We start from the raw sequence: 132,192 nt of genomic DNA, 5'->3' as shown, positions 1-132,192 counted from the left end.
TTTGGATTCAGCTGGTGTTGACATGATTTGATAGGTTTCTTTATATTACACTTTACTTTGTGCTCAGGTGTACAGATTATTTTCGTTTCTCAAATGATATAAATAATTATTAAGGTGTTCATGTTTTTTTTTTTTTTGTCGTATGCCTGTTTAGACAGTGGGGGTGCGATGTTCCTGTTTTTCAGTGGCGCCATCTATGACCAGGAATTCGACTTCTGCCACGCCATTCACACAACCACAACCCGTTTATAGGGCGGGTCACATTCACACACAAGGGAGAAAGGACATAGAACATACAGAGAGAGAAAGAAACAACCATGCCTTGCTTGGATTCGAACCCAGGACCTTTCTGATGCAAGGACAGTTCCCTGCCCCCTACACAGACCGGTCGGCAGGTGTTCATGGTAATACAAAAATATGGAAAAAGTGAGAAAAAAAGAACAAAAATATTATAAAGAAAACAAAAAAGCTTTTTCCAACTACTAGAAACATTCAAGGATGTTAAAGAATTTGGCAAATAACTTGCAAAACACCAAACAGAATATTGATAAAAAAATAAAATATTTTTTTTTTAAAACCTAGAATATCTAATTTGATTTTATCTTACTATTTGGTTCACAAAGCATAAGAGATTTTATTATTACTAAGGGTTTACCCCTGATTCAAGGAATATATAATATTTACTATTGCTCTTCAGTCATTGGAACAGCTTTGCAGTTCTTTTTGAGTTGTTTTGGGACCTGAAAGGTGTTAACTTGCCCGTTAGATACTAAAAGAAAGTAGTTATTTTATTCTTGTTTGAGCATTATTATCGTATATATACGAAAACTGCCTGTTTTGATAGCACAAAGGACAGCCAATTTATTGTTGCGTTATTTATGAAAAAGTAATACATACAACAGCTTAAGTCTTTAAAGAAAGTATCGCCTTTTCTTTTTTACATAATATATACTATCAATCATGTAAAAGTCACGCAAAACTAATAGTTTTCTTTAACCCACTGACGGTTCTGCACGTAAAAAGTCGCATTTTAACCTGCAGTCTTCTCTGCATAGCAAAACCGGTTTTCCTATGTTAACTGTTAGGGGAACTGTGTGTAGGGGAGAAACATTCTCCCAATTTTGCCCATTTCCTTAACCGCCAGTGGGTTAAAAAAGGAAAGAAAATTTATTTTAATCATAAATAGTATGACGCTAATGTTTATGAGATACATTACTAACGCATAATAAGTGTCAGAAATTAAAACTTGCCACTATATTTCAATACTGTCAATGAATAATTAAAAAAAATATTAGCTTTTCATCAATGATTGGGGATTTATTACTTATGCTCACGCACTGTTTCTTCGCAAATATAAGTGGAGATAAATATTATAAGTCTTAATAATTCAAATTAACAATTTGAATTATTAAGAACCCTAATTTTTATTTATTCTTGTTTGTTTGTTTTTTATAAACTCTAATACCGAATATATAAGTTTTTAAATCAATAGTGTTATTGATGAACGCATTTTTCAACTCCATAAAAAATCTGATAAAATTACCGTACTCAAATAACAAAGAAACTTCTAATAAGAAAAATAAAATAATTTGATGAAATTTGATAATTTGATAAAACCTAAATACACTATATTTAAAAAATTAATTTGGTATTTTTTCCGTTCATATGGTAATCGTTTTCCAAAAATAAAAGTTCAAAATTATAGTTATTACCACACATTTAGTAAAAAATACAAAACTATAAATAAATATAAACGCATAGATTTTTATGACATGCCCTAAAGTATCATGATAAAATTACCAAGTTTCATCCCCTATTGTAAAATCACACTTTATTGTTAATTTTAAGCAAAAGCATTACCGAAGCCTTTCGATATAAATTACCGAGCTTTTTGGTGTTAACATGAAGCCAAAAACACGGTACAGTTTACAATATTCTGTTAGTTTTTGCGTTTGTTGCTATACGTTTTTCTTAGGGTATATTTTCATTGTTGTTTGCAAGAAAAAAAAACATAATTCTACTCACAATTTAAGTTAGTAAACATTTATAAATATTTTGCTATTTTTGCCATCGGGAAGAAAAGTTGATAAAACTGGGTTATATCACCACATCGTGACCTAGTTTTTGACAGTAACAGCTACTTTCATTTTATGAGTTAAATATTTTTATATTCATTTTTTTTTAAAACCATTGTCACCGGAAAGGCAAAAGTCACCCTTTTTTCGTGGTTACGCTAGCCTTTTATTTACATGGATTATTTTATATTTTATTTTATAACCGTAGTCTAACAGCCTACCCGATTTTTTGGGATTAACTATTACTAATGTTCAACTAGGTAGCCTAGTAATTCTGAACCCAATCCAGAAGACAAGAAGACTCCTGGATCAAGTATTGGGTGAAATTTGCTTTTGTGCAGGACTTTTTGACGGAATTAACCCGCATTTGTGTTACATGGAGGAGACCATGATCCGTCTACCGCTGAGGATATTTCACTTCCGCACTGTGGTTACTGTAAGCAGGATGCGGAATTCGTATCGACCAGTCATTGCTAGGATTCGAAATCGGATCACCTCATTGGATGGTGAACTCTCCATCCCTTGAGCCACTGCGACTCAAATTTTCTATATTAAGAATGATTACATTCTTTACGTAAATACTTGTCAGCTTAAAGTGGACTCCGATGGCAAAGTCTCAAACTATGATTTTTAGTACAGCCTGTCCAAATCATCATCTCCGAGTAACGTAAAAAAATTATTCCACATGTCTATTCTAAGATTGTGCAGTACACTGACTCGTTACCATTAACGCCAGCTGTGAACAAACCATTGCATGTGATTGCTTGCTAAGTTAATACTTTATTTGATTGAATTACATTAAGATTCTAATAATATTAATGAAATTTTCAATTTTTTTTAAAAACTTTTTTAAGATGAATGTAAAACATTTCTATTGTAAAAATATGGCAAAACTGAAACTAACTTGTTTTAGCTTAGGTTTTAAATTAATGTAATAACTGTTAAGTTTTGTAAGTCAAAGTGATGAAACATGTTTCTGCAAATATAACTGCAGCATAATCTTAAGAAAGGTCTGTAAATGTTTTAAAAATATCTTATATAAACTCAATAGGATAATTTAGTTGAGTAATAAATTTAATACGTTAAAATGGGATACACAAATTACAAGATGCGTAAAATGCTAGCAGTACTGAAAAATTGAAATGTTAATAAAAATTTATAATCCAGGAAAATGTATTTAGATCGTTATTCATCAAAGAACTATAAAAAAAAATATTTATATTATTTAAGAACTGCGAAGAAAAAATAAATATTTTGCTTGAGTGTAAACGAAGAATGAGAAAAAAAAGACTGATTCTGAATATAAATTTAGTTCAAAGCTTTGAAACAGTTTGGTCACACAATTTATTTTCTTCTCTATTGCTCTGAAGAGAAATATTTGTCACACAGAGAGAGTTAGAATAAGTATAACTTTTCTGGAGAGAAAAATTCAAAGAAAAGAGTGTGCTTTTGTTTTCTAAAGTCGGAGAAAATATTGAACTTGGGCGTTTATGAATATCTTCTTTACTTCTTTACTTCTGAATATAAAAAAAGTGAATAAATGCTGATTTTAAAGTTTTGTGTAAGTTTTGGAGAATTATTAAATAAAATTAAAATGTCACGATGACATTAAAAATAAACAATGAGTATAAAAAGTATGGTTGAAATTACCAGAATATGGTCAAATTTACAGTATTTTCTGCCCTATAGAAACACTAAAAATTTTGGTAATTTTTATTATATTGTTTTATAATGTGTGATATAATTAGAAAATTTTGTACTGATATTTTAGATTGATGCCTAAAAACCAATTATTTAGTAAATTTACTTTTCTGTTTTGAAATGTTTTACTGAATGTGTGGTGATATGAACTTAAACCTAAATTTCCGGTAAGCCGTTACCATATGAACCGAAAAGTTATTAATAGAATATGTATATTGGTTTAATTAAACAGAGTAAAGGTACTATTTTACCAGAAATGTCATTACCATACAGTACGATAATTTTATCAGAGTTCTTTCCTCGTGTATTAAAACATCTTGCAAATACTTAATACACTTGCCGTATTTAACATTTCTTTTGCAGCTAATAGTTAAAGTGAATTTTTTTTATGATACAGCATTAATATTTCAAAGTATATTTTGGAAACTTTAAGAAAAATATTCCTTTCAGTATATCCTTATGGTAAACACTGTAAGATATTTCTCTGAAAATTAATCGTAACAAGTACCGGTTTTTTACGCATCAATTCAGTGTAAATTAAATTTATGCAACTTTATAGTAAAAAAAGTACGAGTGAGAAACTAATTACCCCTTGAATTTAAGCCTAGGACCATATTAATATACTAGTGCGGTAATTCTTATACTATATAGTGAAGCAATATGGGTGATTTTAAAATAGAATAATTTAACGAACTCGACAGCTCCACACGTCACAATTAATGAGAAGAAAGCTATCACGACCATCTGTTCACTTTAACCTGGGTTACTCTTCCAGTATAATTTACTGTAAAAGTACTAGAGAAACTACATTTTGCAGTAATATTTATTTCAAAATATCTTTGAATTTTTAACTGAAAGTTTTCCAAGGTTCTAGAATTGTTACAATAAACTTTAAACATGTTTTTATGTAAATATTATTTCTTTAGAAATGAACTGTTATTTTTAAAGGAATTCGTATTTTTAAAAATAAGCAACATTTAAAAAAGTTTGTTTCCGAATATATAAAAAAAGATGTTGATTTCAGAATTAAATTAAAGAAAGAAATAATAAATTGCACTCATTTCTAAAAGATTTTAAGTGAATTCGTTCTTTTAGTTAACTAAAAAAAATATTGGTTTGTTCTTGTTATATACTCAATGCCATAAAAATTGGCACACTTAGTAAGAGTTGTTTAAATGAAACAAAATTTTGGGTTTTTAAGTTCAACACTAATATAAACAATTGACTGAAAAATCAAGGAAAAATGATCTTTTAGTACAGGAAAAAATACAAATGAATGGAGGTTTTAATACGCTCTTAGACCACCTCTAGCGTCAATTTAGGATGCGATAGGTCGAACATTGATGCATACAAGGCCTTTCCGGTATCTCACTCCCCAGTTGCTGTAAAAACACCCCTAAAATTACTTAAATCGGAGGATGTCCGACTTGTCGTCCCAAGTGGTCCCAGATATGTTCGTTCGGTGGCTAATCTGAGGATCGAGTTGGTCAGGAATAGGTGGTAATGCATTTTTCTGACATCTTTGATGCGTGTGGTCGTGCAATCTATTGGTGAAAAATGGCTTCTGGGAACCCTGTCATGCGTGGCAATACATGTGGTTGAAGAACGTCATGAAAGTGTCACTGGGCTATCCTAGTATCATTGATCAATAGCCGGAGTGATCATGTGTTGCATGTATAGGTACCCCATGCCACCACAACACAGCTGTGGAATTAATGTGGTATAGTGGCACAGCACAGGATTGACACCCATCCATTGTTGCTTCTGATTGGAGTGTTGTCACTCTCGATAGAAGAGGACTGTAACCGAATGGAACCAGGCCGTCTTCAGTGATGAATCCAGATTAATTTTGTACAGTGATGACCATGAGTGTGGACCATGAGTATGAGTGTGGAGGATCAGTGGTAAGCATCACAATCCCGACTGCTCTGTACAGCAGCACACTGCTTCAATAGCTGATGTGATTGACTGTAGTGCCATTACATAGGACACATGGACATTAAGGGTTCAGTACCTAAAAACCTTCAAAAAATCGAATTTGAGATTTTGATCAATAATTAAACTAGAAACTATTAGCTTTCTAACGATATATTGCTTTTGTTTGAAATCCACGTAGAAGTGCACTTAAACTTAAATTAAAAAAATGTAAACAAACCGAAAACACCCATGCCACGCCCACTTTTGGCAGACGATTTCGTAAACATTATAATGTCCATTATTTTTTGCATGTGCTATTACCAAGTCATTAAAAATTTTTTTATAATTTCAACTTTACAATATCTTTAGTTGATTGTAACTTTAACTGGATTATTTGTTTGTTCTTTATTTCCATGCGATTTTCGAGAATTTTGAATATAAAACTGAGATTTACATTAGTTTGATTTGTTAAGTCTATTTTTGTTTTGTTCTTTTATTATACTGTTATTAGGTCATTATTTTTACGTTTTTTTTTATTCTTCATTACGTTTTTGTTTACTTACGTAAAAGAGAAGAAAATAAAGTACTGAAATGCAAAAAAAAACATTGCTTATGGACCAGGATTGTTTTGAAGCTGTCATTACCGGCATAGATTAGGAATTTCGTTTACATTATTCGAATTTACCTTGGACCGGATTTTTTTTTCTCCCTAATTTCTAGTTACATCATTTTGATTTTTTGTTTAAATGTTCTTTACATAATATTTCTAATTTTGAAGTAAATTCTTATTTACAGTTCTTTGTTAATTATTTCTGTGTTTTAAATGTTTATCTTGAAATATGCATTTTCTTAGATTTTTTTTGTAATATAGTTATTTTTTTTAACAAAAATACTTTTAACTCATTTAAATTTAAACAAAACATCTTGGTAAAGACTTGAATATTCAATTTTCATGAATAAAATTTATGGGTGATTTATGAATTATACAATTTTATAATTATCGCATTCAGTTTGATCATTTTAAGGGCTTTTTATTCGCTCGAAAAGTGAGGAGAGTATAGTATAAAAGCCTATTTTTCAATCAAATAAAAGAAACATTTAAGAGTAATTTGTTTGAAATGTAAGCAGTACGAGATTTATAACTTAGAAACAATTTGATTTTTGAATTTAAATTTTAAATATTGTTGGTAGTCTAATATTTACGCTTTAAATGCAAATAACTCAAAACTATGTTTTTTTTGCTTCGATGTACCTTTTCTTGAAAACTATTGATCACAACACTTTGATATTTAATTTAGAAAGTTCCTTTAGTACTGTAGTTTGTGCTGAAGTGAGCAGTTTTTTAAGAGAAACTTAATATTTTTTTTTAATTCAAAATTTTCGGATGAAAATGTGAAGCTTTTAAAATTTTCTGACATGCTGTGCAATTTATTTTTTTAAAATTTCTTTTAATTCACTAAATTAATAAAAGTTGACTTCAGTATAATCTAGAATATCTATTACATACACAAAAAAAATTTCAAAGCTCTAACTACGATACTTTTTTTTAAAAGGTACATCGAAATATGCCATTTTAACATTGTCAAGATAGGAGGTACCGAACCCCCTTAAGAGAGGAATTTAATTAAAAATTTTGTAACAGTGTTTTTGTATCTAAATTATACTTAAAAGAGATTCCTGATTCATGTGAATGAATATTTTCTGAACTTTTCAAATAAAATATATGATGCAAATTTTCTTGCTCATTTAAATAATTTAAGGTCAACTCTCCGAATCAAATTAAAAACATCTGGAAAGATGCCATCTTTTTGAGTCATCGGACATTAATCATTGATTTTATTAATGGAGTATTAATGCTGATGATTTAAAACGTTTATAGTTTAAAGAGGATAAATTAAAACATTTCAGAAGAAAAACACAAAGTGTTTTTTAAAGAGAAATAAATATTTGAATTAGTTAAATGCAATATAAAAAATTAGTATATAATTTGTTAAGATTTCATAAAACTTCTGAAGTCTAATTGTATGTTATTATTTATTTTACTTCATTTCACAGATAGTTATTTGTTTATGAATCTTTTTACAACTAATGCATGCGAATCACTGAAAAAAATAAATACGGTTTTTTGCGGTTAATAGAACTATAAAAAATAAAGAATATTTTACTGGTTGTTAATTATATATTTTAGTATAACATTTCTGAAGACAAAATGTAGTTCGTAGTGGCAAGTAACTAATCTTCCAATTCCTAAAAATATTAAAGTAATTTCACAGAATCTAGTGTTTTATATTAACATAACCTTTTCAGTATCAAAATCAGATGAATATTTTTGATAAAGCGTGACGTAAGCTGCAAAAACATTTTTGTGTTTCTGAACGCTAAAAATAAATACTTTAAAACAAAAACGGTATTTCCACTACACCAAAGTGTTCTACTAAACCAAAAGCAATAATAGTTCTTAGTGAAGTAAAGCACTTAGAATATTTTCTTTTTACATTACTTGGTGTAAAGTAGCGGCCACTATGTTTTTTATTCAGCAACACTAAAATCTATGGCAGTAAGATATGAAACGCATATGAATCAGTAAAATTATCATACAATATAAAGCAAGAATCATAAATTTAGGGTGCACATGTAAAATATTTCCTATGAGGAGTCAGTAGGACATGTATCAATAATGCTAAAACTGGCTTAAGAGACTACTTATATCACTTTTAAATTTTGGGGGATATTTGAGATTATATCAGTTGTATGTTGTGATAAAGTTTCAGCGTTAACAGAAATGTTTTTTGAGTTATGAAAGATTTTTGCTCAAAAATTATGAAACTTTAAAAAAAATTAGAAATTCTCAGTTCATAATTTAAAAAAAAATTTCTGCCAAAAATATGTATTAACGGTTATCAAAGTGTAAATATGTAGGTGTAGACATTCTGTGAAAAGAAACTGAAGCAATGTTTTGTTTATATGCTGAGAAAAGGTATATTGAAAGCGGTTAGTTTTAACATTTTTGATGTATGTCCTACCGACTTCCTTTAGTTTAATAATGAAAAATACATCCAGAATATTAATATGAATGGAAATTTGATATTATAAAATTATTTCATACAATTGGCCGATTTCTGTAAATATTCTTATAAAAGCGTAAATGCTTTCAATACTCAACTAAAACAGATACGTCTTTTACAATAGTTTACATGTGCAATTTGTCAAATCAATTCGACAAAAAGATTGAACAATTAATCGACCACAATCAGTATTGTCGTTCAAACGTAAATTTTGATTGAATTCCATTTAGTATTAACTAGGCTGCAATAAGTTTGTCAAATCAATTCGACAAAAAGATTGAAATTATCTATCAAATAACGGACAGACAACTTGATATCAGCTATCACAGATCGAACATTAAAAAAGCTCATATCCTCAGAAATAATGATCAGAAATAATCAGTTGATATTTAAGTGAGCTCACTTATTATGTGTAGCTGTAGTTTTCTGTTATCAATTATATAATTTTCAACTCAAACAGAGTCCCAATTTACCTTTAATTTAAAATTTTACGAAGCTTTCGAAAGTTATATGAAAGTTATATCACAGTTATATGAAAGTATTTTTATCTGCAATTTTTTCGTGTGTTTACTTTATTTTTATATATTTTCGCACCTCAAATCAAACACTACAATATCATTGTTTTTATCGTTTGTTTTATGGCTTTAATGTTTTCAAACTAGCAGATAAAAAATGATCATTTAATTATTTATTTTAAAAAAACAAATATTTTGAAGCTAGTTTATTATTTTTTTATGATATATAATTTCAAAGTATGCTGTGAAAAGCATTTGCTTTAAATACTTAAACAAATTTTATGTTCACTTTAAAAAAAGAATAAATTAAATTACTTTGCTAAAAATAATCAATTCTAAACTTACAATTTAATCCACTACTTCCATTACAGCAATTTTAATCAAGTGCTTCATGCAACTGTTGTGAAAAGCTTCTAGTCAATTTAACTGTATAGCAAAATTTTGAGAATTAAAGAATGGAGTAAATTTGTATTGCGCTACCATTCTCTTTATTCATGCCAGTGTCAACAATAGTGAAATTCAATGAAGTTGGAATGGAATTTAACAATAAGGTGTTAGTTCGTATAATTGTATAGTATGGGTACCTCTAAATTTCACACTTTTAAATTTCATTTCAAACAATTAGAATTCCCTCTAAACAGATGATGATTTATGTGAATTTACAATATTGACAGCGGCTAAACATAGTGTTAAACAAATAATCAATCATTTTTATTTTTATGAAAATATATATTTTAGTTATATTGAAATAATTAACTGATCTATATTTATTGGGCTAAACAAATGGAATGAATTTAAAGATAAATCATAAGTTTTTGTAGTTCTTATTTTTGTAATTTGAAATCAGTATTGACTTTGTTATATATGAAGTGATATTATTCATAAAATTATTAAAGCAAATTATCTTCTAGGATACGTAACATTTTAAGCACTGCTGACTGTGATATTTTCAACTAATTAAATACTAAGGTATAGTGTCAATTTATTGCTCTTGCGAAAATAGATTTTTATATATAAAATTGAAAGAGGAGAGAATTATTTTCCAGTCCAAAAACATTGAGTTGTCGCGAAAATAACTTAATAATACCATTTTTTTAATAACATCCGTTGAACAGCCGACCAAATCATAGGTTCACGAATACTAATGTTCTACTCCGTAACTTTGTAATTTCGAACTCAATCCAGAAGACAAGAAAACTCCCAGAGGTAGGATTTGTCATGGGAACACGGAGGACTTCGTGATCGACACATTTAACATACATCAGTCACCATTTGCAACGAGGAGAGTCTTCGGCCGGCGGGGATCGAACCCTGACCTCTTGAACATGGGTCCAGTGCCCTACTAACCAGGCTATCTCAGCCTAATACCACCTTTGGATATCATTTTGGTAGTAACGAGATTACACGTTCATAAAATGTCTGTACTTTTCCGGCAAAAACTAATCTAAAGCATAATTGACGGCCCCTTTGAAGTAAGATGTTTACTGTCAAAACATTTCATAGATATCAGAATCTGGGAGAATTTAGTGGCTGTGGTATAGATCCCATCCAACATTCTAAAGATTTCAGCGAGTTAAGAAACTTATAAAGTTTACAAATTATTGTAGTGAAACATTTTTATTTATGTATTTTTGCATATATTTGAGTTTAACATACAATTTAGTTTATGTAAAACAGCAAAAGTCAATGCATGGTACAACGTTACTTAACCTGTTATGGAAAAGTGTTTAGATTTTAAAAACGAAGATGAAAAAACAAATTTCCCTTTTATTGAAAAATGAGCCAGTTATGTTGCGGCTACAAAACTATAAGTCTCTTGCAAAGAGTCATTAACTTAATAATAACGGCAAATAACATTTAAAAAAATATGTAGATGTGATGAAAAACCTACGTTTGATCAACATTAATGATATGGAGAAACTTGAAAGCAAGGAAATCTAATCTCTTGATAAACAAGTAATTGCGTTAATTTTTACAGAGTGTACAATTTTAATCAGTTAATTAGCTAATTAGATGAGACTCTAAGGGATAAATTTTAACATGAAGTCCCCAGAATGAGCGTCTAGATACGTAGTTAATAACAAATATTTTTTTAAGCCTATGTTTATTGATTTAAGAATCAGGAAAAATTTTACGAAAATATTATCCTTTCTAGTCTTTGTTTAATAAATGTGCCTTTGCTATATTCTTAAAAAAACGCAATAACAAATTTATTTTATCAAACATCAAAATGATTTTTTCAGAAGTGTTGCGGTCTTTAATATGGCATAATTTTTTTTTATTTAGAAATTATTGCATTCTAAATACTTAAAATATAATATATTAAATTTAATAAAAATACAGCATAACTTATAACACAACCTATAACATAACATATAACATTAAAATATAACTTATGTTATTTTTCTTGTAAAAATAAACATAGTAGACAAAAAAAAATATCTTAAAAATTCTTATTGCCCACCATATAATTATTGAAAAAACATATATATATTTATAATAATTGTTCTAGAACTAATATAATAAATTAATTATGCTATTATTATTCATAATCATAATACAATTATCAGAAAAATATCAAATTTTTAACATAATTGAAACATAAATATGCCTTATTACCATATTATTGTTTTAATACTATGTATAAAATATCATACTATTTATAAACAAAACATAAGCAAGTTATTAAAAGACTATTCATTCCTACAGGCATAATAGTTTATTTTCTAAATAATTTCTATACTTTAAATTTTATAAAAATCAATAAAAAGTATGAAAAAATAATACTTATAGCTTTATGATTTTTTTTAAAAAAGAAACCTTTTAATTAATAAGTAATATTTTAAGAGAATTATTTAAAAAAAATAATTTCAAAATTGGATAAAAATATAAAATGCAAAGAAAAAGTTCTATTATTTCAAATCTTGATGACAGGATAAAAATAGGAGTAGGTTTTATGTTTCCTTAATTTCCTGTTGTTCAGAACAAAGGGCTTTTCTATGCAATAAGATCTTTTAAAGGCATTTCTTCTTATATGCCTTTTATAAGGAATTTCGCAATAATTTTTTTTTCTTAACATGCTATAAAACTCAGGGTAGCATTGTTTTCTAAACAAAAGCTAATTTTCACCGGATTAATAAAAAATGAACAATTCTCGTTAGCAGTTTTAATCTCTCAACAGTATTGGAGTTCAGAGTAGGAAGAGCAGTATTTTTTTTCTGTCTTTATAAAGTGGTATTTTTTTCTAAAGTGTAAGCGTTAATTGAGTGTTTCTTAATAAATATTGTTAATATTGTTAAATATAATAATGTTACAGTAATGTAATGTATTACAATATTGTAAATAGAATAATGATTGTTTATGAAAGCTTACTTAATAAATATTTTTAAATATCAATTCGAAATCTGCTTCGATATCAAATCGAAATCTGATTAGCAATCGAAATCTGCTTAAATATCAATCTCATATCTACTACTACAAAAATTTATCTCAATAAAACAAATAAAAAGGTTATGAAGGTCATTATGTAGGTTACATATAATTGAAATTTTCGATGATTGATGCTTAAATTTATGGCAGCTTTACATTTGAGAATTTTAAAACACTTTTGTTAACCTATATTTCTTTCCCAATGCCCACCTGGAGAATGACCTTGCGTTTTACAGACATCTGAAGGGCAGATTTGTTGACCACTCCTTCAGGATCACCATATTAGGTGGGCCAACGTTTCTCCAACAGTAAGGACATATAGTACAAATATAGAATGAACATCCCGGGATTTGAACCCAGAACCTTTCTGATGTAATGCCAGTTCCCTGACTCCTACACAGGCCGGTCGGCACTTCAGAATATCAAAATGCAAGCAAATTATTGGAAGACAACTTCCCAATTTCGTAATCCTAAGTTATCCTTTAATAATTTGCTTTCATTTCGATAATTTGAAAATTTATTTTATGTATTTGAAACTTCATTATACTAGGTTTGCCCGAACGTACTTTAAATTTTAAATTACTTATAGAGGTGAAAAAGAATTTGCGATGAAAAGTTTGTCTCGTGGTATGGCTCCCTCTTAAGGTAACAATAGTTTTCTGAAGTAATACGCTACACTATTTGTAAATTTTAAAAAGCTGAACACCAATTTTAATTGTTCCTGATCGTACATTTTAAAATAAACATGTTTAATTAAATTTTGCGTCACGACGGAAGACAAGTATTAAGAAATCTAAAAAAGTTAAACAATTATTGCAAAAGTGCATATTCAGCCAACATTCAAGTGGACGTCGTATTTGTATAAACTTCTATTCAAGGTTTGAAAATGTTCGTGTATCTTGAGTCTACATCTTGATTTATGTATGAGAGCTTGATTTATGTATTGATTTAATATATTTATAACTGATAGAGTTTAATATGCGATCTGCAATTACTAATTATAATTTGATTCTAAGGACCGATAATGTTGGGCGAAATCGAAATGCACTTGTGAAGTAGTGCTTCATTGTGCAAGGCGATAGCCAAATGGATCGAACATTTATTAATCTTAGTCTCAAAAGAGTGCCGTTCAAAACTACCGTTTCAAAACAGTTGAGGAATAAATTTTCTTCTTAACAAACGTGTGACAACGAGAAATCACAATCTTGATAATCAAGACTGAGGTATTAATTTTGGAAATACTGTTAAATTGGTGCTTAATAAGAATTGTATCAGAATTTAAAGTTTATATATACTATAAAGATACAACTCCGAAACAATAAGTAGTCGGAGTCAAATTTGAAAACCCATGTATTCAAAATTGAAACAGCATTTATTCATTTTTGAGAAAAATGCAGGTGGAGGGAGAAATACGTGAGGCAGAAGTTCGTTGGCTGCCTTTAGGAATACAACCAAAGACCCCTGAGTTTGTGGTAGGGTGCTCTGAACACTATAATTGTTCACCCCACTCCAAGGAGAGTGAGGTAGTTTTATATAGTAGCATCCGCAATGACATATTTCTAATTTTCTCATGGTACAAAAGGTTGCAATTTGGAAAATATAGTCTTAATTGCTTAAATAGTAGATCGGTAATTTTAATTTCACTTTTCACTTGTTTCACTATATCATTAAATCTTAAGCGAATGGAATGTGTGTCTTGAAATGAATAGCGGTGGTCGCTATAAAATCTTCCAAACTCTCCCTGGACTGGGGTGTATAAGTATGGTGGTTAGAGCACTCTACTATTAATCGGGTTGTTCTTGGTTCAAATTCTGTCAGTAGCCAATCAACATCCCTTTCACAGATTTCTCGCTCTACGCATATTTGTTCGAATAATTTGTACATGATGTTTCAATTTTGAATACATGGGTTTTAAAAATTTGACGTTTAATTGTTTCGGGCTAGTTGTTCTACTATTATTTATTTTTTATTCCTTTTTTTCATTATGCATACTAGCTGAACATCCGTTCTTCGTAAAGGATGAAAAAAAGTAGATAAACATTAAATCTTTATTTATGAACACTGCAAAATAAAAATATTGGATTTTTTCAGTTTCTTACAGGAATTTGAGGATTAACTAAATTTCTCTTTCATTTTAATTGTAATAGTTCACGTATATAAGTTTTGAAAAACGAATCTGAAAGTTTTTTTTATTTAAAAAGTATTCTTTCATTTATATGTATATATATATATATATATATACATACATTACATCAAATATTATTCATTTCTTCAAAGAATATCTGAAATTCTCTTATTGTTTCAAAGAGAATTGGTTTTGTTTTATTCAGTTTCAGACTGATTTGAAAGAGAATTCACAGTTTGAACAATCATTTTGTGCTACTTTCTTTGATTAAACTTTTATAAACGTTTTAACCGAATTGGAAAATTTGATGGTTCTTTCTTTAAAGCTTTAAAACCTCTTCACCTTGTTCTTTTCTGAAGTAAAAAAACTTTTTAATACTTCATGAATACTTACAAGTGTAACTAAGTTTCTGGTATTATATTTCAAAATGCACAGTATTTTATATGACCTTATAGACTGATAACTGAAGTTGTATCGTATATAAGATTATAAAAAAATCCAGAAGCGTATAAGTTCTTTCATCACTAAAATATTTAAGTATGATAAACAAAACCTGGGGCTAGACTAATAATTGAATCTCATGCATAAAAACTTGTTTATCGAAGAAAAGACTCGTGTATTTGTTGATACAGAACATTTTCTTAGAATACTTCTTAGAAAAAAAAAATATTTAAATATTTTCTTAGAAACTCTTATGTTAATAAATGATGGTAAAATGCTTAGTAAATTTCAATCAGTTCTAGTTTCCGAATTAATAAATAAATATCACTTAATAGTAAAGATAATTTTTAATTTTCCTTTAAAATGAAAAATTATAGTCTTTTTAAATAAGCAATTATTATCCTTAATGATTGTAAATTGTAGTTTAGGGATATTTTCATTTGATAGACATTACTTCAGTAAAAGAAGATTTTACTTGCTATTTTCCTATAGAGAATTTTATTTTTACTGACTACTAATTTCATAGTTTCAAAGTGAACTTATTAATTAACCCCTTCCTTCTCGCTCCCATGAAAATGACGGGTTGAGTTTTTACTCGCTATTTCTCGCTCCCGTGATATTGACGGGCTGGAGTGTTTAGTAGTAATGCGCCAATAAGAATAAAACTAATTCATTTCTTTTGCCCAGAAAACATTTTATTTCTCATTTTACACACCATATAGCAGTACCAGGATATTTTTAAGGTAATTGTAAATAGTTAGTTTATTTTAAACTAGATAATAGCACTAATCCAATACGTGTATTTGGCAAAATAGACACTTTCATAACCGTTTTCTTGAAAATTAGCCGATCGTTAAGGGGTTAAAAGAATTTTCCGTTTCTTTTTCCAAAAATATATACTCATGAGTTATATGATTATATGAAAAGAGAAAAGAAAGAAAAAAGTGTTTAGAAAGTTGATTAGCTTCAGGAGAAAAAGATCAAAACTTTTTTTTTCTTTCTTGTACGCTTGTTTGAATTCGAAGACTCAATCAAATATATTTATTATTAATTCGATGTGCTAACTTATCTAAATAACCTACATAACTTGTCTTAATAATAATGGTAATTTCTGTTTTTGTGAAGGTTTATATTATGTTGAGTTTATTTCAGAAACTTTAGTTTTGTAGTTAGTTTTAGAAATATATGTATATAGTTAGTTTGTAATTATTTCTTAGAAACTTTTAATATTCCATTAATTTTGTAGATTGACCATAAAAATGAAAAAAAAAACCTATTTAAGCTCAAAGAATAAAGAACTAGGCTACTAATTTGCTTTGAGTACTAAAGCTAAAATTACCTCGTTTTTATTCAATTTAGAAGAACTCATTAAGAAATAATATTATCACCCTTTTTTAATCGTTTGCCATGAATTAGTTAGAAATAATTAGAAATAATAATTATTTAGAAATAATTAAATGCTGTTTTGCAAATAAATTTGTTCCATCCTGTTGCACTGAGTAAAAAAATATGGGTAAAACTACCAGAGTATGGAGAAAAAAAAATCATGTTTCTGGCTTTGTGGGAACACCAAAATGGTAATTTTTAATTGTGCTTTTGTTTTGATTTTAGTAAAATCAGCAATAAAATATGGTTTTATAATATGTGGCAAAATTTGGTAATTGTGGTAAAATTTGGTAATTATATATATGATATTTTAGATTGAGAATAACCGACCATTTATTCGGTTAAATTTACTTTTCAGTTTTGTATCTTTTATTAAATACTTTTATGAGAACTGTAACCTTGAAAACCGCAATTTCTGTTAAGCCATTTTTATTTAAAAGGAAAAATTACCAAATGAATGTCTTTAATACCGCATGTTTTGGTTTCATTAACCAGAATTATGTTTTATTACAGGAGCTGTCATTACCATGCAGTACGTAATTTTACCAGAATTTTTTCTTCGTGTGTGCATACATAAAAAAAAAATTTGGTATTTTGAAATTTGCAGAATGCTTAATTAATGTCATATTATACAATAATATGACAATATTTTATGTTATTCTAGTTTCTTTTACTTTTCATTTCAACCACCTAATGGTTGTTGAATTTACTCCAATTTCAGCATTTGATACATTATAATTACCATTAAAGTTGATGAAGAAATAAAAAGTTCCATCAAACGAAAATAAAAGATGTTAATTGAATAAACAATATTATTTATTTTCCTCTTTTGAAACTTGAGAAGAAATAATAAAACTTAATTAAAAAACAACTAATTATGAAGGCGTTTCCCGATTTTTTCAATCCAACTGTTCATTTTACGCTTTATATGGTATATATTTCTTTCATTTAAAGTATAATTGTTAAATATTTAACATAAAAAGTAATGTATTTCTTATACATTGAAAAATTAAACTTCAAAATTTCAGTTTTTCAAGAAGTTTACGTACCGTTAAAAAGTAGAAAACTTGATCAACTTAATTGTAACTAAGCATTTTAAAAACACTTTGCAGGATTTTTTTCTCAATTTATTTTATGGTTTGTATGAATATAATAAATTGTAACGAAATAATTTTTTGAAACAGCTATTTAAATTTTTAAAATAAGATAAACGTAGGAAAATAAAAGAAAAATTAGTTTTTACAAATGCGTAATTATTAGTTTGTTACAAAGCTTATGTATGATGTTATTTTCAAAATTAAAAAAAAATACTTACATTTAAAGGATTAATTTCTATTTTACCGCAGTCTATTCTAAAACAGTAGTGAAAATATGAATATTTGTTTTTGAAATATGAGAGTTAGTTTTCTGAAGTATGAGCATTTAAAGAATTAAAGAAAGGGGAAAATTAAGGTCTCATTGAGATTGCAATAGAACAAATTATTTTAAATTATAATAAATAGAAATTTTTTTGTTAACTAATTTTGGGAAAAATCAAGCTATTTTTAGAGTAACTAACGTAACCGACACTAATGATTTTATTAGAATATTTGAACCAACACCTTTTTTTTTTTCTGTGGAATAATTATGGCGATTTCTTTTGAAGTTAACATTGTTTTACGCATGTTTGAAGATGTATATTTTGAAAAAAAGTTGATTAGTTGAAAATCAAATTGAATAAGTAAATTATTTTTCCACGTTTCATTTTAGATTTTAGAAATGAAATAAGAAAATTCGCAGTTTTGACTATACACATACAATTACATTTTTTACTCAGGATGTGCTTTAGGTTGATCTTTTGGATATCATATTTAATTGGTGTAGATATTTAATCTGCGTTACGTTTTAGGTCTTCGGATCGAAATTAGAAAATTTTTAATTTTCACTCTTTGCGTAAACTTGTATACGAACAATTTTAAAGCCATCAAGTGCATACTTGCGGTATTTAAAGCTAATTTTGTGACAAAAACTATATTTTGTGTTTAGCAATAATGAAAATATTTCAAAATATTTTGCACATGTTTTAACAAATATTATCACAATTATGTACAAAAAATATGTAAGTACAAAACGTAATGCACGCAAAAATTTTAACGTTGATAAAACAAAAAATTCATGCAAACATGCGTATTATAAAACATTAATGACTACCTTTAAGAACAAAAATTTCAATTAAATGTTAATATTTTACTAAATGGAAAATTTTATGATAATATTAGTTAAATGAGAATACTTTTAATTTTAATTTTAATTTTAAATCACGCTTTTTTATTTTTGTCGTATCCTTAGTTTCATGTGATGAAAATTATAATTGTTTTTTTATTCTAATATTAACTGCTTTGAAAGCTTTAAGTGTTATTGATTTAAACAATATATAATTATTTATTTTAAGAGCCTGAAATGTTTAAGTTTTTTTTAAATCAGAATAATTCATATTCAATATTAAGAAATTATTTTTTCTCAAATCTCAGCTTTTTTAATTTTTATCGTATCCTTTGTTATTTACTGTGCATGTTTAAATACCAGTTTATTCGCTTGCTAATTATTTTGCTAGCTTCAAATATTTTTGATTTAATTAGTATACTTTGGAAGTATATAAGTATATTTTGTTATTTTGGAAACTTTATTATTATATGAATTGCACAAGAATCAAATATAATTTATCATACATTCAGAGTAAATTAACAAAATTAAATTCTAAAGTTGGGAATGAATGTTACCGAAAATGTAAATATTTTGAAAAGAATTGGTAAAGGAAAACCCTCCTAATAAGACTACAAAAATTAGCAACCTTTACACACAGAAAAGACTTTGTACTATTCGTTGAATACAAAAGAGAGCAACTCAATTCGAACTGTTTCGATTATAGACTCGGTGCAGAATTTCAACTTAAATTACCTTTTCACGAAAATCTTAACCTGTTTCTGATTTGCATAACAAAGCTAAAACCTTTGTCTTAAGAAATTGATTTCTGAAACGGTAGCTGTTAGTGTAGAACACGTTTTAGTGTTATCTTAGCCATGAATTAGATCTTGTTACATTTCAATTGAGTTTATTTTAAATTTGGAATTCCTGTTGTTGTAGTTTTCTAAAAATACTTTATTTTTGCTTGTACTCTAATTATTTACAATGTTACAGTAGTTTTTGCGGAAGGCGATAACACTGGATAGACTAAAGGATTTTCAAAATCAGTTTCTTTTCACATTTTACACCATTTTAAACACGATATCTCATATTGTTTTCAAAATAATTGACTACAATTTATCATTAGTGTTTATAATTTGTAACGTTCATGTTTTGAACGATAGACTAAGAAAAAAAAAGTAGAATTTCAAGTTTTTTCTTGCAAAGACACGGAAATTTTTAAAAATATGTTTTTTTACCTACATTAATCCCTAACTCTGCAGTACATGCACGTTTTTTTAAGATAACAGTTCAAAACATACTTGATAGCCTTCTAAATAAAATCTTCAAAGGATTCTTGGTTTGGGACAATAGAATTTTTCTTCACAATGTTAAGCGTAGATGCAAAAATTGCCTTATTTTTACCTAAAAATGACTATTAAAAATAATAATAATAGTTTCTTTTGCTAGTTTTATACGTTTTTACACATAATAAAACATATAAACTGGTTTTCAAAATCCTGTATTAATATTTAAAAATAAAATTTGTCGTAACTAGTCGGAGACCCTTAAATGTTAAACTCAATTAAATCACGCTTGTACTTCCTCGTATTAGTGAAGCATTATACGCTGAAGAGCCAAAAAAACTGGTACACGGCCACCGCTGGCCACCAAAATCCCCAGACATGAACATTATTGAATATATTAGGGATGCCTTGCAACATGATGTTCAGAAGATATCCCCGCCCCCTCTTACTCCCACTTATGGACAGCCCTGCAGGATTCATGGTGTCAATTATCTCCAGCACTACTTCACACATTGATCGAATCCATGCCACGTCGTGTTGCGGCACTTCTGTTTACTCGCGGGTACCCTACACGATATTAGGCAGGTATACCAGTTTTTTTGGCTCTTCAGTGTAATAAGTATATACATATCATTTCTAATAAACTATAACACCATTATTTAATTATTTTGTTTGAAAATTAATAATAATCTGAAAATGGAAGCTTTTTTGTTAATTACTATGTGAAGCAAATTAAATTTTCTATATGTTATAATAATGACATTGCAGAAAACAAAATTGTTGAGAAAATTTCATTTCGTTAAACAGTTGCAAAGCTAAAAAATCATTTCAAGCAGAAAGGGCAAATATCAATAAAAAGTAATGTCTTTATAGTGTAGAAATTAATTTTTCAGAAGATTTGTAATAACACATCATATTTGCATTAAATTTCACAATATTGAATTTACATCTAAATAAAACCTAAGGACAACTAAATACAACTTTATATCCAAATAAAAACCAAATTCATCAAGTTAGTTAAACAATGATTTTTATTCACGTCAAACCACGTCATATTTAGAAGTTATCATAATTCAAATAGAAGTAATGTAAACTAACAAACACTAAATTAAATTAGCGTTAAAGTAATGAAGCAAAAGCGAGTATTTTATTTCTACAGTTAATTTACTCCATTGCTTGGAACCGATTCAAATTAATTTTGTAAAATAATATTTCGTATATTTAGAAAAAAAGTATGGTCAAAACTACAAGAACACGGTAAAATTTACCGTATTTCTGAGTCTATAGGAACACAAGAAAGCGCTTTAGTTTTTTGGCAAAATCAGCATTAAAATATAATTATAAAATACGTGATAAAATTTGGTAAATTTAGCAATTTTATCATAATACTTTACATTATTTCATAAAATTCATTTCGGTTAAATTTACATTCCAGTTTTGAATTTTTCACTATATGTGTGGTAAGAAAAATTACAATTTTGAAAACCGGAATATCTGGTGAACCGTTACCGTATGAACAGAAAGATAATCAAGCTAGTGGTTTAAATGCCATTCATTTTTTAATTTTTTATAACCAGAAATAAGTTTCATTTGCTAGAAATTCCATTACCCTACAGTGAGGTAATTTTATAATATTTATTTTTCATGTTTTAAAAATAATTAAGTTTAAATAATTTTATTGTCTCTTACAGAGACACATAAAAAACACTTGCTTCCAAAAAATCGATATCTTCAATGCTTTTCAGCTTATTGTGGCAATAAATTTCGAAAGTGGCTTTCATAATATTCTTCCATGGATTCATATATTTGGGAATCCGACTTATGATAAATTTCTCGCAACTAAAGTGACTAATATGGATTGATTTCGCATATATTAACTCTTGGTATACATTCTGCTTAACTTAGATTCTTAGAATAAATACGATCATTCATCACGCAAAGGAGATTTAAGGGTCATTTCAAGATTCATAAGTCTCAGTTTTATGTGGAATTTATGTAATTCCTTGGAGTGAAGAGAAGTTTCGCAGAATGTAAGGATAGCATACAGTTTAAATGAATACTTCCGTTTTTAAAGCAACCGCAAGTAGCTAAAAATATCTTTTCTGTAGTAAGTTTTGGATTGAATTGTTAGAATTTTGCAGTAATTTCTTTAAACATATTAGTTGATTTGCATTTTGTTGATAAATACAATTGTTGATTGAAAACATATTGTTGATTGATCTTTCAGGCTACATTTATTTGTCGACTGTTACCTTTTTTGATGCATTTCATTAAAATGTTAAATAATGTTCATGAGGAGCTCCTGACCTTCAGTAGCATAATAGATATGCACTTCTTAAACAATTAGTTTTAGAGAAAATTCATAATACCCCAATAAGAGTAGTTCGTATTTTTACTGACGGAAGTAAACAAGTTAATAATAACACAGGCAGTGGTGCAGTAAATGATTGATGCCATTACGAAAATTAAAAAGGAAATCCAAACTTCGATTCCGGTTTTAGATCAGAACTGATTTACGAATCATATGATAACCAATCTGGATATTCACAGACAGTAAGAGTTCTATTCAATTTTTAAGAAATTGGCGAAGCATTAGCGAAAAAAACCAACACGGACAGTGGGAATAAACTAAAGAAGTATCTTGCACATAATGACATTCACCTGCAGTGGATCCCCTCATATGAATTCTTCTTAAATGTTATGGCCGATGAATTGGCCAATCAGGGCTCTACTGAACCACTAGAAAATAATGTACTTTTGCTAATTGAAATTTATTAATTGACGCAATAATGATTTTAAAACTTCTAAGATAAATAAAAATTTCAAATAATCTTTCTCTCTCTATATATATGTATTTCTCTTACACGGCGACAAAAAAAAGCCTCATTACAACTTCCCGAATGGCTACGCTAGAAAATCGACCAATGATTGCCTCTAAAAATGTCACATGCCAAATCTAGTTGATGTGGCTCAACATATAGCTCTTTTAAAAACGGAAACTGAAATAACCAGAGAGAGCATTCTCACCAAATGTGATCTCCTCCGAAATTGACCCTATCAGCTGCGGCAATCTCATACTATTAGGCTGGGTTGAAGTGAGTAATATTTGTCGATAGATCTCTAGTTTAGTATTTTGTCGAACTTAATTTCATTAATAATTTGGTTTAACGAATTACATGTCATTTATTTGAATTCGGATTTATTTTAATGACTCAGTATTTACTAAAAAGATGTAGTTTAAAAAAAAAGTTGTTAAATGGATTTGAATGATTGTTTTGAATTCTTAGAATTTTGTGCATTTGCAACGTACCTAATTTAGTAGCGAGGGCGAAGCGAGCTTGGTTTGCGAAGCAAACCATATAAGATTGCGTAACAATTTTCAGGGGTTGGTGAGCGTTAGCGAACGGGAGGCCCAGCCCACTATTAGTATATTAAAATGCTTTATAGACAAAAATTGAATAATCGATGAGTTCCTTAACAATTGATTTTTTTATATCAACAATTTACATGATTTAAATCAAGCTAATTTAAATAAATAAACTCTGATTATCACTCCAATTAATAAAATCATAATTATTAATAAAATTTCAAACTTAAAATAACAGTAGTTATGCAAAATGTACCGTTATATTTCTTACTCTTGTTAAAAAGCATTAATAAGAGCAACTTTCATTATTATACAGATTATATAAAATGAAAATTAACAGTTTATCTGGAGAAAAGTAAACTGATAAAGAGCATTATAAATAAAAATCTTTTTCCGTTTACACGAAACTGGAATATCAACGAATAATAATGATGATTTACTAACGTTTTTAACGATTTACTAACGTCGTTTAAGTTAAAAACACTCGCAGACAATGAGTTCTACGCATTTGAGTTCAAAAAAAAAAAAGACATCCTATGTCACAACTTTGAGTAAAAACCAATAGTAATTTAAATTATTATAGCAAGTTTAAACTATTTATGCTCTCTTTTCTTTCTCGATCACATAAATTTTTTATTTTGCAGAAATCAGAATTTAATTTATTTTCACTTGTAAATATAAACGTATTTTTTGGTATGATTAACATTTTTTTTCGTATTACTCCTAACCTAACAAATGCAAGAGAGAAAAAAATTCAAAGCCTCGCAATGAAATTTTTTTTCTGGAAATATGCTTTAGACTGCAATGTTTAAAAATTTTTTGAATAATTTTTATGCATTGGATAACACTGTTATTTTATTAAGATAATATTATTTACTAAAAAAAGAAATAGTTATTTTTTGTACATTAAAGTTATTCAAATGCTAAATTAATACTTACTGATAAATAAACACAATATTTTTAATGACAAACGAATACTCTATTGCATAACAATGCACGGTATTCTCTTCTGAGAATCGCATATAAAGTAAAGTATTGGTAAATAAAGCAGCATAATCCTTAATTATTACAAATACCAAATGCTCCTATTTAAAAAATTGGTGTTGTTTTATCTTTTTACAAATAATTAAAGTGCTTTAATTTTTTTAAAAATCAAAGTTCTATCTTGTTTTTCATAAATTTTCATAGCTCTCAGAAAATTCTTCTCAAATTATTAGAAAAATAAAACGAGAGAAATATTAATTAGTTATATATTTATAAATCTAATGATCAAAATGATACAAACGAAAGCTAATAAATTCAATGGTTAAATCAGAAAATATAAGTTTATAGATTAGAAGAAATGTTTTTTATATTGAGGGGGGAGGGTTCCTCCTCCTCAATATAAAAACATTTCCTGTGTCCGAAAAACATATAAATATTATTTTAAAAGAAAAACTATTTCAAAATGAATGTAAGAAAAGGTTTAATCGTTCTAAAAAACAATCTTGACTAGCTTTTGCCACAAAAAATTAGACAAGAAAATGGATTTAAAATGACCTCGGGTATTTATCAATATTTATTAATGAAGACAGTTAGATCCTTGGACTCCATCCAAAGCTCTTCTTTTATTTGAGAAATGGCAGAGAGAAAAATAAAGTAAGTTCAGTATTTTTTAGAGTTGCAATAAATGAGTTTTTGTACAAAAAAGTTATTAAATTCTCCCTTTTGAAAAATAGAGAGTATGTAAAAATTAATCACAGTCAATATTGTTGGATAATGTTCAAACAATTAGATTTAATTTGATTAGAAAATTAATTTCTTTTCAAATTTAATACAGTGTCAATGTAATTAAAATTGGTATATTAAGCGTTTTTGATCAACATCTTTGTTTAATACTTTTTTGGTACACTCAAATAACTATTTTACATTGATAAATAAAACTATGCACAGTGCGCAAAATAAAAATGTACCACTCTCAATAACTTTTGATCCAATGATCAGATCTTTACGTTCGAGGTGTTCGTTGTGTTAATAGTTATCAAAACTAAGGACGGTAAACTGTGTGTAGAACTGGGTAGTAGGTGAAGTACTGGGATACACTGGTGAGTGAGAGAGCGGAATGGAGAAAAATTTAGAAGAAGGCTTTGGCTCAGAAAGGGTTGTCGAGTCATTAAAGAAAACGAAGATTTAAATTACTTTATCCTTAGAAAGGAAATGAGTAATGAAGTTAAAATCAAAAATAAGAAAATCACAAACTGGAATGCTTAAAAAAATTCTTTTTTTTTCTGCGTAACAAACGTCTTTTGATTAACCGTTTTTCAAATTTTAAGATTGTTATAGTCGTTGTCATGAGGTTTATATTAAACGGTTATCTACACAGATAAAAAAATATGTATTAAAAACAACCAGAATATGATTAAAATCACCACGTTTCTGGCTCTATGGGAACTTAAACGAACAAGATAATTTATACGGCAGCACTTTGGTAATGATATTTTGTTAATATTAACAAAAAAATATGATTTTTTTACCATGACGTTTGGTACTAAATGCTGTAAAATTAGGTAATTTCAAGCAAAAGTCAGTAATTTTAATAAAAGCAGTAAATACTTGTTAATTTTTTTAATCGATGGGTTTTTTCTCTAAGCAAACTGTAAGTTATCAACAATTACCAAAATTTAAAACTAAGCGAAAAAATATGCATTTGTATATCTACAAATGCCTTGTTAATGCTGAAATGAATCAATGCCGTAACTGTTATTAAATAAATACTACATTAGGGAACATAAAATTATTACATAAAAGTTATCCCAACTTCCTAAAATGAAAGCTTAGAGGTAGCTGGTTCAAATCACACCGTAACAACATATGTTTATTTATGTATATGTTTATGGATGCATATCTTTATTTATATTTATTTATTTACAATTTATTTATTTATATTTATTTATTTATATTTATTTATTTATATTTATTTATTTATATTTATTTATTTATATTTATTTATTTATATTTATTTATTTATATTTATTTATTTATATTTATTTATATTTATTTATTTATATTTATTTATATTTATTTATTTATATTTATTTATTTATTTATATTTATATATATTTATTTGTATTTATTTATTTATTGTTACCCACACATACGCAGGCTTGTGGCCTTATTACGAAGCTCAGCTAATGGTGCCCTAGTCAAGTCGATATACATATAGCACATTATAGAGAAAGGTGACACACATACAGCCTGGGACACTATGAGATTCGAACTTTCTGCCTGCACGTTCCACTAGAGCATTTTTTTCCCTAAGTTGCGCAATCTTTCTTGGTCTTTAAACTTGAATAAAGCTTATAAAGGATGTTTTGTAGGAGCACACAAGTCTTCATATGCAAATAGATCAATAAAAAACCTTTTTGTTTTATATACATTCTGAGAATCATGCATTCAATATTAAAATTGTCTTCCAAACTCATGTAAAATTGACCGATAGAAATTTTCAACCAAAAAAAAAATGTAGAGATGTAATAAGTATATTTTTATTTGATTTACTGTAAGGTCAGAAGTAGGGAATATGTCTGAAAATAAATATAATATTACCGTTCAAGAATTTAAAATTAAGTGAAAATCGTATGGTGATCCAAACATTTTTCTAATAATTGATACAAATATTTTCTTGTAGCGAACATCTCTGGAGCTAACAGTAGAATAAAAAAAAAATACATTTTTGTGGTACTTTAGAGCAGGGCATAGAAACTATTTATTCGGTTACATTTACCTTTGAGATTCGTATTTGTAACTAAAGTTATTGAATAAAAATTATGATTTGGGAAAGCAGAATTTCCAGTAATTAGTAACAACTGTGGACGGTAAATTTGCCATATGAATAGTTCAAATACTGTGTACTTTGGTTAAATTCTTAGAATTGTTATTTCTTTCACTATCCAAGTGTGGTAATTTCTCCAGAATATTTTTCTCCGTGTGGAATCTTTTTTTTTTCATACACAGAATTTCACATAAGTTGATTATCATACAGACATATATCATTGTACCATACTTTTTTTTTTCTTCACCGAACTTTTATAACTTTTATAATTTTCATAGGCCTCAAACATTTATAATTAGCATAATAAATTTGAAAATATAGGAAAAAAACATGAAATTTTATTTCTAAATAGAAAATTTCCCAATAACACCCCGTGTGAAACATTTTTCGTATTTTATTACTCTTATTTATTTCATTATAATCTAAAACTTCCCAAGACACGTAATTGATTTACGATAAGATAGATAATAGTTTAAAGTGTTTTGCTTTAACTATAAAAGTTTTACATAGCTTACGCTAAACCCCACATGTACCGTAAATGTTAAGGAGTCTGCCTCTGAAGTAAGAGAAAACTCAAGGTAAGTTGATCACAGTACAATTAGGAATTCCTTATGGATTAGGTTTATGTTGCTTTTTTTATTTCGCTCTTGAGTAAACGTGATAGTGTAACAAGAATTCCTATCTAACAAAGAGCTTAAGAGGTCATTTCAAAGATTTATCTGGACCTGTAGTCTTCACTAGATACCGAAATAGAACTATGGGTAATAAAGTATTTCGGAGAGCAATAGGATTAGGTTAATCTGAATGGTAGTAAAGTTTTGTATCTATTAGTATACGTGCTTATGAGATAAAGTATAGAAAACGTCATAGTCTAATGTTATTACTCATGTCATGTAAGTTTGAAAAGCTATAATTTAGTGATGCGTATTGTATTAAATCATAAAAATCGGTTCAAACGTGCATAATAGTAATTTTCAACAAGAATTATGAACATTACTATAAACTGGTAAAATTAATGGAAATGTAACTGGTTTAATTAGATTTTGAGATTTGGCTGATTGATTGTCCCTTTTATGGAGGAATTGATACAAAAAAGTAATAATATTGGATGATACCTGGAATTTTCGATCGTGAATATGTAAGGTAACACTAGAAAATTGTGTAGCTAATTATTGCATAATTCAAACTTTTATGTGGCTTATGAGTGATGTTACATTGAAATTTTGTTCCATAAACTCAACTTTATCAGATCATGAAGTCATAAGTTCAATTTTCTTTTTAAAAAGACAAATGCATAAGGTAATTTAGTAAGATTTTAAGAATCTGTGCTTGTTAAAATGGCTAATATTGCAATAACTTTATTATTTGCCTGAGTGAATCAGGCCTTAAAAAAAACAAAAAATATACTAATCTGTTCCTAAGTAAGCTAAACATTTGAGAGCAATTTTCTAAATTTTTAAAGGGAAGCATGTATTTTTCATTTTTGATGGCAAGATCAAAAGAAAACTACAGGAATAAATACTAAGTACTATATAGAAAGCAGAAATAGAGAGAAATAAACCCAGGGAGCAAAGGAAACAATTGTAACGATTTTCTGTGAATCTAAAATACCTCAGGCTTACCAGTAGCAGTGCACAAAAGAACGTTTAACTAAAACTCGACTAAGGATGAGATGGTCACCATTCACGACCCGTCGCAAATTACAGAGACCACAGATAGGACATGAAATTATGCGAGAATCTTCTGGGAGACAGTCATGGCTTAAGGCGAGATTAAACTCAGTCAGAAGCTTATGTTTGGGCAATTTTGAGACTAGATATAATTTATATTTTCAAGATTTTTAAAATGTTCAAGGAGCTTGGTTATTCTATGAACTTCTCAGACATGATATTTTGGGTTAGTTATTTTAGTGTTCCAAAAAAAAATATACTGGAAGGTGATGTTTGTAGAGTTGCCATGGATTCCACAATGCATAGACAGATAAGTCTTGTAACAGTCTCTAACTTTCAAGGGCAACAAACGGCAAAGGAGTCGAGGTTAGTATTTGAGATTGCATTGAGGCCCGAGAGTCACTAAGCTTTGGAGAACTTATTTAAGTGGCAGGTCATCTGGGATAGATTGATTGCCAATAATTCCCCATCAAATGCGGTTGAAAACACGACAACTTGGTTTGCAAATGAAAAAAAGAGTACAATTGACCCCTGCTCCGGAGTTGGGACGGAGAACCGGGAACCATCACTGCAATTTCTCAGTCAATCTGGATCTGGATAAGATGAGTTTATGGTCTCACAAGCAAGAACATTTATGATCTCCGAAAAAGGGACTCTCTTAAGGACTTCATGGGAAAGGTCAAGATACAATCTAGAATCATAGTCTTAGTAGGGCAAGGAGGGTGTATATATGATGATTAAGGTCATCAGTGAAAAATGAAGAGATAATACTTTATCATATAAATTCTGATTGAAATGATTTTTTCAAAGCTTTCAGATAAAAAAAATTTTTTTGTCTTTCACTTTTTGGAATCTAAAAATTTAAAAAAAATATATTTGTGGTTCGTTTTTAATGTCAAGTAGTGTAGGTTTATCCATATGTAGCATAGAATTAACTTATTTTTGGCGAAAAAGTGAATGAATTTACATCACTCAATGGACAATTTATGGACAATAACAAATCGATCTTTCATTATGCTTAAATATTTAATTACAATAACTTTAAAAATAAATTTTGTTATATTATTTAGATATTTTTTAAGTTTCTATGCCTTCTAAACTGCAGATCGTTACTCACATAGCGTCTGTTTATACTAAATTTTCTTATTGCTATTTTTGCCTTTTTTTATATTTTTTAAAATGATCTAATTCATATTTTAATAAAAATTGCTTCTGAATAAGGTTAACACTTATTTTTATTATTTATGCTAATTGTAAAAAATATTTACTCGCGATTAAAAATTTATAACTTAAAATATTATTATAACTTATCGTACTAAACAATAAGAGTATGATTTTAGGATGCTTTTATGTTTCTTGGAATATCTTTTAAATTGATGTAAGGTATTATCTGAAACTACTTCCGGAAAATAGCCCCAGGTTTTATCTATTTCTATTTTATGCGTTTAATGTTGCTTAAAAAACAAATAAATTAATCTTGAATACCATAAAGTTTTCCAAACTCTGTGTCTAAAAAAATAAATACTTATTCGAGAAAAAACAAATAAATTAATCTTGAATACCATAAAGTTTTCCAAACTCTGTGTCTAGAAAAATAAATACTTATTCGGGAAAAAGGTTTAATTCTGCTTTAATCTATTACTTGTGCAAATGCAGCAAAATGAAAAAAATATCAATTTGACTGTTTTTTTATGAGTTTAAGCAATACTTTTAACTCAATGCGAGAATGAATGGGAAATACTTCAACAAAGTAGTACCGATTTTATCTACTTCCGCATTTCACTACTTAAAAATGCATCTACATCTTGAGCTTTTAAACTCTTATGTTGATTCTCACGGAGAAATAAAGTTTTGCTTAATAAAAGCTATGGTGAAAACATTTTTGGCATAGTAGGTGTTATTTCTATACAATCGTAATTTTATTTACTTTAAGTAACGAAATGGTAAATAAATGATAAGCACTTTATACTCTTACTTTTTGCTTACTGGATTTTAGCTACTTTTTCAATCATATTAAGAAACAAGTAGTATTTTTAACAGACATTTGGACAGAAATTGTTTGTAATTGCTTAGATTTTCTTTTCGTAATATTTTTTTTACTGCAATTCAAATTTAGTGCTTTATACAAACTGTATTTAAACATTGTTAGCACTTTTCTCTTGTCACTCATACACCTTTTGTTAAATGGCTTTTTTTTGTTACTGCTCTCATTCTATTCCTATTGTGTATTACAAGAAATGAGTCGAGCGTGTTTGAGTTTTCTAAAACAAATAAAAACAATGATAAATCGGTGTTTGAATGAACTTGTAAACCGAGAGTTTATTTAGTACACTGTAAAAAAACCCAGATCAAATTACTGTTAAATATACTGGCACTCTGAGTGCAGTATCCATAAAATCCTTTTTTACTGTAAAATTTTACATCATAATTTTTACAGTAATATTTACAGTGATCCTGTAATTTGACAGTAAATATTACTGTAAAAATGACAGTATATCAGATTTTTTGCTCAGTAAAATTTTACGGCAAAAACCACTGGCTCCTCGAATTTAGTTTTATTATAACAAGTGTGTAAAATAAATTTGGACTATTGTTTCTCTTTCATAAATAACATTGTACATTTGTCATAGTGCATTTGCAAATTGTACATTGTAGACATTGTACATTGGCAAAGATAAGGGATAAATCAATGTCAGAATGAATTTGAAAAAATTACAGTATTTTCTTAGTGTGTTTTAAGGATGAAAAAGACCATTTTAAACCATCATAAGAAATATATCAACCAAGTTAGGACGAATTGCTTAGCGTTCACCCTTCTGAATTAAATATTTATTTTGCATTCGTTGCTAATATCAATAATAAATTGGGTTTCGAATGAATTTGGCAGAGACAGAGGGCAAATTTATTATAGCAAAATGCGCTTAAAGTGAATCACAGACCAATTCAACACTTCGATGAATAAATGTTTCAATACATTTTCAGAACAGTTTTAAAAGTTATTATTTTTAATAATATTTTGCATTTTGTAAATGAAAAGAGACTTTTGAAACTCAAACATATATGTCTCAAAATGTACTGCCGTTTCTTAAGGTATGAATTATTTAATTGTGACGAAATTCTGTTTCCTGGAATTCGCAAGCTGATATACAAAATTCATACTATAAATATGACTGCTGTGCCTTCGATCTATCTTTTCAGTCATAGACTAATTATAATTAAAGTTTCAAACTTAACTACTTTGAAATTTAGGTCGCCATGCTTAAGAGGAATAATTCACTAACTATATTAGCCAAAATAATTATAAGAAATCATGACATTAGCACTATTAATATTTTTATAGATTTTACAATCCTTCAATTAATGCATTTTGTAATCCTACAATTAGTATAATTAAACTTTCAATCTAAATACTTAAAAATTGAGATTCACATACTTGAGAGGAATAATTCAAATTATAATTATAATAGCTATATTAAAACTGTGTAATTGTTATTTTTTATTTTTTAAAAAAATATTATGTCTTAGATATTTTTATAACTTTATTTATATAGGAAATTCATTGTTAATAGTAATGAAAATCTAAAATCTAAACAGATTTTAAACCTAATAAGTTCTCCGTAACAATTTAAAGAAAAATTTAATACGATATGAATTCAGAATATTAAGCAAAAACATATATTTGCATCATTAACTTGCTTTTTATGCATGAGGTTCAAGGCTGGGAAATAAAATCTTCGCACACATACGAAAACTCATATCCTTATTTTATATTAAACTCACTCAGGGATTTTACCACTGCCACACATATCACAAAGTATTAATTTAAAGTCTCATAAGTTCCTCTTGGATTTGCATAAAAGTGGATTTGTTTCCGTTTAATTTATTTCTGAAAAGAGGATGTAGGAATCACAGAGAAAAGAAATAAAAAAAATGGTATAACAACTCAAGCGTTTCTTTGGAACGAAATTAAGTTTTTAATAGATTTGAAGTGACAAACTGTTGCAAACTCATGACAGTTTGAAAGAAAGACTGCCATAAATAATACCCATTTAAAAATTTTTAGGTATGCGTTTCATTTTATCATTTTTAAGCATGAATTAATCTTTTGTATCACGCAAAATTAATCTTTTTTGTTATAAAGTTATTTTTTAATCTTTTCGGGCATAAAAAAGTTAAATTTAAAAATGTATTTAATTCATTGTTTTTTAAAATTTTTATCGTGATAAATATCGCATATTAAAAACTAATTACACATGCGTGAAAAATTATATCATAAAAAGAAATTTGCAATGGAACTTTGTTAATTTTACTGCAAGTTATAAATTAAAAAATGCTTCAATTATTTTTGTTTTTATCATACATTTAAAGAAATTCTAATTGCTTGGAATAAAATTTTAGTAATTGTTTAGTAATTTTCATCTTATTAATATGAATTAGAGGCAATTTTATTTGGTGGAATCATATGATAGGAGTCAAAGGGATTATATTTTACGCTTCAAGGAAGTGGTTAATTACCTCTTTTGCAATGGTCTCTATTAAATTCAGACATTTAAAATATTATTAAAAAATTTTCTGACAGAAAAGTAAATTATAATTTTTTTTTTCAATAACTATTGTTATGATGATAATAAAGGAAAAATCGGAGGAAAAAAATATTTTCAATTATAATAAGTCTTTCAAAGGTGTTTTTACTTTTCGCAATATCAATTCCAGAAACTGGAGAAATTAATTTGTGTTATGGCTCCGATAAATTTTAATAATTCTGAAATTGTTAGATGGCTTGACATGTTTTTAATGTGCAATATTCTTTCTAGTCGTTCGACCAAATAAAATAAGCTGCTATAATTATGACCTAATTCATTTAGAAGTACATACTATTGGGGTTTAACATATTCCATTTTATTTTTCAAATATCTTCTCTATCCTTTGATGACGGCAACTTTTTTTATTATGAGTTAGACACTTTAATAAGGAAGCAGTATATTCCATTTGTCTGGACAGCGAAATTATTTGCATAAATAGGTACATATCTAGAATAATACTTTTGTACAAAATCTTTTCAACTTCTTAACTATTCAGCGCACTTATTCAGTTTATAAAAACTCAACCTAAAAACAAAGAAAAAGAAAGCACACATCACAAAAATGCCCTATTTGTCCAAAACTAAGTTTCCCTTCTCTCTTGCCAAAGCTCGATGAGTGATGTAGTGCAACTGTTTACAAGTTACTAAGACGAAGGTACTTAATTATTTATTATTGTATAAAACTTTTTTTGGGAGGATTTTTGGATAAAAATCACATTTTTATTATTTTAAAGAGACATATTTTAAACTTATTCAAGTCAGCTATGTAGGAGTTTAAGCTTAAAAGACAAATTTTAATTCTGTACTCTCAGAGCGATGTATTTTTTAAAAAAAAAATTCCAGATTACTTTCGAACATTAAGAATTAATTTAAAACAATTGTTTTTATCCGGTTACATTGAAATAAAAAGTTGAATTGTTCTAATCGAAAAAAAAAACTATTTGTCTGCAATTGAAAAAAGTTAGGATGGGAAAATTGAAAAGAAAAAGTAGCAATATAGTTTCAATTTTCTTGAAAATAATTACTTTCTGGTTTAGAGCAAGTTCCTTTTTATATAAAAAGGACGTTTTCTTATAGTTAAGGGTATATATAAGAATCAACAAAATTATATTTGTATCAAATAACATTTAAATATATCATTCTTTTTCTTAAAAAAAATTGCATTTAACACACTTTTATTTTCTAAGTGTTGTATTAAAGAATTTAAATTTTCCAATTCACATAAATATTTTAGCACGAATTATTCTGATTTAGTTTTTTGTATTATGGCTAAACTTTAAGGCTTTTCAAATAACTTTAGCCGTCTGAAAGTGTTTCAACATACATTAAAAGCACATTCACTGTAAAATATTTTACAAAGTCAAATTAGTCGAAATATTCGAGATTTACCAAACTAAAAAACCAATTCATGGGAAATGCTCAGGCGGAACGTTTTGTCAAATTGAGAAGAATACTATCCTTATCAAAAGCATACGACGATCATCAATCTATTTACGCAAAAAAATTAGGCTTAATGCAGCGAATCATTTACACTATTTATTAGCAACAACAACATAAAAAAAAATATGTGTTAATAAGAATTCAGCTATCGCCAGGAACTGAACATGGGCAACCGGCTTAAAAAGCTCGTCATGTAATAAATCCTGTCATACAATAAAATAAGGTTCCATGGAATGTACGGACAATGGGGAAGCAGTTTTATTAAATATATGATACTTCACATTTCGTAGCAAAAATTGATATTTCGTGCAAGGATTGTCAGAAATTACAAAGGATAGTTCAAGGATTAAGTCTTTTTATTGAGTTTTCTTAAAGTGTACTTAACAGTCATGTATTTGAAGAAATACGCTAGTACTAAAAAATATTTTATTTTATAGAAAGCGGAACTTATAAATTAAAACAACAGTTAAAAAAGTGTGTAAAACGTGTAAATGTTTTGGATTTCGTTGAAAGACTATCTTATCTGGAATGCATTTGGAAAGAAATAGATATTTTGCCCTGAAAGATTTCTTCTGACATCGCTTATGATTTCTGATTTTAATTTAAAAGAATGTTCATAAATAGTGTGAATTTTTCATTTAGCAATTTGTGTAGACTAAAAAAATAATATTAATTGGCATAAACACTTTTATTCATACATAAACAATGCATGAATAACGATGACATTGATTTCTAAATTATGTAAAACGGCTATACGTTTGAAAAATTTGGTTATTTGCTGAAACATTATATTGGTTTATTGAACCATGATATGGCGCAAATTTTCTATCACCTTATAGAAGTGCTGAATTGAACCATATATCAGTTCAAGGTTAAACATTGTATCTCGTAATCAAAGTTTAAAAGCATGGCATTGTAGTTTACCTCCATACAATACTAAGTTTGTAGCAAATTTGGAAGATAGTATGGTTCAAAGTGCACCAAAATATGTTAAAGTGTACTTAAACTAGCATTTATTATTGAGAACATATATTACAAGAGCCTCGCTGGTTGAATGGTTAAAGGCCCAGAGCTGTTATTGAGATTAACAGTGACAGCTTGAAATCTACTCACTTTCAGATCGATGGGTACCAACTTGTCTGGAAAGTAGAGGCGCAATGAGGATCAAAGGGCCGCAGCCATGCGGTTGATCACGAAATTGTGGAGCCAGAACCACCATGACTCCTCTGGATTACAATGGACTTTTGCTTAAAAGATTTTTAATATATGCTGTAAATACAATAAAAAAACTTTTGACAACAAACAATTACTAAATTCATGCTACAAATGATTAAATTCATCAAATAAATTTGTAGTTTATGAAACGGTAGACGGAAAAAAAAAGTCCCGGAAAAAAAGTTCCCTGGAAAAAAAGGTCCCTGGAAAAAAAGGTCCCTGGAAAAAAAGGTACGGAAAAAAGGGTCCGTGGAAAAAAAGGTCCCTGAAAAAAATGTCCCTGTTAAAAAGGTACCTCCATAGGGAAAATCTGTAGTGATATTTCCCCTCTCGCTTTCTGGACAGCATGAATGCTTCGCGCTGTTTGAATGAATATTCTTTTTATCTGTAATAATTCAGATTAGATCATTGAGGTAAGGAGAAGGGTAAGGGGGGGGACACTTATAGGCTGGTTGTATTAAGCTTTTTTTTCAAAATTTTATTTCATTTATTTATTCTTCTTTGATTATTTTTTAAAGCGGGAAGATACCATTTAAATTTTTCAATAATGTTTAACTTTTTTTTGTGTAATTTTTTTAAGTGTAAAAATGTGTTATTTTCTATTTTAAATTATATTTTGTAAAGAAGTTGCTAATGTGAGACTTAAAGTAACCAATCGGGGAAGTTGGGAGGATTTATGTGTTGGATGTTTATTCGTGATTAGAGGTGAAAGTATTGGTCCTTTTTAATTAGTTGAAAACGCGCGACACGAAAAAAAAAAAAAAAAGACATGCACGGAACAGCAAAAAGCGCTTCAATCTAATCTTCTCATTTCAAATATTTTCCCCTACAGAATTTTCCCTAGACAGGTACCTTTTTTACCGCGACCTTTTTTTCCGGCGACCTTTTTTCCGGGACCTTTTTTTCCGGTACCTTTTTTTCCTAGAATCTATGAAACTTGCCTAATGAAGTAGAAACTATATAAATATTTTACAATTTTTAGAGAATACAGAGAAAACATAGTTTTTTTTAAAGTAAAAATTTTACTTTCTGCATCTATTATTACTTAAGAGCCATACAATTCTCAAATTAAAATAAATACGGTAAATTTAGTTATGCTAATAATAATTGTTCTCTCACTTTTCTCTTTAACTTCATATTGCGCAGCGAATTTGGAAACATTCACTTCTAATATGTATGTCCATCAATTGACTATTAGCGTTGAAGTGCAGATGAGAAATTTCAGCACATCTTTGTCATCTATCAGACGCGAGAGATTGAATGGCTTTTCATAAATTAAACAGAATCTCATTTATGAAGATGATTTATAGATTAGTTCAAGCATTGAAATCAGCTGATAAGCAGTTATGCTAATGAAAATCTTCCGGAAAAAGAATGAATAAGAAAGCATATTCAGTTTTTCGATTAAATGCTTAGATGAGTAGTTTCTTTGTTTTTTTCAATCAAAATACCTATTTATTCAAAGCTGCATGCATGTCATTTGCTAAAAAAATATTTCGTAAGTAGCAAAAAAACTTTATAAGTAAAAAAAAAGTGCCTAGTTGTACCAAGTAAGAATGCAACAGGGGAAATTTCTTAACCGAGCACCATAGCACCCAGTTTGGGTTCGCTGAATTAGGCTTAACTATGGTGTAAATAAAATAAAATTTATCAAAATAATTATTTACTTATTAGACTTAGAAAAGCATAAGTAATAATATTGTTTTTCGGTTAATGTTTTGCCAATCCAGTAGTTTTTATTTATAAACAATACGTCAAAAATGGTAGAACCTGGTAGAAAACTGATATAAATATAACATGCTTTGGAAATTTTTTTTTATAAAAAAGTTAAAGTATATTTATTTAATCTGTTTACTTCAAACTTGAGAAGATCATAAGCACCGATAAAGCACCGAAAAATTATAAAAAATATTTCATTCAAATTGAAGGCAATTTAATCAGAAAATGAATGCACGTTTATAAACTTCAGAGTATCTAAAATTAGAAAATAAATATTAATACTGAACAAAAAATTAAAATAAAAATAAGAAAAAATACGATTTTAGAAATATGATTTTTAAAAAAGTCGATATGATTTTACTTTTTGTCAAACTTTAAAAAGAAAGTATGGTGCATCTCTTCTGAAAGACATTAGAGGTGGAAATTTGGTGGTGATAGAAATTGGTTACGAAAGTGATATGCCCTACATTTTTTAGTTTTAGAATCGGGTCAAAATAAAATAGCTTTTATAACTTTTTCGGTTTGTGCCAGTCAAACTGCTATGGTTATTAATAAAGAAATTTCTACTGTCTCTAACACAGATTTCTGAGCTTTATATTGTTAGAAAATGTTCACAATTTCAATTGAAAAACTAACGCTCTCAGAATTAAAAACGAATGAATAAATGCATAGTTGAAAATACAAAATAAAGAATAATAATAACGTATATTTAATAGGAAAATTTTAATCAAAAGGCAAAATAAAAAAAATATTAGCTTGATTTTTTTTAAAAAATATTTTAATATTTTTTTACGATTAATTAACTTTAGAAAAGACGATATTCACAGAGAAACCATCCATAAATAAAGAAGTTCACTTTCAAATGCTAAAAATAAATTTATGCTTTCAAATCATAAATTTTGATATAGTTCCAACAAAGTCGGTTTATTTTTACTTTTTTTTATATCTATAAATTTTAAAATGGAATTTGACTGGAATATTTCAAGTTACCTTTGTAAGAAGTTTACTCCATAAAACTACATTATATTCATAACTTTTATTTTCTTTAAATTTCTTTCTTCATAGCTACTAAAAGTACTGCATTGCTGACTAAGCATGTGGAGCAAATCGAACATCTTTTTTTGCTACTAAGAAATATACAGATTGTAAAATTTACTGCCAATATTGTATATATGACTATGGATTTTCTGTTCATAAAAAACTTCAGACATATTTGCTAGAATAAGAATAATAAATATAGATTCGAATGTTCAAATTCTGCCATTTTCCAAAATTTTGCTGTTATACTTGATTTTTTTTCTTTATGCAATGAATATATTTTTAAGCTCCTTTAGTCATTCTATATCTTAAAGTGGTTTACATAGTTTAATGAATAGATCATCCAATTCATTAATTATTTTTAAATTTATTTTTATTAGTTGCAAATTGTGCGCATTGTCTAAAAGCTCATAATTTTTATTTTTAAAATTAAAAGCTAAGTATTGTGATAAAGTGATAAAGTTAACTATAAAAAACGTTAAATACGTTAAAAAAATCATAATTTGAAAAGAAACTTCATTCTTGTGAAATGTTGCGAACCATATTTCAAAATCCCAACAGAACTCGTTCAGAAAAACAAGTTAATTTTAAATCATAATATAGAGAGCTAGAAACATAATATCAAGTATATTTGTAGCAACCTTAAAAAAAAGTTAAATTGTGCCATGTATCTAACTAAGTTAAACCATAATATCGTGTATGTTTTCAACAACTTTAACCTTAATAATGAGTTAAATTTTATCATTTTCTCGTCCAAGTTAAACCATAATATCACATATATTTGCTGCATCGTTAATAATGAGTTCAACTGTACCATGTGCCTAGCCAAGTTAGACTGTAATACAGTGCTTATTTGCTGCAACTTTAACCTTAATAATGAGTTGAATTTTACCATGTCTTTGTCAAATTAAACCATGATACCATGCATATTTGCTGTAACCTTAATAACATGCTAACTGGTATTCTGAACTGGTACATGTTAACTGGTAACTGGTATACTGTTTATTAACTTTTTAATAAAAATTGGTTTATAATATAAATAATATCTAAAACTGAGCACTTTGGTGAGTATAGCATTCTATGTAATGAAATTGAGCAATAATTAAAAAAAAATATATTATATACGTTTTAAAACACTTTATATGATTGAAAATAAGTCAAAAATAGTTTAAAATTGTAATAATGAAATAATAACAGATCACGTTTCACAATTATATGCGTAATTTTTTTGGTACAGGAAATTTAAAAAAAATTAATAGTATATATATTATTGCTTCAATTACAATATTTTTATCGCAATAATTATTTCTATCATGTAGAAAGTTTGCAAAAATTTTATAATTTTTTTTCTTACATTTAGTATGATTTTCTAAAAATTATTTTAATCCTTCTATTTGATTAAAATAAGTAGCTAACATTTATACATAATGTCATTTTAATTTATATAAAACTGCTTAAAGAGAAGCATCAAGCAAAAAAAGAGGATTCTAGAATTATTTCTTTTCCGGAATTTCAATTGACAGCAAAAGCACCTTCTATCAAAAACTTGCAGCACATATGTTTGCCAAAACCTAATCCATACAATCTTCCTTTTCTCTTAAAACTACTGTTTTACATTAATTAAGCATCAGTAAAATCTTCAAACTTTATTCAGTAGGGAGGTTTAAATAAAACTAATTTTTTTTATTAGTTCCTTTTTAAACTAGTATTGACTTAATTAAGTCTTATTTCAGAATTAAAAGAAAGATTTACTACGAAGTCTTTTGTATATATAATTCTAAGTTGTGTACTTACATTAATGAGTATTGATAGAAGAACTCATTAATGAAAATGATTAATGGTGACTAAACAACTGTATTATGTAATTCTTTTTGCCGCCAATAACTAATTTAAATTCAAGATTATTCGTTAAACAGTTTCAAACATTTCTAATAAGGTATAGAACATTATAATATTGTATATATATATATATATATATATATATATATATATATATATATATATATATATATATATATATATATATATATATATATACAATATTATTATATTAAGAGTATTTTGTCACCACAGAGTGTAAATGTGCTTTTAAACAGTTATTTTCTTAGCGTTTAACTCTAAAAAGTGCTTAATTGTTGCAAGTCTATGATTCGTCCTAACTATGTAATTAACTTTTTTCTCATATATGTACCGTTTTCGAAATAGAAACGCTAACTCTGCAATTTCACGAGGTGCAGTAAGCGATTTCAGCTTGTGCACTGTTCCCCTTACAAAATAATAATATGCTTTTGAAGTTCTTATGAGGTTGAAAGCTGTAAAAAATATACATGAGGAAAAAATGAGGTTATGTTTTATACCAAAAATAACCTCATCAATAAACCGCAATTTCAACTTCATTTACACGTCATAAAACAACCTCACATGTGGCTCAGCAATACTTGTAGTTGAGATCCAGTAAAATTATTCACGCCATAAATATACTTACCTGCTCGAAATGTAGAAAAAAAGAACTTGTGCACCTCAAAAATAACCTCTCTAAGTTAGTTGCACCCTCAATGCATAAAACAATGTGCCTCAGTGAATAAAACAACATCATACACCTTGACTATTTTTTTTAATGTCAACTTCAATTAAACTTCAAATAAATCTTAATACCTGAAAACAGCCACAAATAAACCTCCAAAACACCTTAAATCTTTGTAAGGTTCCTAACCTATTTTGAACCATTTTCCCCTTTTCATTACTGCTAAATATTCATTTCCCCCTTTAGAGCTTTAAAATTAATATACACTATTCAAATTTTGATAATTTCCTGAAGTGTCTTAAAATTTAGATAACAAAAGTATAAAAAATTTTGTTATATAAATGTTTCGCAATGCTTTGATTTTTCTTTCTAAGTTAGATAGATAAGATTTGCTCAAGGATCAAAATTCTGATAAATTGTAATTATTTGCTTACATAAATTTCAATTAAATTTACGAGTTTCGATTTCATTTATAAGTTTGTGTTTAACTTACATAGTTTACATCATCTTACCTTGAGAATAAAAAAATACGTTCCATTTAATATCAAATATTTTTTTCTTCTTAAAGCATCTCTTTAATTAAAATAATATCCTATAACAGCATTTTCTATTTGAGGTGGAATTGTTGAAATATCTTACCTTCTGTTTCCTTAATAGATATTTAATAACGGAAACAATTTTCTCGAAGATGTTCTTTTGATAACGTGTTATTAAATGTTCTTTTGATTTCCCGCAAATCTTCATTTTCGGAAGAATGATATTTATTATTCTTGAAGAATAACAGAATGAAATAGAAAATATTTTAATATTCTATCAATTATTAGAGTGTAACAACCTTACTGTCATGAGTATTGATGTTTATAGGGAAATAAGCTTATGAAAATAAAAGCTTATAAAAGTTAAAGAAATTTATGTTAACTTTATTATTTTTCTGAAGCAATTTAAGATATGAATATGCACTAAACAAATTTTTTCATTTTTGTTTTGCACTTACAGTTCGTTTTTTTATTGCTCTTAAGTATTAAAAACTAAATCTGATATAAGTTAATGACTTTCTTAAAAGTTTAATTCAAAATTTATTCGTGTTTAATTGTACTGAAACGTCTTTAAAACTGAAGCATGAGTTAATCATAAAACAGTGTCCTTGATTAGATTTTTATAATTTTGTTTTATATAATGAACAGATAACCTTATAATTTGATTCCATAAAGACCTAATTTTTTGAATAGCTTGGCAACACTGTCAAAATAACTAAAAATTCTAGAGGAAAAAATTTACAGAAGGAGATGGCTTAAAAAATACTGCTTTTTTTATTTCTAACTGAACATCGTATTTGCACACTGTAAAAAAATTCTCTCTTTTTTACGGACTCTCTACGCTTAGTCGAAGGTTTAAAGCTGTTTTGTTTACAAAATGGTTTTTCTCTGTTTTTCACCCTTATCATAAACTGATTAAAACTGTCGGTTTAAATTAAATTATTTTGCCATACAGTTTTGCTTACCGTAAGGTAAATTTACCTTTTTATAAATCTAGTAATGATTAGTAACATATTATGGTAAACAGTTTAAAATCAAAAGCATTTTTAGCATTAATTGTTATAAGCTCTTCTAATATTTATGCGTTTTTATTTAGTTACGCTATCAAATTATTTTAAGCTTTATAAATTTTGAAATTCATAAAGTAAAAAGAATTACAAAATTATCAAAATTGCAAATTTCAAAACGGAAAAAGTCATAAAAATGACTTAACTTAATTATAAGAAAACCAAATGTCTTCAATCAATGTTTAGATTTTATGCATGATTACATAATAATTTATGCTATAAATCTAACCCGTATTGAAATTGCTTGCGAGTGTGTAACTGTCCATAATATTTGAAGACTTGGAATGAAATTATTGAGTTGAAAATTATTGAATATGCTTGAGCCAATCAAGCTTCATGGCGTCGGCATTTATTTATAGGGGAGTGTTGGTCATTAAGAACTACCAAAGGCTTTATAATTATTTTCATAAGTAAACTTGTTGTTTCTAAATTAATTGATTTTTTTGTGAAAAGACATAAAACTGATGTAGTTCCTTGAGATAAAATCTCAATTTTTTGTTTAAAAATTGCATTACGCAAATTTAAGGTGGTATTTTCAAATGTAATGCACAGCTTAAGAGACTTAAAGCAAATCGCTTTAGACAAATAATAAGCTTATTTTAAGCACATTTAATTTGGGCTGTAAATTAACAAAAGCACTTTTTTAATAACAGTTTAACATACTAATTTGGCATGCAGAAACACGCATATTATAAAAGAATTCCAATTAAAAGCTTGAAAAAGAAACAGAGCAAAGTTGCAATAAACTAAACTAACTAAAAGAACGTGGAAAATTTTTTTTTGTTGTAATTCAGTTCTACTATTTCTCGTTTTTAGTTTCTTACTTGTTCCGAAAGTATGATTTAGTATTTTTTACCTTAATTAAAAAATTTAAGAACCAATAGCATTAAATGAAAAAAATAGTTTGCTGTAAAAAAAATCTGTTAAATTTACGGGGGGGGGGAAACTGTCGTCTGGCATGCTAAAATAAAACACATTATTTCATAGATAAATGCATATTTAAAAACGGACACCTATTTTTAGGCAGATAGGTTCTATTATTTTGACAAACAAACTCCGTTATTTTAGCAAGCGAACTCCATTATTAAAAAAACTCTTTAAAAAACATGAAATTATTACAATAAATCAAATGAATGAAAACACCCCAAACGTGACCCAAAAACCAAGTTTGGTTTTGCTCTCTACTTTATCAACCGAACTTAGTAGTCTGTTCATACATTTGAATAAATGGGCAAGTCATACTCATAAAAAATTAATTTCTTGTCATGATAGCTGTTATTCGTTTCGCTGTCCACCAACGTGCAACTAATAAGATTCCCAACCCACGATAAGACGACGTTGAGACTCTTCTCGCTATAACAACATTCCACTGATGAACTTTGAAGCGAAGGATGACGCTGTAGCATTTAATGGTATATCACTCAAGTTTCTTTTATTATACCACCAGTCCTAAGGATCAAGAATGAAAGAATGTTTTAAAGGGAAAACTTTGACAAACTTAGAACACCCTACAATAATGTGCTAAATTGGTCTTTCACCTACTTTCGGTTCCACAAGTAGAGGGGACAATAAAATTTATTCCAGATGCAGTTTTCCGAGTATACTACTGAGACACTAGATATGACAGTAAAAAAGTTAGATTTACTTTGTAAGCAAACTCTATTATACGTTCAATTAAAATTCAAGTTTACAATTCTGCCAAAAAGAGATTCAAGTTAGCCATCAAATCCAGGGACTTAACGATAAGGCGTTTTGTAATACATTTTTGGAAAGGATTAGTGGAAAAGTCATAAGAGCAATCAATTCATTTAGGGTCCATTTGGTAAACCTTAATGGCTTGATTGCACTTATAGCACTGGCCGAGTGAGCAAAGAGCTGCATCTGTATCAAATTAGAGCTCAATTTCAACCACCACTGGAGGTATCTCTGTCCCTTTAAGGATATTTAACTTAATGTTTTAGTATTAAAGGTGAAGTTTCAACACAAGGGGAATTTTCCAACTCAATTATACGATCATTGAAATTTAACTAAAAATTTTGGAAAACTTTTCGTGCTTTTAATCAAAATATTTAAATTTTAAAGCCGGGTGCCTCAGAGAAAATTTAATTTGAAAATTAATTGTAATTAAAATGTGAGCGTGTATTAGTCACTTTTGCAGGGTATTACATTTCTTTTAAAAAGGATAAAAAATTGAAAACCGAGGCCCCAATTACACACCAACACTCATAATTTTAAGAATTAACCAATATGGCTTTACTTATTGTGTCAAATTTCATACAAATTGCTATTGAATTCAACGCAAAGAGTAATATCAACGCAATAGAGTAATGTGGATAGAGTAGGCTTAAAATATAAGCTTTTGTAAGTAACAAAACTAACTTAGTTATCAAAATATGGTAAAAAACGAGACTTATTTTGACATCTTAAATTAAAAATAACATTTTTAAGTTCTTTTTTTCTATAATTCAAGTCTACCAAAAATATCAGATAATAAAATAAAACAAAATTATCTAACAAAACTTAAATATTTGTTTAAAAGTTTTTTTTTTTGTTTCAAAGTTTTATTTGCTTCAAAGAAGATTTAAATGGGATTCTTTGATGAAATGTCTACTCAAGTATGACATAAATTTTATTTTATAAAATATATATTACAAATAATTAATTTTTAAAGGATTTCACTTTTCAAATTTGTTTTAAAATTATACATAAAAATAATAAATATACTTTGATGAGTTAATATTTTATAAATGCTTTAAGAGAATATTATTTATTAATTTTTACTACCTAGATGTGCTTGGTACCCTTAAATACATTTAAGGAACCATATTCGTATTATAAGTAGTAAAATGGAATCCTTGAAATACTAAGCAGTCCAAATGTAATGATGGACGATCACTAACAAATGTCTCCGCAATTTCTCGCAATCATACACTGAAATTCAAATGGAGCTAAATTTGGCGAGAAGTCAATGTTTCTTGATTGACTACAGTAATGTGTTTGTCATCAACAACAGGATTTATGCACAACTATTATTATAATTAGAATTAATGGTTATGGACAATAAAGCGCACATAAATTGTTAAGATAATATATATATATAATTATCTATCTGTACATATAGTATAGCACTATAGTCCATGTTGAACTATGACCTCCCTAACAATTTCCTAAGCTTTTTATACTGTAAATAAAGTATCTTGCTATAACTATTTTTTTTCATTTTGTCTTATTACTGTATAGAAAAGAGTGAACAAAAAATCATTGTTTCACTGTGTTCATTTCTTATACTTATTTCTATTAAACTTATAAAAAAAATTATAATTAAAATTTAAAAAGTAAATTGAATTTGATGCTTTAAATTTTAAGCTTTGAAGTGATATTGAAATTAATCGAATTTAAATTGAGAATTTTTAACCAAATTTACTTGAAATAAATTCAATAAATAGGAATTTGTTAATTAACACGTTCTGTAGCAATTTTAGTTTGATGATCATGCTCAGATACACGTTTACTTTTAATTGTTTATGACTTCCATATCAGCGTTAGTCATGTGTTTTTTTGTGACGTATAGCCGTCTTTTTATAACCACCATTTATTTCTGGATGCCAAAATATTCCAAATCGCTTAAGTAGGAAAAATCGCAAGAAAATGATTCATTATTTGTAATGTTAGATCTTTCTTTCAAAATATTGCTGAATAGCTAACAACAATTAATACTCTGAATAATTTGTACACTTCGTACTAAAAGTGTCCCTTTTTTTATTAAAGAATGACGGTTTGCCGACGTGTTAAACGGCAATTTTAAAACATATTTCATACTAAGAGATACTTTACTATTGATAATAGATATTGTCATACTGAAAGATGCATAACATATTTCAAACATTTAAAAGCAAAATTATTTAATTATTTAATCCTTTTTCAACGAATAAAAATCATTAATAGAATTGATAATCTTTTAACACCACAATCTTGAATTGAGTGCAGAATAAACTGCATTTCTAAAGATTACATCTGACTAACACATCAGAATAGAATTCGAAAACCGTTGCTGATTGTGGTTGCTGATGTTTTGATTTAATTAAAATTCTTTGCTATTTCTCATGCTTTCTTTTTAGCCAACACACTTCAGTGCGTAGGGCAAAGAAAAAGAGCACTAAATTTAATCAATGAATAACCAATTCATGGATTCCTTAACTTTCCTTGGGGAAAACTGTGCTAACGTACACACACTCGCATTTTTGATTTCTTGGTGAATGAAGGTGTCCTGTTAGGCTTAGCCCTGCAGCCACACCTTTTGGGACATTTTAAAAATTATAATTTGATAATGCATATTTATGTTAAAATTTAGATAAATCTTTACTTTGGAGATTCGCATAAATTTCAAAAATAAGGGATTTTATTTATTATAATTTGATTCTTTATTAAGTAATTTGTGATTTTTGTGATATAATTGCTTGCTTACACAACATTGGAATAATATATGGGCACCTAAAAGGCACCTATCAACATTTTCAACTTATGGCTTATGCTATTCAACATCCAACATCCTCAACAAATAATAATTTCTTCCAGACTTCCTTAACAGATACCATAAATTAATTAAAAAAAAATATTTTTTTGAAAAATCATTGCTTAGATATTATTTTCAATCTAAAAATGGAGTTTATTTAAAGTATAATTATTTTTTCGTTAATTGAAAAATCACTCAATATTGTTTTGAATTCTATACAAAATATCGATTAATATTGAAATGCAAGTTTTTTTTTACGAAAAAATGGTCTATGCTCGCTTTAAAATCTTATCGAAAGATATGAATAGTTAAGTTTACATTTGGAAAAATTATTCTTTTAGCTTTGAGAAAACCATATGTACATATTTGATTTGGCTGACAATATTTAAATAAAGAAAAATTTGAATTTGAAATATTATTCAAAGTTATGAGAAAAAAACGTTCACTCTAGTTTTTAGACAAATATAGTACAAAGCTGGAATAAGTAAACGATATTTTCTGTGGTGAAAAATTCAGATCTTTTTTGAACATTTTTCTTAAAATATGAAACAAGAAAAGGCTTAAATAAGTTTCTTCTGAAATTTTCTTTCTAAGAAAAACAATTTATTTCAACTGAAAAAAAAACTTTAACGTGGGTTTTATATATATTTTAAAGTAGAAGTAAGAAAGTAAAATCTGGACATTAAAATATAAAAATATAAAGATTTTTCTAACTGGAAAATAATTTTAAACAGCAACCATTTAATATAGAAAAATATAAAATAATGCAACAATAAATTAAATAGAGCTATGAATTAAATGGAACTACGAGTTAATTTTATGAAAAATAGATTTACAGTATTTTCGGTTATGGGTAACTCGTTCGGATAATGGATAATTGGACGGAAATGATCTATTAACCAATCAAGACTTATATCAGTCATGTTTAAGAGAATGAGGAGGTGAAATAAAAAACCGTCATTGATAGCTTAAATTTAAGTCTGGCGGAAGCGAAAAACGTTTCATAGGAAAAATATTGTTACTTTATTTACTAACCCAAATGAACCATATTTCGTCACTCACTGTTTATTTTAATGGATACTTTTTTTAATAGTAATATAAGGCTTTTGTAGTTTTGAAAAAAAAAGTCGATTTATTTCAGTTTTTTTTATTGAAGACAGCAACTGCTCAAGAAAGAACAGAGAAATATATTTCAGGTGCAAATATTGTAAAAATATTTAAGTGCACCAAAATGGGATATTGATAAATAATACTTTTGCTTTAATATTGGATTATAGTTGTGATGCACGTTTAATAAAAATATATTAGCATTGAATTGATGTGATTGCTGTTGGAATGCACATTAAAATCTACATATTGCGGTATGGGAGAAGTTTGATTAAATTTTGGTCGTTTTGTTTGTACGACATCAGAAAAATATTAGTTCAAAACATGAAATTTTCTGACAGATTACAAAAATGAAAAATGTCATTTTGGGTAAAAGTTAATAAAACAAGCTAAAATAAATACTTAATACATAAATATTGTAAATATATTTAAGCTTATCAAAACGGTATATAATAAAATATTTATATGATTTTTCCTCAGTGTGATGTTAACTGAAAAATCACTTCGAGAAAAAGAAAGTATGCTCGAAGCTACTAGAACATAGTAAAACTTACCATTGTTCTGGCGCTTACTAAACCTTCTGGGAACAACAAACCGAAGCGTTACGGAAATTATTTTGGTAAAATTAACAATAAAATGCAGATGTATAATATATGATAAAGTTCGTTAAGTGTTTCGAAATTCGTTAATTTTATCCTGATCTTACAGCATGACATAAAAATAATTTATTCCGCTGAATTTTTGTTTTGTATTGTTTATTAAAAATTTGGTAATAAGAACTATCATTTTAAAAATTAAAAATTTTTTTAAACAGTTATCATCGTGAACACACACGTCATACGTTATCCCATGAATGGAAAGATTACCAATTTTACTGACTTAAATGCCGTATATTTAGAATTTTAAACAGAATTAAGGTTGTTTTACCAGAAATATAAATTTAGTATGGGTTTTTGATCAGAAAATTTCTCTCCGTTCAATTGACGTGAAAGTGGCTATTCAAAATTTACAAATTATTATTTTTCAGCTATTTTGTTAATCAAATATTGCCACAATATTTTTTTTCTAAATGCTTGTTGAAAATATAGATAATAGAACTCAAATTGAAAATAAAAATAAAATTGAAGTAAAAGAAAAAAGAAGCGTGAATGAAGAATGTAAGAGATCCTGCATGCATTAATGTTCGAATTTCTCTGTAAATAAATGTTTAATAAAACAAAAGTGTTGTTCGTGTCTAGGAACCTCATTTGAAAAAAAATACATAAAAAAACACAGAAGAAATAATTTTACACACAATACATGGAAAACAAAACAATTTTGAAGTTTTTGCTTTAATAGAAAAAATAGAAAAAATATAGAAGAAATAATTTAACATACAATACATAGAAATCAAAACAATTTATAATGTTTTTCTTTAATTAACTTTTATTTAACACATAAAAATAAACTATGTTAAATTTTAAACATACACTTCTTCTGAAGAATGAGATACTGTGTTCAGAATAGTTAAAATTCACTTTATGAAAAGTTTTACTTCAGCTGATGTTTTTTTAAACAGTTTATTTTGATAAAACTGTATCATTCTTAAACAGTCCTGCTTCTTTTCATTTATTATTTGAAGTAACATTCTGGCGTAGAAAAAAAATCTATGTAGTATATAGAGTATTATTGAGTATACTATGTATTATTATTGAAATCTCACTTAATAAAAAGAAAGACTAAGATCTTACTTTATAAGGTATTAATCAAGTCAGTTTTGACTTATGCTTCAGAGACATGGACTTTAACAAAAAGGGAAGAAAAGTTATTAGCAACCTTCGAAAGGAAGGTCCTACGAACCATCTTTGGCCCTATACTCGATAAAGACAACTGGAGGAAAAGATATAATTTTGAAATATATAGGATCTTTGATGGCGATGATATCATTAAATCTATTAAATTAAGTAGAATGAGATGGGCCGGGTATGTAGTGAGAATGAGCCCAGAACGAACAGCATTGAAAGTCTCTAATGCAACCCCCTCCAATAAAAGGCCAAGAGGAAGGCCCAAAAAGAGATGGAAGGACTGTGTAGATGAGGATTTTGCCATCCTAAAAGTAAAGAACTGGAAAACAATTGCTGGGAGAAGGGCAGAATGGGAAAAGCTTCTAAGGAAGGCCCAGGCCCACAAAGGGCTGTCGTGCCAATGCTGATGATGAGTATATAGAGAGAGTACTTTATTGTGTTTGATTTCATAAATTCTAATGCCGTTAGCAGAATTTAATTAGCATACTTAAGGAATACCCAGTAAACACTAAGATAGCATTGTGTGAAAGACCTTTAACTAAATTAAAAGTTACCCAGGACATTTTGTTTGTATTGTTTGCTTCCAGCATACATATTTAGCATACCTATGATCGACAAATTAAAATTTTAATAGTGCTTGAAAATTAAATTAAATTAAATTAAAATCAAAATTTAAATTTAATAAGCATGCAAAAATAAACTATGTTAATTTTGGAAACTATTTTAACCTTACAATTCTTTTGGAAGTACATTCTCTTTACAGAATAGTCCAAAACCCTTTTATCAAATATTTCACTTCAGCTAATGGAATAAACGGATGTTTTTGTAAACAGTTTGATTTGATGAAACTGCATCACTTTTTAAATTTTTTTGCAGCTTCTGAAACATGAAATAGCGTTGTTTCCTTTCACTTGTTATTTGAAGTAACATTCGGATGTAGTCACAACTGTAGGTTTCATTTTAAATGTCAAACACACTTTCATGTTCTATTTTGCTTTTTGGTTTGAGCTTGTTATTCACGTTTTTAAACTTATTCTTCCCAATTCCTTTTTATTTTATTCAATTTGAATGTGTATCTAAAAGGTAGTTTATTTGGAAATTCGGTTTTGAAATGTGGTATAAACATACGAATATATGATAGTCAAATAAGTTTTTTCTTAAATAAAATAAAATATACAAGTTAAGATACCAAAATAACTATTTTTGAAACTGTCTATGATAACTTTAAAAAAGATCTATCTAATTTTTTTTTCTATTTAAAAGTCAGTAGCATCATTTTAGTAAATTCATGAGGATTTAGAACATGGTTTTATTAAAAGAAAAAAAATATATCTATGTTTTAAAACATATTGTTTAATAAGTTTAAATTATATAAAAACGATGACATTCTCTTACATATAGTCAAAATAGATGAAAATATTTTTTGCAGATTGCCTGTAAAAATTATATGACATTATCTAAATACCCGTTCTTCTTATAGAATGAAGAAAAGGAAAGGAATGAAAAATTTAGCACTGAACAAGACTAGTCATGCACGAAACTGAAAGAGTAAAACTGTAATAAGTAATGAAACTGAAACAATTCCATTTTCTTACTTCATTATATTCTGCTGGCCTTTTAGCAGATTTATGATGATTTAGAACATGGTTTAATTGAAAGTAAAAATTATAACTATATTTTAAATAATATAGTTTAATAAGTTTAAATTATATAAAAACGATGACATTCTCTCACATATAGTCAAAATAGATGAAAATATGTTTTGCAGATTGACTGTAAAAATTATATGACATTAGCTAAATACCTGTTCCTTTTTGCAGAATGAAGAAAAGGAAAGGAATGAATAATTTGGTACTGAACAACACTAATCACACACAAAACTGAAAGAGTAAAACTGTAATAAGTAATGAAACTGAAACAATTCCATTTTCTTACTTCATTATTTTTTGTTGGCCTTTTAGCAGATTTATGATGATTTAGAACATGGTTTAATTGAAAGTAAAAATTATATTTATATTCTAATACTAAAAGCAAACACAAATATTTTTAATTCTAAATAGAAGAAACTTCTTTGAAAAAATGCGCTAAAAAGCAGCAGAAATTTCAGAAAAAAGTAGCAATAAAGAAAAAGAAAATGAAGGAAATAAAAATGAAAATATGACCACCGAAGCCGACGTCTTTAGGGGGTACCGGCCCCGGTAGCCATAAAAACAAAACCATTTCTAATTGAGGGAGAAGCAAATGCTTAAATTAACTCCCTCAGTACCCCGATGGTTTTGCATAGAAGTCCAGGAAAAAAAAACAAGCAATATAAATAACAAATTAAGAAAAAAATCTCAAACAAAATCATCAGAAAAATAAAAACTCACATATTCACAGGTCAGACATCAATTTCTCAAGCAAACCGAATGAAAAGAAAAAACTAAAACCTAAAGAAAACAACGCCTTCTATTACAATGCGCAAATGAAGAGAAAAATGTGAAAAATGTCAAGAGAAAGAAATATGTGATAAATTAATAGAATGCTTAACTGGGGCTGCTTAGTTAAGATTTGAATTGCGCCCTGTTAAAAGAAAAAAATATAAAAACCTAGAATTCTTCAATCATTTTTTTAATTAAAAAATCAACATTACAAAAATTAAAAAGAAAATCATTATTACTCAAATTATTTAAAAAACTATTCACAGCTTCCTGAAAACTTTCAACATTATTGCAAATACTTTTGATTCGAACCAATTGTGAAAAAACAAAATTTTTAAATATTTTATTACACAAATTAGTATTAAAGTTGCAGAAGAAAATAACTTTAAATTTAAAAGCTTTTCTTTTATCAAAGACACCAATTTTAATAAAGCTGTTAACAATATCAATTTTAAAATCTAAATATTCAACATTAAAACAATCCTCATTAGTTTTCTTCAAGACCAAATCTCCAGGATAAATACTATAAGTAAAAATATATTTATCACAATTAAACAAAATCAAATCATCAATATATCTAAAAGTATTAAATTCATTATGCTCAAGCAATTTAGCTTCAAAAAAATGCAAAAAAATATTGGCAAAAGCCCCAGAAAAGGAATTACCTTGTGGAATTTCAATAATTTGTTTATAAAAATCTAAACCATTAAAAAGAACATTCTCAAAAAGATTAAACCTACATAAATCCAACCAATTAAACTTATCAATATTCTCATTAAATAAATACCTATCATAAATTCCTTCACAAATCTCAATAATCTTTCCATGTCGTATAACCGTTCTTCTTACGGAATGAAGAAAAGGAAAGGAATGAATAATTTAGTACTGAACAAGACAGTCATACACAAAACTGAAAGATTAAAACTGTACTAATTAATATAAAACTTAAATAATTCCATTTTCTAAATTCATTGCTTTTCGTTGACTTTTGAGATTGCTGTACGTTATAAAATTAATTAAAACACGTTTTTAGTAGTGCTTCTCATCAAAATAAAGCTTACATGCATTTATCATCATTTGGCATTATGCTGTTGCACGAGGTTAATTCACGATAGTCAAAATTTATCACATTCAATGAAATTTCGTCAACACTTATCCCTTTCAAAGAGCCATAGTGAGAAACGTATTCACAGATATTTCACAGAGAGATTTCACAGTATCAGTACAGTTTGAATAGGTCCCAAATATACTAATATAATGCTTTGTACATGTGTTGGTATATTTGGTTACTATTAAAACTGCGCCTATTATTGTTATAGGAGTAGTCCCGATAATAAAAATTACTTAAGCATCATTACCATCATTGGTGGCGTTTTTTATTATAGTTCTCCGTAATGAATAAGCGCCTCTTTTCCCTTAATTTTGCTTTTTAGAGGATAGCTTAATTTTTTATTCTATTCAGTATCTAGAACTAAAATTATGTGAGAATCGTTGGCGTCTATAATAGTATGACAAAATTTTATTTTTTTATATTTCTCTTGAACGAATCAGATCCATATCTCAATTAACTTTGCTTTATATAGCATAACTTTTTAATTTTATTTTCAATTACCATTGATTTTAAATTACTTAGTTATATAAAAACATGTTTTAACAGCATATTTTTTACAATATAAGCATGTTTTTTCAGATAAGTTTAAGAATACTAAACAATACATAAGCTGCAAAAATATTTTTTTAAAGTTAAGTTGCAAGCTACCAAGCAACACTGATGTTTTCTTTAGAACAGAATTGTCTTCAATTTATGTCTCATGTTATGTCTGAGGCTTTTGCTAAACAAACGGGGAAATTCAATTTCTAACCGTCTCTCCCAAACTATATAATTGAAATTTGTGAATGATTGCTGGGATCGGGAACTAAAAGTACCCCTTTCATCCACTGCCTAAATTTCAGGGAATTTGCACAAATGGTTCTAGAATTAAGAGCAATACACACACACAAACTCTTTGTAATTCTCAACTCTTTATTATTATTATAGTGATCTCGTGATATTTAAATAAAATGATTTTTCTACAATAATATTAGCTTTGTAATTTGGAATATCTTAACTTTCAGTTTCAAACGTATAAAGACATAACGTATATCTTTTGTTTCAGCAAATACAAAACATTCTTTAAAAATGCTTTGTAAATAAAAATTGAATCAAATAAAACACAAAATACTTAATAGAGACCAGTGATCTTAATATAGTTCTCCCGGTGTCTCGCAAAACATAAATGAATCAATTAGTGATATACATTGATTGAATTCTTTCCCAGATAATATTTTGGTGGGGAGTATTATAGCGTAGCTAACACTAGGGGGCAGTGGACGTTCAGTATGAGAAAATCTCTAGTTTTTCTCAACCAACTGTGATAAAATCGGAGTTTTTGTTAACGTATTATAAGAGTTTATACAGATCTATATATTAATATCTAAATATGCAGTGGTAGCGTAGCTACCACTACAATTATTCAATTCCAGTTCACTAGTATATAAGACTTGTTAACGTAGATGGATAACATAACGTAACTTGTTAACGTAACTTTAGATAGATGATGGTTGACATTATTGGTAGCCTATCCCCACATTGGTGAGCCGGACGTGATCTGAACGTGACGTTCCTTCAGCAAAAATGCCCATTTCGGTATGAACCCGCCTAATCATATGAAAGTTAAACAGTGAATAGTTGACTTGCTATTTGTAACTGCGATATTGTCCTCCTCGCACTGTTGCTACTCAGTCCCGATCACACACAACGGGAGCCTGTACACACTCGACTACTGATTGTAACACAGGATTGACCACGTTCACAACAGTGATCTTAATACAGTTCTCACGACCCACGACCAGCACTTAAAGCTCGGTGATCTTAATACAGCTCTCACCACCAGTTCTCAAAGTTTAGTGATCTTAATACAACTTTCCCGGTGTCTCACGAAACAGAAATGAATCAACTATTGATATCAATTCAACCAATTTCATCCTGGAAAATATTCTGGTGGGGGAGTATTGTAGCGTAGCTACCACTACAATTATTCAATTTCAATTCACTAGCATTGATAGACATGGTAAGAGATTCTCGTTGACAAATTGATTTTTCTCGCAATAAAATTTTTAGACGTTCTCGCTACTTAACATTCCTTACTCATTAGGTTTTATATTATTGTTGATGTTCCTTGATATATCCAGTAAAAATTTGATTCAAAATGTAAGAAATGACTTGACATGGTTACCTTAAACACTTAAATTCGTTAAAGTGCCTATGAATAATTAATTTAGGTAAATGTTCATGGGAAAAGTTCCCAGCAATTATAGATACAATTTTCAAATTGCAAATTTCTTTTTTGTACATAAAATGCAATTTTCGATACATCAATTTGATGAAACACCAAATTTTCTTTCCAACCTAACTTAATACAATTTTTAAGTATACTTATATGAATAATACATATTAATTTTCTTAAGAACATAGTAAACTAAAAACAGAGAAACGATATGAATATTGGGGATAATAATTATGGAAATAGTTTGAATTTGATGTAAAATACTTTGAAAATGCGCTAACAAAAATTATTAGGTAACTAAACTAAACAAGGTAATTCAAAGTTTGATGAAAAATAACTCTTAGGTAAGAAAGTATATATTCCTTTTTTGTAATTAAATTCACTGAGTTCACTTATGTCATAATTAGTTATTTTAATTAACAAGTATTCTTAAAGTATTTATCATTATTTATTCTAAATTTACACTTTATCTTTTGATTTTTAACTTTAAACATAGGAAAATATAAAAGGTGAGTATGTTTGTTTCCGAAAAACAAAACATGTCTAAAATATTAAGAGTTTTAGGTAAAATACAAATAATGTGTGAAAAATAAATTTTTTATTCCTAGTCTTACGTAACAAAATTTCTTCATTTTCATGCTAAAATACTTAAACACTATGAGTAAAATGGAGAATGACCTACTCTCATTCTCGCATAGGTAACAGCACCATAAAGCAGATAAATTATTCGCAGTATCCATTGAAATTACTTTTTTATGGTTTTGAAATCATGTGAGTAGTAAATGGTTAAAACTTGTAAAGGTAAAAATTGTATTTCACCGTAAACTGTGCTGTTTATTGTTTAAACAGATTTCTACCGGTTATTTTACTATAAATTTTGAATGAAAATTCTAACAGTGTAGGTAGTTAATATAAACAAAAGTAATATTAATAACTAGCCGCTAAAGGCGGCCAGCTGTCCGCCACGCTAACGGTTTTCACAAAGAAAATTTTTTAAAACATAGCAGGAAATCTGAAAATTAGTGGATAATTAAAGTGTTCCTGTCCTGCAATTTTGTCTTCATATCCAGTTCTGTTGCAGATGTGTTAAAGCTCTTGAGGATGTTTGAAGATGTAACTTTGGTATGGTAACATAAGGCCTATGGTAACCTAAGGCCTATGGTAACCTAAGGCCTATGGTAACCTAACCTATAATATAACTATCAGGTGGAGACTTGTTTTTTTTTTTATTTAAAAAAAAGGCCTCAGAAATTGTAAAAGCATAATACAAAAGTTGCTTTCGAAATCATCATTGGCCAATAGGTGAAAACCTCTTCTAATCTTCTTTGACGTTTATCTGATACTTCTTGGGCTCTAAAATTGCTTGTCGAAATTCGGTCATGTTCCATCCTTCTTTGACGTTCCACAGACGTTTCTTGGGCCCTTCTTCTTCCTTGAGAATCTCTTAATATCCTTTTCTTTGACAAAATACAAAGTTTTTTGGAAGGCGGTTCTGCCATCATGTCAGTAATCGGGTTTTTAAGAAGTCAACGAATACTTTAGAACATACTATGAAAGCGAATCATGAAACTTCAGTATTAAAATCTAAGTGCTTACCTGCAAACTGAAACTTTCTGAAATAACTAATTACATTTAATAAAAACTGTTAAAATAAAGAATAGAAAAACCAAAGAGTTCCAAGGTAAGTGTGATCGTTCCTTCAAAAACAATTTCATTCCTATTTTATATATTATATGGCTACAACGCTTAAGAAAAAAAACTAAAGTGCTAAATACATGAAAAGAACACAAAAACGGGGGAAAATATACTTGAGTGTGCCCCTTGGCGAAATCGGCGACTTATGTTTTGCGTCTTACTTGGTTGCAAGAACTCCGTGATAACAGGAATAGCGGCCAAAACATAGTGATATTTCAATGAAACAATTGAAAATTTGAACAAAGCTTTTTAAAATTGCAGTGAACAGAATAGAATCAAAATTAATAAACCCACTAAAATGCATTTTGAATCGAAAAAATAATTAATGGAGTAAGCACAGAAAGAAAAAGAGAAAAATAACTCACTTCTTCATTAAGCTTGAATATCTTCAGATTTTGGTGCACAGAATTCTCTAATTGCAGTTAGGTACTGTCTAAACTACGATCCCTTTCTAATAGATCTTTTTATGTTGGGAGCATTTGAACCTTTCACACGACCCATTCAAATCCATCTGATCAATCTTTACGTTCAACCAGAGACATATTTCCCACAAATAGGACATTTATATCTATTACTAATTAAGCCTTCATTCATACACCAGTCAATCACTAATTTTTTTCCTTTGTTATTCAAATCGTACAGAAACTTAAGATTTGTCTTATTGACAGTATTCATTTTTAGTACCAGAAGCAAAAGTAACCTTACCAGCCAGTATCCAAAGTAGAACTAACGGATCTCTGAAATTACATTTAAAAACAACGCTAAATTCTTAACCAATCAGAATCACGATTAAAATCTAAACTAATCAGAATAACGATTGGTTTTCAACATCGCCCAGCTTGGCGATCAACCTCGATCACAACTTGGCGGGGGCACCTTCAAATATAGTCTACCCCAAAAACGAATTAATTTTTTATGGTATCAATTTCTATTTCTATATAATTTTTTATGGTATCAATTTCTATTTCTACATTGCTACAAAAATTATCGTCTTCGCTTAAGAAAAAAAAATAGAGCGTGGAAGGAAGAAGAAAAACTTATTATAACAATTATGAACAGCGACAAATAAATCAAAGCAAAGCGTTCTATTTACGTATGGAATATGTTGCCACATTTTTAATACAAAAGTTAAACTTTTCTCCACTTTGATAAATGTAAACTAATGCGAACCTTACAATTAAATTATTAATTCCTTCGTATATTATTGGTTCAAGTTGTCGAAATTTAATATTTCAATTGCAAGGCTCGCATTAGCATATATTTATAAGAGATATGCATTTTTTAATAGTTTTTTTAATATGGCTCTTATTTGAAGACGAAAAAGCGTAGATTTTCTTACAAAATGACTGATAACTAAAAAACTAATCCAAATTTTCGAAAAAGAAAAAAAATACTTCTTCATTATGTCAAAACACAATTTTGTGTCAAGTTTCGTGCCTGGGCGAGGCTTCTGGGGCGATATATTGTGATTACAGACAGACACACAGCCGCTTTTATTATTATGTATAGATAAAATAATTTTATTATAAAAGGTGCTCATAAGCATGGCAACCGAGTACTTTAACAGTCATTTTATTAAAAAAAACTTCTTTCACAGTATATTTGCAATCTTTGTCTTTTAAAATATAAAATGTTTCATCGAGATACATCTTGAAATAAAAAAAAACGTTTCTCTTGTTCTATTAAATGAGAAATATTTTGTAAAGTATGCTTGAAATATGAAATGTTTGAAGCAAGTAACGAAACTTTCACGGTTTATAAGTTTCTCAATTCATTCCAAAGCATTGCAAATCCCATATTTTTGTATAAAACAAACACTTTCATAATGAATAGAATAGATGATAATTGGAAAATGATCTCATCATAAAATGTGTGATAATAATTATTATAATAAAAACAAATGTAATTGGTAACACAAAATTAAATATATAATATTTAATAGATGTTTTTTTTATGTTGACGTCATTGATATGTGTTTACATTCATAATATTCTTACTTAGTTTCAAAAATGATTGTCTTTGAATTAAAGAAAGGTTTGCAAAATGTTTATTATGTTTAAGTTTTTGAATATAATATGAAATATGCTTGAAATGTGAAATTTTCAGATTAATTAGGTAATACTCAAGAAAAGTAAACAATTTATTTTTAACTCCAACAATTGCAAGTGCAATTTCCCCAACATTGTACAAAGAATTAAATTTTACTGTGAGTAATACTGCGGATAGAAATGATATGATCATGAGTTTTGATATTAGGTTGTTAATTTGATCAAAACAAATGATAATCTAAAAATAGCTCTTATATAAAATGATGAAATTTTTCTGTTAATATTTTTAATTCATACTTATGTATGTGTGAGCGACATGAAGCGACAGCAAAAGAGGGCAGAACAATGAATCAGTTCATTTGCGCAGCAGAGCATTAGATATTTCGACTGAAAGTATTTTCTGTAATATCAGGTTTCTGCATTACTAAACAGCTTCGTGCATTGGCGTTGAATATTTGAGTTTTTCTTCTCCAAGTCGGTTCCGAATTTAGTAGCGCCCTCTAGCATTAGAGATGGAGAGTACTTATCATAAGAGAAGTCGTTAAGAGATGAAGTGAGATGTTTGATGCTGCCATTTATGACTATATAAGAAAACAGTGCCCCTCTCTTCCAGACTCACAAATTGATTTAAGAGTATGCAATAGTAGCAAAGAGAAACACAACCATGAATTTGCTGGCTCATGCAACTGTGCGTAATCTCTCCCAGCTAGCGATGGTCATTCAATCTCAATAGACTACGCTTTGTTTTCTGCTATTGTTGTATGATGCGTCGTATCACTCACAGCAATTATTAAAGTATAAAACTAATTAACTGTTAAATAAAAAAATATCTTTGACGTATCTTTACTTTATTTGTGTTTTTTAAAATATATATTTGGCTTAACGAATGCTTTTCAACTTCGAAAACCTTGAGATAAAGAAAAGCTTTTCTTTTATTCCATTAAAAGAGAAACATTTTATGAAACATATTTGGACTAAGAAACGTTTCAGGTAAATCACGGAATTCTCAAGAGAAATAAAATTTTTCTCTTTTCACTTCAGTATAATACAATTTTTCCTTTCCTTTATGTAAAATGCAATTTCATAAGCACTTTATTACTTTTTGTGTTAAGCAATCAACAACGAAATAAAGATTTGAGAGCTTTATTCTAATACATAAGCAAGCTTTTGCTCTTGGTCGATTTTTCTGTCTGACTTACTTTGAATTCTTTCGTTCATAACTCGATTTATCATTGGAAAAGCATTTTATTCAACTATCTGAATAAATTGCAATACTTTTATTCAAAAGATGTTGAAAAGAATCAAAAGTTTATTTTAATTGTTTAAAATTGTTCCTTTAAATTAACCATCGATCAGTCTGCGAGGGGGTCGAGAGTGTGCGGTATCAGACTCGTTATGCACCTAGTTAAATTATTCTACAGTGCTCGACTTGCCCGGCTACCTGACCGGAGGAGCCAAACCCTCCGCAGAGGATAAAAATTATGATGACATGTCTATGGTTCATCCTGAGGGATGTTTCCCCAGACGGAGGTCAATAGTCCATAGTGCAGCAATTGTGCTGCATAAATAAAGTACTACTACTATTTTAATTCATTGTGCCACAATGAAATTATCACTAAATCTTCATTTTATTAATTCTATGAAATACATTTGATTATTTAAATACGTTTTTTTTTAATGTGATTTAAAAATACTTTTAATCACAAGAAGTTACGGTAAGAAACAAACTTACTGCAAATTTTAGCTTGACTTTTATATTCTTAAAAATGATAGGATCAAAGATTTTATTAAAAAATTTTCTTAAATTAAATTAATAAAAACTAATTATTTATTTAATAGTATAATAAGTAAATCTGATATATATAGTTTGGGAGTTTAAATGTTTGTTTTCTTATTGTTTTAATTTTCATTTTCGTGCATAACTTGAAACATTTATCCTTATATAAAGTAACATTGTTCAGTAAAACTATTCAAAAATATTTTTAAAGTATGAAATAAAGAGAAATAAAATTAAATAACTTTAAATGTCCTTTAATTTGAATAAAGCTTAATCTGATTACTAAAACTTCACTCCACTCAAGTCAAAATGAAATCACCACATTTCAAGAGTTGAAACACTTGACATCGGGTCTAGATGCTGTCTAGCCCTCATGAAGAGCGTATTTGAACATGTGAAACATCTTAACTCCATTTTGAGGGTTTGAAATTTTGTTAATGCTTTAAATATTCAATACTAATAAGAAAATGTTTTAATATATTAAATTAATGAAATGAATGTTCTTTCACGAGATCCCTACAATTTTTCTTTGATTTCAATAGCAAATGTACATGAGAAACATTTATTTAGATCCCCAAGCGATATATCATCTTCCGAAAATGGTGTTCCGTTTATATAAATTAACAATTCTTGCTTCAACATAGTCTCTTCCTCTCTACCTCGTCTAAAATATCTTGTTGACTTTAAATAATGATCTTTATATACAGAGAAAAAATATGGTCAAAACTACATAATAATTTGGAAATAAGCATAATATGGTAAAATTTTTGCAAGGTTTTAAAATGGGTGCCTATTCTAAAACTCTTGAAACATGTCGACTGCTATTTGCTATTTATACATTTCTGAAGCGAATGAAGTTTTTAATCAAGTACAGTAATACCTCTTAAGAGAAGAAAACAGGGGATTTAACTTTTTGGATTCTTAAATAGAGGCTTTCGGCTTCAGCTTTTTGGGATTACTTATTTATTATTTCTGAACTTGTCACGTAAAATTTCATTTGCTTAAGGAGTAAAAGCTTCAATGTTTCGAGCCCTTGTCCGAAGACTCATCACACGTAAATTTTGTTAGCAAACCAGATCTTTACGAGAGGAGTTTTCTTTTTTCAAACCTGCTTTGTTTTAATCATTAAAGCATGTTTTATTTTCTTATTTATTATTTTTTTAAGCATGAATGTCTTGTTCCTAGCTCTCGAAATATGTCGACTTTTGCCACCTTACGTAATTTCGAAAGTAAATGAATTTTTCACACACACAAGTATATATTTCCGGATAATTCTGGGATAATTCATTTCATTTGAGAAATTATATTTAATAAAATTCTACAACCATAAGAGGGAAAACAAGATTTGTTTTTCTTAAAAAATATTTCTACTGAAAGAAGTTTTCAAAAACAAGATTCCAATATATTCGAAATTATTTCAAAATTCATAAATAATTTCTTTTCTATGAAACTGTAGTATTTTCTGTTCGACCTTTTCTGAAAAATAATTTCTTTCATTCAGTGTATTGCTGAAAAAATACCGGAAAATAGAACTTGTGTATCTGAATGAGAGTCCCTTAGGAAACTCATTGAGAACATATATTTCAATACTATATTTCAATATATTTCTCGATTGTAGAATTTTTATATTAATTTTATTTTTAAATTTATTTTAGAGATGATTAATTTGTACTCCTGTAATTAATATAAAGCTTTTAAAGATTACTAGTGGGCTGCGCCCCCTGCTCGATGTCGCTCGCCAACCCCCGAAAATTGCTACGCAATCTCATATGGTTTGCTTCGCAAACCAAGCTCGCTTCGCTCGCTACTAACTTAGGTATATTGTAAATGCACAAAATTCTAAGAATTCAAGAACTATCATTCAAATCCATATAAGAACTTTCTAAAAAAAAAGTACATCTTTTTAGTAAATACTAAGTCATTAAAATAAATTTGAATTCAAATAAATGATATGTAATTCGTTTAACCTATTGGAAATGTGCTATATTATAATTCGTAATATAAATCAAAAATCGTCAAATAAATTCGTAATATATAAATTCGTGAAAAAAAGCGTTTTCCACAAAATACTAAAATAGAGATCTATCGACAAAGACTACTCACTTCTGCCTAGCTTAATAGTATGTGATTATGTTGCAGCTGATGCTCTCTGGTTGTTTCAGTTTCCGTTTTTAAAAGTGCTATATGTTGAGCCACCTCAGCTAGATTTGGCATGTGACATTTTTAGCAGTAATCAATGGTCGATTCGCCGTGTAAGAGAAATAAAAACGTAAAAAAACAAAGCAAACGTTGCCACCGGCGGAAAAGAAATACAGTCAAAATTTGGGAGTCACGTAAGAGAATTATGTATATTAGATTATAAACTTTTTATTAATTTTTTAGGCATTAATAGAACTGGCTTTTATCATATTTTAACGCTGCTTTTGGAAAATTTCCGCATTTTGTAGTTTTGATTTTGATTAAGAAATAAATGTCATCAAACATTCTTCGACTAATTTTATTTTCTACTTAAACGATAATTTTGCTTAATCAGGAAAAAAATATCTTTTTATTCCATACAATCACAGAATTCCCCAAAATCCACGCAAATAAATGATTTTTACTTTAAAAAAATATGCTTTTTTATATGTATATATAAAATATATATATTATTTTTAGGAATAATTTATTTCAAAATATTTTATTTATAAAAATGTTTTTCCACGTGAAAAATAAGTTTCCAATAAAAAATTGTGAAATTTTTGCTAATTTATAAAGTACACAGTATCGATTTATTTATGGAACATCATATAAGGAAATTTGCAGTCACGTACGAATTACTCAATATTTTCAATAAAGTCTTGTACAAATGCAGCTGAACATTTTTGACGTATCTTATATTCCAAAAAAAAAAGTACAACTTAGTTAAATTGCATGACTTGGCTGGTCAATTTAAATCAAAACAGAAAATGACACAACGTCAAAACACCGCTCAAAATATTGCTGAAGAATTAAAGTGGGCAATTCTTTCATTCAATCCATTTTTAATGTCTTTGAACTATCAGTTGTCCCTTTGTTCTCTTTTTCAGTTAGCAACATGATCAGTAGCTTAAATTTCAAATCTTGTGTATATTTTGGTTCAGTACGTTAGATTAAGAGAACACCTGAAATATTCTACGGTGTATAGTCAAAACATTTTTTTATTCTTCTGCTTGTTAGAAATAAAAAGAAGTTTTTCATAAATTCACTTAACACATTTTTTCCCTAAGATCTGCAATTTATGTTGATTTATGATGCGATCATCATATTACAACTATACCTAAACTGCGTGACATCAACAAAATGCCTGAGATATCTTACATTATATCGTAAATGCAATCTTTTTACCATTTATACTTATCAGCTTATTCAAGCTGTGACGGAGGAAAGTATTGTTCTGTCATTACATAATATCGACTATTACGTGAGACAATAACATAAGAAAAAAAAAACCTAAAGTATGTTATCAAGTATGACCTAAAAGAAAGAAAGATCTGCACTTTAGGTATAGAGATATTCATGAGAAATCGATAACTCGCAACGAGTTTCTCGCAAGTTGAGAAAGTAATAAAAATGGTTAGATCTTGTTGATTTCCATTTTTTTTCCTTTTTGGATGAAGTATTGCATTTGGAATATTGTTCAGAAAGTGAAAACAGTTCCGCGTTGCGAATTTTAATTTGCTGCTTTTCCTTAAGAATTCTTACCATTTATGGGATTTCTCAATTTTTCTCCTGATTCTTCTCTTCTATTTTGAGAGTTAATGGATAATAGTCTTCCATGATTGTTCTGGTTTCTGGGTAACTTGTAATAAACAGAAATGAAGTTCTGTTTCATGGAAGTTAGATCAATAGTTCTTTAGGAAAGTTTATAGTTTTTCTTTTACAGGTGAGAAAGAGTTTTGACTTTATTCAGTTAGGACTTCTTTCAGTAATAACGTGGAAGTTATTCCGTTCAATTATAGTTTTAGTTTCTTTCGAAGTCAAGCTGATTTAATATGTTCCTGATTAAATAAGTGCTAAGGCTTAAGGAAAAGGCTTTTAGTAAACGGTAAGTTTAGTATTATGAAGCCTGCATAGCATTTTATCAGAAAAATAACTAGAATTCAGCAACGGGTTTTTCTCAAACTGCTTAAAATTTATCATCTTTAAGAAATAACAGGAAAAAAAATATAAGACTGTTCATAGCAATTTTGTTTTCCTCAAAAATGTTTTAAAACTTCCCTTTTGTTCGTTAAGATTATATATACTTAAGATAAATAACATGAGTTTTCTCATGTTTCTTGCTATGAAACACATAACTACTTAAAGCTGCAGAAATTTATTTAGAATAGTTGCTAATAAACTATGAGTTGTTGTTCCGGATTCTACTTGCCAAAAACCAGTAAGCCTGCTTGATGGTGAAACCGTGCGAATTTAAGGCAGAGGGTGCATTTCTTTCTTTTCAGTGGCGCCATCTATGGTCAAGAATACGACTTCAGTCACACACACGTCCCAGCCCGTTTATAGGGTGGACCCATTCATAAACCCATTTATTCCCCCACGGATCGTGACTTTGACCTGAACTAGAGAACGACCAATCCCAGATTCATTGCTCTCAGAGATACTGATTTAAAAATTATGAGTGGTAGTTGCAATAACAAATAGAAAATGTTTCTTTCCAAACCATTTATTAGATTCTATATAGCTTCCCCACGTATCTGCGTGTATGTAAATATAAAGAAATAAGGAAACCGTCACTAGCCACATCTGAATCTAAGGAGGTAGCAAAGAATTTTATGTAGAAACAAATGGAATTAGTATTATTGTATTTTGAGTAATGCATGCTGCAGCTCAAGTTTATTTTCAACACTTCACTTCTAGCTCAATTTATACCATTTATGAAGTTAATTGGCATAATTAACCCAGGTAAAATAGTAACAGGGGACTTAAGTTTAACTTTAGAACCACTTTAAATGGAACATCGCCTCTGTTCTTGCGTTTTAAACGATCTCTATTGTATATTATGTAAGCATTTCAGACATATTTTTTATTTAAATTTTATATATAAGATGTAAAAAAGCAATTTTGTTTTAGTAAATAAATCATTTGTACTTAATATAGGAGCAAAAATAATGAAAATTTATAAAAATTTATATGCAATTTTATAGTACATTTAAATGAAAATTTAAAGTACAAATAAACAAAATGTAAATTGTTTTTTTAGTTTTTGATAACAGCAGTGAGAGTTTTTAAAATAAAACTACTTTTTTAAGAGATATTTATTTTTATCATCAGAAGTGATCTTTGACTGCAAAATTTAATCAATATTTTATAAATTTTGAGACAATTATACAGTAAAAAATTGTCCGAATAAAAAAAAAATAAACAATCACATAGTTTTTAAGCAAAAAGGACAGTGACAATTAATAATTGTCATGTACTATTGTTTTCCTGTACTATTTTAAACTTAACTGGTACTTATACCTTACCACTTATGTTTGAGAAATTGCTACTGTTATTCAAATACATTTTTGTTCCACACACGTTTTTATTTCCGAATATTTGCTCTATGTTGTTCTAATATCATATCAAATTATATTAAAATTTCTTTTCAATTATTCTATTAAAACATGTGCCGTTATATAACATCACTTTTATTTCAACCACGTCGTTCAAACATACCACACATTGTTAAAAACTTAAAATGTGTTGTTTAATATTATAGTTAGACTTTTAATACCATTTTCTGAAAGTGTAGAACGAAAAGTAAAATAGATATAACAGAAGATAAAAATAAATTTGTATGATGTAATACTTAAGAACCTTTTAGTCATAAGCTAACGTATTAATATTATCACAAAAAAATATTGCAATTTCATACTGAATTGACTTAATAGTTATGTATGAATACATCGTTGATTTTTATTGCAAATAAAATCATAATCTGTTTCTATAAATAATTTCATTGTTTGATTAATATTGTTTTAGCATTGTAAATCAGAAGATCTAGAATTTTGTTGATCGTTATCGAATCGTTTATTATTTTTAATCAATAGATATTTAACTGTTGTAGAGATTCCCTCTATGTCTTTATCGTGAAGTACTGACAGCATAAACTTCATTTTAGGAATAAGAAGAGATGTGTCCTGTATCTGATGCCTCAGGCAATGTCAAGCTTATTGCTGAAAGGGTTTGGAGCATTCGAATTTGGTAAAAGGCACTCTTTGCTCACGTTTAGATAATTACGGCTAAACTATAAACAAGTGATAAAATGATTTGGAAAATGCTTTGGAATTAAACTGCTTTTGGCAAAATATCGAAATAATATTCACTGGGAAATATATATAGATAATCACTATCCACAAATTTATTGAGAAATTAATAAATGAGAAATTAATAATTGAGAAATAATTAAATTAATAATTTTGAGAAAAAATAAATAGTCTCAATGATAATTTGTGAAATAGGTTAACTTTATAATTTAAACATCTAAATATGTCACTGATGACAATTAAAGTATTCTGTAAAAAATAAAGGTTTTAAAAATAAGCTCCCTACTTTTTTAATCAACTATATAATTATATTTCATGTGTTACAAGAGATGGCTAAATAAAATTCTAAAAATATTTATTACATATCGCACAAATGTATTATGTAAAGCTTTTGATGCGGAAAAATACTTTTCAAATATCTCCAAATTTTTTTACATGTAACCTGAAGGTAAAGACTGCATTGACTTTGCACAAATATTTTAAGAGTTTTTAAATGCTTTTATCTAGGAAAAATCGTGATAATGTTATTAGATATAGCAAAAACTAGAGAAAATATTTTACAAACGCACTAATGAATACATTGTTCCTATCAACATTGTCCTGCTAATAATTGGAATTTAATCTTAAATTCTGAAATAAATCTGATATTCTGAAATAAGTCTGACGTATAATGTTATAAGGCGTATTAATAATAGTGATAGGGACTTCAAAATAATGCTAATTGCTCCCAGACAGGAGCCCTAATGCTATTTCTCCATTCTAGTTCCAATTTTGATGGGATTTGAAACATAGTGCCAGCCAAAAAAAAATTTCAGAGAAGCTATAAATTGCAAATAATAATAATAACATTAATAATAATAACATTAATAATAATAATAACATTAATAATAATAATAACATTAATAATAATAATAACATTAATAATAATAATAACATTAATAATAAAAATAGCATTAATAATAATAATAACATTAATAATAATAATAATAACATTAATAATAAAAATTACATCAATAATAATAACATTAATAATATTATTAACATTAATAATAATAACATTAATAATATTATTAATATTAATAATAATAACATTAATAATATTATTAACATTAATAATAATAACATTAATAATAATAATAACATTAATAGCAATAATAACATTAATAATAATAATAGGATACTGTCTTAAGTGAACAAATTTTGTGTGTATTTAAAGCAGTAGTTATGAATATATTTCAAAAAGGAGTAATATTTTTTCAGCCATAAAGGTGTAGGTAAACGAAATAATTTGGAAGTAAGCAGAAAAAGAATAAAAAAATTTTTTTTATGACATCAATTAATGACATTTTATGTTTTTATGAAAATAAAAAAAAAAATTCTTTTATTCTTCGAATCACAAATTAAAGTATAATTAATGCTCTTTATTATATTGTTATTATCTTAGTTCTTACTAGGGATTCATTGTTATGCAATCATAAGCTGGATACAAATATGCTCTTTTCAGTACGAAGAATACTTGATAAGATCATGTTTTAATCTTTAATTGTTATATTTTATCATTTCAAGTAAAAAAAAAATGCAAGTTTAAAAAAAAACAAGATCATCCAAGTTTCAGACAAGAACAATCCCTTTATATTGCATGTACATTTCTCAAAAATGAGTAATTCATACAAATGTTTACATAATTCTAATGAATGTAATTTTATATGGCAAAATACAAAATTTGAATGAAATCATACGAATAGTTCATGAGAAATAAAATTTTAAAAATATGGCTTTTCGAAAAACAAAGCAGGCAATTATATTATTATATATTGACTGTTATTAAGTAAAATGTTAAAAAAATAATAAACAATAATAAAAAATTGTTTTCTCCCCATAAATATCTTTAGTTAATTAAATTTTACGATTGCATCAATAATAATTTTTCAATTCGATTAAAAAGTTCTCGAGATATGACGAAATACGCAATAAGTAAAATTATCGTTAAGGGGTTCAAACTTTGGTCCGCACTCCTGACCAAACTAATAGGACCATATTTCCCATATCACGGCTATCTTCCATTATCTGGGGGTCAGCATTTGTAATTTGTTGCAAAAAAGCTGTATTTATTCAGAGAAAATAAGTTTTTGTGTCTGATTTCGTTACTTAAAATATCATCTCCCCTAACAAATTAGCATATTTTAAGTCACCTTCTCGAATCATTAAACTTGAGCCCCATTATGTGAAGATCCGATCATTAAATCAAAAGTTATTCTGGGTGATTCATTTTTTTTGCACAACCTATTGTGCGAAAACTAATAAACGGAATATCTTTATAAATATTTATCCAGTTATCAGATTTCACGTGCTATAATGAACTAGAAAGTACGAGCAAGCAAACTGTATAAATGGGTGCAAATTAAATTCGTATAAATGAACAAAAAAAAAGCAAAAAATTTAAAGGTAATGAAAATTACATTCTTATCTTTTTTGTGAAACTACTTTTAAGCGACTACACTACTTACAATTACTTTTCTAAATTTAGAGTGGATGAAAATAAATTAATCGTGACAACATTCCTTTATAACTATGTGCAAGATTATGTCTTAAATTATTGTATTTCTAAAAATAAATTAATAGCGATAATATTGTTTCTTAATGCATCAAATGTTAATTCTCTCTCTTTACTCTAGTAAATACTATATTTTTAACAATCAAAAAATAATTAAATATTAAAAACAACATGAAAGACTGTAATTTGCTGTATTATCAGTAAGTAGCCTACTTTACGAGCATTAGCTTAACAAAAAAATTACTCTGAATAAGTATAGAAATTATATTTTTATGTACTAACATAAAAGCAAGAGGCTGTCTAAAAACTTTATCAGTTTAAGCTTACTCATAATTAAGTTACAAAACATACCACATGTTTACGTTGTCTTGAAACGTACTTAATATGTTTATGTTCTTCTACTCTGTACAAAAATCTGGAATAAATTATGATAAAAGTATTGACACTTAGGGTGCCGATAATTTTTTACTGTAAAATTCGTTTTTACCGGAACATGTTACGGGATAAAAAAAATTCTAATATACCGTAATTTTTACAGTAATTACCGTAAAATCTCTGAATCACTCTAATTAAAAAAATATTTCTGTAAAATCTACGGTATAATATTTTAAGATAAAAATGGATTTCATGTTTTAGATTTTGCAGATGATGCACCCAAAGTGCCGGTACTTTATACCGTAATTTGATCCAGAATCTTTTACAGGGTAGTTTTATATCTCAGACAATATCAGATTCTTATTTAAAAGTACTTCATTTCCTGCAAAAATGTAGCATTAATTAATATTAAACGCATCAGAAGAACGATTATTTTTATTGTTTTAAGTAAAAAAAAATATTTCATACAGCAGATAAGAAAAATTAGATTAAATATTTTGTTAAAAGAATTTAAGTATGAAAGAAATATTTTGTAACTCTTTTTTTTAAAAAGTTCACAATAATAATAGAAAATAAAATTTTCTAAAACGCAGTCAAGTTCTAAAAATAAACTCTACCGAATTTACTGACAACAAAACACTTAAAAATCCGTAATCTATTATCACTTTCCCTTTAATGTAACACGCAATGAGTTATATAAGAGAACCTGACGTTGCGCATCTAGGGGGCTTCTCCTGAATTTCACTTCTTAGCTCTCTCTCAATTCTGATCATTCACCGTGTGTAGCCAGAGCAGCAATCTCTTACTCAGAATCGATGAAGGGCCGCTCGCTTGCGCTTCGGCTTCTACAGCGCCGACTTAGGCATGCCAGTTCGCATTTTGAGGAAGATCAACTTCCGGATTACTATGACTGGATAGAATGCATTCGGGCAAGGAAATCTCTCGACATCTGTTCTCACTTGTGGTTCAATAACACTGATGATAACTTCAATTTTCAAAATGATAACCTGAGTAGCAGAAACATATCATCATCATCACCAGCATCATCAATTGATGAGGAAGCTCAAAGAAAACTGTACAGGGCAGTCGTACCAGTAATGCTTACAGCTTGCGTACTGTCCCTTCTCTTCAATCTGATGATACTGTTTAGCTTAAAGTGGATCAGAAAAACTTTGTCTCCAACATTATTGCTCAGTTTGTCCCTTGCTGTTGCTGATGCATATGCTTCACTTGTGATTGGGGTTGGCTTAGTTTTAAACAGCTTGCTTCCCATTGTATACGGAGTGGATCTTGGACCATTCCATGCCTGTTATCTTCTAGTTTTGGAAGCTTTCAGACTTGGAGGAATGGTAGTTGCAGTTTTGCATCTGCTTGCATTAGCAATTAACCATTATATTGGTATTCTAAGACCACTTCACTATGCTGCGATTGTAACGAGAGGAACTGTTTTATGGGCCATTACATCAATGTGGGTTGTGCCCGTGGTATTTTTCTTATCTTACTTTTCTCTGGTACCAGATGACGGATTTCAGTCTCCATACTGTAGCAGCTACCAGTTCTTGTTGCATGTTCCATTTAGAGGAACTGTCTCTATACTCTTCTTTGTACCATTATTGTTTATGTCTGTTATGTACCTTCACATGTTTATTGTTGTCAAACGGCATCAACGGGGAGTACTTCAACTTCCGACAGGAAGGCAGCTACATAAGAGTGTCAAAGCAATTATTACAACTCTACTTATTCTCGGTACATATGTCGTGGGATGGATGCCAGCTGTATTGTTTTTTGTACTGACTTGTCTCGACTGCCCTGTACCTTACACGCAGATACAGTTATGGGTCAGAGTGCCCGTGAGTATTTTTATCAATTCGATGATCGTAATAAAGTCATTTCTTGATCCCATTATCTATGTCGTGAGAATGCCGGAAATAAAAGGTGCCATGAATGCAGTGTACCGGACACGGTGTGGTTGCATTGAAGATGAGAGAGTTGATCACAGAATTCATTTTAAGTCGGAAATGCACCGTCTCACATTTATGGAAGGTTCTCGTAGAAATGAAGTGGGTTTGAAATCAAGTATTTGTAACGGACAAGTGCAATCATCGACATACTAAGAACGATATTCATTTTCAATTGTGCGTAAGTGTTTTTTGCTTTTATTTATCTTGATTTAAATAATATCATTTTTAAAATTTTACAATATTTTTAATTTAATGCACTCAGCTCACAATTTTAGTATTTTATATTTGTTTATAAAGATAAATGGTATATCATTGTACCAGTTGATATTTTTAATGCAGTCTAGTTTAGTCAAATTCAAATTTTAAAGAAAAACTTTTGCTTACATTAATACAGATTATTTTTGTACCGTTCCAAGTTTAAAGTTTAATTTTACTGCATATCAATATTAGTTTTAATATTGCGAGTTTACCAATAAGTGTTAGTAGGTTATCTTTGCATAATTTTATTTTATTATAATTTTGAAAATCAAATCTTTATTTTTAAATACAAGTAGAGCATCTCTGAGGAATTTTATATACATATATATATATATAATAAATGTTTCTCGAAATCATGTTTAACACACTTATGTAAGTTTAATATTCTAACAAAGTGCTATTCACCGCAAACCAATGATTTCGAAAAATAATACTTTTTATCGCTAAATTTAATGACTTTTAAAATTTAAGATAATTTATTTCGACTGCATTTAATTAAAATATAAAACTTTTATTAGTAATTGTCAATTTGAATCATTATTTACTATTTATATTTATTTCGATTCCCCAGAAATTGATCTTTGTAAATGTTTTCTAGATAAATGAGGAGAATATATATAAATAGCCCAGAGAACCAAAATTAATTTTCGTACTCTAACAATCTATTGTACAAATAATAAAAATGGGACAATATTATTCAGTGGCAGTTTACTCTGAGAAGTTCTAAAATTGAAGCAGACAAAAAATATCACCCGGTAAAATTTTGAACTTTAAGATAGAAAATTTCCCCCAATATTCAATGCTTAAGTAATAAGAATCTTTATTCACTTATCATCTGTTACAATATATTCGGAAAAGAAAAATGTTGAAATACTTTAGAAAGAATTGCAAATATAATTATTCATAAAAATAAATAAATATAAATGAGTAAGAATCAAACTTGGATGAAATTTACAATAGCTTTCAATTGCAGTAAATATTTTATTGTATCTTTGAAAATAAATTTGGGGAGGTCAAACGCTTAAAAAAAAGTATGGTTAAAGCCGTTAGTTTTAACCCTAGATTTATATTACTGATAACCGATAATATTGACTGACAGTTTTAACCATAGATAGCCATTTTGATAGTTGAGTATTATGTAATTTACCATGTTTCTGGTTCTATGGGAGCACGAAAAAGCTCGGTAATTTTCATCGCAGGGCCTTGGTTATGATTTGGGTAAAATTATCTGTAAAATATGGGATTAGTAGATGTGATGAAATTTGACAGAGTAAAATTTAGTAACTTTATCATGATAACCCAGAGTATAGCATGTAAAGCCATTTATTTGGTTAAATAAACTTTTAAGTTTTGCATTATTTACTAATTATGTGGTAATAGTAGATAAAATTTTGAAAACCAGTATTTTCGGTAAACTGTTACTGTGTGAAACAAAAAATAAATAAATAAAAAATAAACTGTTTCAATACCGTATATTTTAATTTTATTAATCAGAAATTCCATTATCATACAGAACGATAATTTTACCAGAATTGTTTTCTCTGTGAATAAAAACAAAGAAAGATTTGGAAATAAAACAAGCCAATAGTTCAACCTGATTGATTTTTCATTTTTACCAGGGAGCATCCTTAAAAACTTTTCATAACATAAATTTAGAGTATTTTTGTGTTTATTCTGATTAAAATATTTACAATTAATAATATTTTTCTTCGTTGAATATGTATTTGTTTTTCATTTTTTTAAAATTTTAACATGATTATAAACAATATTATCACGAATTATTCTATATCATTACATGCAATTATATTATACGCAATTATATTATACACAATTATATTATACCCAATCCTTAATTATACACAATTATATTATACACAATGCTTAAAGACGAGTCGGTACTTTATAGCATTAGAGGTTGTTGGGCAAAGATTTTATTCAAAATGAACATCTAAATAAATTATCGTGAAGATTATGCATTTGTCATGAATCTGTTATGCATGTTCTTACATAATCAGTTACGTTATTCAATACAAAAATGCATAAATGTACTCTATTTATCGTTGACCAAAATTGAAACCTAAAATTAAAAACAATATGGTTATCAGAGTTTATATCTACTGCTTTGGATGTTTATCTTTTGAAACGCGGAAATGAGGAAAACCGACAAAGATATTTTATTGCTCGAATAAATTTAATATCAAACTTGTTTACTCTAAGTTTCACGAAACATGGAGAGAATAGAGTTTCATCTAAGCGAGGTTTATATCTTACAAGTTTTAATCATTAAAATATCATTTTAATTTTGGGAGTTTGGAGGAGTTTTTAATAACAATCTTTCTAACTAAATATTAAAGACTTATATATTTTTAAATATATGTTTCTAGTGCAAAATAGCGACAGCAGCATTAAGACAAACAGAGAAAAAGAAAGGTTTTTAGATTTTTAGATCTTATATTATGCCCATTCTTTATTAGTACTCAAAAAGCACGCATGTATTTGCAAGTATTACAGAATATTCGTATGTTTTGTTTATCATATTCTGATTCATTAAAAAAGTTTTAAAAAAGTAATTTATAATAAATATTTTTTTTAAAAAATTACCATTGAAATTTGCGATAATGAAAAAATATTATTTTAAATTTTATAACCAGTGTTAAAAAGCCTACTGAGTTCTGAATTTACGACTATCAATAGTCAGCTCCATAGTCCTGTAATTCTGAACTCAGAAGACAAGGGAACTCCTGGAATTAGCATTGGATCAAACTAATCTTCGTGGAATACTTTTGGAGGGAACTAACCCGCATTTGCGTTACGCTGAGAGGCCAACCAAGCCCTTGGTTAGCAGTTACAAGTAAAGAGCATCCTTACCCATGATCCGTCTACCACTGAGGATACATTACATCAGCACTGTGGTCAGTGCGAGTCGGGAGTAGAATTCATATCAACCAGCCATCCCTGGATTTCGAACCTGGTGCACCTCATTGTTAGGAGATCGATTTATTTCTTGAGCGACAGTGGCTCGATAAAGACTATTGACTTTTTTCGGGTTTTCAAAATAATTCTTATATATCTCAGATGCTCAGATGCAAGTTAAAGATCATAAGACGCTTAAAAAAATTTTACGTATTTTTTTTCTAAACCAGCAAATATATATTTATTATTTAGATTGACATTATACTGGCCAACAAGGAAGTTTTCTGAATTATCTTCTGCTATTATTTTTCATCTGAACCGAATTAGATATGTTGTAAAATAAATTTACTTGAAAGATGAAATGAAATAGTAAATATCTTTTTATATATTTGTCAACACATAAGCTTCTTTTGAAATTAACTAAGATAAATTCAACTAAATTTATTAAACATTTTTCAGATCATCAAGAAAATTTTGGAAGATATGATGAGTTTAAATGAAAACAGTTAAACTATTAGATACATTTTTAATTTTTTTCTGATAAATAAAGTTTAAGAGTTAAATTAGTAAATTTTTGCTGAGTGAAAAATTTGTAATTTATTGACACCACATACTCTGTTTTGATGATCTTTTATTGTTTTTATTATGACCTTTTAATTTAATACAAAATAAAAAAATTTCTGAGAATTTTTACATTTTTAAAATCTTAATGCTTAATATAAATTGTTTAAGTTTAAATTAAACTCGAATATTGAAATATTTACTGATAGTTTAATTTTTTTTTTCAAATTCAAGTAATGAATAATTTTCAACCATTTCAAAATTGTAGTTTTAGTTAAATAAAGTAAATTTTAAACTATTTAATACTAACTGCAACCTGCACGGGTTTCAATACTTAAATCTTAATTGTATTTAAAGGAAACTATGTATATTGAAGTGAAAATAATTTGCATAATTTTAAAGTGAAAAAGCATTTTAGAATTTTACGGCTTGTTGCAAACACATTTATTCAAGTGCTTTTGAATACATCGTCTTTTTGTCTTACCGTTCGGAGCGTATACGGAAATTAAGGTTTTCAGAAGGTTTTCCTTCACGGAAGCAGGTCACACAGAGCTGTTAGTGTAAGAAGCATGGGTTATACTAATTTAGACCACATATTAGTAATGATCGTCCTTGTGCTCTGTTGATAGTCATGGCAAAGGCGAGACGCACCGAAACTGCAAACGCTTGAATTTGAAGGGAATATCTTTCTGGATCATTTGGATACTCGGTAGCAGAACATCTTCTCCTCTAAATTTGCTATTTTGAACTTCAGTTTCGTGGATATTCATATGATATGCGTTGTTCGGGATATCATATATTGTCATATGACATGCGTTGTTCGGGAACCAACTTTGAAAAATTTGATTGAGCAAATGAACTTAATTTGTCAACTTCAAAGTGTGTTTAGTGTTGAAAATCGTAATCGAAGAGATTATTTGGACATTGATTTGGTGAAGGATTTCCCAGTTGTAACAGTGTTTTATTGAATATTATTAAACATATGTCCTCGATGAAAATTAAGGCCTCATTATGTACGCCTGGAGAGAAGTTAATGACCGGATATTATTTTTTGCACATAAACGATGCAGTATGTCTTCACTCACGTTGTCTTTGAATTTTTTCCAAAGATCTTTTCGATTTGGTAGAAAGAACATCATCAATGTAATTGCATACGTATTTGCTGTGGTGAGGCAGTATTAGATGCATTAGTCATTTAAATGTCCCCACTTGCGTCGTTTTCAAGAAGGTTTAATTTTTGGTAAGCTTTGCTATAAGTGACGCATACTTCATTGTTTACTGTTCTTAAATCTTTAAATGATGTCGGTCTACGCACTCTTACTAAGAGTAATCGTAAGTAGAATGGAATGAGCTCTGCATTCTCCGGAATGAGTTCTGAATTTTGCATTGTTAGGATGGATAGTGAAGAGGCGATCTAATGCATCAGTCGAATATAAATTCGGATGTCCTTCAACTGCTTTACCTTACGTTCGACGTTGAAAATGTTTCGCCGAAACATTCCAAGAATAGTATGCTGGCAACTTAGCTAAAATAGCGTCTTTTCAAAAACATCATCCCTGTACAATGAGAAAAATGCCAAAAACGCTGTTTGCGGTGGTGGCAATTGCCTTGAACTGACTTTTCCTGATTTAAAATACGTTTGCTGTTTATTTTCAAGGTGTACTGCCTAATGAAGAACTGTTGGATGTTGTTAATGAATTGGAAATGATAAAATGCGCCATACTGTTTCATTTCTACTTATGTAGCGTGATATTAACTAATTTCATCGATTGTTGAAGTTGCATTTTTCAATTCAAAAACTGTCCTATATTCTTTGTTTGCATATTTAAAAATGTACTTGATCGCTTTCACCGAATTACAATTTTTGACTTTGTTGTGTACGTTGTACCTTTTCAAGAGAAACTATGAATAAGGCACATTCCAACGATTATCGACATCAGCATAGTTGATCCGGATTTTTAAAATGATTGATCTTCAGCCATCTTCTTTTAACTGTCGGTGATAAAATGGATAGCAGTCATTGACCCTCAGAGTCATTGACCGTCTTTGAGTCTCAGCAATTAATTCTCTTATCGTTTGGTGCATTTTCCATTAGACATACATGATGAAATATTGTTGAGCGAGCCGCATGGACCCTGCATTATGCTTTGGATGATGACCTGAAATAATTCTGACCAATAGTGACATCAGGCATTTCTTCTTATATGGCCTAATGAATTTAGAATGATGTGATTTTTAAAAAAGTCAAATTGAAATATGTGCATGTTGCAATCCTCTCGTTTGCCATTCGATAGAATACATCCGACAACGTGTCTCTCCAAAAACATGAAGCTTCACAATAAAATCAAGCAGAGATTTTAATTTTTGTTTGCATACACGTGCGGTAATATCATGACGATCCGATGAAGATTGTCCAAGTAACAAAGACCCTTTAATTTCAACCCACTCAGGATTGCATGTGATAGTTTAATGTGATGGAAAAAATTCTAGGTGTCCATATGATTAAACATATGTCATTGCATCCTGCTAGTATTCATACATGTACCTATAAATGTAACCAGCAGCATAAACATTTTCCAAATCATTAGGATTAACGTTACTATAATTATTACATACCGTACATGAATGTATTCTTCTCAACGTATTCTTGTTTGATATAATCTAATATAGAGTAGGCATCCGGTTTCAATTTTCGCATACATGTCAACGATGCATTGTTAAAAATAACTGTCAGCATTTTAATATATGACTTTCAGTGTTTTGGCGAATCTAATAATCTATATGCATAATAATTTATTACGCTAAATTTCTTATTCATATCCTTGTCTATTTGAGTAGTAGACGAACGGGCTTGTGTAGTGTGTATTCGATCTGTAACAAGTCTTGCTTCCCTTTGCTCAGATGTTTCAGAAAAACAGGCTTGAGAAGTGAGTGGTCTATCGGTAACCAGTCTTGCTTCCTGTAGTTCAGATGTTACGGACGAACGAGCTTGTTTAGAGGAGCTTGTTAGAGCAATTGTTTAGAGGTTTGGTTTACAGCCTTTCCCGTTTCTCGGATAGCAGTTTGCAGTCATTTGGTTAGCAGTTTTTTCCATTGCTCGGATGTTTCTAGGGGACGGGTTAGAGAAATGTCTTCTCGATTATTTTCAAGTTTTTTCTATGTTGCTGCGATGTTTTTGAAACACATGTAGCTCTCTTTTCACGCGGTTGAGGTGTTGATTGACTAATAACAATTTGTTTAGGTTGCATAATTTTCACAAACAAAACCTTCTCACAAACAAAAAGAAATGCCTATGTTGAAAATAGTCGCAGAATTCTGAACCGGGAATTCTGAACTTATTTATTCTAAATAAATAATAAAAATATTATAAAAACAATAAAAATGAAATAAATATTAAACAAAAAGTATAAAAATTTTAAAATTTAAAACAAAAATCTTTTTTTTTTAAATGAAAAAAAAAATAAGATAAATAAATCAAAAACTTTGTATGCAATAAACAATCCAATAGTTTTCAAATAAAAACCGTTAACCAATCAAAAAATTCCATTTCGTTTTTCGGTCATATCGCCCAAACGGTTTGTCTTAGAATGCTCTAATGTCAACAGTGACTTTTCTGGTGCTTCAACTATATGTATGCCAAGCCTCATTGCTTTCGGTTGGATAGTTTAGGAGTCAATAAGGGACGCACACACATCCTCACACAGACAGACAGACACATATATAGATCTCACTATTTGGAGACATGAACAAAATTAACATTAAATACCAGATAATTTTTTTAAACTAAAAATTCCTTTCAACTAATTTCAGTTCGGAACTAGTTAATAACACCAAGTTTTGCTTTCATCAATAAATTGAAAGATGTAATTCTTTTTATTTATTTATTTTTAAGCTAATTAATAAAATTATTATTTTTCGTTGTTGTTTAGTTTAAGTAACGAAAACAGAGAAAAAGAAAAAAAGAAATTAATGAAATTTCTATAATTGTAAAATAAAGTTGGTGCCCAATAATTCTCGAGATAAGCTTTTTACAAATCATAAAAACATTATCATTAAAGTCTTAAAAAGTCATATTTATCCCAGGACATTAAATCTTACTTAGGAGAATTTATACATATAAACATCGCAAGGTGTTCTTCAAAATAGTTATTCACAGGCAATGTCAAAGCAGTTATAAAACTTAATCTATATGCTACATTTCAAGTATAAACATAATTTACAATCGTTCCAGCATTATTGCCTATAGCTATGAGCACCTACACAGCATTCTACACGACAAGACGCATAAAAAACGTGAATAGGTTTATGCATGCATACAAGCGCAAATGGTTCATAAACGATAAAATACAAAAACAGACGTTTTCAGAATAGAGATTTTTCCAGACCCGAAAGGCTTCAATTTATATACGAGAAAGCTTCGGAATTTGATGTCTACATTTCTGTTTATTGCACTTGTTATAACTTTGAATTTAGTAGAGAATATGATATTTTTCACATTACTTTGAAATTACATGAAAATGTAGTTTATACGATCCGATAGAGTTGCGATTTATTGAAACACCTGTAAAACACCTGTAATGTATGTAAGTAAAACTTGAATAATTTCGGAATATGTTTCTTCTTTCATATTCATCTTCTTTTTTTTTTAATATAACTCTTCGAAACCCCGGAGGGAATTATGAATAACCCTGTATATATACATAGAGGGATTGGACAAAATAATGGAAACGCTTCGATACTAACATATTTTTTGATATTTCTCAAAACAAACTTAGATAATCAGTTTATGAATTGAGAAGTGATTAGATCATACAATTTCTCATACATATTAATGACGCTTAAAGATTTTTGAGGTTTAAGGGACCGACAATAAATTACAAACCGAGAAAAAGCTTACCGAAAAACAATTACATTATTAAGAATTTTGAAAAAAAATTGAAGCATAACAGATTAGAAGAAATTTCATAGTTGTAAGCTATATTCGAGACAAAAGTTAGAAGCTATGAAGCCCTCTTTACAAAATATTCCTTTTATGAGCGAATTTATTAGCTTTTTTATTAAACAATATTTATTTCTAAGGTTTCATCAACTTTTGCAAAAAAGAAATGTCAGACAAATATGAGCGATTTCTTAAGAAAAATCACAGTGATTCTGCATGAAATTTTTTTTTAAATCTTAAACTTTATTAATGATTAAATAGTTAATAAGAAAGGCCTGAATCATTCTAGATACTCAATTGCTGAAAACAGTTAAAAGTTTGTCTTTTAAAATAAGTTTCAAATTTTGTGTAATATTTACATTCGATAGAGTTATTCTCTAATGAATAAGTAAGAATTATTCAATCAGAATAAAGATTTTTATTAAAAAAACCCGTATTGCATTCAAATTATATGGTTTAGATTGAAAATTTTCCTGCATTTTTATTTTGTATCATATGATATCTTAAATCGAATTATATCCTCTTAAGTACACCCTTAATTTTTTTTAGATGATTCTTTTTCTGCAGTTGCATATGCATTGCACATGCAATTGCGCTTTGGATTTATAGCAATATTTCACGATTCTTAGATATCATTACCGGAAACACATGATAAAAATCAGTGCTTGTTTGAGGGCATGCGAAGCAAATAAAAATTTTCGATATCTCCGACTTAAAATTATTTTTACGTATGGGTTAAATGGAAAATAAAAAAAAGAAACATTGGATACAAAAATCTATACAGATTTTTTCCTTTTGTTTTCAGCATGATGTAAAAATTATACTAGTTGTTTTAATGTTCAAAATAACTTTTATCAAATTTTCAGGAAAATAGAGAAGAATTCTGCAATTTAATTCACGGAAATCTTAAGTTTTATGCGAAATTACTTTTGAGATTTATGTCAGTAGCATGTTAAGTTTGCAAGCACGCATTTGTATCAAAACGAAACGTGTTAAGTCATATTAATGCAATATTCTTTCAAATACGGATAATATTACAAAATATAATTTTTAAAAAGAAAGGTTAAATGAATAATTTTGCAGGTCATAAGAAATTGTGTAAAAGAGAAATATTAATGGGTAAGAAAAACTTTAGCGTATGAGTTTTCAGTATTATTAGTATTCATACTGTTTTTCTTTTGAGTTAAACATTCTAATTTCATAAAATTATTTTTGATATTCATGATGTTTTAAAAAGATGTGATAAGTTTTAAGACGTTGTAAAAAGATGTGATAGGTTTTTATTTGGGCGTATAGTAAATTTCAAAACAATAGTTAAATAAACATAAAGTTAAAAAAATAAAGTGCTCTTAATAAAAATAAAGTATTTGTATTACGTTATTAAGTCTGATATACCTGGTGACGCAGATGGTTTATAATTTAAATATTGAATTATCAAGAGAGGGATCTAAACCCATCACATTATTGTAAAAGAAAAAACGAGCATGGTTCTGGATAGGACACACACTAAGAATGTCCCAAAAAGATCAAACTAGAACAGCTTTGACATGGGCGCCAGGAAACTCATATATTTTTCATCAAAAATTTTTCTAAATATGTATTCATGTCGGAAATATTCCAGTACCAAATGCGAATACATAAAAGTATTATTTTTATATTCATAAAAGAGTCTGCGTGCAAATAAAAATTTCTATAATCACTTTAAGCTTGATTTTAAAATTTTTTAAGCATTATTTTTGAAAATAAATTTCCTTTCATGAACTCTCAATGTATCAGTTTATCAGGATTTATCAATTAAAAGTAGAACACTTTGCGCCTAGGATAGCAGGAGAAACATAGGTTGCCAATTAAAATACCTTTGAAGTAGAATTAAAATTCTTCTAAATTGGACTAAGTATCACTGCAATCATTATTAAACACTGGAGTTGAAAGATGAGATTGAAAAATCAATATTTGCAGTGATACTTAGGTCACCCAGTCTCCTTAAGAATGCCAAGAGAGTTATCTAGTTCGAATACTTTGCTTCTTCAAAGGTGCGTAGAGAATACTATTTTATGTTATGAATGGTTTTACGAATTCTTTTTCGTTACGAATGGTTTCTGCTGCACTATTTTCTTTTGTAGCTGTTTAGAAATTCCTTTTATCTCGTAACCACCAGGAGCACTGAAGAACACTCTTGTTTAAAAGAAGGCGCTTCTTTACTACATAATATTTCTAGAAAACATTTTCTTCATGCTTAATGTTGAATAACCGTTAAATGTTATAAATACCGATGCATTTAGATTGGAACTTGATGTCTGAAGGTCTGGGTACAATTTGAATAATTGGTGCACATTCTTAATTTAAATATGCTTTTTGCATGAAAATTACCAATTTTCCCCATTTAACAAATTTCATCACATATTACAAAACCATATTTTATTGTTCATTTTACCAAAATCATTATCGAAATGCTTCAGTAATAATTAATAAGCTTTTCGCCTTTCCCAATGAGTAGGAACACGGTAAATTTTACTATGTACTGGTAGTTTTGATCATAATTTCTTTTCTCAGTGTGGTATCAGATAAAAAGAAAATCACAGTTTATTTTAATATTTTCAAATGCTATAGCATACCATGGTTAAAAAATTAAATTAAAAAAAATCAAGTGTTTCTTTTAAATGAAATTTACTTAAGTTAATTAATTTATTCGAAAAAATTGAAATTTATTTTAACTAATATATCGTTATAAAAAAGACTGAATGACCAAATCAGCATAACTAAAATTGTTTTGTGGTAGTCTTTTTAGAAAAATAGCTTTTTCTAATTAAAACTGTCAACAAACTTTTGTCAAAATTAACATTATTAGATTTTTGATTTTGGCTTAAAAAAAGCCAAATCAATATAGGCATCACTATTTACTCTGATGCGATAACAATACTTTTTTTATCAATTTGCTCGAGGGAATAAAACCTCTGTAATGTCCTCACACTGTAAATCAAAACTAAGTACGAAGTATGATATTACTCTTACACTAAAAATCCTTTGTATATACACTATCTAGCCATTAATGACCGGACACCCCTTGAACGGCAGGTGGACTCGTCTTGGTGGAATAAATACGGAACCTGTGGTGGGGGAAAGACCACTCACAAGCAGGCGACGGCCATACGAGCGTTAACAGTGAAAATGAGTGGACGACGAGAGCTGAAAGAGGCGGAAAGGGGCATGATCATAGGCGCCCACCGATTTGGTCATTCCATACGTGTCATCTCCGACAAGTTCCAGGTACCACAGTCAACAGTTGGTAACGTCGTGTTGAAATGGGAACGAGAGGGAGTGAAAAACCGCAGTCCCGACCCAGCAAGCCCAAAATAATGTCCGACAGGGATCGACGATCTCTTCGACGTGTAGTGAAGGCAAATCGACAAATGTCGTTGGACACTGTCGCTACCAACTTCCGGGCTGCATCTGGCAGTGTTGCCAGTGTACGTACCATTCGTCGGGAGCTGATTGCAAGGATTCCATGGACGAGCAGCAGCACATAAGCTAAACATCTCTCCATCAAACGCCCGCCACCGATTTCAGTGGTGCAGAGCACGTCGCCAGTGGACAGAAGAGCAATGGAAAAGCGCTATGTGGAGTGATGAGTCACGCTACATGTTGTGGCACTCTGATGGACGAGTGTGGACCTGGCGAATGCCCGGAAAATGGTACCTACCGGAGTGCATTGTCCCCATTGTGAAGTTCGGCGGTGGAGGAATTATGGTTTGGTCCTGTTTCTCATGGTTTGGCCTTGGAGCCTTGGTAATAGTGCGTGGAACCCTGAACGCAGAAGGGTATAGAGACATCCTGGACAATTCGGCGCTTCCCACCCTGTTGCAACAGTTCGGTAACGGCCCGTTTGTGTTTCAACACGATAACGCTGCCATTCATAAAGCACATGCCATCACGGACTGGTTTGATGAAATGGAGGTGCAAGAGCTTGACAGGCCATCCCAAAGTCCCGACATCAATCCAATTGAGCATCTCTGGGATGAGTTGGAGCGCCGGTTGAGGGCCAGACCACAATGCCCCAAAACCACCACTCAACTCTTCGCCATGTTACAGGAGGAATGGCGGGCAATACCTGCCGCCGTGTACCAACACCTAGTGGATAGCCTTCCTAGAAGGGTTAAAGCTGTGATTTAGGCACGTGGCGGCCCTACGCTCTACTAACTTGATACTAGCACCTCATGTATCCGAAATGAGGGGTGTCCGGTCATTAATGGCCAGATAGTGTACTTTGTTAATCACAGTAATAAATTTATTTTTCTTTATCAGATATTTATAACAGAAAAATAAATAAATAATTAAATAAATAAATGGTTACTATAATATAATTAACAATGAATCAAATATACTTTGACTGCAATATGGCTGATATATAACAAAAATTGCTGAAATCTGTGTCATACACACCGTTATGGATCAAATTATGGTAAAAAGTACTGACACTCAGGGTGGTGTGAAATCTATTTTTACCGGAACATGTTACGGTACAAAAATCTGATATACCATAATTTTTACAGTAAAAATTACCGTAAAATCAGTGAATCACTCTAATTAAATAAATATTACTTTAAAAATTACGGCATAATATTTTACAGTAACCAATAGAGTGTATGGTTGATGCCAAGGAGCCAGAATACTGTAAATCACAATTTGATCCGGATTTTTTCACAGTGTGCAGTTATTCAGAAAAAAAGGCAGGGAAAATACTTGAAAATCCCAAGTTCTGGAGAAAATATTCGAAAGAAGGAGACTCAGGCTAAAAGTTTGAGAGCGAGGATCTGCGCTATGTCATAAATACAAGTTTATTTGAAATATGTAAATAATCTTGTTTACATAAAATATTTAACAAAAAAATAATGAATTAGACCAATAGAAAATAAACTAATTTATGACTTGAAAATTTTTTAAAAAACTAAAATGAATAAAGATACGACGTTTTGTTTGAAAGTTAATAACGCAGAGTCTTTTCTGCTTAATTGCAGCCAAAAAAAAAATTGAATTTATTTCCTTTGTGAAAAATCTTTTCAATAACTAGTTTAAAAAAAAATATACATAAAAAAAGCATTGCTTTAAATTCAATTTTGAAACAATTAAAAGACTAAAATTATAATCTCAAACTCATTAAAAAAGGAGCAATTTTCTGAACCAATGACTACATAAACATACGTTTTCATATTAAAATTAAACTTATTAATACTTTGATATGCTCCTTAAAATGATAAACGATATAAAAAGGAATTAGTGCAGAAGAAAATAATTAATCACATCAAATTTTCTAAAACAGCTTTTCAATTTTGTGGGATAAAAATTTCTATAGCTCAAGGAAAAACATCTACCCACCTTTTTCAATTTATTATCCCTTATGACTGATGGTTAATTAATATTGATAAAGACGAAATTAATTTAAAGTGATTCTTAATCTATATAAGCTTCAGATTGTTATGCAACTTTCACTACCAGTTTTTTACGTTAATTGCTCTAAATAAGATAATAAAAAAAATTACGAATAAATAAATAAATATAATGAGGATTTGGTAATATGATGAAATTAATAGTCTTCTTTTATTAACTAAAGAATTTAATACTTTGAAGTAAGGCTTTATTAATAAAGTTTTTCTCTTGTAAACTTTTCATCTTTTTTTATACAAAGCTTTTAATAAGTATTTGAGGGATTGTTTTGATAGAATTTATATTGATGCATTCAATTTTTTCAAAACATAAAAAAAAATGATTATTACGCGTCATTTGGATTATGTTGATATTACCTTCATTTAAAATTTTGAGAAGTGTCTTTATTTAAGTTTTATTCTTTTTTCCCTAATAAGATGCATTTTGAGATTTAAGTAGAATTTTAATTTAATTAAATTTGAGTTTTCTTTTAAACGGAAGGCGATTTTTTAATTTAAAAACATAATTTCTGTTATAATTTTTTGTTTCAGTATGATGGTTCTGAAAAAAATAACAGTTTAAGTACAGACATACTTTTATAATTTTAACAAATTCAGTCAACTGAAAAATTTTAGATAATGAGGTTTTATAGATTAAACAAAAACTTTTGTTTAAAAGATGATTTTATTATTAAAGTTAATAGATTTAAAACTAATATAAAATATTTTAATTAATTTTAAAATTAAATTACCCATTTTATTTAATGGGATTAGAAAAAAGATATAGTACATAATAAATTTTCTCTCCTTACAGCATACATATGTGTCTAATTAAAGTTATTAAGGAATGTACCTAAAGTTCTTCGAATAATGTAGTTTTGAAAAAAAATATTATTATGATATACATTTAACTTCAATTGAAGTGTTAACATTGAAGTTATGATAATACCAACTCATTGGAATGAAAAATATGCAATATGTAACTAATAATTAACCCCGTTAAAATCTACGCATACTTCTATTGATCAGAAAGTAATCAAGCTTGATTAACAAACTTATATATATCCACTTAAAGGAAAACAATCAGTATTTGAAGAATTTAATAATTTTTAAGTGGTATGCAAAATGTTGCAAAATCGCAAGAGTAGTCTAACCCGATAGCAGAAATGTTTAGACTTGAAACGTTTTGCATGCATTTTCATTCTTTCTTCAAGAAATAACAGCCTGACTTCCTCAATGTTTGCATCTATTTATCTTATTTTCAGGATTTCGCTACACAATATATCCAATTTTGTCTTTCTTTACTTCAAGACTACCATTTCAATTGAAGACTGTCTTTCTGAAACAAATTGCATGCCTGCCAACTCTTCCGGATTTTCCGGAAAATTTTATTTTCATATTTAAAGTGGTAGTAAATATATACTATTTTTTTCTTTTATAAACTTAATTTTTAAATGATTTTAAGCACCACTATTCTTACAAAAATGAAGCACACATATTAATATGCGTTACTATCATGGTTGCCAACTTAAGTTTTTTCAAATGCAACGTATTTGTTTGCTTAAAATTGAAATTTTAATTCCATTTTAATACCACTGGGAAAGATGATAATGGAAGAGATTAAAAGTTGGCAGGTATGAAATTGGCAAGTTAATCTTGCTTCAAGAATATATGATATTTCATCATAATAAACCTTTTAAGGCTATACTTCTTTGAAAATCCCTTAAATTTATATTTGAATAAATATTGTTTCTTACAGATGATTTTTTTTTATATCGAAACCAAAGTAGAACTGTTTAGTTCGCATTTGATTTGTTAAAGGACATGGCACACATATTAAAACGCGCCGTTTTTAGTAGTCCAATCAAATACAATGCAGTTGATACGCCATATAGCTGTTTATTTTTTTTTTGCAGGAATGAAAGTTATCTTTATTTATCGAAGCAAGTTGCCAAGTTCCGGATTCCAGTAAAACTACAAAAATATAACCTTTTTTTTAAAAAATAATTCTATGATATATATCGTAAGATAGCGCGAATTGAATTTCTGCCAGCCGTGTTTAACTCTTAAACGGTTTTATAGTGTTTTTAAAGCATATTTGTATTATTTGATATTGAAATAAAACGGACTATATGCAGTCGAGGATGATGGGCTTTTCTTACCTTACAACAGAATTGTATGAATTTCTACTACTACAAACATGCCTCCATAAACCTGTTAGTCTAAAGAAACAAAACTTACTGCGAAATAATCAGGGTTTTGGTAGGCGGCATTGCTGAAGGAACTATACCCTCTCGTATTATATAAAACATATTTTATATTGTTACGCATGAAATTGTTTGGAATTTGTTACGACGTGAAAAAATGAAGTAATAAATTTCAAGGCAGTGTTCCTCGTTACTCTTATGCACTTTATTGCTGAACTTCTTACTGAAATAGCATTTCCTTTCAAACTGGGTTGTACTTACTTTTGAAAACTATAAAACTCTTTTTATTTTTACAGTAGTATAGTTTATATCTAGTGTAACTCAAGTGAATACCTACCTTTTTTTATTCAAAAACAGTAATTGAGTTGAACATAATAATTTAGAATTGAAACTTTAATCTTTATAACGTTATCAAGATGTAATTAAATACTGTATTGTACTTTAAAAAAACTACGGTGAAAATTACCAGGATATGGTGAATTGGACCATGTTTCTGGCTTTGTAAGTGCACCAAAAAGCTCGGTGATTTCAACCGAATCGTTTTGGTAATGATTTTGGTAAAATTAACATTAAAATAGGGGTTTAATATGTGATAAAACTTTACCAATTCTCAAAACTTTACAAAACTCGTTACAAATTCCCGATATTTTGGTCATATTAACCAGAAATACACCTTTTTTTAATCGGAAATGTCATTACCATGCTGTATGGTCATTAATATGTATTACTAACATACTACTAATATAAAATGACATTATTTATTTATTTTTAAAATTTTAATCAATACTTATACAGCACTTATAAATTTGCAATTATATGAAGAATAATTGAAGTGTACGGCATGCCAATTAAATTTCATTTATAGTTAAAGGCAGATATTTTGGTTTACTTAAGTTCTGCAATAGACAACAGGAACATTAATACAATGGAAATGCAAAAAAAGAATAACTATAACCAGTAGATGTTTTAATTGAATTCGAAAATACATGAAATCTAATGTAGTTCATAGAAAAAAAAAGTTTTATTGTATGAATCTTTCTTAAGATCCGTTTTAACATATGCTTGTGAAACTTGAACCATGTCTTGTATGGATGAGGTTATGTTGGGATCCTTTGAGTGAAAGGTCTTTAGAAGTATTTTTTGAGGAATTAAAAAAAAATGGTGTTTTTCTTAGAAGAACAAATTTAGAGCTTTATCACACATAAAATGAATCTGACATTATTAACCAAATGAAACGATAAAGAATAGAATGGTCAGGCCACGTTATCAGAATGGATGAAGACCGAACCACAAAAACAATTTTTAATGCCAGACCAGTCGGCACACAAAAAAAAGGCAGGTCGAACTGGAGATGGATAGATGGCCTAGAAAAAGACATTTTGGTTTTAAAAATGAAAAACTGGAAAACGCTAGCAGGAAAAAGGTTGACGTGGAAAAAACTTTATAAGAAGGCCAAGGCCTACCCTGGGCAGTCAAGCCATTGATGACGATGATAATGATATATTTCGCTACATTTATATATATTTCGAAAGTATAGTGAAACCTCTCTTTCCGCTCCACAGTAAAATGGTCGTTGATGGAGGTTGGTTGTTTTTAGAGGTTACCTGGGTCGACTTCAAATTTGCTGTCTATGGAACATGATTTTTCGAAAATGAATTTATTTCTAGTCAGTGTCATTTTCTTGTTACGAAAGTGTCACTTCTGTTGAAGTTTTCAAATGTTGAGGTTTAAATTTAACAATTATGATTCATAAATCTAATATAAATGAACAATTATGTTTTTTGTTCAATTATGCATTTAATTTTAAATCATAAAAATTAGCTAGTTTTAAAAGATGAGAAGAAGTTTGTTTGAGATGCTTGTTTTTTCCTAAAATAACTTTTTTTATTCCTAATTTAACTTTCAGCTCTAAAAGTAAATCATTGGCGTTAGTGCACTCTGATAACAACATGGGGTTGTATCGTCAAAAAAAAAAAACTGTAATAAGAGTCGCACACAAATATTTAAAATACATTTTAATCTACTTATTTGTTGTATTAAATTATTTGTTTTGATTTTTTTTTTTCGTGTTTCCTTTCTTTTTTTTCGCATTTGGCGCAGATGTTTTCCTGGTCAGTGGGAGAAGTTTTAATTGTCTCCCCTATGTCTCCCTTTTAATTGTCTATGGAGAAACTTTCGTGCCTCCCAAAAGTAGTTATAGTAGATAGAATTGCTGGCTACATAGATATGATCGTTTCTGAAGGGTTTACTGTATAAACTGATCACATTTTAATAGATATGTTATAAAAGTTGGTTATAAATGGAAGATTAAATTTATATGTTCAACTTTAATCCATATGTAAAGATTTGTATTAATATCCATATCTAAAACTTCAAACGTACTACTATGTGAAAAGAAAAAAAAAATGAAACACCCTAAATAATTTTGGTTGTTATGATCCATGGTTTGAGAGGACAACCCCAATTAGTATAATTAATTAGTGCGGATGATAATTTAAGTTACGAAATCAGACACAAAAATGTAAAACATAACACTATGAACATGAAAGAGTATAAGACGGAAACTTAAAAATTGTTGAGAATCAAATTTAGTCATTACATAATATACGATTTTGATGAATTTTTACTCCGTAAGTGCCCTTTCAAAACTGAAACTTGCCTTTTTTGGGGGGGAAGCACCTTGTACTTTTTTTAATGCCTAAGGAGAACTCTAATTAAGTTGAATTTAAAACTCTGATCTCACGTTTAATTTGAAAACAGATATTAAGCATGACTAAAAATATTGCTACTGTCAATTGCAGTAGGTAATTACTATTGCTAATTTTTCATTGTTTTTTTTCTAATTATTATTATTATTAGAATTATCTTTCTGTAAAAGAATACAACTATTTTGAATTTAATTGAACAATGATATTAAAATGAATAATTATTGTAAATGCATTGTTTTTAAGTTTCTAATTGCGAAATTACATTAGTTCCTGGTGCTTAGTAAACTCCCATTTTTTTTTCTCTGAAAAAACCTGTCTTTTTTCAACGAGTTTTTAGTCCTTACCCTCACAGTATGGGGGATGGGGTGATCTGGAAAATATGGACCTTATAGTTTGCTCAGGGGAGCTGTCAAAAGTGTGAACAAATTTATATTAATTTACTTTTTTGCGTATTTCTCCAAATCTTGAGAGATTTAGTGAATTAAAAAAATTGGCTCACAATTTTAGAATAATTTGTCCGAAGATAAGTCCATGCAAAAATAATAATAATAATTATTATTTATTCTTATTTTATTTAATAATAGTAGAACATTTTTTAATTGTAAAGTATTCGAATACAAGGTATAGTTGTAAGTAATATACTTTTTTAAGGCAAAATACAATATTAGTACAAATCGGTAGAATAGTTGCGAGAAATCAAATTATGAAAAAAGTCATAATTTAAAAGCGGTTAAAACTTTGGACCATTCTCCTGATCAAACAATTGGAAACATATTTCAAAGATGGCGGCTACCCTCTGTATTTTGAGGATGGAAAATCCAAATCCATCAAAAAAAGTTATGTTTATTCCTAGAAAATACATTTTTAAGCCTGATTTTGTTACTCAAAATTTCGTCTGTGCCAATTATTTAGATTATTTAAGGTCACCCCCTTAAACCTTAAACATTGATTTTTAGTGAGCGAAAATCCGATTATCAGATCAAAAGCAATTTTGGATGTTTCATTTAATTTTTGTGAATTACACAATTCCTGACATGCGAATATGTTTCACAGAAAATAATGCCACCTAACTTTTACAACAGATTTATTAATTTTTTAATAACACTGAGGATTTTTTTATTATATTTTTGAATCGTATATCGACAATTAAACTTTATTTATGTATAGAAATATATATTTCGATAAAATATATTGAAAAAAATCATTCCTACTACTTATTTTTAGCTATACAATATATTTGATAATGTTATTTTAGTTTGCGTGTTTGATTCTTTTGCCCGAGGTAAGTGCGTGTTATGAAAACTATTTGGGAGATATGTTGTTTATCGCAATATTTGCTTTAGAAAAATATCGCAACACACTTAGAAGATCATTTGATTTATTTAATTAGGAGTTCGCGAAGTGTATAATCTCATTTACTTAGAATGAAGGAAAATTGTAATTTAGAAAATTAATTTAAATGCTTAAAAAATTTAATTTTGTTAAAGAGATCCTAAGTGATTAGGTAGATAAGAATAATTTTATTTTCGTTCAAAAATGCGTTTTTAAGACTCATAAGAACTTTAAAAAAATTAAAATACAGTGTTTTAACATTCAATTGACACCAGTTAAGATTCTTGTGGCTTGAAATTTAGAACAGAAATTATTTGAGTTTGAGTATTAATTTCAAATTGGCTTATTGGTAAAAAACGCTAACAATAATAAAAGCAACAATGAAAATGCATAATAAAAAATTCCTAATTAATCATAATTCAACGCAATTTGATTAAGAGAGGACAAGATTGAATCAAGAAAAATTGACAGTTATTCGCTTTTTTCAAATTGTACAGCGTGTTTAATTTATTCTTTTCTATTAAAGACTTTTTGAGAAATTAAGCAAAAAACCTGGACTTGTGTATGATACATCTTTAAATTTTAGTTGCATTTTATTCAAAAATCGGAATATTTAAAATTTTCAACTGAATATTCACTTTTTATTAACATACTTCTCGCAGTCCCACAATATTTAAATATACAAAGCAAAGCATTCACGCAACAGCCGATTGTGGGCCAGGGGAGTCATGGAGAATAAGGATCTAAAATTTCGTAATCAATGGCATATTTGTAATAATGTGGTCAGCACTGCACACATGCAGCTTTTACTTCCCAGACAAGCTGGTACCCATCGATCTGAAACTGTATGAGTCTCAAACCACCTCTGGGGATCGAACCCCAGTTCTTCCTAATGACCGCCCAGTGCCTTAACCACTAAGCCATCACGGCTCATTTAAGTATGCAGACGCATTAAATGCTGACTTTTTAGGAAAAATATATAAAGATCAGTAGGTTCGCTATACTCTTATATTTTTGATCAGGATATGATAATGATAAAAAAAAACTTGAATGGTTTGTGTTCGATAATGAAGCTTAAATCAGACATTTACCATTAATATATAAGATCATGAAATTAAATATTGAAGAAATGCTTATATTCAAAAATTAGTTAAAAGAAAATCGGTGCAATATATATGCCATACAAAATATTAAAAAGCACCAAAAAAGGATCCTCTCAAAAGAAAATATTTAGTTTTTTTCTCTTTTATTTGCTTATGCTGTGTCCGTTTATTACTATTTGTACCTAAATGAAATAAATTTATCCTCGTCCTTATCCATACACTAGATACATGATTAATCAATAAGGATGATAAATACAATTTATATTTTGTCGGTATATCTGGTTACTGCAATTAGTGAATATTAGGTTTAGATGATTAGCGTGTGTTCAGTACTTAATTGTTTTAGGTGACATACGCCGTTAGTGATTTGTCGGTTAAGGTCAATGAAAAAATCGATAATTAAAATTGAAAAAATGCTCTTTAATATTGACGAAATCAATTCTCGATAAAGCATTTTGTCTGAGCGAGTATTTTGTCTTATTCGTGATATAACAAAACTTACTTGTTTGAGAGTAACGAATTTCCTCAAAACCATTAATCTGAATGTATAATATCGATTAATACAAATGATATCTGGTAATAAGAAATATAACAAAATAAATACTAAATAAAATAAGTAAATAAAATAAAATAACTAAATAAAATAACTAAATAAAATAAATGACTGAATTCTTATTCAATTCTAGGAAACTTTTTGATAGGTGAGCGCAAAAATCTACGTATGCAATATTCTCACACTAGTCAATGGTATGGTCATTAGTTCCAGGTTATAGTAAAGTTTATCGAGTTTTCGGCTTTGTGGGAACACCGAAATCTCGTTACTTTTTATTGAAGCATTTTTGTAATAATTTTGGTAAAATTGCCAAATAAAAAAAAAAAACATAGTTTATAATATGTGATAAACTTTTTTAAGTGGAAAATTTGATAATTTTATTATGATACTTTAGAACATGGCATAAAAACCATTATATTCCTCCATATTTGCTTTACAGTTTTGTAATTATTATTAAATATGTGACATTGTATCTTGTCTAGCCGTCTGCTGTACGAGTAACAAAAGTCACTGAATTTGAATAAAATTAAATGATACTGATTATTTTTTTCTTTCAAAATATTTAAAGGAATTTAAAGGATTTGAAAGCAAAAAATATTGAAGTATGAAATGCTTTTTGCTGCGGTAAATTGTTTGACCTGCAAAGAACCGAAAACTAGAATGTTTGATAATTAAATAGTATGGATAATATTAGCATTATCGAGATTGATCAATTTCGATAATGTTAAAATTATTTCCACTCCTGTTACATCAGCTCATTTTCCTGCCTAGAAATCTTGTTTTGTTTATTTAAATGCTGATTTCTTCGTTAACTACATTAGTTCTTTATTTTTACGCCTGGCAAGTCTTGAAAATGGGCGCTTATTTTTGAAGCGCTGGAAACATGTTGACTGTTATTTCATGTTTGTTTATTTTGGAAGCGAATGAAGTTTTCGATCAGGTAATACCAAACAAATAGTTTTAAGTAACACACATTTTGGTTTTATTAACCAGAATTATGTTTTTTTTCAAGAAAAAAAATTACCGAACAGTGCGGTAATTTTAACTGTTTTTTTTTCTTCATGGATTAGTGCATCTACCCATTTATGTATGCAACCATGAACGCATTTAACAGTCATGTCACGAAATTGGTTTTAAATCCAGACAGAAAAAAATTGAAGAATGCTTTAAGATATTATATAAGTTAATAAGTGGTTTTGGCAAGTATTCGGTAATTCAAATGTCTTAAATAAACTCATTTTTTACAATGAAACGTTTGCCAAAAATAACGAAATACGGTTCATCATATAAGTCTTAGTAAAATAAGTAAATATAGTTTATATTTTAGATTAATGTGAGTTGTTTTAACTTTTTATTCTTCTAATTTTAAGACTAATTATAATGCAAAATGTTACCTTAAAATATACACGGTAAAATTTATCATCACAATAATGTTTTTTCAAGTTTTTCGGTCATTAATAGCCTATAGTGTTAGATTATAAAATAAAAAAAGCTAAGTTTTGAATTTGTTTAATTCAGTCAATTAAGTATAATAATGACAAACATATTTTGCAAGACTTTTTCATTCATTAACACTTAAATCAGAGAAAAGAAATTTTCAAAATGAAAGAATAAGTTTGTTGTGAATTCGAATTTATTTAACCTTGCTATAATGTTTTTATATAGTAAGAAAATCAATCTATTTGCTGACAAACGAAATGTAAAAGGCAGGAAAAATCTGTTTTGTTATGTTTTTTACATTGTTGAAGTTTTATTCCTGTTCCTTCTTTTATATTTGAATTAACTTCCCTTTTTTATTTCCTGCAAAGAAATAAATGTCAAAGTTTCATTTAAAGAAATTTTGCTGTGCTTTATTTCTTTGACAGTGCAAAAATGAAGCATTAATATTCAGTTTTCTTGAAAGATTTTCACGGAGAAAAATATGCTGTATTTGGATTAGTTTGCAAATACTTTATAATTTGACCTGTAACACTGAAACGAAAATACTTAATATCCATGAAGTTTTGCATTTCATAATACCTTTACTTTACTACTGCATAATACTAAATTGTATAATACTATTGCATTCCTTAATACTATTCCACAATACTATTACTTCACTCTTACTATTACTAAACCTTTTCTGCAATCCTTTTATAATTATTTTCTATATTTGCTCTTACTTTCAAGCAATTATTTCATGTTTCAGTAAGAAACTAGCCAGATTGCGGATTTTTTTCATAATTTTTACGGAAAAAATTTGTTTTTGTATGGAAAAAAATTTAGAGGTTACCGATTTAATTCGTAAATTTTGCACAACTAATCCAACTGCTGGTTTAAAACCATACAATTTACGGGGTTTTTATTTTCATAGAGTGTACTTTCCAATAGCTATACTTATACCCATAAGGGTTTTTGATATTGCAAATCTTCAAAAGAATGGCACAACTGTTTCTCAAATACAATTTCTTTTTTAGCGAAACTTCTAAAATTGTACGTGGATTGTTCAGAACAAAATAAAAAATTACTTGTATGTAGAATTAGCCCGCCTGTAATAAATGCAGTTTTAAGTACGTATTTAATATATGAATTGATGATTAGGAGTTTAGTTAGCCTGAAAAACAATTGAAAAGAAAATTATCTGTAGTTTTGTGCAAACACGCAATACAGTAAAGGGTTCAGGAAAAAATAAAAATTTGGATTATTGCTCTTATTATTTTGTTTTGAAGTTATTAAGTCACCTCTCAAAATAGAAATATTAATAAAAAATTCTTTTTAAAAGGTTATGCATTGTAAAATATAATCATTTTATTCTATGTGTTCAATTTATTTATTTGCTTCAAATTTTATTTGGTGAGAAATATAAAGAATAACCTATTTAAGTCGAATCTATTAAAACCTAAAAAATGAAATATTGCATGATAATTCACCTACTATTTTAAGATAATTTCCCTATAGTATTTTAAGAAAATTTTCTAATGAATTATGTTGAAAGTACAATACATAAAAATATGATCTAAATCTTACAAATTATTCGTCATTTTCAAAACTTAAAACTGTCCATTAATTTCGCAAAATATTTATCAATTTCAGTTACTTATATTGTATGGATATACGTAGAATAAATTTATAAAAAAATACATAATAAAAAGCTTAATTAAAGAAATTAAAATGATAAAATGTATTATTTGGAAAAATTGAAGATAATACAGAACAAGGTCTGAAATAAAAGTCTTCTATCATGGGAAAGGTTTTTTGATCTTGGTTAACAAAGGTTGATTTTTTATAAATTCCTTATCTAAACTTTACTTTCAATATCCATACGGTTAAAAATATTTGAATAACTTAAATTGTTCAAACAAGAAAAAACAACATAATTACCACGCTAAATATTTATCATTGTTCTTTTTTTTATTGGAAGAGAGAAATTAGAACACCTTCGATTGATTACTTTTCCGATATGCTTCAAATTCAATATTAAAACCTGCGTTGTTGGATAAAAAACACTTTCTGAAAAACTATTTATTTTGGTTAGAGAAAAAACTCAACAATTAGAGGAGATTAAACTGCAGTTTTTAAAAGTATATTAAATAAAAAAATGTGTATTGTTTTTGCATCTAAATTTTTTTTACGAATGATTTTAACTGCGTTCACATAATGCGTTTCGTATGCAACTAATAATTTTTTTTCATATCACATGTCTGGTAAAATTATTTATTTCTTATAAAAATTTAGAATTTTTTTCTTCAATGCTGCGCTTAATTGATTTTGTCTAAACTGTACTCAAAACTATAACTTAAAATTTATTGAGAGAATTAAAGAAATGCTTATAGATGTCAGTATTAGAAGGAAATTAGATAATTGCCGTGATATTAAAATTCAATTAAAATAAATAGCTTATATTTTTAACAATAGAACTTAGAATTACGTAGATAATAAGTTGATAACTTAACTTAAAATTGATACTGATAACTTAGAATTATAGTTATACGTAGATAATAAGTTGAACTTCCCTGAAAATAACTATTTCGGTAAAAAATAATCAAACAATACTATATACATATATATCTTTCTTCAGAATAAAATATTCATATATTGTTGCTTATAAGAAATTTTAAAATGTTTAATAGTTTTTGCCATATGCATTTTCGATTCAATAAAAATAAGTCAGTGCGTCTAACTCAATCATATTAATATGCTATGAAAAATTTTCTTCGTTATTTTCAATATGTCATGCCTTATATAAAATTACTTAATTCCTAATTCTTATATTTTAAACTGTGTTATCTTTCTACTTGTACATAATGAATTATATTACTTATGATTTAATTTTTATTTAATTGCAGTTTATGTGCAATTAAATTATCTAAAGACTGAGGGAAAAAATAATTTTAAAAAAGGTAGAAATCGGTTTTTGATAATTTAAGGATAAAATGCTTTTAAAATTCCCCAGTTATGTATTCATTCACATTTAGAATCAAATAAATAAGGCTTAAAAAGGATAAAAATATAAAAATTGACAAATGACTAAAATCTTTGAATGATTTGAAATATTTCTGGAAAAAAATATTGAAAAATTAGAAAAAAGAAACTATAAATTAAAGTATAGGAAATAACGTATTTATAAATTTCATGTCAGTTACGGGAGGAAAATATGATATTTTCTACGCGGTTTTTCTTGTAAATCTAATTTGTAGTCACTTTTAGTCCTAAATATTTCAGGCATTGTTTCCTATTTACGAAATGTCTTTTTTTCCTAACTCTATGTATTTGTTAATATTATCTCTTTTGAAATAAAACGGTGTAACTGCTGATTATCTACTACACTGTAAAAAATTCCGGATCATAGTGTGGTATAAAGAACCGGCACTTTCGGTAAAACCGTAATTCTTTTTAACATAAAATATTGGAATTTAATTTTTACAGTAAAATTTATTTAATTAGAGTGATTTAGTGATTTTACGGTAATTAACGCTGTAAAAATTACGGTATGTCTGAATATTTGTTCCGTAACATGTAAAAAAAAAAGAATTTACGGTGAAAAGTACCGGCACCATGAGTGCCGGTAGTCTTTGACGTAATTTGAACCGAGAATTTTTACAGTGTAAGTTGCTTAAAAATAATAAATTAGTAGGGAATAACAACATATGAAATAGTAAATTAGACAGAAATGAAATATTTATAAAATACGACATTGCTGGATTTTTTTTGAACTATTAGTTGGTAATTCAAATTATATGTTTGGTTATAATATGATGCAGTCAGCTTTTTATTTGTGGTTACAGTCAAATATAAATTTTATGGAAATGTTCTGTAAATTTAAACTATTTTTTAATCAAAAGTTGTTCGAATATTACATGGCATCAAGCCACATTATAAAAACTCTTGATAGACATTTATTTAATTGAAATGATTGCTTACTGCCCGATATGTTTGTCTCCTATTATCTTTTGAAACAATGGATAGCATTTATTTGGGATAGATGTTAGTTATAAATAATGTTTTAACTTTTATTTGTTGCAAATTTTTTGATTTTATTTAAAACGGATAAAAAATAATAACTAACAATAACTTAGTAAAGAAACACGCAAAAATACATAGTTTAAATGCACTTATGCAGCTTCGGCTTCAAACTCATTTTTTCATTATAAAGCCTATCTCAAAATTATAATTTTTAACAATATAATCAACAATACAATATGGTTTTATATAATATGATAAAATTTGTCAAACGTGGTAAAATGTGCTAATTTTATCTTGCTACCTCAGAGCATGGCATAAAAAACCATTTACTTGGTTAAATTCATTTTTAGTTTTGTATTTTTTACTAAATGTATTTTCACTAAATTTATATTTTACTAAATTTCTGGTAAACCGTTACCGTATGAACCAAAAAGCTTCCAAATTAATACTTTAAATATCGGATATTTGCTCTTATTGCCATTTTTTTAAATCAGAATTATCATTTTTTTTATACCTAAAATGTCATTAATATTCAGTACGATAATTTTACCAGTTTTTTTTAATCCGTGTCGCAATGATTGAGTTTTCATACGTATATACTCCTTTAAAATTACTTTGTATTTCATATTCAATTACATTAATCGTACTTTTGACATGAATTAACCATATAATAAGTTCCTTTTTTCAATTTTCCGTAAGTTTTTGTAAGAAAAGGAATGAAAGGTTTCATGAAAGATTTTTATTAATAATAATTAAATTACAATCATTAATAAGTCATAATAAGAATAAGAAATAAATAATAAAAACTAGTGCTAAGTTCAATCTATGTGGCAAACATTGCTTCCTTTTAAATAATTTCAATGTTGACGTTAAGACTACTGAGATTATGATATTTCACTGATTAGTGTGTTTGAATTGTTATTTTCTATTAGAGTTAATAATGAGAGATCACTGTATATCAATCAACAATCACTTTCTATTTATAATAATTCAAAACAATTAAACTTCTCTTCCTGAAGGCTTCATGAATGATATATTAATTATGATACAACATAGTTGCATTAGATAGGATAATTTCTCGAATTTCTCCAAATAAATTTAAAGTAATTCAATTATGCGGTCTGGTTAAGTTATACGATGTATTAATAAAGGTATTTCAAAGAGTTATGATCTGACAATTTTCATTGTCTTAAAAGAATATCACCTAAATTTCAAATTGAAAAGTACAATCCCAATCTATGAAGTATAATTGATCTCAAAAGTATTTCTTAGACCTGCAAATTTTTATAATATTTGAAATTTGTAAAAAAAAGTGTCTCAATTGGTCTCGGCAATGATTTTGTTCAAATATTTTAATTTTCTCCCTCTAGGTAAAAATGCCCTCTTTCTTTCTAACATTAAAAAATACGTTTAATAACAAGCAAAAAATATTGAGGAATTTGATTTTTATTAATGGTTAATTTTATTACTAAATAGCAAAAATACTCTTGTAATTAGAGATGGCAAAACAAAATTATAGTTAGAACTTTTTGCCCTTTCTCAAACTTGAAAGATTTTTTCACCACACCCATTCAATGACAGAAATTATGACACCTGTCCTTCAACGAACATAATTTTTTTTCTGAGTAATATTGGCACTATAAATCACACTTTTCGAAACATAAATAACAAAAATATTTTGAACTTATATGCAGAATTTGTTGACAAAACAATTTTTGAAATGTAACCAAAACATTTCAAAATACGCATAATAATGTACAAAATGTTTCAAATGTGTTAAATTATCAAGTGTAATGTGTTAAATAACAATGCGTTAAATTATCAGGAATATTTCTTATAAAATCTGCTCAGAATATACAAAATGTTCTTGGGAAATAAAATTTGTTCTTATAACTTATATTAGATAGCTTTAACGGTGTTTGCCAATGTCGAAAAATCAGTGATTTAAAAAAATAGTCTTTGTTCAGCAGAATTGAATTCGGTCTTTTTGATTCTTGCTTTAACTACTTTAAAATAGTTCATCAATCATTTAAAATTGGAAGATTTGTTTCAGACTTTTTTCTTCCTCACTTCTTATCTTTTTTTAACATTAAACGAAGAAATTATTACATTGACATATTAAATTATTACATTATTAATTATTTATTGACACATTACATTACGTATTAAATTTTTTATATTGGCATAAAATATATATGCACATTTTTTGACATAAATTAGGAAACAAAAATGGTTTTATATGGGGTTGTTTTTGTTTAAACTATTTTGCTTCAATATTATAATAATATTATTAAATTTTAATAAGAGATTAACCAACATTAAATTTCAATGGGAAAATATATTACAAAGTTTCTATTAAAACTATAAAGCTTATCGATCATTTCAGGTATTCTTATCACTCGTTTATGAATGCCTTCTAAGTTTCAAAATACATTATAAATTGGATAGCGGGATTTGTGTATTCGTTGCAGTCAATGTATGACATATTAGCAATCTACAGAATACTGGGTGTGTTTTTAGATATATTATAAAATGTGAGAATCATTATATACGTTGCCTAGTCATTGAATAGAATGCTTAGTCACTTTATAGAATGTTTAGGTAATGTATGGAACATTATTCTTTTCTGACTTAGCTTTTTTCTTTTGATCTTTCATATTTTATAAAATGACTAGGCATTCGATAGAATTCGATACCAATACAGTTTTCAATACAAATGGGACAGAAATGTAATATACGAACTGTTTTCTATTGTAATCATTAGAGTGTTAATAAATTAAGATCCATATCTAAAGAATTAACCGTAAAAAAAGGTTTTTTTTTTCTTTCAAAGAGTTCTTTTCTAAGTTTGCTTTTTACCCAACTGTAAGAATGACTAAAGAATGTGTACTTCAAATTGATAAATTTTTTTTCCGTTTATAACATTACCGTTGCGTTTATGACATTATATTTTATATTATAACCGTCGTTGAACAGTCTACACAATTTTATGGGTTTATGACTACTAATGTTCAACTCCGTAGCCTTGTAATTTTGAACCCACTCCAGAAGACAAGGGAACTCCTGGATCGAGTATTGGGAGGAATTTGCCTTAGTGGAGGATTTTTTGATGGAGCTAACCAGCATTTGCGTTACATGGAGAGGAAGACCGCGAGAACTTCCCACTGTTATCCTGACGGCAAGGGGACTCTAACCTATGATCCGTCTACCACTGAGGATATTTCACGTCAGCACTGTGATTGGTGCAAATCGGATGCGGAATTCGTATCGACTGGGATTCGAACCCAGTTTGCCTCATTGGAAGGCGAATGCTCTATCCCCTGAGCCATTGCGGCTCTCGAGTGAAAATTTTGTCTAATTGGGGAAATTACTAGCTTCATTTGTGTGAGGAAGTGACTTTTGTCAAAAGTATTGCTCTCGACGCAACATATTAATGAGCACTCATTGGGAAATACAACATAATTTTAAATGAGTATGAGTGACCATAGAATAAAAAATTTTCTTCATTTCAAAATTAAATAAAAATTTTAAAATGGAAAGGAAAAAATAGAAAGGCTTTGACACACGTTTGAGTTTTGTCAAATAATTTAAAGCGCACGCTTTATAAAAAATTAGGAAGCTTTTTAATGTAATCTTTGCCTGATTTGAAATATGTAGATTTTAGAAAATTTGCTTGCTTCCGATTTTGATTTATAAAATTTTTTTAAAAAAATACTTAAAAGTCAAAGGTAGTTATAAAAATAGAAATACTTTAAATTCTTGAATGCTAATATCAGAAAATACTTCGAATAATTTTAATACAAGGGAATGAAAAATTATTAATGCTAAAGTAAAGTATAAAATTTAAATAAAATTTTTCACGTTTAAATTTTCCACAGTAAATTTTTCAGCAAATTCTGCATAGTTTTTAGGTGGCTTAATAGCAAAAAGAGGTTCGATTCAATAATATTAAATGAAACAATGTATTTTTAGAAGTGTTTCAAAAATAAATTTGTTCCAGAGTCCTTTGACCTTAAAAATGTACGTTTAAAATGTAGTTATTTTTTGTAACTTAAAAATGACAATTTGAATGGTATGTCCAAAATAAAATGCAAACTACGTTCTAAAAAAAATAGTTCCACAGCAAACATGAATCTGTAGCCAAAGGCGCTCAGGAAAACGGAGTAATTGCATGCGCAATATATGTGTGCTTAGAAGGAGGCAAATGGTTTCAACAGGATCGAGACTTCGTCCATGCATATGTGGCAACCATGTTGTTCTTTAAAGAGGCTTTTGAGGACTGTCTGGTTTCCAAGGAATTGTAGACTCTCAAAGTTCCGGCTAGTCTGCTTCGGACTGTTGGATCTATATATCTATAGAGATGTTTAAAAAATGCAGAGTATTCTGATAGCGCGACAATCAATTCCGAACTAAAGGTAAAAATGGAACAAGAGATCAAAACCCACACTGAGAAAAAAATATTATCAAAACTATCAAAATATGGTAAAATTTATAGTGTTTCTTGTTCTGTAGAAACATCAAAAAGATTAGTAATTTTTACCGAAGCACTATGACAATGATTTCGGTAAAATAAGCAATTATGAAATATGTTTTTATAATATGAGAATAAAATTTTGTAAATGTAGTAAAATTTTGTTATTCTATAATGATACCTAAGAGCATGGCATGAAAAGCATTTATTCGGTTAAAACTATTTTTCAGTTTCCTATTATTCACCTAATGCGAGGTAATGAGAATTATAATTTTGAAAACCAGAATTTCTGTTACCATATGAACGGAAAAATTACCAAATGAATAAATTACTAAATATTTCGGTTTTAGAAACCAGGATTATGTTTTTGTTTAACCAGAAGTGTCATTACTATACAATACCGTAAATTTACCAAAATTTTTCGTCCACTTACGAATTTTGGTTTACTGTCTTTGATCATTGGGCTAAGCGATCTAAAGTTTATAATTTGTTAGTTTGCAAACAGCATAAATTTAGCATTTCCTTTAACTTGTGTTTAATAAACATTCCTTTTCTCTATTGCCCATGTTTCGTTTCCTGAATTATGATTTATTCTTGACATATTGTAGAATCTTGTTTTAAATTTTAATTTAACTAAAATAAATCTTTGCTATATATCATGTAATTTGATTAGCCTTTCTTTTTCTTAATGAAGTGCTTTCTAAAAAAATGAGAAGCTTGTTCCATTAATTTATATTTTCATGTAAAAAAAAAGTCACCTAAGTCTTTTTGTAAATACAACTAAGTGCATTTTGGACAATTTCAGAATGACTAAATGCTCAAAATAAAGTTTCCGAATTTAATTTTCTTGTATTATTGATTTTTTGGTTAAGTGAACTTTTATCTTCGTTTAAAAAACTTAGTATACTATTATTTAAAAAAATGTCTATTGTTTTATCCTTTAATCTAAAACTTTGTTTACTTCCTGTCTACGGAAACAAAGAGAAAATGAATGAGAGCTTTTTCTATTAAGTACTTCTTATAAATGAGTTTTATCATAAAAAAAGCCTAAATGGCTACTATTATATCTAAAATATCTTTAAAAAACGAAAAGAATCATGAAAAGAATCATTAAAGCACAGCAAAAAATGCGTAATTTGAAAGCAAGAAAACAAAAACTTAATGTTAACATGTAATTATTGTTTTTTATTTTATTTTAGTAGTTAAATGTAATCATCTCAAAGCAATTTAACTTTTGCCTGTTTTTTTTAATTAAAGAGGTCTATTTAAAACTGAGCGAAATGTAAAAAATAAATAACTATTAAAATATTTAAAATTTTACTTTTATAATTAAAGTTATTGGATAGAGAAATATTATGATTTAGAATTTATATACGCCACTTTATATAATGTGCATTATTGGTTAAATGATTTGCATAAACAGTGTGCAATTGCTTGAAAATAATTACTTATGTTTTAATATTTTTGTGCTTAATTTTTTACATTTATTATTATTCGATTAAGAAACATGAATGAAAATGCTATGTATGTAAATATTATGCGATAACCAGGCAAACCCAATTGGTAAACCTGCTGGTTATGGTATGAAATTTACAGCTGTTACTTATATAGAACAACTAGCTGGTAAGCTTAGTGGCACTTGGATAAAAAAATGCACAATATTGATTAAGTGATCTGCATGAACAGTATGTAATTTCTTAAAATCAGTTTCTCTCTTTTTAGTAATTTTTGGTAAACAAAGCAATACTATAGTACCGATATTTTTTTATAGTGGGCTACGAACTATCCTGCTAAACTAACACTTAGAATATGATTTCTCCTTTTAATTGCTTGTTGTCTTTTCCATTTTCTAACATTATTAAGTTTATCAAAACAGAGTTTCGAAAGGGAAATCATCAAAAAAAAGTGAATTCTACACATAAATTACACAAAACTAATTCGTAGAAGTATTGAACATAATTGTAATCGTATCGACCAAATTCGGTTAATATTTTAACATCTACCAAGCCAAGTATTTGATAAATTATTTTACAATGCATAATGCCAATAAAATGTATAGATTTGCTTTTCTCATATTTTACTACTACGTTTCTGATTTGAATAATCAAAATTTTATAGATTTTCTTAATGCTTTAACTATCAACTGTCAACATTTATTTTTATCAGGTTAATGGTACAGAAACTCAATCTGAACAAATAAAAGTTTACTGAGCATTGTAACATATAGATTCAGCTTAGATAAATATTGAAATCAGTATTGTAAAATATTTTAGTTGCATTACAATCTTAATTATAAGTTAAACAAATATATATTTGTTTGAGCATAAAAAATAAAATCTGAATTAGTAAATTATTAGACAAAAAAAATGATGCTGACTTATATTTTGAGGGTATATTATAAATGGGAAACCTTAATACTTAATTCAGAATAATTGATATTGTAATACTTCGATTTTAAATAAGTTTAGTTCCATTTGATAAATATTTAAAAGAGTACAAAGGAGAAACGACATATTTAAGAAATATAAAAGGAAAAATAAAAGTAGAAAAAAATAACACAGCTCATTTGACAGTTTGTTACTAGCTATAAACTGACCTGTCATATAATTTTTTAAGGAGGTATTGTTAATTTTGAAAAAAGAAAAGTGAATAGCTAATAAAATGTGAAATAAGTGTCTGTAGTAACTGTCAAGAAACTTGGACATCTACTATATACATAAATTTGTTTTTCTCTTCAAACAAACTTATAAAATTTGTTATAAAATTATAAAATTTTCAAAATTCAAAGATAATAGCAAATTAGTTTAATAATACGAAAAACTTCATTGACAGTTATAAAATTGTCATTAGTATTTTTTCGTATATAGTAAAAAGACAATTATCTTTAAAACCATTAGATTCTGTTTCTGAATTTTTATTCGTGAATAATCATGAACATAAAATCACATGGTTTGATTACTTATTATCTATATAGATTTAAATCAATATAGATATTTTCTGTACTTGATTAAGAATTTAAAAAGAAAAAACAAACAAACCTGTGAATTTGCAATTTTAACCAAACAATTTATAAGGTTTCAATTCTATTCTGTCCACTGAACTATATAGTGGTCAGGGAGCCTACCTTACTTAGGATTACATTAGGTAAGTTCTGGGTTCAAATCCCGGACAAGGCATGGACGTTCTTTCATTCTATGTACTACTGTCCTTACTGTGAGAGCAACGTTGACCCATCTAATATGCTCCTGAAAGAGTGGACAACAAATCTGACCTACTGATACCAGAATGACGAGTGTCAATCGGGTGGACATTGGAGAAAAAAAATCTAATTTAATAGAAATGGAATTAAAATCTGCTGTGGTGAATCTGTTAAAACTTGAAGTTAAATTGGGATATTTAATTTGAATTATTCTTATTTGGATGCAACATTTTATCAAAAATAGGAAGAATGGTGCCCCCTAGATAATACATAGTTTTGATAAAACTTTACTATAAAAACGGTAGATGCTGAAATGGAATAGATTTTCGTATTTCCTTAATATTGAAGATATCTTATTTTTAAATCTTCAGATTCAATTTAGATATCTAAGTTATGTCAAACTATCTCTTTAATTTACATAGATGATGTATAGGGTCTTAGAGGTCACAGTTAATTACTCTTAAACTAATGACAAATGACATTTACTAGCCTTGTCATCTTGTCTAGGAAACAAGTACACGAGTTGGTGTTGTATCATTATCTTAAGATAAACTCAGGCTATTCAAATAGTATCTATGACTGGAGGCTATCAATATTGTTTACACAGAAATTATAAGTGTTAAAAATTATTGCTTAAAATTTCAAAAAAAATAGGGTAATACTAAAAGCTTATATAAAATAATAGCAATATTTATCTAAGAATATAGGTTTATGACAAGCTTTCAAAGAGATAACACTCTGACGCAGGTGAGACATTTTTGGCCCTTTTATCTGACGCTCTCATTACAAACAAAAGTCTAATAGTTTCTAAGAAATCTGTTAGTTTATCGGAATTATGTTTGTGCTAAAATATAAATCCATAAGGAAGCAATTTGAATTTTTTTTATTCATATTCAAACATTTATCAGTAATTGTCATTTATCAATTTATCACAAATTTGTATCTATAAGTGGGTAAAGGAAGTGTTTTTGAAGGGAAAAAGGAAAGAGGAGAGCCAGAGATCTTTCTGCAAATGAAGGGGTTGTTTTCCAATCGATATACTTCAGATATGATTGGAGTCTGGGCACCTTCTAAAACAGTTTAAAATAGAGCCTTCCTTTATTTTATGATATTATTTATTCCAAATTTTTCACTTATTTTTTATTCGCACCCTCAAGTGATCACACAAATAAATGATTTTAGGAGCATTTTAAGAGCATCTCACGCGTTCTTATTCGTAATATCTGTGCAAGCTCTGTTGAGAACCGAAATTGTTCTTTATTGTGAGCAGGACTTAAGTACGTGAACGTGGGAAACGCTGCGTGAAAGTGCAAAATCTCTCAAATGTCTCTCCCTAATACACCGTAATCAATAGCATGGAAAACTGGTATTATTGTGTGGAGAGAGAAATACATTTTAAAACGAAACTTCTTACCTATGTGACCACCAGGAATTATTGTTGTATTAAATAGTCGGAATTAATCCATTATTTTTCCGTGTTTTTTAACCGAAATGTGCTCAAAAACAGTGCAATGTTAATGGTTCAAGACGGTATTTTAAGGGTTCTATCAAGGCCCTAACCTTAAATATGCCAAATAATCAGAGTATAAGACATTTAAAGCTACGAAATCAGACGCAAAGACGTGCTTTCTCAGAAAAGAATATACATTTTTTGACGGATTACCAGATCCTCAATCGGGATTGTAACCACCCGCTGTGGAAAAGGGCAAGGATAGTTTCTTCAAAGAAGATAGTATTCGCTAGTTTGCGCTGATCTTAATATTAATTTTACTTTCTGCACCATTCCTCTTTTCACGGAAGTCGTGCTTTAAAGTTTTTATTTCTCATTAACTATTTGAACCGATTTCCATTAAATGTGAATTTTGTCATTTGAAATTACATAGATAGAAGAGGTGTAAAATTTTGTTTAACTTATAATTTAAAAATGTTTCGATTTTTAGTAAATTGTCTGATTTCGTTACTTTAAGTAGCAACTACTGTAATTGATAAATAAAATTAATTTCTAGCCCTTGAATTATTTAGATTGCTTCTTAGAATATCCAATCATTAGTTCAAAAGTTATCTAAGTGTTCTAATTTTGTTTTTTATTCACTGTGCATTAGTAAATATAATTAAAATACATACACCTGTTGAGATACTATAAATACAATATTATAAGACCTTAACTATATAGATATACTTATTACAGAATTAAACAACCAATATTTCCGCATTTAATTCCAATGCATATTTCTCGCCATTCCCTGTTTTGGTTCCGTATCAAGTATTAATTTGGTTTCATTAAAACGTGTTTTTTTACTATTTTTATTTATTTACGTTCGACAGTTGATTTATATCGTATTTGTAACTATCATTTACCTAATACGCAACATTTTAATTCTTATTTCAAATCAAAACCTGAAGGGTAGTTAACTGTTCATGGAGGAGGATTTTTTTAAAAATAGAAATTCCTGTATTTACTGATATTTCAACCACTTATAACAATTTACTTTTGCACGTCTGTGTAATCCGAGGGGTAGAATAATGTGTCGCAATCACAAGATGTGACCCCGTCCTCATTGATAACAACCTTAGTGAGAGTCCCACTCGTGACTGTCAAACAGTACAATCAACCAGGATTTGAACCTTAGCGCTGTATTGGGAGACAAGTGTTGAATCAACCTAACTTTGAACATAATAATGCTTATTACAATTTTTTCATCTACTTATTTGAAAAGATCCATGCATTTTGAAACTTTAAATTTTTTCCTCTCTAGCCCCTTAAAAAAACTCATTTAGGTGTTATTGTATAATTGAATTATTATTGAATTATTGTATTATTGAATTCTATTATATTTATTTCGATGCAATATTGAAATTAAGAACTTAAATATTGTACAACATTATGCAATATAAGGATTCATTTTTATCCGACCCGAGTCTATTTTTATTACAAGGGTAATGCAACTTTATATATATACTTATATATATATATATATATATATATATATATATATATATATATATATAGAGAGAGAGAGAGAGAGAGAGAGAGAGAGAGAGCACGATAAAAACAAAGAGAAAAACGAAGAAAGTTAATAGGTTTTATTAACTGCGCATAAGCTGCAAGTATACAGAACTCATAAAAAAAGCTAAAATATTGAGAAAAAAAATGGAAAATTTTAAAAAATAATGACAGGAGAAGTAAATTATCAAAATTTATATTTTTTAAAATACTTTTGAAAAATATTATTAATATCTAAAAAAATTTAAAAAAATATTAAAAATCCGGAAAACAAATAAAATTAAAGATATAATCTCTTTATCAGCCCACACGATTATATCCGCAAAAAAGGATATGATATATATATATATATATATATATATATATATATATATATATATATATATATATATATATATATATATATATATATATATATATATCATAAGATCAATGTTGTCTGATAAAATAGGCTTTAAAAAAGTTACGAGTTTAAGTGAAAAGGGAAACATAGGTCTTGCGTGTAACTATGTATTTAGTTCCCTGATGTCTTCCGAACGATATTTAAGGGACAAAATATATTTGGTTTCCTCTTATTTATCTGTAAAAACGAGTTATTTAGCATAAAAGTCGATATTTTGAGGTATGAATGTCACCGAAGTAAACAAATGACTATTTAAGGTTTAGATGACTTCTAAAAAACTGTCACAAATCTACCGATGGTGTCACAAAACGCATTAGTGAAAGATGACAACCTCACTTTAGGTTCACACCAAAAGAAATCAATGTCTAACTATTCAAGACAATTTTACGCAAGATTGGCTTTATTGTATGCAGCAGTGTCCCAGATTTCTTATTTAAAAAAACAAACAAAAAAAAACGAAAAGGTAGATGCGGAGATTGCTTCTTTGCGCTTATTCATGTGCTGCTGGAGCATTTCAATTGGTTTATTGGCATACAAAGTAAATAGAAAAAGCAGAACAAAGCGGTGAAAGGAATAGCAATTTTGGCGCCAATAAATCAATACATTTGCTTTTAAGGATTTTTACATGATTCGTTAGCTTTGTTGTATTTATCATCACACTTCTTAGATTCAAATTTGTGAAAGTAAAACACAATCATGATATTCATTAAGCAAATTGTTTTATTCCTTTCACTTTATGTTCCTTAATAGAAGTAATAACTATTCGCACATTAAAAAAATCGAATTTATTTTATTTTAAATTGAGATAAGAGCAACAATGTTTTTTTTTAAATATATATTTAATGATCGGCCCACTAATTGAGCTTTCATTCTGAAATTACGGCAATCTAACCGACAGCAGTCTGTCCATCCAATTAGCTTTAAGTTTATTTTAAAGAACATTTTTTACTTTTACGGTTTTGAAACCGTTGAATCATAGTTTACAACTTGCAAGTTTTTTTTTTAACAATTTACAACTAGTATGTTTTCAAAATCGTAGAAAACAAATTTAACTCGCCTTTGAAGTTAAACTTTTCGTTAGGTAATGGGCATTGGAGTTAGGTTGCGGTTGAGTAGTGCTTTATCAAATGAGTAATGATCAGTGGGTAATGATTTAATCAGTTTATCAGGTTGTTTCAAAAGCGATGAAAAGTACTAGACTTTCTGGCAAATCAGCTTTACGTTGCTGCCATCTATGGGCGAATGAGAGTATCAGATTTTAATAGTTCAGCACCACAAATTGGTTAGTGCAAGACACTCGAAACTCTCTGAAGAGAATGTAGGAAATATTGTCGTGTTAATGGTCAGACTGGAATCGCCGTTCTGGCTGTCATGAGATTGGCAGGTTAGCCCTCTCAGCTGTATTAAGTACCCAGCTGCTAGGAGCCAAGGGGTTTCACTAGATAGGTCTAATAACCACGATGAAATTCTGGTTGCTTAACCATATTAGGTGGACAAACTTAATAAACGGTTTTTCCCCAGTTAACAGTTTGAATACCATCTAATTTATGGTTATTTGACTGTTTGAATATAGTGAAATAGCAGTTATATAACTTGTTATCTAATTTATTATTTAACCATTTATTCCAAGAAATTTCAAATAGTATATTTCCTCGAATAAAGCATGGACAGATGCTTCTTAGGTGTTATGATAACTGACAGAAACATGAATAATACAAAAGTTAAAACAAAATTCGATCTTTTTTAAGACGATATATTTTGAGAAAATTTGGAAAGTTGACGTTAAACGACTAAGAGAGTTTTTAATTTATATCCTTAATTATCCTTCATACCCTTAATTATCCTTTATATTCTTAATTATCCTTTATATTCTTAATTATCCATCCTTTATATCCTTAATTATCCTTCATACCCTTAATTATCCTTCATATCCTTAATTATCCTTCATACTCTTAATTATCCTTTATGTTCTTAATTATCCTTTATATTCTTAATTATCCTTTATATCCTTAATTATCCTTTATATTCTTAATTATCCTTCATACCCTTAATTATCCTTTATATCCTTAACTATCCCTTATATCCTTAATTATTCTTTATATCCTTAATTATCCTTCATACCCTTAATTATCCTTTATACCCTCAATTATCCTTTATATCCTTAATTATCCTTTATATCCTTAACTATCCTTTATAATTGAAAGCTAAAAGCATGCATTCATATTTAACAGCGAAATTTTCATTCTACTGATGAATATCAGTGTTGAAAATAACTACAAATTCTAACCAGCTCATTGCATATAGTGAACAAACTACTTGCGAGATTCTATTTGGCTCTTCTTGAATTTTGCCAGAAGTGTCAACAATTATGTTTTCGAAAGTTGAAGGGATTTTCGAATGGCGAACCCTTTCCTTTAAAGATAATTCGGGATAATTATTATCAAAACGAACATTTAGAATAAGAAAAATAAGATAATACTGATTAAAACTTATATAAACAAAAACAAATATGTTTTGGCGGAGCACTATTAAAGTAAACCGCTATCGGTAAACAATATCATTTATTACTTATACCTTTTCCTCGATAAATCTTAGGACACTTTTGTTTAGAAATCTTTTTTTAAACTCTATTTTCTGAACTTTAATGGATATTTTAAATACGAATTAATTCTTTTTGTGGTTCACTTCTTACGAAAAAGCACAATCAGTATTCAATAGAGTAGTTTACTTTTAAAGATTTTTTCCCCGTCTTATTATTCTTTACAAACGTTGGTCCATCATTATTCAAATTCATTGAAGTTTTAACCATTTTCCGCGACAGTCATTAATCAAGTATACATTATCCCTATCAAATTGTCAAAAGAAGTTGAACTATAAATCAGGCCTAACTGAGGTACAGTACTAAGTGCATACTTTTAACTTGTTTGACACTTTGAACGCTACTTAAAGGCGTCAATTTACTTAATGGCAATTTTTCTGATAATAAGGATATGGGATAACTATACAAGCGTAATGCTAAAATAAATAAAAGGAAATGTTAATGAGTTGCTATGTAGACAAAATTGATGGAGTATGTAAATGTGATAGGATACATATGAATGTTGTGGTTAGATATACTGGTTTTTATTGTTAAAAACGCGAGTTTACTTTGTTGAATCAATTATGGTTATCTTGTATCTGGGCAATGTTAAAGATATTAGGAAATGAAATTAGTTAATGCTTGTACTAGATACAAGCAAAGTGTATTGGTTGTAAATACATATGTGGCTATTATTTATCGTTCTTTTATCATGGTAGAGAATTAATTGTGTTTTTGGACTTAACATTAGTTAAGGTTTTTGTCATATTAAAAAAGTTGTGTGTGTGTGATAGTTACAAAGGCAAGATGCAAAGATTTTCTTTCTGATTTCAATATACGCTATATTTCTCATCCGAATCTAGTATACATTAATGAAATATGCATATTAATCAAATATACATTATCCTTATCAAGTTGTCAGAAGAAATTGAACTATTAATCAGGCTTAGTTGAGGTGCAATGCTAAGTGTATATTTATAACTTGTTTGAGACTTTGAACGCTACTTAAAGGTGTCAATTTATTTAATAGCAATTTTTCTGATAATAAGGATACATATATAACTATAGCTATGGTGTCTTGCTAACACACATATCTTATATTTTTCTGTTTTCTGTTTGAATAGTATTTCTGACTTTCTACATTAAAATAAAACAAATTTTTCTTTTCAATTTTGATTTATTATTTTAAATGTTATTTACTTATTTTGTCTGTTTTTGAATTCGTAAATCAGTTTCATACTTTGATTAGATAACTATACAAGCGTAATACTAAAATAAATAAAAGGAAATGTTAATTAGTTGCTATGTAGACAGCATTGATGGAGTATGTAAACGTGATAGGATACATATGAATGTTGTGGTTAGATATACTGATTTTCATTGTTAAAAATTAGAGTTTTCTTTGTTGATTCAATCGTGGTTATCTTATTTGGGGGTAATGTTAGAGATATTAGAGAATGAAATTAGTCAATGATTGTATTACACATAAGCAAAGTGTGTTGATGTTAAATACATACGTAGCTATTCTTTATCGTTTTTCTCATCAAGTTAGAGGAATAATAGTTTTTTTAACTTAAAAAAGAAGTTAAAATTTTCGTCATATTAAATAAAAGTTGTGTCTAATAGTTACAAAGTCATGATATAAAGTATTTTCATCTAATGTCAATAAATGCTATGTTTTTTTTGTTTCACACTTACAAATATTTTTCCTGGGAGAAATAAACGTTTCAAGTAATAACAAGCTAACGAATTGAAAAATATTAACTCCAAAAATATTCATTTATTTATTGTGTAATCGAATTCAAGAACTTCGGTATTGTGTGTATGATACTTGAAGGACTTTGCATTTGAAGGAGTTTGTATATTTGAAGGAGTTTGTAAATATGATATGACATATATGAATATATGATTAAATATAATTATTTTCTCAGTTTAAAACGAGAGCGTTATTTGTGGAAACAATTAAGCATTTTTCGTAAAAATTCACTTTCAGAAATATTTGTGCATGAAATAAGTTAACTATTATACTAAACATCATTAAAATGTGCTGAAGTCAAAATATTTCTGAATATAAATCAAACTGAATTCATAGCTGAATTTCTTAATCATTGTCTAGCATGGAGAAGAAAATTTGAGTAAATTTAGTGCGTTGTATGGAAATGACATTTTTGGTGAAAAAATCATTATTCTGATTAATAAAACCTTAAGTAAATGATAATTAAGCCATTCTTTTGGCAATTTTTACCGTCAATATGGTAACGTTTACTAAAAATCCTGGTTTTCACAATTATAGTTCTTAATACTACACATTAGTAAAAAGTACAAAACTGCTGAAAAGTAAATTTAACCAAATAAATTGCTTTTATGCCATGCCTGTTCTCTTGGTAATTTAGACCATAGTTTTTTTCTCAGTGCAGATTTGGCCAAATAAAATTATTTGATGTTCAATGGCTAGAGTATATATCTATAAAAGCACATGCAATCTGCCTCCAAACAGTGACGTTAAAAGCGTCTTTTTCTAGTAAAAATGGCTCTATTTAGTTGATTATATCTTGTATGAGACGGGATAGAAATAAATAATAAAAAGAATTTATGCAACAAAATATTTTCCTAATCTAGGAAAGAAATTTGAAAATAATGATTTCCTTGCTTATGTGATATTTAGTTGTTTCTTAAACGTTATTTTTAATAGCGGTAATTACATTAGGTTTAAATTGTATTTCTCAACAAAAAAACAAACAAAAATGAAATTGTATTATCTTTCAAATTACTACTTTTTTTTATTGATTTCTCATTTGCATAAGAAACTTTAAAGATTTGTTACTTACGCTAACTTATAATTTGAATTTAAAAGTTTTGCGATGCAGGTTTCAAAATGTCTCAATGATGTCTTATTATGTCAAATGTCATATTATGTCTCAAACACTTCGTGAAGAATATTAATGAGAGCTAGAGTATGTCATAGGGTTTAAGAAATGCACAGTGACCCATAATCAGATGTGCCAAGGAAAAGTGGTACTAGAGTTAGAAACTCTAAAAGAGCACTATTCTTTTGCTCTCAAATGATTTATACTGTTCATAATATAAAAACATATAAAGTTTTTTAAATTAAAAAATCAAGGTTTTATAAATCAGATGATAGTAGGAAGCACTCTAAAGGCAAACGCATAGTGCAGCTACGTGAACAGTATCATTGCAATAAAATACAGAACAAACCATAGTGCGTACAATAAGCAAAATACACAGAAAAACAAATTCCCTTTAGAACTTTTGATCTATCTGAATTGATTGAATCTGAATAAATATACTTTTTATTCTTAAAGTCTTTGGATTTTTGAGCCTCAAGTCGTTGAACATCCTTACCCAATTTTGAGTTTATGACTACCAATGTTGCACTTTATAATCTTGTAATTTTAAAACCAAGACAAAAAACAAGAAAATTTTTAGATCAAGTATCGGGGGAAATTTGCCTTCGTGGAGTACTTTATGATGGAACTAAGACACATTTGAGTTACATGAAAAGTAAAACACATAATCTTCCACGGCTTCCATGACGACTACAAGGAAACTCTAAGCCATGATCCGTCTACCACTGAATATATTTTTACGCCAGTACTGTGGTTGGTGCAAGCCGGATGAGAAATTTGTATCAACCAGCCATCGTTGGGTTTCGAACCCGGTTCGCCTCATTGGGAGGCGAATGCTCCATCTCCTGAGACACCATGTCTCCATGGGTATATGGTCCTAACAGTTTGGTCAGGAGAGCGAACCAAGACTTGAATTCCTTAATGTTAATTTTACTTTTTCCATGTTTCACCATATATTGAGTTAAATGTGAAAAGAAATTGAAAACGATACATCAAAGTAGCTTTTAAAAACAGTCAACTTCTTCGATTGTCGCAGTGTAGTGCATTATGAATTCTAACCAGACAGTCAATAAAGATTATTAGATATTATATTTCGAGTGTTTGTGACGTTTGAGTGAAGGAATTCATGGAAAACGTCCTAAAGTAGGAAGAGAAAACTCATAGATTTCATGAAATTACTTCTTTTCACATTGAAATTATTAATCGTTAATTTATGGCCCCACTCGCACCACATTATCTTTATATGTCACCGAGAAAATTTTGTTTATTTCTGTGCTTAAATTTTTTATTTTCTGTATTTATATCTGTGTTTATATTATATTTCCTTTTTGCGGTCATTGATTTGAAGTCATTCACTTTATAAAATAAAATTACTTAAGATTTCTGAAGGGCATTTATAAAAAGGATATCATGGCATATTTAGATGAAGATACATATAAGTCAGAGGAGATAATTTTGTAGAATCCGAAATAAATTCTCTCTAATAAATTGATACTTTTTGCTCTTTGTTACCATTCCAAATGTTTTTTCACAGTAATATATTGTTTAGCTTTATTTTTAAATTGCGCCGTAAAAGCAATTTATTTTTCTCTCTTACGTTTCATATTTTCCCGTAGTTTTATGATTGAATTCTTTCAAATATCGTATTTATACGAGTTTACCTACAAGAAAAAAAATCGGAAAACTTTTCCTGATATTGATTTAATACTTTTCTGGAATATTTGAAATTCGTATCAGTAAATAAGTCTATTTTTGAATTCAATATTTAACCTTGAGGTGACGATCAGAAAGCTGTAAACATTTCCAACTTTATTTCAATTAGAAGCTGATAAATATTTATAAATTTTAAGTTGCCAAATATTATGAAAATATTCGATAAAAAGTTAAGTTTTATAACTGCTTCTATTTTTACCAGCATACGGTTATACACCAGTATACGTATTTTTGTATCCAGTATATGGTTAAAGTCAAAATTTCTCAGGGAAGATTTAGTTTTCACAGTTTTTCTTCTATTGTTAATTACAATATTTTTAAAAATTCCATTTAGGCTAGAAAAATTGGTTTTTAACAATTTAAACTGTAATATATAAAAACTATATGATAATTTTAATAATTGTGTTTTAAAAGCGTTATAGATTTTTTAATTGAATTGTAGCAAACCTAAAAGAAATCCCTCAAAATATTCATGCGTGTTCAAATAATTATAGTGTTTGAGGCGGATGTTAGGATTTTCTTAATTCGCAGAGCTGCTACTACCCAGTTGCAAGTTAACAAAATACTATTGCGATAGAGGATAAAAAATATTTATCCGTGACTGCATAGATTTTTTTTTATTTTGTAATCAAATTACGCAAATATGCTTCCAAAATAATTTAAAAGCTTTAAAAAGTTGAACACGCCAGACACACGGAAAAATGTTACCATCTTATTATAGTTGTGACCATACTTTTTCTCAGTGAATAAACATGTAAGCCAAATGCTAGTAAATGTTAAGACTTGCTAGCAGCTGACTGATATCATTGAAATTTCCCCCTCGCCATAATATTTTAAAAGGACTTCAGTTGAGTTCAAAGTGATGCACCACATCCATGGCTTAGTCTTACGTAATTATTGCCACATTCAAAAACAGACAGCTAAGTTATTGCAATTAAATGAGGCTGTTTTTTAATGATTACTATTAAAATAGTATTGTTTATGTAATAATGGGAGGAGTAATTGTAAAGATTTACTAGGTTTTCATAGCTCCAAGAAGTAAAATTTGTGTATTTTTTTAAAGTTTGATTGAATTTAACAATTTTTTCACCTCAAAACTTGTTGTTTTATTGAAAATCTAAACTTCTAAAACATCTTCAGCAAATGATTTTCAGTAAATGGAAACAAATACCCGATGCCACATGTAAAAAAAAACGAAAATACAGTTAAGCTTTTTGCAATAAAATTATTTTGTAAAGTCACTAAAAGTATGATTAAGATATTTTTTCTAAGCTTAGATTAAGGAAAATCCCAAGACTCGATTCGATTAGTGATAGTTTAGAGGTTAAAGGCACTGATTTGTCTTTATGAAGGACTGGGTTTCTGTTCCGAGTTGCTGCTTGAAGTAAATCTTTTTCTGGAATTCTTTAACGAAAAATAGGTTCAAACTCTCACTTAAAAATAGGTCTGAAAATAACCTGTTTATTAACTGTTTGAAAACTTCAATCGCTTCAAAAATATACAAATAAGAAGTAACAATCGACGTGTCAGAAGTACGTGCCTTCTTACATGCCAACTCTTGTTTCATATTTGTATATTTTTGAAACGAATGAAGCTTTTAATCAGTTAATATCCAGACTAATAACATAAGCCGACTGCTCTTACAATGGTAAAATCACACTCACTTTTAAATCAGCTCCTGCTTGATTTATTCCCTCAACACGTGACGAAAAAGGAGGTACGGTGCGCAATGTTATACTTATTACTATATTTGGCAATAACAGTAAGTAAAAAACTACAAAAAGTATTGATTGAGTCGTGGTGGCTCAGCGAAGAGAGTGTTAAGCTCCCAATTAAATTACTCGTTTTCGAATACAAGCGGTGGCTGGTTGATACGAATTCAGCTCGCACTGACTACAATGATGATGTTAAGTATCCTCAGTGGTAGACGAACCATGAGTTATAATACATTTGCCGTCGGGCTAATCATGGGAGATTTTCGTAGCTATCCTCTCCTTGTAACAGGATTAGTTTCATCAAAAAAACTTTCCGCAAAAGGCTAGTTTATCCCATTGCTTGATCCAGGTGTCCCCTTGCTGACTGGGTTCATGATTAAAAGGCTACCGAGTTTAGCATTGATGGTCTGAAACTCAGAATTGGATCGGCTGTTAAACTCCGGTTATAAAATTTTTTAAAAAATGCAATGTAATACGTTAGATTTGGTCTAAAATTCTCCTTATAAATATTGTACATTCGTACAATGCATATTCCCGTCAACATGCATTTTTATTTAAAAATGCATGCAATGCATTTTTTTCAACATTATTCACATGATTACATGATTAAGCTCACGACATGCGTAGCTACATGATTAAGCATGAATTTAAAATATTCAAGTTCTAAAAATAAATTACATCAGGGCGTATTTGTTTTCTTTAATAAAGTAAAGGAGAAGCATCTTTTTCTAAATCAAATACATCCCATTTTAAACTCAAAAGTCTGGCATTATAAAATATATATTTTCTGAACCCAAATTCTTAACAATTATTAGTTAGAAAATTCCTTTCCTTTGTGAAGAAATAATGTTATTTGCAAATTAGATAAGGTAATTTATCATTCTTTAATCCTACTCAGTGACAATACAAGAAAAGAACTTTAATTGGATTCGCAGCTGGCTATGACATGCGTGGATAAGTCTGGTCTATTTTAAATCTCATGTATATTAAATGTTTAACCAAAATTTTAATCTATATAGCACGGCACGTAAATTTAACATAAATAGAAATAATTAAAAATTAAAGAAAATACATTAGTTATTTGAAAGTTTAATATGCGTATATTACTAATGATTAAATTGAACAAATTATGATATAATTATTAAATTGAAGCAGATTATGACCTTTAGAATTTAGCAGAATCTATGATTTGATATTCAGGTCAAAATTAAATACTTATATTAAATATGTTTATCTAATAGTTTTAAATGTATTTTGATTATTAAAGATTCCGTTTATGCAACGCTTCAACATGCATTATGAATTTATTCGATTATGATCACATACTGATAAATATATGACTATTAATATAGTTATACAGAATCTGATTTAAATGTAAAATTTATAAATAAGCCTTATTAGTTCTAATTTATTCTTTTTAACCTACATATTTAACTATAGCTAATTCAAACATTTTGCTTATAAAAATGATATTATTAATGTGATATTTAAGTTAATATGATAAAAAAGAAAGAAAAACAAATAAATTATACTTATTTAAAATCATTTGTCTTACTTAAAGTTATAATAATTTTTTGAGAAAAAGAATTATTTGACAAAGCAAACAAATTTGGAAATTATTTGTTATTTGAACCCACCAAAATCTTTTTACAAACAATTGCCTAAAAGTAATGAAATGAATAATGCCAAGAACCTAAAGCAGAAAAATTTACTAGGAAATGAAAAACTTTTTTTTTTAAAAAAAAACGCGTCATTTACATCTGTCAAATTTTGAGAATTGGTGCTTATTTTTTAGCTCTCGAATTTTACCTTTAGCATATTTTTTGAAGCAAATGAAGTTTTTATATTATCAATTATACCTAAAATAGTTTTTTTTTGTTTCTTTTTCAGCTTTTAGAAATACATAATTTATAAGACTTTTGATCCTACTCTAATAATAAAGGCATAGTCAAAATTACCAGAATATGATAAAATTTACCATGTTTTTTCTTCTATGGTGACACCAAAAAGATTGGCAAATTTTGCCGAAGTGCTTTGGTAATAATTTTGATAAAAATTGACAATAGAATGTGGTTTCATAAAATATATTTTGAGGCTTAAAAATGCATTTTTAATAATTATGTAAAAATTGTATGCCTTATAATTAAAAAAATTCTCAACTGTTACTAAGTAAATATCTATTAAATTGTATTCTTTACATAGAATTTTCCTTGGATAGATAAATTTTATAATTGTGTGTAAAACATTTTTCAATTCTCTTAAGAAGTTTTCGTGATATGGTGAAATACGCAAAATGTAAACGTAACATATGTGGACCAAACTATAGAATCACTCTCTTGACCACACTACGGGGCCCATATTTCTCAGATTGCGGGTACTCCATATAGTTTGGGGGTCAGGAATCTGAATCCGTCGAAAAAAGGTATGCTTATTCAGAGTAAGTACCTTTTTTTAGTCTGAATTCGTAACTTTAAATATCCGCTGCACTAATTAATTCGCATATTTTAGGTCATCCCCTCGAACCACTAAGATTTGATCATAGAGAGTGAGGATACGATCATAAGTGCAAAAGTTTTCAGTTAATTCTGTGCTCTGTACTACACCGTAAAAATACCGTAGAATCCACTTTTATAGGAACATGATGCGGAGCAAGAAATATATATATAATTTGTACAGTAATAATTACGGTAAAATCACCAAATCACTCTTTAACAAATATTACTATTAAAATTTTGGGATAATATTTTGCAGGAATAGTGGATTTCATGATAACATCGATTTTACGAATGATGTATTAGAGTGCCAGTACTATATACCGTAATTTCATATGGAAATTTTTACTGTATATTAGAAAGACTTCTGTTTGCTTGTGACTCTACTTCCTACGCCCTAACATATACCGTATGACTCTGAGTGTGAATATACATCATTTAACATTGTAATAATTTTTCAAAATTAAATTTAAATTTAAATTTTTATTGTGATAACTAATTTGGCGGATTGGTCATTTATTTTGTTCGTTTACCAGACTGGTTGATAGATTAATTATACAAATTGAACATGGCAAACAATTGTGCGCGAAGCTAATCTTTAAGTATATAATCATTTAACGAATTTCTTTAACTTTAATTTAGAATAGAGTATTAACAATTAATGTGTTTTTCCCCAAAAATATTAATTGTTAAACGGTTAATACATTTAAACACAGACTCAAATAAATTTTCTTAAAAATTAACGTAATAAAGTAAAGTTATTGAATCACGTTATAATAACATAACAATTATCTTAGTTTTGAATTCTTGATTTCGAAAACAAATTAAAAAAAGCGTAACAGTATCAGAGTGAAATAAGAAGAATAAATGTTTAAGGTAAATACCTTCAAATTTTGGATACAAAAATATTTTGCAGAAAAGTAATTTATTTAAGACTTGTTAATTTCATGCTGAAGACATCCAGAAAAAATAAAAAAAAAATACGGAAATCAAAGAGGAAAACTCGATCCTATAATGTAATTTTTCGGCCACGAACAAGAATGGAAAACTACCCTGATGCCATTATATTTTTATTTTATTAAAGGCTTAATAGTAAATAAGTTTTCATTTAAAACCAGGATTTATATCTAGGAAAATTTTCTTAAAAGATAACGTACTATCCCGTTATACAATGCAAATAATAATTCAAATAAAAGTGTAAATTATTTTATCCCCAGGATGTACTGAGATGAAGCAGCTCAGTTAAACATTTAAGAATTTTGACAAAAATCAAGTGATTTCACAAAATAATTTTCAAAAATAATAAAACACGGCGCAAGGATTTTTGAGCAATCCATAATGGAAGTTTGGATTATTTCTGAGTGTGTAGAGGGTTTTCAAAATATTAGTTTGACGCTTGGCTTATTAAAATATTTTTTTAACGAAAAATTAGACACAGCGTAATATTTCCTTATTTGAAATTATAAATTTTTCACCAATAATATTTCTTAGTATGTTGAAAAGCAGAATGTTTCGATTAAATCATTTTCTGATTAACTTTTTTACGAAAGCACTTATAGCTCGTTTCGATAATAAATAAATATTAATATTTCCATTACGCTTTTCCATTAATAGGGAAATCGCTATGTTTTTATGGGCACTTCTATGGTTATTAGGGATATCTGTTACATAAAACTCAGCAATTAAATGCCGGAGGATGTGCTAAAAGTATTATATTATAGATAATATAAATAAAATAGAAATTTATGGGGAAAAGATAAAATAAAACATATTTATGATCTAATCAAATGTATTCTGGATATTTCATAGCTTAAGATATACGCTATATTTTATTTAAGAAACAATATAACAGTTACTATTTTTAATTCAACTGTACATTTATTCCTCTTTCGGGAATTTATATTTGAGCTTATACTTAAAAGTGGCCAAAATGTTTGAATCCAATGTTGTAAATCTTGTTCTGATTCAATTTTATCTTCAAAATGTTACAGTCGTTTTGATAGAGAGAATTCTAAATCACGAGGTGTCCATCAATATTATTGATCGAATGTATAATGATGTTTCTATTTGAGGTAAACAAGTTTTATGGTTAGCAATCATAAATCACGTCACCATTTTCTGACACTTTTATCTTTCTGTTTTGAAGATTTAGGAAATTAGTCAATATATGAATGAGAATGCTTATTTGTAACTTATTACTCTTTAGAAATATTATAACTTTCTAAAAAATAAAAATATTTTTTAATTTTTTTCAAATTATCAAACACGTTCAATATTTTGCTTTATATGTATATTTAAGAATCATACAAATTATAATGTTTTATAGCATAGTAATATAAAATATGTTTTCACTTATGTAATGTCTCTATGTGAAATGTACCTAATCATTTTCTTTCCGTAATTACGTAATTATTTAAACAGTTTTAGTTCCAAAACACTTTTTTCAGAATGAACACATAATGATTATTATATGTCTACCTCTTTAACTATACCGAAACTAACTCAATTGTAAAATATATCAAATGCTCTATAAATACTAATGGAACTGTAAATTTTATTCAGTATTCTTATTGGTTCCAATATAATTATAAAATTTATCAATTAATCTTTTTAATTATAGTTTAATGGTAAAAATGGTTAAATAATATCGGATGTATTATGATGCTTCCGGTAAACTGTATTCTGAGGTAAAGGAGTTCTGTAATTTGAGGTAATGCAGTAATTCGGCAATTTTGAGGTAATTCTGTAATTTGAGGTGAACTAGTTTTATAGTTATATTCTTATTAATATGGATAGACTCTTGTTATATGGTTTTAATACTCCTTTTAATACAAATTTGATTGTAAATTTTTCTAAACAATCTTACCAGATGTATAAGTTTTGCTTGAGGTAAACGAGCTTTATGATTACATTCTTATTAACAATGTTAAACTCTTATTATATGGCTATAATTATAACTTTTTAATGCTAATTTGATTGTAAAATTTGTCTATTAAGCTTTAAAAATTCTAATTTAATTATAAAATTTTAAAAATAAAACTATTGGATGTATAATGATTAATTCTACTCGTGATAAACGAGTTTTATGTTTAACAATCATAAAGCACGTCTCTTTTATCTTCTTCTTTTAAAGTGTTAAAAAATCAGTTAATAAATTAAAAATAATGCTTATTTGTCACTTAATATGCTGCAGAAAAATTCTTATGTTCCTTAAAATAAAGATAAACAATTTTTTATTTATTTATACTTTTTAAACAAATATGATATTTTGTTCTATATTTGACCCTTTATTGAGAGTTAATGTGTTATTTATTAAAAAAGAATTGGCTGATATTTTGTTGCAAAAAAGTCTTAATATAATCCTTAACTTAAAAAAATACAGTTTTGAAAATAGAATTGGTGGTAATATCAGATGGAAAGTTTCAAATTTATCAGTTTGAAGGCATTATCAGAATTATATTTAGAAATAGTTGATTTCAGAAACTTTTTCTGATATCAGTAAAACTGGACCTCCGAAACATACATATATAAAATTCTTTAGGGTAACATTTGTCATAAACAAATCTAAAACACTGTATTTTTTATATTAAATAATTGTTTCTACAGAAATAAACTGGATGTGATAAGTTGCTACGGCAAAATTTTTAAAAAATTAAAATTCTTTGCAGTTTTTAAACAAATTATGAATTCTTTAACTTTTTATACTTTATAATCAATTTAAATAATTAAAAAATTTTGAATTCTCAGCAATATAAGTTAAAAATAATGTCAAAATCAGTTTTTTATTGATTTTGATGACTATTTGTTGCTTCGTTAAAATATTTTTTTGACTTAGCAGTAAACAAAAAATTTGCTTTTTAAAGACTGAACAAGCCAGATATTTTACTAGTATAAACTATCTATAATACGTTAAAGTACTTACAAAAATTACAGAAGAAGCTTTAAGGATTTAAAAAAAATACTTATTAAGCATAAAAACGCATTTCAAGTGTGTACATAATGTGCACAAATATTTGACAACCATTAATGATTAGAATATAAAATCTGTTAAACTTGGCAGCATTTAAAAAAATGTATGATAAGTAAAGAAAAAAATATAAACCCATTTTCGTAGAGCTACGCAGCATTACAATAATTAAATTTTGATAGCAAACCATAACAAACGAAAAAATTCTAAATTAGTTACATAGTTAGATTATAACATTAAATGAGATTTTAAGAAAAACTTTTTTAGCTTAAACAAACTTTAACAATCTCAAGACCCATTTTATTTAATGTTATTGTCTTTTTTAGAGGAAAAGTATATACCATTAATTAAAGTTATGTACCTCTAGTATTCTAGTTAGATTTTGCGTATATTACATAATTAACTTCTTAACTCTAAAAGGAAACTTAATTCATCATATTTTACAAAGTAGTAATAATAATCCTAGATAGCTTGCTTCAATAAAATTGATCTAAATTCATTACATTTATTAGATGATGATAAGGAAGTATATAGCGAAACATCCTCACCAGAACTTATCCAATATTAAATTATTCATCAAGCGACGTCAAATGAAAAGAAAGGATATCGATTATAAGTGGCGTGCCAGCGTCGTTTCTGTCTTTTAAGGCTTCTCAAACAATGATGACAGGGATATCATTTATTTGTAACTGTAAATCATACATCAAAGTGTTAAATAACAAACACGAATTGCATCGCATCTATTCTTTTAAAGCAATGTAAAACTAATGTGATGTCTTTCAGGCATGTAGTGGGATAGAGTAAGATGAAGTTCTTATTCGAAATCAAAATTTGAAACAAATTGTTTAATTTTAAAACTGATTTAGTTTGCTCCATAATTAAAAGATACATTGCTGTCTACTTTTAGTTTCTGAGAATCATACTTTCTTGCGAATAATTTTATAACCTCAGTAATAACATCTTAAAATGATTTTCCGTTTTACATTGATTAGTTACTTTTTAAGATTTTTATTTGATGAGTTACATCATATCTATTATTTTAATGAGTAGCATTATGTTAATTTGCTTTCTTACAAGTAATTTTATAAAACCAGTAATAAAATATTGAAATGGAATTTTTGTTTCTTGATTAAGCTTTAGGCTTTTCAGATGATGAGTTAAATAGACATTGAATTGTTAGAAAGTATACATTTGCTTCACTTTGTATGATATGAACATTACTAATTTACATTTTAGAAATATTAAATATAGAATATAAGAAATTAGATAGCTAACTGAATACTAAAATGAAATTTTCTTAAAAAATTCTGAGACTTAATTAAACTCTATTTGATGAGTTAGAATTAGAAAATAGTTAGAATCTTCAATCAATTTTCCCCCTTATTGAAATATATTTAACAATTCCAAGAATTGGTCCTAGAGACAATGCAATTTTTGTTAATTTTTTTAATTTAAATACTAAAAGTTAAAATTTAGCTTTCAAAACTGCTTTTTGAAATTAAAAAAAAAATGAACTGTTTGGGAGTCGCCCATATCTTAAGCTCTAGAAAAGTCTTAAAATTTAGGAGGCTTGAACGAAATAAATTCCGCACAGAATGCACATAATTCTTAAAACAAATTCCTTTTCTTCTGAAGTTTCAAACTTTTTGAAAAGGTTTTTCCATTTGAAAGCGTCTTTTTAATCTTAATTATGGTGCTATGGGATTTCTACGTATTTATTTTTTAATAAAGTAGAATAAATGAATTTCGACCTTATCACCACGTTTTACTACAATTTTGCCAAGATTCATATAATTTGGCAATTACAAAATAAGATTCTGAAGGTAAATGTATTCCAAAAATTAGTTATTTTTAAAGTCAATATCTGCATTTTAAGAATGCATTTCAATTAAATAGCAGATTTCTATTGATTCTACCAAGATTTGGAAAATAATTTTACGCGTTTGCTAATTCTTCAGAAAAGTAGCGATTAATCATTATGTGATCTTCGTTAATTTGATTGCTATGTTTAAAACTTAAAATTCTCATTTTATTGACAAGAAAACGAGAACTTTTGAGAAATGTTAAAATAATAAAATAATTGTGTTTAGTAAGTAAAATTTATTCTTATTTCTTAAATAACTCTTATGAGTAAAATACAAGATATATTATTATTAAAAGTCCTTTTTCATACAAAAATAGCTTCGAAACATTGCATAGAAACTTTGTGAAACCAGCTAATTCGCATGACTTTAGCCCATAATTCCCAAAGTTTGACCAGAATTATCATCAAAGGCAATTTTAATAATTACTTACAGATCGTGCGAAACAATATTTTAACGCTGTGTGCATTAGAACTTTCCTTATGAATGAAACAGGAAGTACTATCAAAGAAAAAATTTTTCTTTAAAAAATTTCGTTGCAGAAACAGTCTATCGACAGACCTAAGTATGTTTTTAAAAAAAATATAAGCTTATAAATGGAAGTATGCAGAAGAAATTTATAATCATGTATATTGAATGAAATTTAAAAAGTTATTGATTATCCAATTTATTGATATAATTAGTATATGAAATCATGATATTTAATGACAATAAATATATTTTAATTCATAACTTTTTTTAGGAAACCTCATGGTGCTGGAAAGTTTGAGATATTTTGAACATATTATGAATGTTTCGTCAATATTTCAAGAGACTCTTTATCTTTCACTCTTTGTGTTTGTAAGTGTATATATATTTTAAACTGACTAATTTAAAAATGTGTGTTGATATTTATCATTGTATGTTGTACAGTCTTGTTAATAAATATTTTATTCAAATTAATTTGAGTGTATAAATTTAGATTTATAAATCATTGCGCTGAATATCATACAAATTATAAGACATGCTAATATGATAAATAAAAAAGGAATTATTCATGAAATTGTTTTAAGGTTTAAACTTTTATGTGTAAAAGATTAAACACTCTTCAGAGGGGAAAACTCATTTGATAAAAATATGCCGAACCTGAATGGTAAAAATAAACGCTTAATTTTAAAATCTTTTTTAAATAAAACCCATTACCATGTAATCGCGCAAGAAAAGAAATGATTTGGTATAAGCTACACATACCTTTTTTGAAAGCTGATTAACTCAATAAAATCAGAAAACTAGTCAAATGAGAGCCGATACACCTAATTTCAAACTGTGCACTCAATAGTAAATGCAGTCATAAGTAACACGTTATTTCATTTTTCAGAAAACAGGATTTCATCTTTTAAATTAAAACTTCTACTTGCGGCTAAACATACCGCCACCCTTGAAGTAATAGCTTCAAAATGTAAATTATAACTTGAAATGCAAATCTAATATACGAGGGTTGTAAATTAAGTAATAGCAACATAGGTATAAATCAATTTTTAATGAACTCACAAGTACAATTGCATTACATTCTTTCTATGTAATCACCAGCAAAGCTTATAACCTGTTGCCAAATGTCGGGAAGCCGTCGTAGACCAGTGGCAAGGTGTTGATTGTTGATGTGAGCGACCGAGCGCCCTACTGAGTGGAGTACAGATGAAACGTAATGAAATCGGTGACCTGGAAGTGGTTCCTTCAACTTCGGAAACAGATCGAAGTCACAAGGACTCATGTCGAGTGAGTAGGGAGGGTTTTCCAGGATTTCCTACTGCCACCGTCGCAATAGGAGAGTGACTTTGTTTGCGACATGGAAACAAGCGTTGTCATGTAATACGATAGGGAGATTGTTGTGCAATAAACGTGGACGTTTGCGCCGCATAGTCGGGCACAGATGGTGCTGCAGAAATCGGCAATAGTAATCTGCGTTGGCAGTTTGTTCTTCAGGTAAATCACACCGTCCCAGTCATATGCCACAATCAACATAATCTTAACCTGACAGGGTTCCTGTCGAAATTTCTGTGGACGTGGCGAACCTTGGTGAAGCCATTCATTTGATTGACGCTTTAATTCAGGCTCATTGGTTCGTGCCCATGTCTCATCAATGGCGACAATACGCGGCAGAAATGCGCCTCCTTCATTGCAAATATCTCTCCAAGTATGTGCAAGCCAGTGCATACCGGTGCCATTTCTGTACTTCGGTTAGTCGATGGGGAACCCAACGGGAAGCAATTTTCCGTTGTTTCCGTCCGTTGCAATTTTCCCTGCAGTCGATTGTGCAATTTGTATACGGTCCCTCCTGATAGCTACCCTTCTTTTCGCTTTTACAAGTGCTTTTACTTGAGCTGCCTTCCTATTGGTCGTCATCTATTCACCCTGCCCTCCTATTGGTCGTCATCTATTCGCCCTTCCCTCTTATTGGAGAGAGATTTCTTCATCGACGGTCTATGGTAGGGAGACCGCTCAGGATGTCAATCTGCTCTTGAGGAATGGAGGGTCGAACTGTTCGTTGCAAATCCGCAGTCCTATTCCGACCCGAACGAACTGCTTGAACCCATCGTGCTACTGTCCTATACGGTAAAGGATTCGCTCCACATGCTTCCACTAATCTTCGATAGCATTCTGTTGCATTTTTGCCATGGGCAACTTCGATTTTAAGCTACGACCGCTGATCCCCTTTTGAAAACATGCTTTAGAACGATGGAAACGAAACTCCTCACTTTAACGCCACACAACAACTATCCTAAGCAGATCGACTGTTTTTTGCATCTACAAATCGACAACAGCGCCACCTCACAGCTCCCATATCCTATTTGCGCATGCCCACCCTTCTGTGAGTTTCAAGGTTAAGTTGCCACTATTTAATTTACAACTCTCGTATATTTCACGAAACAATGAAAATGGGAAAAATTGAGAGACATTATCGATTACTTGCAGTATTAGAATAATCATTATTAAGAATCAATAATCTTTATTAATTATGTTTGGCTCAAACTTCTGTAAAATATTAGAAGTAAATATTTTGAGCGTGATACAAGAAATTGCATTCAATAGAAAATAAAGGGAAAAAGCTAAATTTAAAAAATCAATTTATCACCTACCTTAATATTGTATCGGCAGGAACAAACCTTTGGACGATTTTGCAGTCGATATGGATGCTGGAATTTCCACCAATTCCAGTAACTTTGAATCAGTTCTTGCAGAAGCTGCCACCGAGAGAATCTATTGTCACGATAAGAAAATTGAAATTTGTTTTAGCAACAAATAACCTTGCGATTGAACTAGCTTGATCTTCAGTTAATCGTAAATGAACAACTCTAAATAGACTTTTTCAGAGGCATTACAAAACCCCAGAAATACAAACACTGTTGAGTTCTTCAAAACTATGCAATGTGGCATTTTTATGAGTTTCAACTCCTGAAATTTCGAGACTGAATTTTTCCATTCTCATTAAATTGTTTCTCTAAACTTTTTGTATCAACCTAATTTATTATACTACAGTTTTTGAATTATAATTTAGCCTTTGATTTGCCAAAGCATATCAAACA

General features: G+C 28.2%; 1 protein-coding gene across 1 annotated transcript; it reads left to right on the top strand.

Annotated features, from left to right (window-relative positions):
* Nucleotides 1-71,738: 71,738 nt before the first annotated feature.
* Nucleotides 71,739-129,571, top strand: LOC107443029 (adrenocorticotropic hormone receptor). The gene is made up of 2 exons (XM_071179150.2): nucleotides 71,739-73,100; nucleotides 129,372-129,571. The coding sequence occupies exon 1, from the start codon at nucleotides 71,777-71,779 to the stop codon at nucleotides 73,073-73,075; it is 1,299 nt and encodes a 432-aa protein (XP_071035251.1). The 5' UTR covers nucleotides 71,739-71,776; the 3' UTR covers nucleotides 73,076-73,100; nucleotides 129,372-129,571.
* Nucleotides 129,572-132,192: the final 2,621 nt, after the last annotated feature.

The sequence above is a fragment of the Parasteatoda tepidariorum genome, chromosome 6, assembly GCF_982258835.1.
Source record: "Parasteatoda tepidariorum strain Cologne lab strain chromosome 6, Ptep-v5.0, whole genome shotgun sequence".
NCBI classification, from domain to species: domain Eukaryota; kingdom Metazoa; phylum Arthropoda; class Arachnida; order Araneae; family Theridiidae; genus Parasteatoda; species Parasteatoda tepidariorum.
Note: the sequence above shows the minus strand (reverse complement) of the source record. Positions and strands in the feature narration are given on the sequence as shown.

What these genes read in the sequence shown, in the direction of transcription:
- LOC107443029 (XM_071179150.2), top strand. Translation starts at nt 71,777, where the DNA reads ATGAAGGGCCGCTCGCTTGCGCTTCGGCTTCTACAGCGCCGACTTAGG.